Source organism: Prinia subflava, chromosome 4, assembly GCF_021018805.1.
Source record: "Prinia subflava isolate CZ2003 ecotype Zambia chromosome 4, Cam_Psub_1.2, whole genome shotgun sequence".
Taxonomy (NCBI): Eukaryota; Metazoa; Chordata; class Aves; order Passeriformes; family Cisticolidae; genus Prinia; species Prinia subflava.
In genome coordinates, this window is record NC_086250.1 from 69,975,392 (window position 1) to 70,118,736 (window position 143,345).

General features: G+C 44.2%; 1 protein-coding gene across 2 annotated transcripts; it reads left to right on the plus strand.

The window, feature by feature from the left end:
• The first annotated feature begins 2,878 nt into the window (after positions 1-2,878).
• SFMBT2 (Scm like with four mbt domains 2) lies at positions 2,879-110,188 on the plus strand. 2 transcript variants are annotated; one of them, XM_063397077.1, is made up of 21 exons: positions 2,879-4,433; positions 15,864-16,021; positions 20,641-20,735; positions 23,399-23,639; positions 48,187-48,275; positions 51,443-51,689; positions 56,458-56,555; positions 68,357-68,458; positions 69,096-69,243; positions 74,042-74,124; positions 77,219-77,345; positions 81,470-81,583; positions 82,873-82,915; positions 83,513-83,583; positions 84,711-84,850; positions 89,182-89,291; positions 96,242-96,417; positions 97,855-98,027; positions 100,533-100,781; positions 101,909-102,037; positions 103,990-110,188. In XM_063397077.1, the coding sequence occupies exons 2-21, from the start codon at positions 15,916-15,918 to the stop codon at positions 104,128-104,130; spliced, it is 2,682 nt and encodes an 893-aa protein (XP_063253147.1). In that variant the 5' UTR covers positions 2,879-4,433; positions 15,864-15,915; the 3' UTR covers positions 104,131-110,188. The 2 variants fall into 2 exon arrangements, with proteins under 2 accessions (XP_063253147.1, XP_063253148.1); XM_063397078.1 differs by lacking the exons at positions 2,879-4,433; positions 15,864-16,021; positions 20,641-20,735; positions 23,399-23,639 and having other exon boundaries at positions 48,196-48,275; positions 51,634-51,689.
• The last annotated feature ends 33,157 nt before the right edge of the window (positions 110,189-143,345 follow it).

The following is a 143,345-nucleotide window of genomic DNA, read 5'->3' on the forward strand; positions in this document are numbered from 1 at the left end:
CATCAGGGAAATTCAGCCTAAAAATGATCTCCAGGAGATGGCACTGTGAAACAATTCTTTCAGCATCCTAATCCCACCTCCCAGGGACCAACTCCTCTCTGAATTCGGGCTGATGGATATAAAAGAAGACAAAGGTAGAAGTGAAAGCCCTGGCTGAGGTGCTGTCGTGAAATAAGGGCCTGATGGTGTCTTTAATTCCTGTAAAGATTGTGATAAGGTGGGGGGAAAACTTGGAAGCTGAAGGCCACAGTTTTGTGAGAGAAGAGGGAAAATGGAGAGAAGTTTTGCTGTGAACCCAGGAGCAGTCCCAGGAGATGGCAGAGGAACTAACAGGACTGTGGAGGTGGCCCCAGGTGATGTCTGTGTCTCCTCTCTGACACCAAACTCATCTTAGACACTCTCCATCTTTTAGCTCGCTCAGGCTGGACAAAGTTAACCAGCCCCAAATTATTCCCCAGTGCCAGCTGCACAGCCCTGCCCCTTTTCCAGTGGTGTCAGCATCCCAAAAACAGGCAAATACCTCCAAAAGTGGAGATAACCACATTCTCTGGGTTAAAACAGAACCTGGCTGCCACCAAGGAAAACTTCTGCCCAGTCTCATAGTGTTTATCACAGATGAAGCTCCAGAGCCTGCGCTTTGCCATTTTACCTGTAGAAAAGTTGGCTCAGATCCCCCCCTCTGCTCTGTCTGCAAGGCTAGTGCCATTTACTCATTTCTGAACACAAATGTCACCTCAGCACCATGTTAAGCTGGTGGGATGCTCGGAGTCCTTCAGGTGCCTGCTTAAATTTGGGCTAGAAATGGATAACCAAATACACAACCACCTACAAATCCCATAATGACCCCCAGAGCTTCCCAAGCCAGGAGAAAAGAGTAAAATTAGGACAGTTAAAGCCATAACATTTCTGTTTGTGTGTGTGCTTGTGCCTCCTTGTGTAGGGGATCTTGTAACGTCTCCATCTATCCTCCAGAAACATGAACCTGCTGAAGGCAACAGCCTGGCAAATGGGAAAATTTTTGTGTCTTATTAATCTTATACTGCAGATCAGGAACTGCTAATATCTGATTGAAAGTAATGGGACTGCATGAATTGCACTGGGTTGGACAGTTTTCTTGCGTCCAGCTATAGAAAATTTGGAATGTGACCACATATCCTTTGGGAGTGACCATCAGAGGCAACAGCAGATGGATGTTCATTCCAACTTGGGTACTTGGTACTCAGATAAATCTTTTTTATCAGTGCTACTTGCATAAAAGTGCTTTAGTTAAAAACAACAACAAAATTCAGACGTGAAACTTCTGTTCCCAACTTGAAATACAAGGTCAGGCACCAACAAACATAGCACTAAGGAGCAGTGAAATTAGTGGAGTTGCTTTAGATCAGTGGAAGATACATCCCTGAGTGTCACTGAATCTGAAACTGGAGCTGATCTCAGTGTGGGTTTCTTCCAGGGCTTAATTCCATTTTACATTTTGGGACACTACACTGGCACAATTCAGTATTTCTCAAAGCAATTTACTTTTTTTTCCCCAGTCATGCTCTCAAAGGTAGTATTAAAATGAAATCTCTCAGCAATTACTGCAGTTCATGTCCACTAAACCAATTTGTATGCTCTGCAATGAGCAAGATGCAAAGTCTTTGCTGCCAACAGGAGCTGTTAGAGTCATCTCCAGCTCAGACCTGATTTAAATCCACACCTTTTCATTCATATCTGAGAGCTTTGTTGTAGCAGCCACTTAGAAAAGTTCCAAAGGAATTTTGTTCCTTGACTTTAATTACTATTATTTGTTTTCCTCTTTGGACACCATCCACAGACCTAATTTAGATCACAAACTCTTCAAAGGCTTTCTTACACATCTCTCCATACAGAGAGAATTGAAATGTCAGTGCTTCAGAAATAGTCTCTTAATAAAATAAAAGAGACCAGGACAGAGAAAATCAAGTTGAAGAGGGAAGGAGAAGCTCCAGAGAAGACAGTGGAACCAAAACTTTGGAGAAGACCTCTTAGGCTGAGTGGAAATAAAGCACAAAAAGGCATCTGGTGTTAAAGGAAAGGAGAGGGAGAAACTCCTGAAGGGCTGTGAGAGCCACTGTGGCTGTGCCTGTCCCTAAATTGGATGATGCCACCAGCTTTAGATGAAGAGGGGCAGCAGCCAGAAAAATCTCTGTAACCTAATCCAGAGCAGGTTAAAAGGAGAGAGAACACAGATAGGGTATTTGCAGAGCATCTTTCTTTCAAAAAGAAGGTTGAAAATTTGAAATGTCACCTTGCTGAAAATGTCACTCACTTCCACTATCATCTGGATATACAGGACTTCAGTGTTCTCCTAGCATCTAGTTGGGGTTTCAGTCTTATTTTGAAGTTCTGACAGTGCTCCCTTGCTGTTTTGAAACCCCATCCAGCCCAAAGGCTGAAAATAGGAACTGGTTGATTAGAATGATTTCCAGGAAATCTGCTGGAACAGGAGAGGCTGAGCCCATGTCCATGGCCTGTCGGAGTGTGAATGGCAAGAACATGGATTGTCATGAAGAAACACTGTCTGCAATATTTGCTCTTTTTTCCCTAAGTCTTTATTATCTTCTCAAGTGTATTCCAGAAACAAAATGTTTCTTCATCTTTATTCCACTCCTCACTTGTCTTCTTGCACAAAACCCATGAGAGGCTGGTGGAAGAGAAAGGGATTGGAGAGAGAAGAGAAAGGGATTTGGGAGGTTCAGTGGTGACTCCCCAGTAAGAACCAGTGAGAAGGTGCTTGCAATGGGGCAGAGAAGAGCTGGGGTCACCTGTGGGAAATCAGAGCTCCTGCAGGAAGGGATGCTCACAAAATCAACCTGCAAACTTCAAACCTCGGCATGGGAATGACAAGAGAAAGGCCAGTGGGGACAGCTCCTGCATCTGAGCACCCAGGGGGGACAGAAATTTGGCAGCCCGGGCGTGGGGATGGACACAGCAGCATTTGGGTTATTTCCAAAGGAATTTGTGGAAGGGACAAAGCCCAGGACTCGTTGCTGCCTCAAGATTGGGATGTTCCTTCCCTCTGCTCTCCTCCAGACCTGTTGAATGTGTGTGCCCTGCAGCGACCCCCACCTCGGGGGATGCTCCAAAAGCATCCACTGGAATCCTCAATCGCACCACTCGTGCCTGCAGGGGAGACGGGAGCTGGAGCTCCAAAAATCCCCATCAAAGATGCTTTACGCAGTCCCCGAGCAGGGCTGTAAGGGAGGGGAGGAGGCGAAAACCCTGCTAAATTCACCCTCAGCCCCGCTGCTGAGCAAGCCGGGGTAGGGGAAGCTCTGGGAGCTGCGGGCGGTCGGAGCATCCCGAGAAATCCCGGCTGCAGAATGGGGGTTTGTCCCCATCCCTCCCACCCCAGGGCATTTTTCTGACCTCCCCGAAAGCAGGACCGGTCGGGAGGGTGGGGGCATGGCCAGTGGTGTCTGGCATGGTTTTCCAGCCCTGCAACGGGGCTGATTTTCTCCAGAGGGGAGTATCAGAATGTCTAAGCCATGTGCAAAAGCCCGCAGTGTGGCTGTACGTGCGAACACCCCCGCAGCAGCACAGGCGCGCACAGCGATCCCGCCGTGAGCCCCCCGCACTCGCCAAAGAAAGGAAAAACCATCAAATAACCCGAAAAAGAAAAAAAGAAAAATCCAATAACCCGAGGAGCAAAGGAGGGAAAGTTGTGCGGAGGGAAAGAGGGCGGAGGGTGCCCACCAGTTGATTTTACATCCTGCCTTGTGCCTTCGCCGGCTTTTCTTGATATATTTAATTTATTTTTTGCAACAGGGAATAAACAGGTAATGCCGGAGCCCGGCGAAGCGGAGGGAACGGGCGGGCTGAGGGATGCGCCGCATTTTTTGCTTCCCCTCTTTTTCCCCCATCTCCCTCCCTGGAAGTTTCTTGGCGACGCGAAACGAGGAGGAAAAGCGAAATAAAAGGTTGCGGGGAGCGGTGGGGAGGGCAAAGCCGGGCGGCAGCGCTCCGCTGTTGAAAGATTGGTATTTTCTGGCATTTAATGCGCGGCCGGACCGCGGCATCCCTGGGTTCCATCCCTGCCCTCGCCCGCCGAGGCGCGGAGGCACCGCGGGCGCGCAGCCGGGGCGATGTGGGTCGGGATGGATGCACGCGTGATTGTTCTTACGGATTTTTTTTTCTTCTTATTTTGTTTTTTAATTCCCTTTCTTGAAACTGCTGGGAAAAAAAAAAAAAGGTCAGCGGAGGAGTTGGCTGCTAAATATTAAAAAAAAAAAAAAGGGCAAGAAAGAAAGGGGAAAAAAAAGCGCTAAAAAGAGCGGCAGGCATGCGCACTGCGCGGATGCCATATTGGAACGGGGCTGCCGCGGGTGCGGGCACGGCTGGGCTCCGCTCCGCGCAGCGCTCCGCGGGGGAAAAACGGGGAAAACACCCCAAAATAAGCCAAACTCGCACAGGTAAGGCACCGCGCCCTGCAGCCAGCCCTCTCAAGCCCTCCCGGCTGGCATTTCCTTTTTTTTTTTTTTTTTTTTTTATTTATCGGGTTGGGCAGCGCTGGGGTGGAGAGAGTCGCTTTCCCGTTTCCAAGATGTATTAAAAAAAAAATCTTAATTTTTAATTTTTTTTTTTTTAAGCGTGAGAGATGGGTGTGGGTGTTCTCCCTCCGCCGTTTTCCAGAGGCTGAGCCCGCGGTGGAGTTGTGGAAGTGCTGAGGGGCTGAGCCCCCGGCCGGGACCGGCGCTCGGAGCCGCTCCCCGGCTGCGCCCCGCGGGCCGGGAGGCTCCGCGCTGCCGCTCGCAGGCACCGCGGGCGTGCGGGGTTTGCTTTTTACCTCCACAGAGCTCATTTTAGATGCTCTCATCTGTTTCCTTTCCCCTCCTTTTCTACCCTCCCTTTCCCCCCCTTTTTTTTTTTTTTTTTTGCTTTTCCCCCCTTCTTTTTATTTTCTTCATTTTTTTCTATTATTCCATTTTCCCCATCTTTCTTTTCCTTATTTCTTTATTTCTTTATTTTTTAGTTATGCCTCTCGTTTTTCTGCTTTTCTGCCAAACCCTCGTGCGACCTCCTTTCAGATTTACGAGGCTGATGCACATCTCTCGGAAAGAGTTATTTTGGGTGTGCGAGTGGGTTTCTTCTGAATCTGCGGGGGAAAAAAAACCCGCTGCTGCAGGAGGCGAGAGGGAAGGGGAAAAAAGAAAAGAAAAGAGAAGAAAGCAATCAGCTGTGCCAAAATGTGCAGCCCTGATCTAGACATATTTTCCCGTAGCGCTCCCGAACTGCGGTAAATGAATATTTATAAAGCTCGCTCAACATGGCGGGTTAAGGTGTCTTCAAAAAATAAACTGCAAATAAACATTTTGAGAGGAGGAAAAGAGGGAAGGCGGGGTGCTACGCGTTTGGTTCAACTCCGTTTTGCTGCTGGGAGAGGTGCGCTGGGGAATTCGGTGCGGAGGGATGAGGATGCGATCCCAATTCGGGGTCCTCCCCCTGCGGTGGGAAAAGTACCGGGACATTTGTGTGTGCTGGGAAGGGACGTGCGGAGTTGGAACCGCGGCCGATTTGCCTTTGAACGCCATGAGAAAAAAGAAAAAAAGAAAAAGAAATGCGCCAGGAGACAGAGCGCGGGTTTATTTTGCATTAGCAGTAGACGGGTGGTGGGATGAGATGTCCTGTTGGAGCTGTCAAACCTTCCTGGGCGCAGGCAGCTGGGGATGTCTGGGGTGGGTTGTTGGGTTTTTTTGGTTTTTTTTTCTTTTTGCATGATTTTGTTTAGCAAAACCACTCTGGTAATTGCTCCACGCGGAAATTGGGGCGGCACAGACAAGTGACTGGGGCAGGGCGAGGTGCGTCTCTCTCTGAAAAGCCCCACGGGAACGGAGGCGAATCGCGGCTCTGGCAGAGCAAGAGAAGGAGTTCGCAGAGACTTCTCAGGGAGTTGTTTGTGCCCTTCCCCTTTTCTAAATGTGTTTTCCAGCGGAGTGGAGGAGCGAGGCTGCCTCAGAGGCAGGGAAAACTTCCCCGATGCCGTGCAGGATGCTGCTCTGGGGTTGTTTCACCCTGGTTGTAAGATGAGAACTTGGGAGCATCTGTGTTTTGAAGGGTAGGTGGTGATGGGATGCTCCAGGTTGTCAGTGCCTGGGTGTGGATGGAGGAGCCAGGGAGGATCCAGGAGTGGCTGATGTGCTGCTCATTTCCCTCTGCCTCTTGGAGATGCTCCCCGGATCCTCGCTGTGGTTTTATTTAGCAGGAACGGCTGGAGATGCTGTTTGCACACCTTGTCGTGCAGGGTGAGGTTTCTCCTTCCAAAAGGGCTCTGATCCATCAAGCCACCCATTTCCCTCTCCTTTCTCCAGCCCTGCCAGGACCAAGCTGGTGAGGGGTCCAGCAAACTCACATTGCAGGGTATGGTGGTGGGGAGTGGGGCAGAGGAGAAGATGGGGGTGAAATTGTGATTTCTTACCAGCACAGCAGAAAATGGCATTAATTATAAGCAGAGAGGCTTGGAAGGCAGTTATCAAACTGTGATGGGATTTGGGTGGCAAAATCCAAGAGCTGCCAGTGGAGTTTTCTTAGGGGTGGGAAGGGATGGAACCATTGCAGAAGAGGAGGGTATCTTCCCTCTCTGCCCCCCATGCATCTCCCCATCCCAAATTTCTTGTCCCTTGGACAGGAAAGCTTCTAAAACCACTTTGTGCCCTGGTGTTCTAGGAGAGAAAATGTGGTGGCAGAGTGGTGACTTCATGTCTGAGCAGAGAAGCAGCTTCACCTGGTTGTGTGACGGGACGTGGAGATGGAAGGGATTTGGGAAGGTCTCTGGAGATGCCTCTGAACCTGGGGCAAACCTCCAAGGAGTTTCTTCCTGCAGTGGCAGAGAAGGGTGCTGGCCAGGATTTAGTGCAATTTGTTTTCTCTCTGTAGAAGCCTTTAGGTGAAAACAAATTTGATTTCCTTTGCTGCTAACAAAGTAAGAGCAGGTGAGGCAGGTTCTTTCTCTGGGGTTAGGACTGTTGCCTGGGTGAGCAGGGATGCAAGTGGCTTTTTACCTCCTCTTTTTTTTTTCCTCTCTTCAACAGATTATTTATGAAAATATCCTCACAAGTCTAATAACTTCAGTGCTTATAAAGGATTAGGTCCTAATAACTCCTGTGATAAGATGGAGGCTTGGTGTAATCTGTTACTAAGTGAAAATCTAAAAGCCATTTAAATAAATGCAGCAAAGAGTGATCGAGAGATTGGTACCTTGTACACTGCAAGGAAATGCCTTTTGAATGGTTTTAAGGGGTGCACAGGATAGTGGGACAGTAAATACATAAGCAAGACAGTATAATTTCATTCTATATTGAGAAAATGTTTGTAAATATTCAACAGATGTTCCATGTCGCAGAGGTGGAGAGTGTGTTCTGCACAGATGTAAGAACATCTGTAGAAGACAGTATACAGTTATATAGCTGTGATTATGAGTGATAATTGACTGGCTGGACAGACAGTTGATGTTTTAATGAAGCATTTATTAAAACTTTATGGAAGTGTTACTAGAAATGGGGTAAATACCACAACTGCCAACATTTTAGACTGGGGATGCTTTTCTGCCACTCCTGGCTGGTGCTGAGCTGATGTTGTTTATTGTTTATTTATTTAGTCCATCAGCTGGTGCAGCAGGATCTTCAGTGCTGAAAATGAAATGCTGGTGATAATAGTGATGCCATCTGCAAATATGAGTTTGTTCTGTCATTGTAGCATCTAATCCCTAGGAGCAGGGGTTGTTTTTAGGATTACAGTAGCTGATGGTACCTTGTCAATATTTAAAACTCATCATTTGAAACTGTTGATCTTTGCATGAAAAACCCTGATGAAACCTGTCAAATCCATCCTATGGGGTTTTTTTTTGCCAAAAGATTTCTCTTTCCTTTCTTTTCTGTGTCTTGGGGTATGACTCCTACAATGGTTAAAAATGTTTGAGTTGCAAAATAAGGCAATACAGAAATAAGAGCAAAGACTTCTCCACTGACATTTAAAAAACTCCCAAAAAAGTTTATTTTGAGATTGGCCTTTTGGAAGACCTCAGCAAGACATTCTTGGGAAGGCTGATTTGGAAAATGTGTTCGCAGCTACTCCCATTTCTATGAATCAGAAGTGTTGATCTAAAATAAAATAGTAATAAAAAGAAAGGGGAAAAAAGCCCAAAACCAAGCAGCTCTTGACAGCTGACCCAGAGATCAATTCTGAGTAAGTGTGAGGCTCAAAAAAAGTATGTGCAGAATCCCTGCTATTTTTACTCCCAATTCCTGCTTTCATGACTAATAGTCATAGCATCACTGGGTGGCTTGTGCAAAGGAGCCATCATTTCTTGGGTAAAGTTCTGAGACCCAGTTGGAGTTAATAGTTATAAGTTAATTAAAAAGTCTTGCATTTATTTGCTTGGCAAGGAAGTGGAATTCTCTCCTAAAATCCAGGAGGTGATGTTCAGCCTGCCCCTGCTGTATAGGAGATCAGAGAGGATAACCACAGGCTGAGGTTCCTTAAGGTCCAAAGAGTCATAAGTCCCTTGTGGAGACTTTTGGGCAGAAAGCCACAGCTCTCCTACGTGCATCAAAACCAGATCTTTAAAGAAAGTTCCAGAAAAACAGAAATTAAGTGGTTCTTGGAAGGTGTTTTGCGTGTGGGAGCTCAGTGCAAGTGCAAGATCAAGCTCCAAGATGCGTTCTTGGGATGGTGATGAGGCATTAAACCTCATGTTTTGCAGCAGTTCCCATGTTTACATGAAATTAAATCCAGTTTGTTTTACCTTGGAGAAATTGGGTAGAATTAGCCGTGTAAATGTGACTTGTAGGACTCTCTGAGTTAAAATATCTTGTGCAGTTTGGTTCTGGATAGACCTTGGCAGGGCTCTGCTGGCTGCCCTCACATGTGCTTGGCGAAGGGAAGGGTCCTCCTCTTCCTGCTGTTGTGCTGTGAGGTGGCTGGAGATGGTTGTGAGGGTTGGATCTTTTTTAAATTTTCCTTTATTTGGCAGATGCTGCCAGTCAGTGAAGCTGCTTCTGGATATAAAGCACTGACAGGGATGTGTGTGCAGGACTAAGCCCAAGTGCTGATCAGCTGTGCTGTTTAAATGAACCAAACAGTGCCAAGATCTAAAATGTCATTTTTTTTCCTAAGAAGTGTTGGAATCAGATGGCAGATGTTTCCTGGATTCTGGTTTGCATCTTGTAGTTTTTATTTTTAAATTTTTTTTTTTTGAAAACGGCTCTAGCTGCTGCAAAGACACAGAAGGCAGAACTGATTGCCCTGGACAATGGGAGTTTGGCTGATGAGGGACTTCTGAATTGGGCTCTAAATTAAGTCAGTGCAAACAGTGTTTTGTGTTTCCTGCTGGGTGACTTTTGTAGCTGGGCTGATTGGTCCCACTCAGGGGGTCTGACTGATTAATTTGGTCCATGTGCTTGGTGTTGGGAGGTGATAAACATCACATGATGGGGGTTGGAACTCGGTGATCTTTACGGTCCTTTGCAGCCCATATCACTCTGTTCTGTGATGTGTCTAACAAGATGAGGGGTCCCAGGATGATAAAGCAGCTCTGTCTTCAAGCTGCCCATCTCAAAGGCTGCCTGGTTTCAGCTCAGTTTCAAACACAGAGGTAGGAGAAGACAGAGTGTTGCACATGGTTGCTACTGTGCTTCTTCCTTCAGATCGTTCTCCTGTTCTAAAGGGCATCAAGGACATTGTCCCAATTTTCTTCATGGCCCTGGTTCAGCTGAGAGCTTTAAAAGATGCCCAAATTTAAAAATGCCATATTTCCAAGTGGTTGGTGTATGTTGGGTGCTTAGCGTGGGTAGAAGTGCTTTACCAAAGTGGGGAGCAACATTGTGGAAATTGCCTGTTGAGTCCTGAAGAAGGTGACAGACACTCTGTGAGGTGACAGGAAAGATTAGTATGTGGTGACCTCCCTGTGCTTGGGACACAGGCTTTGTGGGGTGCTGAAGGCAGGGATGCCCAGGGTTCCCGGGGGCAATGACAGGTGGGGCAGCAATGCCCCCTTGCCCCTGCTTATAAATTGTCCAACTCACTTGGGAGAAATGAATGAAAAAGTGCTTTAATTTTTGAGGTTTGATCAAGTCTTCAGAGAGGTTTGTGGCAGGTTTTGGCTTGAAGTCCATCTCTCAGTCCTTAGGTTTTATTTACACACAGGGCAGCTAAAATGATAATGTGTACCCGAGCGTGGGTGTCTGCCTGTCATCCGTCTCTCTCTTTTTTTTCTTTAATACTGCAGGGCTTTTTTGCTGTAAATAAGTTAAGAGTCTCTAACTAGGTTTATTTTACTTTCTGTTATCTTATCTTGCTACCGTTTATATCTGTGTGTATCCCGGACTCAGGAGTGTGCCAGGTAGGGAGGATGAGAAAATTGCTTTGTGGAACAGGTTTGTCTCTGTTGGCATCAGAAGTGTGAAGCTTTTGGCACCAGTGCAAGAAGAGAGGAGAGCAAGGACCAGCTGAGTTACAGGGGCTGCCACCACCTTGAACAATCCCTTCTCCACCGTGTGTCTTCAGGGGAGTTTAGTTCCTGTCTTTCTCTGACTTTGTGATAGACAATCCAGAACATCCCTGCTCTGATGGTTCCCTAATTTCCTGGTTTTACCTTTTTTCCCTCCAGGCTCACTCATGTATTTTCTGCTGCTGCACAAATGTTAACTTCAAGAGCAGAAAGATGAGCCCTGTTGAGTGGCTGGAAGGGCTCTGGGACTGACCATCCCTTACCCCAGGGCAGGATTAGCTCTCCCTAGATCATTTTCTGGACAGCTCAGGATCTTAACTCGTCTAAAAGCAGAGCTCTGTGCCCTTCCCAGAGTGTATCCCACCTCTTCACCAGATTCATTATAAGTGATTTCTTCTCCTGCCCAAATCATGCCCCCTCTCTGCAGTTTAAACCAAGCTGCCTTCTTCAATCCACCAAGAACATGGAAAACAGATTATATCCTTTCCCCATTCAGCTGGTTTTTATGTATTTGAATATTGTGTGAACATTCCTGGTTCTCCAGAGTACGTGGGATCTTTTTCTTCCACCCCAGAGTACAACACAGAGCCGTTCAAAGCAGTAAATTTCCCTTATTAAAATCCTGTGGGGTCTTCAATATGAAAGAGAAATTGTCAGTTGATATAAGTGAAAACACTTGGCGAGAGAAGCTCTCAAATAAATAATAAAAAAGCCCTTGCAGGAATTTGGAAGAAAAGTTTCCTTAAAAGGTTTCCAACTGGTACTTTGTCTGAGAGGAGAGACAGGCCCTTTTTCTAGGAGGTGAAACTGTTGCTGATGTGTTCAATAGCCCTTTTGAGTGAGCTCCACTGCATTGTGCAGATGCTCAGGGATGTAAATATTGTGGCAGGCTGCCACTAGCTGTGCATCCTGGATCGTGTCCCACAGGGATGAGATCCCTTTCATCCTGCTCCACAAACAGGACAGTACCACATGGCATCTGAGCATCTCCCTTCACCTGATCTGCTGGAAAGTGTCCCTGCCCACGGCAGCAGGGTTGGAACCAGATGATCTTTATGGCCTCTTCCAACCCAAACCATTCTATGACTGATTCAGCTTGTCTGCTGGGGAATTTGGATATTTAAAATATTAACAGGGGCTGTGCAAGAACAGGAACCCCCTGAGGGTTGTTCATCTGATTTTCAGGTGTCTGACTTGGACCTTTTGAGTCAGTCATCTTTGGATGTGATTTTTCTTGGCTTGGTATAGGCTGGATATTTGGAGAAGGTTTTTCCCCCAGAGGTGTTTGGGCACTGGAACAGGCTCCCCAGGGAATTGGTCACAACACCAAGCCTGACAGAGACCATGAAGTGTTTGGACACTCTCAGATATGTAGTGGGATTGTTGGGGCTGTCTTGTGTAGGGCCAGGATTGGACTTTGATGATTCTGGTGGGTCCTTTCCAGCTCAGGACATTCTGTGATTCTCTGACCCTGCAGACCTGCTGCCACTCTCAAGGGTCTCCGTGCTGAGAGACCTCCAGTCAGTGTCTGTTGCTGGATTTTGGAGGGACCAGAATCAATCCCAGATCTTTGGGAAAGCAATGGAATTTATTTCTCCACTCTTCAGGACTCAGCATTACATTGGCACACACAGTTCAGGCAAGAGGTTTCAAGAACGCAGGACCCTTTTTTGTCTTCCTTGTGTCAATCCTGATTAACCAAGAGTGCAATGGGAGGGAGAAAGTTCTTCAGGAGTAGCTTTAAGGAAGAGCCCTAGGAGTGCTGGATTTGTGTGTGGGTGAGGGACCTCTCCCTGCAGAGAATCACTCCAAAGGAAGGAAAACCAGGATGGAGCTGACAGGAGATGAGAAACGTAAAAAGGTGCGAGGAAGCCAAGGCTGTGCTTGTACAAAGAGCCAATATTGATACTGATGACAAGGCAGCACGTTGGAGATAAAGGCAAGGCTGAGACTGACAGCCGTGGGAAGAAGGAAATAAAAGAGATTCTTCATTATATTGCCTGGCTTTTCCTGCCTGTGAGTTAAGAGCCTGGATCTGAATTAAATGCCAAGGGAATGGGAGCTGCGTGGGGGGAAGAATCGGATCAGTCTGAACCACCACTGTGCAGAAACAATGAGCAAGGGATCTGAAACCAGGGAATTTCCCCCCTCCCTGCTCTTTCAAATGCATTTCACAGAATTTTCCTTTGTGCTCCTGCCTGGTGTAATGTCACCTTGAGCCTCTTTTGGTGCTGTTTCCCATCACCTTGTTCCCAGGCTGGCAGTGTGGCTTGTGGTTCTGGCTTTGGTTTCCAGTGGGTTTCACACTGGCAGAGGAATTGGGGTACAGTGATGTGTGCTGCCTGTGTGATGTTGATGATTGCAGGCCAGCCTGAGTGCTACTGTTAACAGTATGGCTGGGGACTCTGTTTGAAGTGTTAATTAGCAGCAATTAATAAGAAGCGAAAAATTAATACCCTGTGTCAGCTTTCTTTGCTAGTTAGTTATATCAACACTAAAGCTCAGAGCTATTTTGAAGCTGGTGTTTGCTTAAGAGTTTGGTCTTGTTGTCACATGGTGTTGGGAAAATACTGAAGTGCTCTCCTACCATAACTGGTAAATTAGTTATTCCCAAAATAAGCCAAGTAATGGCCTCTAATAGATCCATAGATGATCTCGACATGACGTTTCAAAATCAGTAAGTTGTCCATAGCTTAAGCAAAAAAATACATTAAAATAGAGTTTAAAAACCCAAAAATGTTGATGATGTTGCTGAATGTGCTTCATAGATTCTGTATTTCCCCCTTCTAACTGAAGTGGACTCAAACCCAGTCCCAGCTGGGTCCTGGTTGCATTGCAGTCACCTTGGGCAGGTTCCTGCTGATTTGCCCATCCACTTTCCATTTCTGGTGGGAAATTCCATGATCCAGGGATTTGAGTCCCTCCCGTGGGTCTGGTGGCAGATTTGAGGCTTGGCTGTGTAAAAAAAAAAGGCAAATACTGTTGTTATCTGATTGTGCACCTTCAGCTTTTTATCAGCTCATAACTTTGTTTTATCATCATCATAGAGGCATCACAAGATTTAACTACAGTACCAAGAGGATTACGTTTCTTCTTGGTATTTATATTGTTACCCCTGAGCTCTCTTTAAGATGATGAATTTGTTGTATTTAAATTGATCTCTCTGTTTCTCTCCATTCTTTGAATTTTTTTTGGTAGACCCAAGTTATCTTCCATCCTTGTTTGGTCCCTGGCAAAAATTAAAACAGCCACATCCCCCAAGGTTTAGCTTCAGCTGGCGTCTCCCCTCCTCTCACATTTAACAAGCCTGATATAAAGTCCTGATACTTAGCTAATTTATTATTAATGATATTTATGGAAGTGTTCTCTACCAAAGGAGAAGTGGGTTTTTTTGACTTTCAGTAAACTGATTGCTTCTAGTTTCATGGTTAATTGAAACTTAATATACACTGGGGATGAGTGATGTGTATGTTCTGAGGTTAGCTGCACTCAGAATACTTGGAGTCTATAATACACTTAATTCATTAGCAAGTTTCATGTCAACAAAGAATAAAGATGAAGTGCTGTAGTGGCAGTGGGAAAAGGGTCATATTTTTGGAGTACTTCTGCTGAGCACTTTGTGAAGAGACCAGCAACCATATTGGTCTGAGCTGGTTTATGATCTTCATTTTTAAAAATACCTTTTTTTTTTTTTCTTTCATTAGCAGATTCCTTTGGGGTGAGGAACAAAAAATTTCTAATTTTGCCTGAACAGCCTTCAGTGGGGGTTTGAATCACCTGCCTTGGTAATTTGCTTGCACCAGTGATTTTTTTGTGACACTCACGTGGTTTTTGTAGGTTTTAATTGCAGCTGTGGTTGCTCCAGCAGACAGTCCTACCATGGTCCAGCTAATGAATGCCAGACACTTGACATGCTCCTCATCTCTTTCAGTTCTAATATAACTGCTCACACACGTCCATTCCTTCTTTTAAATTGCCATAGGAGCAGCCTTAAAATCTGGGAGTGAGAAATCCACAGCAGAACACTCTCCTCCTTTCTGTTTTATAACCATCATATCTAGTCTTCTAGAATATGCCTCCAGAGTAGTAAAAGTTGAAAAAATCCCATATATTTTTACAGTCTTATTACATCCTGCTTTGCCTGGCCTCTGGCAGTAAACTTCTTTCCTACTTTTAGTCACACATTTTACAGAGCATTTGCCACTGGTGCTGCCAGCACAGTCCTCTCTGTCACGCAGGATTTGGAGGCTCCTCTCATAAGCAGGACCAGTCCTCCCCATCAGATATTCTGGACACACACCTTCCCTACTGCCTGTCTTTGCTTTAGCATATCTTGTGTGAATAGCTGGTTCCCTGTGTGCCCATAACCCCAGCTCTTGGTTTCTCTTTTTCAGTCGTTCTTTGACACCTTGTAATTCATCGGCATCTCAGAGTTTTGCTGAAAAGCTCACTTTGGAGTTCTTTTTAATCTACTCCCAAAGGTGTATCTGGGGGTATTGCCTGACTGGTGGCTGGAAATACAGTTCTCATTTAGTCTGGTGTCTGATGCAAGATCTGGTCAGCCTGGCTGCCCTTCCTCATATCGTTTTTCATTTCTGCGTGTTTTTATTCCACTTTGAATTTACTATGGTCACTCCTTCTAGAAGAAACTCCTCTGCTAACACAACCCAATTTAAAATCAGTTAGTATTTGCTGTCCTGCATGTTAAAACTGGTACAGTTACCTTAGGTGAGTCCTCATTCAATAAACAGTTGCATCCAGCACTATTTCATGAGGGTATCTGCTTTTTGCATACTCTGTTTTATTTTCTAGAGTTGCTCCAGCCTCTCTCTTATGAGTATTTTTGCTTCAGTGTTTCCTCTGTTCTATTACGACAGATCTCCCCCTTTGGAATTTTGAATATTTATGGAGTGAGATACATCTCACACAGTGTTAGCCATCAAAAAGCTGGAAATCAAGGGCTGAAATGGCTGGAAGATGGTGGAGATGGTTTTTTTAAGCATGAGTTGTGCTGTCTTGTGGGCTCATCCTTCTCTCTCTGTTGGTGGCATTGGGAGCTGGAGGGAGCTTTGAGAGTGAATCCTCTGGATGCTGTTTATTAGCTTTTTATCTTCTCTGCTGTCATTATTTTTGCTGTTGCTCTTACGGCATTTCCACTGAGGTCCTTTGTTGTGGTTTTCATCCAACCCCAGCTTCAGGCTGGAGACAAGAGCAGGATGGAAGGGTCACCATGAGAGAGTCATGGAATGTTTAGCTGGAGAGGATGTCTAAGATCTTTCATTCCAGCTGTATCAAGATGGGATGACATGAAAGCCATCGGGAAAGGCTGAGGGAATGGGCTGTTGTAGGTAGAACAAATCACTCATTGCTGCTTCTTTTTGTTTTGTTTTCCTTTTAGCTCGTCCTTGCTGCAGGATGAATTAGGAAGGCAAAGCCTCTTCCTCTGAGCCATGGAGACGAGGGCATCCTTCCTTGCCAGCATGAGAGAGACCCAGCAGCTCTCCCTGGAGCAGGATCCCAGCCCTGCCAATGGTGACGTGGAGCAGTTTGATTCAGGTGAGCTCCCTTCACCCCCACCAGCCCTTGGCACTGCTGCAGCTCCTCACAGGTGGAGCTGGGAGCCAGGGAGGCGTTGGGAATGGCTGCACAGCTCTTTTTTCGGGTCTTATGGGTTGGACTGTGTCCTGTGATGGATGGGAAATAGGAGCTTTTCTTCTTCTGGACTTCCTCTGCAGTATGCATCAGCTATTCAAAATTTAAACAAACAGCCATGGAAAACCTTTCCCAAGGCATCATACTGTGTTCTCCAGCTTCCCCACCATTTTTTATTCCTTTGAAGTTTTGTGGTTAAGAGAGACAGAACAAACATTCAGAAATTCACAGTATTTCTCCTTTGTTTTGACCTTTCCCTCGTTTTTTTCACTATTTTTTGGAGTGCTTCAGGTGAGTGGGCTTCACAAACACTGAGGAGAGGAGAGCTGGTTATGTGTTGTCCTTGTGCACATGACTGAATGCTTTGAAATGCTCTGGGATGGGCTCCTGAAGGTGTGAGGATTTTGTGTGCTAAATTTGGGTGTTCTGTAGTAGATGCAGAAAAGTAGACACTACCTTCTGGTGATTTTTGCTGGAATCAGGTTCTTTAACTTCCCACATCCAGCCTTAGCAGGAGGAGACTGTGTCATATGATGAAAAAGTACATCATGGCTAGATATAACCTACTTTCTTTCTGAAGCCAGGCTTTTCCCTGCATCTCCCTTAGCATGTCAGAAATTTGAGTACTCAGCCTTCAGTTTCCTCACTTCTTGCAGCAGCTCTGATTTTCCTGTTTCCTTGGACATCAGATCCTTGGATTTCCATAGTGGACACGTCTGGGCTGATGTAGTCACCACTGGATCTATTTTTATCTGTGGTAGAGAAATAGGAGCCTCTAAGATGAGATTCAGCTGGCCAACCACAGACATTTTTTTTGGGAATGAGAAGAACTGGCCTGCAATGCCTAAATTTGAGTGGTGATAAGGATTTTGATGGATCTCCCAAGGCTGTGCCAGAGGTTTGTGGTTGCTCAGGTGTGTGTGTGTCTCCCTCTCCCCACTCCTGTTGTGGGAGCACTTCACTCAGAAAGTCATGTATGTGTATCTAGGTGCTACAAATAAGATGTCTAAGCAATTTGCTTTAAGTGCTTTCTCCTACAGTGAAGTCTGGGGAAAAAAAAAATCTGTGTTTCTGGAGCCACAGAGTTTGGGTCTTTATCCCTTTTTTTTTTCCATAGCTGAACATCCCAGGGGGCTGTTAACAGCTGGAACTGTTGCATTTTTATAATGTCAATGCATGAGCTCTTTAAAGCCATTGAGAGGTTCGCAGATAATGACTTGTTGATTTTATTTGCCATCCTGGGCTTGTTTATACATCACCGTATTGTAAACCAGCCAGCCTTGACTCTTTCATTAAGAAAAAGCTCTGGACCTAAGTACCAGTAATTGGAAAGGGAGCTGGTATGTAAAATAGGTTTAATGCCAGATTTATCACCTCTCAGGGCATCCTGTGCTCCTCAGCAGTTGGGTTTTTGTGATGGATGAGGAGATTTGTGTTGCATGTGTGGGTAGTGTTGGGTCCTTTGGGCTGGTCTCATCCCTGTGCCACTCTGGGTCTGCTCTGGGTGCCCCCCTCTGCCAGAATTCCAGCAGGGAACAAAGTCCATTAAAAAACCATTTTGAAAACATACAGTCCCTTCAGAATTCGTTGTGGTAAAATGAAGCAAAATAAACCACTGATGCTGTGATAAATGAGTAGTCTGACATTATTTTTACAGACCTTGTAAAAGTAATTTCCTGATAAAGTCTGCAGATAAAACATGGTAGAGGAGCCAGCCTGGTGATGTGTCAGAGAGGAATGAGCTGACAGGGAGGGAAGGCTGCAGCTCTCACTCTGCCTCGCCTCTGGGCCTTGAAGCCTCTTTATTTGGGTTTAGAAAGGAGAGGTCTGGGTGGAATTTTGTTAAACAGGTGCTGTTGGGAGTTTTTCTGGGCAGCATATGAAAGAACCTGCCAGTGAGAGTCTCTCTGCTGGCCCATGGCACAGTAGGTCAGGGTTAATAAGGTTGTGAAGGACTTGATGCATCCATAACTAGCATCTATTTATATTTGTTAAAAAGCTTTTTGCAAATTCTGGAGAAGAACTCTGGCCTCCCTGGAGACATTGCTCGTTGCAAGGGCTGGAGCACTGAACTGACTGAAAACCTCTGCTCCTACTGCTCAGAATGAATCTGTCCCATAAAACTGCTGAGGAAGGCTGGGGAAAAGGAGACACGTGCTGAAGGAGAGACTCACACAGGAGATCAGAGCAAAATCAAGAATAAAACTGAGGATACAACAGAGAGCATCCCAAGCTGAGGGAAAGGGCTTGTGCTCTGAGATATAAGTGCCTGACCACGAGAGGAGAGAGCCCAGGGCTGACCTGGAAATCACAGAATTATTTAGGTTGGAAAAGACCTCAGAAAGCTTTGAGTCCAGGCATTCCCCCAGCAGTGCCAGGGCCACACACTAAGCCATGTCCCCACATCTGTGAGTTTTTTAAATCCCTCCCAGGGATGGTGACTCCAGCACTGCCCTGGGCAGCCTGTTCCAAATGTCCTGTGCATGCCCTGGGATGGAGATGCCCTTGGGATTGTTGGGACAGCCCATCCCAACCCCACTGATACAGACCCTGCAGGAGCAGGGGGTGATGAGGCAGGAGGGGATGATGCACTTCAAAATTTTCATGTCAGGTGCTGCTGACTTTTGGTGGGATGGGGATTGGTTGTGCTAGGGTAAAATGTTGCTTAAGCCACTTTAAGCCTGGAATGGATAATCATATCTGCCCATCTACTGATGGGCTGACATACTTGGTTTTAGAGGCTCAGGCTTTAAATTCTCTGCGCACAGCTCTTCTCTGTAACATTAACTCTGCAGGGTTGCAGGCATGAAGGCTGAAAAATGTCCCTGTTCATCTAAATTGCCTGCCTGCATGATACAGAATTTTTCCACCGAACTCCTACCTTGTGGTTGTGGCTTATCATTCAGTCAAGGTTGAACAAACCCCTCATTCTGGGTCAGATATCTCAAGAAGAGCCAGCTTCTGTGCCTGAAGGTTTTTGTAGTGATTGCAAAAATCAAAACAAAGCCTCTTCTTTATCCTGCAATGAATTTGTCTGTGTTTGGATTGTAATCATGGAATTGGGTTATTTCTAGCTGAGTCGAAGTCATCTGGTAGCCTCTTTATCACTGGAGTAAATGTTGATTGGAATCTCCATATTTAAGAAGATGATTGGAGTTTGGGGCAAGGAGTCAGACTTGATGCAGCAGCATGCAAGTGTTTTACAGTGTTGACAGCTCAGCTTTGAACTCCCAGACACATCTTTACCCTCCACCAGCTCTGTCTCAAACCCCCTCTTCTGATCCCTTTTTTTCCTCCCCTCACCTACGTGGGTTTGGTGCCACAGGCAGCAAATAAAAACTGTGTCTTCCCCTTTTAATAATGAGAGATTCCCTTTGCACAACATAATTTTCTCTGGTCCTGGAAACTGGAGACCTGTAGCAATAATTGCAATAAATTAACCCTGCCTTTTTCTTCATAAAACTGTCTGGGGAGGGTTCTTAATTCAGTTTGTCATGAGTCACTTTAATTACATCATGACCGCACTGATGAATGTTTGGGCAGGTAAAGGGTCTCGCAGAGTTTGCCTGATAAATGTTTATTGCAAAGAGCTCATTGCTAGACTGTAAATATTTTTGCTCTGGGGATGAAACTGGGCTTGCGAGATTGCTTGGGAACAAAATGAAAACAATCAGATTTGGCTGATTTTCTGTAAGTGAAAGAAGATTTATTTTTAATTATTGCCTTGTGTGTTTCAGGGGTGGTTTGGGGCTTTGGCTCTGCCTCAGTGTGGTTATAAAAGAAGAAAAGAAGGAGTGGTCATGTCCAGCCCTTCCTGTGGGCAGGGATTGTGTGGGGCAGTGGTGTGGATGGGGAGAGAGGATGCAGAGCCCCAAATCTGAAGGGGAGCAGGGAGTGAGAAGGCAGAAGGGCTCTGGTGAGGTGTGTCTGGGGGTTTGGGGAAAGAGGGAGGCATGGGGGAGTTTATCTGAGATTTACGGGTGCACTGGTGGTGAGGAAGGAGAAGAAGGGTGGCAGGAGTGAAAATGGCTCTCACTCACCCCAGGGGTGGGGGTGTTTGTTCCACACATGGCTGAGCCAACAGAAGCTTCTTCTAATTATCCCTGGGGCACTGCTGTAATTAACAGTGCTGGGGGAGCCATATGAGGGCACAAGGACACTGCACCTCGGTGACAGTGAGCAGGCAGCCACCCCCCTCGCAGCCAGGGAGTCATCAAATCCAAAATCAAAGAGCACAAGTGCTTTTTGCAGTGTATGACAGTTTTGTGCCCCCACTGCCATGGGAGCAGAGTTGTTTCTGGTCTCAGTGTTGGCTGGTAAAACCCCAGAGTCTGCTGAAAGCATAGGAAGGGCTGGTCAAAACACAGACCCTTAAAGCAAGCTTTCTGTTTTCCCTTCTGTTGATGTTTATACTGGTTGCTATTCTCACTCTGAACTCTTTGACACAACTTTTGCCTTCTTTGGCTGTGTTTTAGGCTGCTTTTCTTTCTCTCTCTTTTGATTTTTTTTTTTCTTTTGAACAGATGAGGGCTCCAGCATTGAGGACACAGACTTCAACTGGGATGAGTTCCTGGAGGAGACAGGAGCCAATGCTGCTCCCCACACCTCCTTCAAACACGTACGTGCTTCCTCTGAGCCATGTGGGTGCTGTACACATTCCCTGTTCTGGTTTTCAGGGGCTCCCTGGAGAGCTGTAGGGGAGTCTTAACCATTTTGGGGAGAAATTGTTCCTCCACACATGTGACAACCCGAGTGGGAATATCCCCCCAGTCAGGGTTAGGTGACCTTAGTGTGTTTGCAGTCACAGATTGGAGTTCTGTATCTGTGCCACTCCCTCAACCTCTGCATCAAATTTTCCATTGTTGAGGGCTTGTGTTGCTCTCCTTTTGCTTATAGTTTTTTTTATTTTTTTTTTCACTTCACCTATTTCCCCCTCTGCATTTATTGTTGTCCATGCCAACCTGTAGAGATAAATCTCCCAAGAGTGTCTTATCTCCCCAAAGCTCCTTTTAATGCCTGATTTACTGACTGCCAGAGACACTCAGCACTAGAGTTCAGTGTGGCTCATGGGGAGCCATCTCAGCCTCCTGCCTGGGGATGCTGTCTCAGAAGTGTGGGAAGCAGGGGCTTGGGCAGGTGCTGTTTTTCCTGGGTGAACATGGAGCATGCAGAGAGCTGGGGTAGTGACAGGTCTGTGCTCTGCTCTGTATTAGCACAAGCAGCATTTGAAGGCACCTCTGGAGATCCACCTTTGTCTCCAGGTGATTTTGTGGCTTGTTTTGTAGGGCTAAAGGAACTGCAGGGATGAAAAAGCTCTCTTTTATCTAGCTCTGCAAGACCAGTACAGTCCTCCATTCCCTGTTTTGCTTTCATTATAACGACAGGTAACTCAGAATATTGCAGGGTGAAGGACCATAATTCTCTATACTGGAGATTGCAGGGCAATGCTTACTGTGGAGTTTATTCTTAATCCAGCAGTTGCTTGGAGAGAGCATCTTGTCCCAGATTTCTGCTCCAGGCTCAAAGCAGAAAGTTCTGTGCTTCATGAAGCCCTCAAGGATGTCTTCAGTTGTGTGGAGATGCCAGGCTCATCCTGCTGATCCTGCTGACTGCAGTCTCACAGCACCTCAGTCTAGGGAATGTCAGTGTGGGACAGATTGGTGCTGGGGACAGTCCTTGGTGACTGCCTCACAATCTGAAACTTGGTCCTCAAAATCTGGCCAAAACCCTGAAAGTTGTCAGAGTAGATTGTGTTATCTGTCTGGTTCTGCTCTTGATGTGATTTCCAGTCACAAGTCTTTTCCAGAGTACCTTGTTGGTGTTATGGTGACCACAAGGGGGAAAACAACAAATAAATCACTCTCTGCAGGCATCAGGCTCGGGTGCTTTGAGCTGCAGCTGCCAGTCTGTACTGGGAGGAGGCCAGGAGATCCAGTTTGTACTGGGACATGGGCCAGTCTGTACCTTGGGTTATTTATGAGGACTCTGAGCTGAGATCCTTTCTTGGCACTGAGTAAAGCAGCGAATGTCACAGCCCACCTGCAGTGTTAGACCATCTCCAAAGGTCCCTCTCAATTGTTCTTTGACTCTGGGCACTGGTTCTGCTGGAAGTGCCCCCACAAGGAAAGGCACATGGAGTGCAAATGATAAACAGGTTTGGCTGGGCAGCCCTGGGGTCAGAAGCTGGAGCTGGACGAGTGAGGGATTGCTGCTGATGGGCCAGAGAAGTGTTTTCTCAGCAGCTTGGCATCCCCATGGCTGTGAAATCCTCAGCTGACCAAGCAGACCATGTTATATTTGTCTTTGTAAGTAAAAGAGTAATTTTAAACTGCCATCTCAATTGGAGGACAATCAGACAAGTTTACCTGGATTTATAATCCCTCTGGATTCAGTTGCTCATAAGGTTTTAAGAAACCTGTAACAACCTGTCCTTAAACATCTCTTAAGGAGTGACAGGTTTCATTTTGGATGATTTTGTGAAGACAAGGCTGGCACCTGACCACTGCACTGGCATCCACCTCTTCTTTAGCAACAACAGCTAGAAGCATCCCACTGGTGCTTGGAGCACAGGTTGTGCTGCAGCAGGCCCTGGTTCATCAGCAGTGTCCCAAAGGAGATGCACAAGCATCTCCAGTGTCCTAAGGTGACCTGTCACTGCTGAGATAGATGGAAGTGACATCTCCATCAGATTGCAGGACAGTGACCCAGACAATTGATTTCTTTCAGTGACAGGTCACACCTCAGTTTCCAGGGTGCTGGGAGGGGGAATTGGTTGAGGCTTGAGCTGCTGAGAATTGGTGCAGTGGAAATTCTCTCCTTGGTCTGCCTGGTACAGCAGTCAGCCCTTGATGCTTGTCAGGCCTCTAGAGGTGCTTCAGTGTTGTTATGTGACTAATTATTGTAGTTGGGCTTAACTCCTAGAGGTGCTTCATCCCTGCCTTTCTGTGTGCTGTGATTTGCCTGGTGGAGCCGTGCAGTGGGAAGTGAAACTTCATCTGAGCTTTGCTGACTGAATCCGAGGCATTAGTGACATTTAGGGATTGAAGAGGAGTGCCAGTCTTCTCTTTGATGTGGTGCAGCTGAAGGTGCCACTTTGGGACATGAGCCAGTGAAGCAGGAATGGAACTGCCCAGACAGATGGAGAAGGAGGTGGTTGGATTAAGAATCACAATCAGCTCATGTCCTGTCCCAGGGCTGCTCTGCAAGGGCAGCATTTCCAGGGGAGGGGGGGTTTCCCTGCAAAGCACACAAGGTGACACCATGCCTCTCTCATTTTGCAAGGTTGAAATCAGCCTCCAAAGCAGTTTCCAGCCAGGGATGAAACTGGAGGTGGCCAACAAGAGCAACCCAGACACGTACTGGGTGGCCACCATCATCACCACGTGCGGGCAGCTGCTGCTGCTGCGCTACTGCGGCTACGGGGACGACCGCAGGGCAGACTTCTGGTGCGACGTGATGACAGCAGACCTGCACCCCGTGGGCTGGTGCACGCAGAACAACAAAGTCCTGATGCCTCCAGATGGTGAGTTCTGCCTGGTTGGGCAGGGTTGTGCTCTGGTGTTGGGCTGTGGGTTTGCCTACACGTTTCTGGTTGGGATGGGATGGGTATTGCAGGTCCTCAGCTGGTGCTGGGTGATGTGGGCAGGGTCGTGTCCCCAAAGGGTTCAGTTTGCCAGTCAGACTCCAGCAAAGGCGTTTTTGCCCTGGTTGGTAACAACAGAAGGCACTTCCATAGGGAGATGTCTTCTTGCTGCTGAACTGTAATGCTGTGATTTTCACTTCGGGGAAAAAACTGTCCTGTTCTTGTAGGAAACAGGGGTGAAATTCAAGAGTGAGAACAAACAAAAATAAGCAAGATCAGTTTGGGTGTAACCAAAACCAGAAGCTGACTTTGCACTCAAAAATGTTTTGCCCTGAAAGTTTAAAACCTTCCACCACCAGACTCTGGCAGCTTTTAATTCCAGTGGTAGATCCATGTGATTAAAGATAGCAGAATTTGGTCATCACTGGTTAGGGCATGCCCTGATTGGCAGCTCTTGGGTGCACAAAAGCTGAATGGAAGTGTTGTAGGTTCCTGAGTGGCCCATGTGGAGCAGTTTGTTAATAATACTATTTCATCCCCAGTGTATAAAAATATAAATACATAAATACATCTATATATTTAGAAGCTATGTGGATCAACAGAGCAGCTGTGGTGTATCCTTGCTACTACATTGCTCCAAGCAGAGGCATATTGTCAGTGTTGCTGCTAAGCATTCCTGCCATATATCCCATTTATTCTGGATCAAGGGAAGAAGAGATGAGTATTCAGCCTCCAGCTTGTGCATGCATTTGAGGAAAGTCTCATTTAAGGGTTCTGCTGCTGAAATTACTCGTTCTTTCTGCTATGTGTGGCCATTGAAAACAGTGCACTTGCCAGTTGTGTGCCACGTGGGAATTCTCCTGGAGGAAGTGTTCCCTGGTTTCCCCCTGAAGTGAGCTGTAGACACAGTCTTTGAATCAAAGCTGACATTCCTGCCTTGCAAATGCCCAACTGTGAGCTAAACTTATCTTTTTGTTCTGGTCTGTGTGTTTTGAATAAACACAAGATTGGTTGCTTAAAAAAAGAAACAGTCTTGAAGATAAATACAGCTGAGAAATCTCTTGGCTTAGTACCAGTAAATCAAGCTGATGTGAGAGGGGTGAGGTATTTTATTTTATTGACCTCTTAAACTACATTTTATTATGTGGATTACAATCAGCATTACCAGAAAGGTGTTCAGTGCTACAGACTAAATCTGAAATGTGAGGGTCAGGGGGGTAAGAGAACTTACTGAATGTCATAATAGAAAATAACAATTCCCTTATAACCTGAGGCAACTGCTTTTCATGGATCTGTTGGAGTTTGCCCTTTGGGTCGTGGCCACTCTGTGTGAATTGCCTTGCTTGAGTGACTGCAAGTGTGCAGTGTGCCCTACATCCCTTCTCTGGTGGGTGATGTAACTGTACCCCAGGGTGCTGAATGTGGGCAACTGCCTTGTTAGTTTGGGGTTTTTTTGTTTGCTTATTTTCCCTCTACTACCCACATTTTCAGTGAATAAACTTTGTTGAACATGTCACAGTATAATTTTTAAAAAGAATAAATTAAATGCATAGGTTGTTACTCTAAAAGAGATTTAAGCATTTTAGAGCTTGGCTCATATTTTGGAATGAGGCATCTAAAATGCCCAAGAGAAACTGAGCCTTCAGGATTTACAGAATCATAGGACCTGTGCATTGGTAAAAGAGAAGCTGATGTTCTTGATGAACTCTGGGGAGATTTTCTTAACCCTCTTTAGCATCACACATTATTTTGTTGTTAAACCTCTGGGAGAAACAAAAACCAGCTTTAAATGGCGTGGACCCAGTTCTGAAGGCATCAGTTCTGCACATCTTGATTACAGTGAGTGTATCTGTTGGCTAGACCATGCAAACAGCAGGGCTGGGGCTGGTTGTCTGTCATTAGGCTGTGATTTTAATCAGGAGCTGAAAGCTTTGGTTAAAAAGCAGAGTTGCCAACATGGACTTGTTTAACAGCCAGAATGACAGCACTGGGACATTGCTTTGTTTCTGCTTACGAGTCAGGTTGGACTGATCGGTGCTCATCTCGTAAATGTGATGCCAGACAAGAATGGCAGAGTGATGGGACAAGGAATTTCATTAGATGGGAGAGAGATGCAACAAAATGGGCTCGTTCAGTTCAGCAGATCAATAGAACTTGATTTAAAGTCCGGCACACACAGAGCTTTTAAGAGGCAGCTGCCAAATAATTGTAGTTTATGATCCACATGGAAGGAAGCTGATTAATTTACGGGCTGCTGCAGGGTTATTTATGGGGTGACGTTAGTTGCATCATGGTGCCTGTGGCCTGGGAGTAAAATGTCAAGTCATGTTCTGTCCTCCTGTGACGTGATGGTGCAGTCACCAGATCAGGAATACCTGAGGTGGCAATAAAATGTCTTGGTTTATGGCAGGGTGGTGTGAGTGCACGTGTGCCTGTGAGCTTCATGCTCCAGCCCCCTCCTCCACAGGAAATCAAAGGAGTAAAATCGTAGTTACTTCAAGCTTTGCCATTAATTATATTTTTCTCATTACAAATCGGTGTGTAATTTGAATTGCAAACTCAACTATCCTGGCAGAATAGATCTGTTTACCATTCAAAGCAAAATGAAAATTATTTAAATTAGTTAATATAGAACTCATTTGAATGAATTGGATGTTTATTCATGAACTAGCTGAGGCAAGTGTGAAGCTGTCCTTATGGTCTGTAGCTTTGGCACTGATCAGCTCTAATGTCACGTCCTGGGACAGAGATTTCTTCTTTATTGCATATTAACTGTGGTGTAAGCAGTGGATAACTACTGCCTGATGTAGCTGAGTGTAAAATTTTCATCCTTCCTGACGAGCCCCTTCAGCAATTATAATTCATATGAGGAAGGACAACCTGCTTCAAAGTCCACTGGCAGTGGCAGGGCTGTGGTGGTGTGGGAGGCTTTGTTTCCTGCACTGTAAGGGTGGGATGTAAGGTAGGTTTTCCATCAGTAAGTTAAAATTTCCCTGCATGGACACAGGGATAGCATTTATCCCCTCCTGTGTCTTACCCCAAGCACTCTGTTCCTCCTCAAAGTGCAGTTGTTTGTCTCCCATCCTTCATCCCTTGGGCTGAAGCATTAAAAACTTAAGCCTAGCAAAACTTTCCTGAGTAGTGAAAGGAAAGGAGGTGTCCTTTAGCCTGTTCATTTCCATGTGCTGCTTTCCTGTGTTGCTGACAGTCGAGTTGGTGGGCACATCCACCATCGGGCATGGAGAACCTGACAAGTGTCATAGCTAAATTATGCATTGTGAAAGAGCAGGGCCGTCCTGTGATTGACACTCAGGGGGTTTTTTTGGACAGATTGCAGATTTACAGCTGAGCTGACAGAGCCCAGTCTCTCCTGGCACTGTTCTAATGCATCCCGGAATGAGCTAAAGACGCCGGATGAGGGGATTGTTTTGTGCACTTGTAATTGCAGCAGTGGCTCTGCTTTAATGTTATTGACAGATGGAAATTCAAACGGGGCATTTCTGTGAGCTGGAGTCTGCTTGCTGTGCTGACTGGGAGGCTGGAGATGGAGGGAAACACAGCAGGGAAAGGACCAGGTCTATATTTTGATTTTGCCATGGACTGGTGTGGATGGAAAACCTCTGAGCACTGGTTGTACCCGGGCTGGCTGACCAGGATGATCAATCACACTGTGATTCTGTGTGGGAAAGCAGCTTTCACTTCCCTGTTGCATCAATACAAGGAGGATTAAAGTTCAAAAGTCTGATCCTGGGGTGAAATAACCTTCTCTTTCATGGTGCTGAGCTTTATAAAGTTTAATCATCAAATATACCATGAAGAGGGGTAGATTTAAAGCTTTTTGCCTGCCCAGGCTTTCTGTGAAGGCAAACACCATCATTTGGTCACTGTTTGAGAAGGTTTTCAAGTTTCTCTGAGATGAGATTGACTCCTATCCCAGATGGAGGCCAAAGGAGGGAAATCTCACTGTCATTCCAAGTACTGGGTCAGGTTCTGGCCAGGATATGGTAGAAAAGGGAGACAGAACTTGTGCCACAGCATATTGGGTAGCCTTCAAATGACAACTTACTGCTCTTTTTATTTGGTTGGTTTTATATATCATCATGTGAATCTATCACAGAGCAAAATCCTGCTCTTTGAGGTCACTGGTGTACAGGAGGAGAGAAGTGGATCTGGTTGGCTTTGTTAAAATTTACAGCATGATCACTCTGAATGAATTCTGAATGGCCAGAAGATGGTCTGCTGTGCTGCAGGGGTGGATTTGATGTCACTCCAAGGCACACAGAAGGCTTTTTTTGGGGTCACAGCTAGGGGTGGTGGTGATGTGGCCCATACCCTTGGCTTTCAGCATCACTATTGGAGCTCCCTTGCTGAATGCAAAGCTTGTTCATGGGTTCTTAGAAGAGGGACACAGAGAAGAGAGATAATGTTTCTGACAATGGATGAGGGTGTTCAGAGATTCCCTTTCAGAAAATACAGTCATGGATATTGTGGTTTGGTTTTTTTTTGGTTTGGTTTTTTGTTGTTGTTTTTTGGGTTTTTTTTCTTTGTATGTTTTGTTTGTTTGTTTTTGGGGTTTCTTTTGGGGTTTTTTTGTGGTTGTTTGTTGGGTTTTTTCATTAGGATTTTTTAAATTTCATTTATTTTTTTTAATGGTGGCATCTTTCCCCTGGTAATCTCATCCCAGAGGAAGTAAAAATTAAACTGTGCCTGCAGGTCTGATTACAGCACAGGTAGAGGGATCAGACGGGCAGGGTGGACTTCTCCTTTTGCTTTTTTCCTGGTATGGAGAGCAGATCTGGCCCCAGTTTAGCTCTTTCACCTGAAATATTACTTCCTAAGAGCTTGAGGCTGGAGAAAATAAGTAGGCATTCACTGAGCTTATGCTGTTTTACATCAGCTAAGAATTGGGCCCTCGAGCCAAGTAAAATGAAACTTGGAAATCTTCTTTGGCAGGTTGCACTGTCAAAGCTTGTGGATATTTCTAAAGCAGTATACAGGGTTGTTTTTTAAAATCTCTGCCCGATCTTTATCGTGTTATTCCATCAAAACTGAGTTTAGACTAACCTAATGTAAATAGATGGCAGGATTTCTTTAGTTTAAATGCTGCAAATGACTCTTAGTACAGTGTTTTATGTGTGCTTTTCAAGTCGACTTTAGCAGACTATTAATTATGCAGGGATGACGTTAGCATAAATAACTAGTCAGCAAATAAATGTCAATTAAATATTGTATTAGCATAGTAGGCAGCTTTATGCATTGGCATAGAACATTTAGCAGATTATACTTAACGAGCATATAAAAAAATAGCTTTTTTTTCCCTTAGCTCTCCCGATGACGACAAAGGGGAGGAGAGGAGGTAAAAATGCTGGCTTTGGCTTAAATTTGCTGTAGTAGGAATCAAGTCAGTTGACTCTGGTGTATCTTGGGAGTTTCCAGGAGCTGGAATTCACTGGAGCATGTCATGGCTTGGCATTTTCCCCCAGCCCCTCATAGCCCTTTGCAGACTTGCTCCTGAGAAAAACATATTTTCACTACAGTAGTTTTTCCTTCCCTTCCTTGGTGTGACTCATCCCTCAGCTGGGATGTGAAAATTCAAATGCCCGTGGCTTGTGTGGCATCAGGAAAATGCTGTCTTGATAGGGAAAATGGTCTTTTCACTGTTGTGTGAAACTGCAAATCTTTTGCATGTGCTACTGGCTTTAGTTACTTTCAAAAGACTTAGTATTGCCAAGTGAGGCCCTTTGGGGGTAAGCTGAGCATTACAGGCCCCTACGTGTCTTTTGGGAATGTAATTAATTAATTGTTGAGCTACTGAGTAAGTGTGGCACAGCCTGGCCACTGGGTGAGGCTTTGCAAGAAGTCTGAGTTGTAGACTTCATCAAATGCAGAAGGTTTTGATCATCTCCAGGTCTGCTGCACTTGAGGTCAACATTTTCTGTTTTGATTTTCCTTTCTAATATAATTATTCAGGTCCAGAGGCATAACTGCAGAGAGCCTTGCAGGGATGAGATGCTGGCAGGATGATTAGATGGATTAAATGATCTATCCTGATGTTTCAGTTTTGAAACCCAGACAAGAAAACACTTCCTGAGTGGGAAATGCGAGGTGGGCACTGCTGTGGCTCTGGCTGGGACTGCTGTGAGTGATGGAGAAAATCGAGGGGAAAACAATGTTTGGTTAAACACAGGTCTTTTTGTTTAAATTTTTTTGGGAGTGCAGTAAAGGTGGTCTTCAGGAATGCTCACAAGATCCCAGCCTTGGCTCTGCAGGGCCCCTGTGGCTCAGGTACGTGGCCTTGGGGCACTCTCAGCTCTCTGCTAAGGGGAGAGTTTTCCCTGAGGCCAAGTCTCATCAGCTGGGGTCACTCTTTGTGCTCCTCTTGAGTGTCTGGTGGAACTGGCTTAGAAAATTTCTTTTTTACCCTTCATGAAACCATAAATTCAGAGCCTCTGCTTTGTACTCACCGCTATTTTCCGTCGGGAAAAAGTCAGCGTTTTTCCACTCAAAAACATCAGGATGGCTGTCCTTGGGGTTAAACACCCAAAAAATTCACTCTGTGTGCTTCTTTTGAGTATCTGGTGGAACTGGCTTAGAAAAATTCCTTTTTACCCTTCATGAAACCATAAATTCAGAGCCTTTGCTTTGTATTCACCAGTATTTTCCTTCAGGGGAAAAGTCAGCATGTTTTCAACTCAAAAACGTCAGGATGGCTGTCCCTGGGGTTAAACACCCAAAAAACTGTCTTGAGTTGCAGCAGAAGGGTGCTGGTCCCTCCTTGCCCTTTTGCCTGGGTTAAACTTTGTCTCAGGAGGTTTTGGCCTCTCCTTGTGCATTGTTGAGACTCCTCTCCTGAATGCCCCATGAGATGCTCTTGTGCCTGGGGATCCCAGCCCTTGCTGAGGATCAGGCATTTGAAGAACTGAAACCGTGCAAGATTGTTTCGTTTTCGAGTGAAAAACAGAAAGCAGAGAGCTCACACATCAGGCAGGCTCTGTTTATTAAAAGCAAGAAGAGAAACACACTTTTATCAAAACCTAATTTTCCAGTAAGAAGCCGTTTCAGCAGAAACATGCCCAGCCAGCCTAGTTTCCAGGGACAACGACATCTGCCTGTACTGTATTTATATTTATTTATGCTCACAAACAAATGGAGGAAGGGAAAGAGGAGCCTGACCAGACAGCCTGTGGTCCAGCGAGGCAGGGATGTGTGCAGTGACTGCAGGCACCAAAACTGCTCAGGACCCTGCAGTGCCTGTTCAGCATCTCTATCTGGGTGCTTTGTTTATCATAGAACCCAAGAATGGTTTGGGTTGGAAGAGATCTTGATGATCATCTCATTCTCAGGGACACCTTCCACAAAGCAAAGTATTGCTAAGGATAATTTGGAAAAATCAGATTTGGCCTACACCTAGATCAGATATCAGTGCAAATCCTTAGAGGCTTCACAGTTTCACTGATGCAGTTGACCTCTAATGCAAATCCTGGATTTTTTTTCAGATTTCTGGGTGGAAAATACTTCTCATCCATAACTATGGCCTGTCCTCATTCCTATACTGGACTGAGGCGTGCAGTCAGCAAACCTTGTAAAAAATATTAGTTAGTTTTACAGCTAACACTGAGGATAATGCAGCACTGTTTACTCTAGTGTGTTATTAACCCAGCTCGGAGCATGGGTTTAATCTGGAGGTTGGGTGGCAGCCAAGGAAGGGTTCAAGAAATGGTTCTCCAATGGATGAGTTTTGAAAGCCAGTGACTCAGACATGGCCCCACTGAAATGAATCCACTCTCTGCCTGCTTTTCCTTCACTTGGGTGGACTCTCTGTTCTTGTTTTTATCTCCACATGCTGCTGCCTTCCTCCATAAAGGAGTGATGCTGCCATTCCCACGGCAGCTGAATGGTTTGAGCATCATAAAGGGTCCCTTTTGGGTGGTGCAGGGAAGGCTGCACCATGAATCCTGTTTTGATTAAAGAAGCAGCACCTTGTGTACAAGCAACAGCAGAGCTGAGGATCAGGGATATTGCCATGAAAACTGAAAGCCTAATCCTTTTATAAACAGTCTGGAGGGGGGGAGAAAGAAAAGCAGTCATTTTCGGGGACTTTGACAAGTTATAAATATATCCTGAGTGAAACCAATAGTGTGGAGCTTTATGAAAGATTTAATGAATGAATATTTCATGCCCACATGGTGCTTCTTCTGTAAAGTGTGCTGTTGGTAAAAAGCAATAAACAAAGAACCTCCTTCAGGGTTTGTTTGGGCTTTTAAATTAAACTAATTTAATCAACTTTTTCAGTCAAGCTTGGTATTAGTTCATTTCTGTACACAGCACTGTACTCGGTTCTGTTTGTTTTCTCCTGATACCTGTTCCACTGTTTGGAAGATGCTTGAATATCTGAGAATGATTCATTTCATCTTGCCCTTATGGTGCATCTGGGTTTCCAAGGCAGAGAGCACAGTCCTGACTTTTTCCTTTTCCTAAAACCTGAGGAGCCATCCATCCTCTGCCATCACAGCTGGAGGTGTTACAGGACTCCAGCTGAGGTCATTATGCAGCAGGAAAATCACTTGAGCGTGCTGGTCATTTCTGATTGTAGGCAAGCAGGATTTTGGGGGGTTTTGGAAGCCTTCAGCACCCAGTTTGTTGCTGCTTGATGGACTAGAACTAGCCCAAAGTGCTCTGGAGTCTGGCCCCATATGGCCAGTGAGGCTTGGACACTTCTGCACTGGATATCACAGATTTATGCAGGGAGATAAATGATTATGCTTGAGATTGTGCTTGAGATTCTCTTCAAGCTCAGGCTCCTGGCAGGGCTGGGGCTTGGCTGTGCTAGTGAAATTTCTTTATGGTTGGCAGTCATGAGGAGATCAGGGAATGCGTTAGCTCTGTGTTCCATGTCTTTTGCAATAATATCTAAAAAATCCTTGGGGATTTCTCCTTGGGAACAGCAGGACTCAAGCCAGTCGATGTTTTCACAGCTGGACCAGCAAGTGAAAAGCAAATGAGGCACAGTAGGGAGATAAAAGCAAGCCTGATTGGAAGGGTAGAGTTAACTTTGGGAAGACATCAGCATGATCAGCTGGGAATCCTCTCAACCCCACACCTTGCATGGAGTAGTGGGGTTGGTGTTGCATGGAATGAGGCATTTCTTAGCTGCTTTTGCCATGAGAAGGAGCAAAAGTGCTTTTTTTCTTTTTTTCCTTCTTTTTTTTTTTTCCCTGTGGAACCAGTTGGTTTTGTAGTGGGCAACTTTGGGAACTGAAATTTACCCCTTTTGGGTTTCTGCTACATATGAGCAAGGTTTGTGTTAGAAGAGTGGTTGTATTAGAAACTGAGGGAGTTTTGCTTGTCCAAACCCACAGAGATCTAAGTTCCATTTTTTTTGGTAGTGTTGTTAGGCAATGTGTGAGATTCTGTCTCTACAGATCAAGGCTCAAGCCCTTGCACAGCAAAAGCATTAAACTCTACCAAATACTGATGCAGCAAAACTCCTTGCAAGTGATGCTGAGCTGCAGCAGCTGATTCATCCAGCCCAAAATGTTGGCAGAACCAGTTTCTGCAGCAGCTCCTGGCCTCCTGCAAGGAAAGCTCATTTCAGTGGGACTCAGGCTCTGTTCAGGATGCTTGGAGCAGTGGAGGTGAGCAGCTGAGACCCCGTGGCTTTGCCTTCTGTTGCTCATGATTCTGGTCACAGTCTGCAGCCTCCACCGCGACCAAACCACTGGTTTGGAGTCTGATGTTTAGTGCAGGGTGTGCTAGAGGGACAGAGATAGGGCAGGAAAGGAGTAATTGCAGCATGAGGCAGAGACTGTGAATGAGAATCTGCATTTCCAAAGGCTGTGAGCACACACCAGACGTTCCTGTGAGATTTCCTGAGATTGCCTCTTTCTTTAGCAGCGAGTGGAACAGGGTGGATTTTTGGATTTTTGGGTTTTGAGACCATTTCAGAAAAATCCTCCCTTTGACAATTCTTGTAAGAAACTTCTTCCATTCACTGAATGAAACAGCAAAATCCTCCTCCCAATGCATTGAAGTGCCAAGATGGAAATTATTTCATAATCAGCCTCTGTGACACTCCTTAAAAAATTATGCAAGTTGAAGAACTGCTGGACCTATTGCTCTGAGTTTAACCAGTGTTTGACATCATCCAACTCCTTGGTTCAGACCATGAGAACATGAAACAAAATGCAGAAAAACTGAGAATTCGTTCAGTACAGAACAGAAGAATTGCATCCCCATTTGTAGGCTTGATGTGTTGTCACTGAGGAGATCACAGTGTCATTATTCAGGCAAACACCACTGACATGTTCACCTTGCTCATGACTCTGGAGATCTCCACACCTTGAATATCCAGCAGTGAATATCCACAGTTGTTCTTCCACACACCATGCCCTGGGACAGCTGCTCTGAAGCTGTGGAGATAAAAGGCCCAGAAACCACAGAAAAATGGGAGGATTGACCCTGAAAGCATAACAGTGGGTGCAGACCACTCATTTTTGTAATTGTCAATTTAATTAATGTCTGGCTGAATGCATTTTTAATAAAATACTCCTTAAAATTATTAGTTTGAGAGATGTTTAAATAGTCATTCTTGATAATTGCATTTAATTTCTCTTCCCCAGTCTCCTGTAATTTTCCCCAGAGGAGTTCTGGAATGGAAATGCCACCTCAACTGTAAGACTAGACTTAGACAGTTAATGATATAATAGGTAAAGCATGGTCAAACTTAATTAATCTCTACTGGAGACATCTGTGGAGATTTAAAAAACCTCTTTGTCTTTGATATTCTAACTTAGACACAGTTTCTGATGTTTATATCAGAGGAGGAGGTGATTTCTTGGTGCATTGGATAGGAACTGGGAAGGGTGAGTAGCACAAGGGGTTTGATATAGAGCATGCCAAAGTTAAAGTACACTTCTCTGCAGTGGACCTTTTTTGATCAATTTGAAGATTAAATTCTGTCTTTTAGTCCTGAGCTGAGGGAGGATTTTCTGAGCTCTTTTAGGCCAAGGACAAACCAACATGTTCAGTGCCATGTCTTCAGCAGAGCTTTCCTTCAGGTGCACCTCGGATTTGTGAGGAGCAGGCACGGAATGAATTTGGGAAGCTGCTAGTGGCAGATGCAAGCACCAGCATGATCCTGAGCCAGCTGTGACTTGCACTTGATTTTTCCTTCATTATGCATGATAATGTGGGCTCCCAGTCACCGTGGAAGGGGCTGGATTCCTGAAGCAGACCATATGCTCCTGGAGCCCGTGGCGGTGGCTGGTAACGCACTGCGGAGGTTTAAGGGATGCTCCTTGAAAGCACTTCCCTTATGACAACTAAAAATTGATTCTTCTAACCCAGATACCAAATTCTGGGTCAGGTCTGGCCCTTCTGCATGACACTGGAAAACTTTTTGCTCTGAATTCCCAAATAATGTGTTTCTATGTCTCTGTGTGCGTGCTCTCTCGCTTCCGTTTGATTTTGGTCACAGAAGGAATAAAACTCAGACCCACAAATGAGCTTAAGGACATGCTGAAACCCATCCTGATTGATGGTTTATTTTGTGTTGTGAGGCAGAGCATCCACCTCCTGTATTTGTCACTAAAAAAAGCTTTTTTCCTCACGCTGTCACTTGGGAATGAAGAAACGAGGGGAAAGTCAGCGTTTTTGGGTGTAAAAACGTAGCTACTTCCTAAAGTGCTGGAGTTGATGTAGAAGATTGATTCTATCCAGGGAAAAGCTTTCCAGATTCAGGAAATCATCGTGCTGTGTGTTGTACCAGTTTTGCTGAAGAGGCTGTGCCATGGTGAGTGCAGAACCTAGAGAGGGGGAAATCCTGCAATTCTCCTGTGCCAAACAACTTGGGGAAGGTCAGTGAGGAGTCCCTGCCATGTGAAGCATCTGCACCCTGAATGTTTTGACTGCTGAAGTTACCTCTTCCATAGATTCCTGCTTTGCTTTCAGCAGTTCTGCTGTTTCTCTTGACCTTTTCAGCCTGGATGTCAGCAGGTGGATCTGTTGGCAAGGCCTCTTCATGTACAACATAGAAATTTATTTAGAAAGAAGCCAGAAAACACTTCAGAGGAAGCATTGTATGATGAAGATTTCCATGAATCTGAGTGAACCATGGCTCTGCACTAATAGTTGGTTTAGCAGTGAAGGCATCTCGGGTTCACTGGGGTGTCTCATCTCCAGTCAAAATATCCCAGGTTGATGGAGAAGGTAAAGCTTTATAATTCAAAGAAAATTTAGAGCACTGTGGAAAAGCTGCTCCTGTTTCAGGTCCTGTAGCACATTGTTATTCTCATTTCAGACTTTGCCTTGCATAATGTTCCACGTTGATCTCCGATTCAGATTTAAACTCTTCAAAGTTTCAGGGGATGTTTTTGATCCTGGGATTTACAGTTCAAGCCCCTTTTCTGTTTCCAAGTGAAGAAAACACATGTTTAGCAAGCTCAAAATGAGCCTTGATGGAGTATTTCTTTGATGGTGTTGTGGTGATGGTTATGAATTTACATTTTGTGCATAGGATGTTGAGCACCTCATGGGGCCTGGCTGTGCTTCGACTGTACCATTAATTTCGGGAAGGATGTGTGATGAATGTTCATCAGGCCCTCCAGGTTCTGATTTGTGGTGCTCACATCACACAGCCCAGAGGCTCCAGAGTGATTAAACAGGATTCAGTCATTAGGAGCTGGCAGTACAAATGTGATTAATTACAGAACGCGCCGTAAATTGTGAAATGAGTTTGAATTATTTTGGTTTTTTTTTGAAAACATATGTTTCTGCTTCATGGGGTGTCAGAAGTTGGAGTCGTGGTGAATGAGGCTCGTTTGCTATTTCCATGATAATTTGGGAGTGTGCTGGGTCATGGGAATGGTTAAATTTCCATTGTTGTCCCAAGCTCTGGGTGTGAGCAGTGAGATTTGGGAGAGTCACAGGCTAATCCTTAAATCAGACCTTACAAGTCCAGCTTTACTGTTTGTACCTCACTAACTCACGCACAGTGGCACCAGCCTCCCCTGAGTCCTCACAAGAGTTTTCTGACAAAAAACCCCTTTTCTTCTGGGATGCATCTTTGTGTTGGAAGCGTCAGGCTGAAACTAGTAATGGCTTGCTTTTTACTTTGAAATTGCTGCTGGTGGAAAGGAAAAAAAAAAATGGAAACAATTTGGAACTCACTGCCCAGAGAAGCTGTGGCTGCCCCATCCCTGGAAGGACCAGGCTGGATGGGGCTTGGAGCCACCTTGTGTAGTGGAAGGTGTCCCTGCCCATGGTAGGGGGTTGGAATAAGAGGATCTTTAAGATCTCTTCCAATCCAAATCATTCTACTATTCTAAAAAAACTCCCCCAATTTTAAGCATTAATCAAAGCTTAGTCCTTTTTTTTTTTAATTGGTGTTTCTTCTGTTGTTTATTAAACAACATAATGCACACAGTAAACTACAAGCTTCTTCTCTTTCTGTAAAATACAGGAAATAAAAAAAAGAAAAACCCCAAATCCCAACCCCAAATCAAAATGGAATTCTTGGACATCAAATCCCTCTATTTGTCTTCTATGTTTTGATGCTTTTATTTGTAGTGGGTATTTGCTGTATACTGTTGCTGCTACCAGGGAAAAAAATCCCATAATTGTGCAGTGAACTGGTTTATCCTTTATGTAAGAACATTGTGCTGCTGTAAATTTGTTGGGTTTTACGGAGCTGTCTCCAAAGAATCTCCTTCAGAGAGCGACCACAGGGTTTGGGGATGAGAAAATGCACTTAGTGTGGGGGAAAATTGGAAGGAGTTTGGAAGTGTGAGGTCAGAGCCCTGGGTAGGATATTTATACTGCAGTGACATCCCTGGATGGAGTGACCCATAAATTTTAGGTGGTGTTATGCCACAAAATCCATTTGGGGCTGGTCTGTGAGATCCCAAAGACACAGGGCATGGAGCTGCCTCCTGTGTCCTTGCCAAGGCAAGCCAGGGGGAGGATGTTTGGTGTTCAGGAAAACTCCAGATTTTCTTTCTTTTGCTGTTTGGCATCAATGGCACCTGGGGCAGTGCAATTTTCTGTGACAGACCCCAGTTCATTCCTGGTGTTGGCACAGGCCAGTGTGTGCCCAGTGCTGCCCAGAAATCCTGATTCAGGTCTGAACCCAGCTGGCTTGCAAGAGTTCTGGCAGTGGTTAGGAAGTCTGACTTGGATGGGGATTTATCTAGGAATTTAGTATTTTGCTTTGCAGACATACTTTTTTTCCTCTTTCTATATTTCTGGTGTGGAACTAGTGCACAAGGAGCTTTGGACTGCTACAGCAAGTTTTTACCAGGGCTGGTGGCTGGGCAAGCAGCACAAGCATCCTCCCCCGTGGCTTTCAAAACTTTTAAATTGGGATTTTACAATTTTTGGTACATTTGTCTGTGCATTTTTGTCTACCTGCAGTAGCAACCCTCTTTGCCTACAAAGATGGCTAAAAACTTTTTCGGTTTTCACCCAGAGGGGCTACAGTTTGGAAGGAAATAACCATGCAAATGCCTGCTAAGTGCAGGGAATCCGGTGTATGTACTTGTGTCTCATATGGGTGAATTCATAACTTCTCATGCAGTCACACTCTGAGCTCTGTGATCTGATTTTGCTTCTGAGCACTTTGCTTAAGATGCTGATTTTCCCTGGATAACAGCACTCTTGCAATTTTATTGTTATTATTTTTTTATCTCTATGGGATAAAAACTGATGCAGAAATTACAATCACAATACCAATTCCCTCCCTCTTTTCCTGAAAGCTCCCAAACTGCTGATTTGACAAGGCTTTCATTAAGACTCCTGGGTCTGGAGATTGGGAGCTGGAGCTCTGAGTGTTCATGATCCATCTCTTCTGAGCCCTGGGCATGGTGCTTAATGCACAGGGAAGGAAAAAATAATCAGGGAATGTGCGTGGAGGCTTGGGGTTAAGTGCCAGGAGCTGCAGAGTTTGGATGCTCATTTTCACAGTGAGCCATCACCCTAATGGACATCGATACTAATGATGGGAGAACCCCTATGGTTATGTGGTGTGTGCAGAGCTTTCAAAATCCAGGCATTGCCTGGCTCTCAGAAATGCCTTTCAGGAACTCTGTGTACACATCCAAGATCATTTAAGTCAGCCAGTGCTGATTTGTTTCTAAGACTGTTGTTGACAACAATGAAATTTAGGTATCTGGTACCTAGAATTGACTAGGGCAGAGAGCAGTATTATTGCTGTTTTAAGGTGTTTTTACACTCATTTCACCTGGAACCCTAGACTAGGTACCAAAACCCACCCTTACTATTTTATTGCTGTTTAAAGAGTGTGTAGTTTCTGTTCAGGTAAGAAGCACAAACCACTCACTCTGGGTGAAACACTGACTTTGTAGTTACACCTCACGTTTTTTCCTAATTTATCACAGAGGTAACTGAGTCTAAAATCAGCCAGTTTTTGCCATATTGGATTCTGTAACAAACAGAATAATCAGCCTTCATTTATGTCTGCAGATACAGGAGAGCAGATGACTGACCTGCTGTCCTAGGCTGGCTTGGTGCTGCTTGTATCCCCAATTGTCTGTTCTGCTTATGCTGGATATTGAGTTCTGTGCTTTTAAAACTAGATCTGGCAGTGAAGAGGGGGGAGAAGGAATAGTGGTGGAATGTCTGAGGTGATTCTATTCAAAAACACAGAGATCAGAGCTTCAGTTTCTCTTCTCCTGGGCTGGGTTGTCTGCAGCACAGGAGAGAGCTCTCCTTTGCTTTTAGTTAGGTTTTTTAACTAGATGAGGCAGAGAAATTCCCCAGATGGTGGCTTTTCTTTTTTCTTGGAAGTGAACTGCTCTGGACTGAACACCCAGAAAAACACCAGGAGCTCACACATGTGGCCCACCAGGACCTGGGACATGGCATTTTCCAGAGCAGGAGGGACTGATAAGAGGCTGAGCGAGCCAAGCTACAGCCCATGACAAGGACTTTCTTCTTCTTGCAAGGAATTTGCCATCTCCTCAGAACAGTGGGAGGTTCCATTGTTCAAAATTACTCATTTTTCTGTGCTTCTGAATACTTTTCTTGTTAAATAAACAGGATTTTTTTCCACTTTTCTCTAAGGAGGTTTACCTCCTGAAGTCGTTGAGGGAGGAGCTGCTTGAGTTTGCTTTCTAGAAAAGACCACTTCAGAAATTTCCTCCCAAAATTTGCCCTAAACCAGGACACACACTTAAAAATGGTTGTGTCTAGAGGATATTTTTGCATTGCCTTCCCAGTTTTTGGTGGTGTTAATAAGGGTGGCATTTGGTACCTAGTGTAGGGGTTCCAGGTGAAATGAGTGTAAAAACACCTTAAAAATAAATCAATAATCATAGAATCGTTAGGGTTGGAAAAGACCTGTAAGATCATTGAGCCCAACCCTTAACCTAGATTATAAATACACGGTAAATGCTCTAAACAGTTGAATGCTTCATCCCTAAATTCCAACCTGTTGAGGCTGGATGGCCACAGGTGAATGAATTGGTTGCATCCCTGCAAGGTGAAGGGTGGGAAGGGATTAATTCCCCTCTCCTCTTGCCATGTCCCAGCTCTGTGTCTCCCTTGTTCCCAGATCCTGAGGGAGGGCAGTGCTGTGTCTGGGTGATTCCAGGCTGGCTCGTGCTGATCACACTTGGGTGAAGCCTTCAAACAAAGGGATGTGACAAGTGCAAGTGGAGCTGATGGATGTGCTGCTGTTCCTTATCTGCATAATCTGATTGCAATTGATAAAGTAACACCACCAAGACAGAGCAGAGTCTCTTCCCATTATCAGCACCCCTCTCCTTTTTATCCCTTTTTAAAAAATTATTTAAAATACTTCAGTACAAGTCAAATACTGACTTTGACTGAAGTAAGGCAATTAATCACAGTAGTTATGAGTAGATCATTTACTGCTGGGTGGGTACCTGAGGCTGTTGTGCTCAGGGAGTCAGGGCAGGGCACAAACCTGATCTGGATTTGTGGCACATTGTGCTGTTGGGATCTGTGAGGCAAATTTCCCTTCTGATCTTGGGCAGTTTGGCTTGGAAGCAGAAAGCCACAGCAGTGGGATCTCAGAAGAGTGTGTCTGTATCCATAATGTTGTGTTTGGGGTGAAGACAGCTGATCCTGCTGCATGGGAGTGCCTCAGTTGTTGGTGGTGACCCTTCTGCCAGGACAAAGTATCTTGTTCTGCTTCCTGAGCTGCAGTGAGTTAATGGAGGGGATTTTTACCAGATTTTCCATCATTATTAAAAAAAAATCAGTATAATAAACATCCACTCACTCTGCACACACTGATGGTTTTCTCCCACAGCATCCCACATCCACCTCTTCCACCCATACTTCCTGCAGCTGGGTTGGATTCTGTAGCCAGTGCAAGCTTTAAGAAATGAAAAAGCAACTCCCAAACCACCTGCTGCTTTTTTATTGTTACAAAGACAGCAGTTAATTAAGGGTTAGAGAAACCCAGGGGGAATGGTGTGCAGGTCTGTGAAGGGCTTGAAGGATGTTGGGAAGCCAAGTGTCCTGTGGGAGGCAGCTTTTTGCTCATGAACTTGCTTGTTTTGACCCAGAGCATGTAAGTAGATAATTTCTGGAAACCCTGAATGGAAGCAGGAAGGATAAAAGTCACATTGGACTGAAATCCAGTGTAGTTGAATAGAAAAAGCTGTAAGGGAGTTGTTCAGGTGAGAACCTAGAGCATGTGTTCATGCCTTTATCTGGGTTTTTTTCCTCTCTACCTGTTCTGATTCAGGGGTACTTCATGCAGAGTTGGGTGTGCAAGAATTAAAGTCTGTGTTTTGGCCCTTTCTTGGGTGAAGACCATAGAAACTGCAGCATAATCTCTTAGAAATGAGATCTGGGTGGTTTGCATAGCCTGAAAAAACAGAGGGCACCAAATATCTGAGGAAAATTTAAAAAACATGCAGAATATTATTACTAAATTAGGTAGCTCACATGGGCTAAACATGAAGTTTGCACTTAATCAGTTTTATTTTTTAAAATGTGAGATGATAAAGAGCCAGCAGATAAATCAACAGCTTAAAGGATCATATACTCAGAGAATACAAGAACTACAAATTCTCCTACAGACACCACACTTCCTTCCAGCATCTCTTCATTAGCCTGTTGTAAATTCACATTTTGGACCACATTGTGCTGCTGGTCCAGAAGTGTCTTTTGGGCACCTGTATTCTTTGATGAACAATTGCTTATGACTTCTGGTTTTCATGAAAATCCTCACTATATAGTATTTTTCTTGAATACTTTATTTAAGACAGGTGTATAGAAGGCAATGCCTGAGCTCTGAAGTTGGGGTCTCATGATATTTTTGGCTTCACCACAAGGAAATCAGATCAACAGCTTTTGATGCTCTTTCTTTTCTTTTCTGGACTGAATTTGCATTATTTCGTGATCCCAGTTCAAACCACAGAACTCTGCTGCTGTGAGAACAGAAGACTGTTTGAAGTTTTAAGTAAGAAATTTGTTTGAAGATGTCTTTAGCCCCATTTGGCTTTTTTTTCAGGGAGCCCACAAAAGAATTCAAAGCAAACAATAATTTTTATTAAAAAAATGCTATTAAAGCACTAAGTAAATTTTTTTAAATGTTGATTTTACTGAATTTATTTTGGAAATTCTTAGTAGGGAATCTGGCTTTCTAGGGTATGCAGTGGAGTGTGTTCCTAGCCCTGAAGTCTTGTGGAGGGTTCAGAAACAGCCTGAGCCTTTTGCTTGGGGACAGCATCAACCCCCATCCTGTTTTCACATCCAGTCTGGTTCACAAGGATGTAAATAGTTCAGCAAGATGAATGAAAATGTGGGGATTCAACCGTTTCCTGTCAAAATGCTGTTTTATCAAAATGGAAATATTTTGTGAGAACATGTCAGTTTTGACAAATTGTTTTGATGGGTGAAGTCTAAACAAATTGTTTTAGCATTCTATGTTATTTTGATATAAAGACATCTCATTTCGACTCCATCATTTAGACCTTTATAACATAGTTACAACATTTATATGTTAATATTTTTGTAACTTATAAACATTGCATCGAATGTGTGACAACTTTAAAATTAAAAGAAAATGTCAGTATTGTAAGCTTTCTATAGTTTTGCAATATGCTGTTTCACTTTTAAAAAAAACTGCATATCTTGCCACAGAGTCACAGAATGGTTGAGATTGGAAGGGACCTTAAAGATCATCTTTTTCCACCTCCCTGCCATGGGCAGGGACACTTTCCACTAGACTTTGGATGCTCCAAGCCCTGTCCAGCCTTAGTTTTCCTGGCTGTGTGAGCTGTAGCAGATTTTCATTATAATGTCACCCATCCCTGCTGAATGGAGTGCCTGGAATTCCCTTGTGTTGCCCTTCAGGTGCTCTCCTGCTGATTTGTGATCCTTTTCTCCAGGCTCTGTGCATTTCTTTCTGGCACCAGCAACTTCACTTTAATGTATCTTAAATATATATCTGATTTTTGGATCTAATATATATATGTATATCTAATTCGTAAGTCTGTATTAAATTTTGAACATCCTGAATTATTTGTTTAGAAAATTCATCTTTTAATGAGATCCTGGTATTTTAGTTTATTTCTAAATAAATATTGGAGGGAGAAGAGTTGCCTGGGTCCTGCCCAGCTATAATTCCCCTTGTTAACTATTTTTGTTTGTTCCAGTCCTAGGAAAGAGTTAAATTTTTAATGATAAAAATAGTTTCCACACTGAGAGTGTTGTCACTTAGCAGATTAATCTGAAAGATCTTAAACCATTTTATAAAGCTGTTTAAGATGCTGTTCTTCACATGTGAGAAAATTAAAACTCTGCTGTTTAGAGGTTGATGGGTTCCAGTGGGGATTCTCCAGTAGAGGTGTCGACAGGTTGCTGGTGATCCTGGGTTATTAAAAAAAAGAAACCCAACATGAGGAGTGTTTTGTTGTTTTTTGGTTGGGGTTTTTTTCAGATATGGACAAAAATGAGCATAATTTGATATTATTGCTTGTTGGGCACATGTATCCATGGAACAAGCTGAGGTGTTTCCAAGGAGTAGCTTATTTTTAGGTGCTGTATGCCTATAAGTTATTTATGCTGCCATTCCTTTATTTTACCAAATGTAGCAGTTCAGATCCCTGAGTCTTGTTCTTGCCAATCAAGAGGGCGCCTTGGGGAGAAAAAACAGTCATGAAAAGTAAAAAACCAACCATGTTCTTCCCATTGTCTTGTCAGTCTTTCAGATTTCAAGGTTTTTTCCTGCACTTTGCAGTGTCCTGTTCTTAAAAAAAAAAAAAAAGAAAACGAGAATTTCCATGTAAAGCCATGACCTGAGAGGAGTGCCTCTCAGCAAAACAAGAACTACTAGAAAACTAGATAAAATCCCAAGAGTTACTAATGTGATAATAGTATCTCATATTCATTGAATGGAGTGCCTGTGCCTCAGTGCTGTCATGGGACTGCGAATGTGCTTTTAATCTCTTATTTCTCCAGAGAGGCAGATAAATCTGAGCCCATTATGTGCTGAGGCTGAGGCAGGGCACGGAGATTTACAGGGTTGCAGGGAATGAAGCTGCTGTCCTGGCTCTTGGGGATGTTCAGGGGGATTGGAGGGGATGGGGTGTGCATTGCTCCAGCATTTCCAGCTGCTCTTGCCATGGTTTTCATGGGCAGCACTCACAGAGCAAGGGGAAAGGGCTGGGTGTGAGCAGCTGATGGGAAAAAAAAACGTGATGGTAAATACTGATGGTAAATACTGATGGTAAATACTGATGGTAAATACTGATGATAAATACTGATGGTAAATACTGATGGTAGATACTGATGGTGCTTTGTACATCAGCCAGTGACCAGCTGGCAGCAGCCTCTGCTGCTCAGGTGAAGCCAGGTCCAGGTCCTGGAGGCTCAGGAACAGCTTAGGAAGATGAGACCAACAAATAGAAGTGAGGAAATAGCAGTGAGTCAGAAGGAGAGAGAGGAATGAGAGTCAGAGATGTTGTGGGCAAGGAGAATTGAGTAGAGAAAAGTGGGAAGAATTTGAGGGATATTGGATGTGATCCATTTTTGGTGGAGTTCAGGTCTCTGGAAGGGGCACTCGATTTTATAACCTGAAGCTTAATGTTAGAAAGGTGCTTTTTCTTTCTCACTTAAGAATTTGGTGTAATCTTTGCCAGACTAGAAGGTGATCTCTGAACTATTTTTTTTTTTCATGGAAGGACGCAGTGAGTTGCAAGGACCTGGTTTTTATTTCTCCAAGTGTGGATAATTTCACTGAGGTCTGTTGGGGGTGGCTCAACCTTCACCAGCCCATCACTGAGTCTGGGAACTGGTGCATCCCTACAGCTGCTCCTCGGGAATTGAGGGAAATGTGGGATCTTTCTCAGGTGTTTCTGAGGTGGTCTGGATTCAGGTGGACTTTCCTTTGTGTGCTCTTAGTCCTGAAGGAACTCAAATCTGGAGCACAGCTACAGGGGAAGTTCACAGTTCACAGATTTTCCTCTGGGAAATGGATCTGTTGAAAGGTGAAGAAAGCATGGCTGGTGAAGCCCATGGATCCCTCCTGACTCACTGAATTTGTTTAAGACAGGGAAAATGCTTTGAAAACAGGAATATTAGTGGAGTTTAGGTCACCACGGAGCAGGATTCTTTATCCTGGCCACCTTCCCTTCCCACCAGCTGGCCAGCCAGCTGCAAAAAAAAAAAAAAAAAAAAAAAAAAAAAAAAAAAAAAAGAAAGAAAGAAGCAGAGTTCTCCCAGGCTGTCCAGCAGTAGGAGGGGTTCAGTAAAGCCTTTTCCTGTAGCTAATGAGGGAAAATGGGAAATAGTGATTGAAAGTTCACTGCTTCAGTCCCCAGATGCTGAGTCTGATATTCCAGAGGAGCACCAGCATTTCTGGAGAGGGATGCTCAGGTTGGGCACCCATGCATTGCACTGACAGCTATTCTTATTTAACCAGCAGATTTTCCTAGTTTGAATATATTTGTTTAACATTTTGCTTGGTCCTCAAAGGCTTTTGCAGATATCGTGATCATTCAGATTCACTTCATTACTACTAAAATTTAATATTTGCACTGTGGTGACTTGAACTGTAAAACCAAGAAGGCTGATTGTGCTCTGTAGGCACAGAGGAGGGTACAAATCCCTGTTTCTACAACTTCCAATGCAATTTATTGTCTCTCAGAGGTTTTCAGAGTCATTTTATCTGTACCACAAAAGCAGAACAAAATAAAGGAAAACCCTAGAAATTAGATTTGTATGGCAAGGGTGGCTCTGAAACCACATAGAAACTGAGAGTAGCTCAGGGTTTTTTTTCAGCTGAGCCTGTTTAGGTTGAAAACAGAGATCACCTTGGGACTTTAGGACTTTGGGAGCCTCTAATCCAGATCTGAATGTGGAGAGAGGCATCAGCTTATTTAGATGTCAAACTGTGAGGTACAAGTCTTTTAAAAAGGACAGGGGAATTTTTTTTCTCTCTCTGAAAGGCACTGGGAGGGAGACTGACAGACAGCCAGATCTGTGATCAGGCACTGTTATGACATCTCCAGTTGGGCATCTGGAAGTGGAAGCCCCTGAAATCTGTTAATCTGTTGTCAACTTTGAAAATCCCATTCTCCCCCCATCTCCCCCCGCCCTACAGTCCTGCCAGCTTTGAAAGTTCAAACTGTGTGCTTTTTATCACATTTGTCATTCCTTGGTAGTGAGGCTCTGGCATTCAGAAATTTGGCTGACAACTTTGTGGGAATGAGCCAAAATTGAGTTCAACTTGCACCTTTCTGTGCTGCACCCAGAGCTGTTCTCAGGGAGGGGCAGAAGTCTGAGCTAGAGGGACTCCAGCCTCATTCATTACCATAATTAATATCTTCTCCCTGATGCCAGAATTCAGCTTGTTTTCTTTATCCTGAGGTAGGTGGACAGGAACTGATGAGGTGTACACAGCCAGGAGTGTTGAGAGAGAAAGTGTCATATCTAAACCATTTCTTCTCAGGCTGTTCCTTCATCTTAAATAATGCAAAGGTCAAAAATCTTCTGGAAATCCTGCAAAAGCAGTGCTGCAAAAGACTTAGAATGGTTCCAGGCAAGTTCAAACACTATTTTGTGGAGGCTCAAGTCCAGCAGTGCAAGGTTTGACAATTTTAAATACATTTAAATGCACATTTAAAGTAATTTAGATACCTAAACTGGATGTATAGCTCAAGATGGGAGAACTGGCTTTTGGGGAAGGAGTAGAGCTCAGAAATGAGGCTGAGGTAAGGTGCACTGGGCATGGCTTGTGACTTTACCCATGCCCAATCCCGTGGATTACCATGGGATAAGGGTCCTTATATTACATATTTAGTTGTTTATTTGGAGGAAGTGTTTAAATTTTTAAATGCTTGTGATTTTTCCCTTCTGTAGGTGTTTCTAAGTTAGCGACACAACTGCTGATGATTCTCTCACATAGAAGTAAGATTATTTTGGGGAGAAAACACAGTTTCAGATGTAATTTAATTCTCACTTAGAAGCAGGTGAAATTAAAATCTAATTTCTGGATTTCTGATTGCAGCTGCACAGTGCATTTGAAGAGGCATCTCTTTCTCTGAAGCTGAGATTTGCTGAATTATTGTCTTTATGTGTCCACTGATTTCAACCAGAACTGACCAGAATGTAAATCTTAGAGGCAAAATTTTATATATATTTCAGTTCAAATCTTATAAAACTGCATACATGTCCTAAAGTAACGCTGGTTCACAGTATTTACCTCAGAAATTATTTTTTTTTTCTAAATGAAACAGAAGTTCCTGATAAAGGAAAGACTTTAAGTCTGTCTTCTTGCTAGTGTATTGATTCAGCAGCTGATATATGATGTTCTCAGGGTTGATTTTTTTACTTTGTTGGAAAAGCACCTGGAGTTTCTGGTCTCCTGTCAAGGAATTGAAAGTTTGTACAGCTTCTTTTTTTCCCAGAGGTCATTAGTGAACATACAAAGAGACTTTATAAATCACATCTGAGCCCAGGTGATAAGCAGGAAACGAGTGGTTAACACAAGCAGTGGCCAATTCTGAATGGGACAGATGGGGATGATAAGCCACGATGTTGTAAATCACTGTCCATGGCTACAGTGGAGCAATACCTTCCCTTTTTTGGGGGATTTGACTGTGTGCACAGGTTGCCCAAAGAACTGGGCAACAAACCAGCTTTTTTCGTGGTCTGAGTTGCAGTTGCATCCAAAACTTTAGAGCTGGTAAATCCCGAGGAGATGTTTCTGAAATGATTGATGGTTTGGGTTGGAAGGAACTTAAAGATCATCTCATTCCATCCCCTGCCAGGGCCAGAGACACCTTCCAGTGTCCTGGATTGCTCCAACCTGGCCTTGGACACTTCAAGGGATGGAGCAGCCACAGCTTCTCTGGGCAACCTGTGCCTCATCCCTCTAATAATTAATAATTTCCTCTTAATAAACACACCGGGTCCCCTGAGTGACACACACGTGGCAAGTCTCTGCAGTCTGCTGTGCTAAGCCTTTCTTTTCTTCCCTCCCCTTCCCCAGCAATCAAGGAGAAATACATGGACTGGACTGAGTTTCTCATCCAGGATCTGACTGGCGCCAGGACGGCCCCTGCGAATTTGCTGGAAGGTGTATGTATTAGATTGCAGTTCCTCTTTCCTGCCTCTGTGTGTGTGCTCCTGGCCTGCAGGGTGTGTGCTTGCAGTGTCTGTGTGTCTGTCCTGCCCCAAAATCCGTGGCAGCAGCGCCTGGGCTCTGCTGGTTCTGCTTCTGGCCCAGGAATGGGGAGTTTGTTTTGACTTTTAGTTCTTGAGGAAGGTGGGGGCTCAAAAAAGGCCTGGTGGGGGAAGGAGAGCGTGGAGGGGATCCACAGAAGGGAGGGCTCAGCCCTTCAGTGCCCCTTTAGCTCCATCAAAGTGGTGACCTGAGCTGCCAGTCCCTCTCTGCCCCATCCCTGGCAGTGTCCAAGGGCAGGTTGGATGGGCTTGGAGCAATCTGGACTAGTGGAAGGTGTCCCTGCCCATGGCAGGGGGTTGGAACTGGGTGATCTTCAAGGTCCTTCCAACCCAAACCATTCTGTGCTTCTGTGGCACAGGCTGGAGAGGGGTTTAGCAGCTTGATGGGGAGCACTGTCAGGTTTATCTTTATCTGGAAAGTTCTCCCTCAAGGACATTCCATCCACCTAAATCCAGCAGTCACGTTTGGTGGGGAAGTTGTTGGGTGAGGTGGCCTCAGAAGAGCAGAAGGGTCCATTTTTAGGTGCTCCCATTCAGGCAAGAGCCCAGTTCATGCAGCAGATCCACAGGGTGACTTGCACCTGGGCCAGCTTCAGTGTGCCTTGAGATCCTGGATAAAAATCCAGCTTCACCTTGGAACCACGGGCAGCTTTTGCATCAGGGCCTGCCCTGCACTCACGTGGATGCTGTGGGGGCATTTGGAGAGGAGACAGATGGTCCTGCAGAAGCCCCTCATTCTTTGTCCCTCTGTATTTAGGCTGAAAGTGAAGCCATACTGAGATTTACCTTTGTGAAAGTGCTCACCTTGGCTTGTGGGAAGCCAGTGTGCATCCAGGCACCGCTTCTGATCCTTCTGTCCCTGGTCACTCCCACCATCCACAGCTGCATCCTTTTTCCACATGCCCAAGCAGTATCAGTGTACCTGGCAGGGAGAATTATTAATGTACCATTAGGGTTTTTTTTCCCCTCCCATTCTGAGGGATGAGCAGCCTTTGCAGACCCCAAATAACCCACACCTTAAGCCTGCTGCATCCCCTTTCCTGGAGTACTCCTGGGTGGCATATGCAGAGATCTGATGGTGTCCAGTCCCCATCTCTGGTGTGTCCCCAGTTCTGCAGGCAGGGAAGAGAGGCAGCCCCAGGCAGAAAAGCAGAGAGAGAAAACATTGTGCTGGCTTGAAACAGTTTCTGACCCTTTTTCTGCTGTTCTGTGTGCTCAGTGCTGTCTGTGTCGAGCAATGTATGTTGGCCCCTGTTGACAGATTTGCTGTTCGTGAGTGCTGCAGATTGTTGTTAGACTGTTAAATCAATATGTAGTGCTACTTTTTAAATCTTATTTTTTTACATGCCAGCTACGCATGTGAAGGGTTCTTGCATTATGGTAAATGTTAATATTTCATGCAAGCTGATTATTAATCCTAGCCATTCAGTTCTCATGGGGTAAGTGACAGCCCATTGGCTTAAAATTTAGCACACAAATCAGGGAAGCAATATTCACTTTGATACAGCCAGGGATTTATTATAATAAGTTAAATCATTACACCATCGTTTCATATTAAAGAGTATTTTGTTGCAATGAAGCAGTTGTATGAGAGGGGGAAAAATCCACATTAAAGTGGATTTCTGTTGTATTATTAAATTCTGACACTGCATTTTGCCATGAAATAATATTTGAAGAGATTATAGAGATGCTTGCAGCTTGCACTGTAGAAAAGTAGCTTATTATGGCAAATATATTGTTCTGAGAAATATCTATTAATCATAAAGCTGTTTAAAATTGTACATGTGATAAGCTTTTAGTTAATTTTAATTGCATTTTTTACGATATTCTCATTCTCTTGCCTGCTTTGTTGGATTAAGTGAGATGTATGAAAACCAATTGCATCTCAAAATTTGAGTATTTTCAATATTCAATAGGAAAAATAACTTTGTAAAATAAGGCTTTCTCCTTATTTTGTTTTGTAGCCACTGTTAGAAAGAACCATCCTGGACTGACTCTTGATTTACAGAATTAATATTTTAAAAAGTAATGTGAGATGTTTATATGGTTTAATTAAGTAAAAGCGGGACAAACACACAGGAAGAAAAAGTCTTTGTTTTTAATATATTTTTGCTTAGCATCTCCTTTGGGGACTAATGCTTCCAAGTCTTGGGGTCATTTTAATGCTGCTCTTAAAACCCCGTAACTGAGACATTGTATAAGAATTCAAACTTGTGTTTAATAAAAAGTAGGAAATCTACTCATTATGTTAAAGCTTGAGAACACAGAGATGCTCACAGTCACAAAACAAAAACACTGAGTCCCAAAGGGTTTGTTCTGCAGAGCATCTCATGTTTTTTTAATGCCTGTGCTTGCAGGTGGAAAGTTACACACGTGTGTTAATGGCTGCAAAACTGGAATCCCAGAAAATAACCAGTGGAAGCAAATAACCTCAGTCTCTGGGATTACTTGGGCACGGTGGCTTGACCCAACAAATCCTGTGTGCCCTGGGCTTGGATCCAAACCTGCTGTGGGCTTTGAGCTTTGGAATAACCCCCACAGGCTCATGCATCCATGGCTGGGGGGTGTAATTTGCTCTCCATGCCAACAGGAATAAGATAAAGCTGATCTTTGGTGAAAGAGATCAGCACACAGAGTGAAATTTCTGGGTCATGCACAAAGTAGTCCCCTTTTAGGTAAATATTAGGGTCCAGTCCTGTGGTTGGTTCTTACAAGCTGCAATCAGTGAGAATTTGTTTGAAATCCTCCAGTACAACTGGGCTTTGAGTAGTTCAGGAGCATCCTAAATGGATGTGCCTTACAAGCTGTTCCACCTTTTATATTCTCTTTTTTTGTTGTTGTTGTTGATGATGTCGGTTGAGAAATTAGCACAACTGTTGTTTTCTGTTTTACTTCTGAATTTGCACTTGGAAGACATTGGGTAAAATAGAAGAAGAACAGACTGTTTGCTGATCGCTTGGATGATGGTGTGAAAAACAAAAATAATCTTCTGCTGTCATCTGTTTCCTTGAGAAGTCTTCAAATAAAGTTTAAAATAAGGAGTTTTGCTTCTATTCAAACAGCCTCTGCGAGGAAAAAACCCTGTAGACCTCATTACAGTTGATTCCTTAATAGAGCTGCAGGATTCCCAGAATCCCTTTCAGTACTGGATAGTTAGTGTGGTTGAAAATGTTGGAGGAAGATTACGCCTTCGCTATGTGGGATTGGAGGAGACTGAATCCTATGACCAGTGGTTGTTTTACTTGGATTGCAGACTTCGACCAGTCGGTTGGTGTCAAGAGAATAAATACAGAATGGACCCACCTGCAGGTAAAGAACCTCCTTGAAATACTGTCTCCCTCTTGATGTTTTGAGATACTTGTGCAGCACGGCTGTCCTTTCCCAGCATTCACATTGCTTTGTCAGTAGTTTCTGGCTGTGGCACAAATGGGAGGTGAGATCCATCTAATTTGGGTTCAAAGTGGGTCAGGGGAGCTGTATTGTTTATTAAATAAATTCAGTTGAAGTCTTTGCAAGTCTGTCAGACTGTATGAAACACCAGGAGTTTACAACTTGGAGAAGAAGCTCTTTAGGGTTGAGTTTAGTGTTCAAAGCAGTTTGAATGGAAAGGGATTGGGACTGCAGTTAAGCCAGTCTGGGATCACAGATTGATCCACCTTCTCCTGTGTAGGTTAACAACATGTCCAGGTCTGTGCCTCATTTTCTTTGTGCTGTGGGTGAAGTTTTTCCATGAGTATTGAATTCTCCCCTCTGGGGAGGTGTTTCTGACGTGGTGAGGAGACTTGACCCTGGTATGTTCAATTCTTATGATCACAAGTTTGTCTGGGGCTTAGATCCTGAGTGCTTTTTGGAAGTGTGTGTTTTTCTTCACTGGTAGGTAGGAATAGATGTTCCCCATCACTTCTAAATGAGATATAAATGCTGGAGAGCTTGAATATCACCCAGTCTGTTATTTTACAGAGTCTTTGTGTTAACAGAGAAACTTTTTCATTGACCATCTCTGAACCTTCTTGGCCTGTATAGGTTTGGTGAATATATAAATGGCCCAGAGAAGCATTGTGCTTCCTCTTTGTTCATTCAATTTGCTTTGTACTCTTTCCTCCTTTTATCCTGTTGTACATCCTTCTATGTGGATTCCCAACCCCTCATGGCTTTCTTTTCTTTTTTTTTTTTTCCAGTTTTCTTTCTCTAAACTTGTTACTGGACTCTTTCATTTGCTGGAGTTGTTTACTTTTCTTCTTCCCTCTCCTTGATTTAACTTTTAAAATTGCTGTCTCTTGTTCTTACCTGTTTTCATCTGACAGGTGTTTCCTCTCCTTTCATTTCTCTGGTCATTCACTTTTTAGTCATCATTGTTGTTAATGGATTCAGATCTTCTTCCTGACTTAGATTTACATCTCCTGAAGTTGAGCCTTGTAGGAGTTCACTGAGAAAAGACCCTTCAGGTCTGAACTGTTCTGTTTTCACCCAAATCCTCTCCTGATCACTGCTTCTGGGGTCTTTCCCTGGTCCCCCTTCTGACCCAGCTGTCAGGCTCTGCACTGCAGGGCGTAGCCAGTCAGGAGTGCAAATCTGAGGAGTTTCTGCAGGTAGGAATGCTGATTGTTCCACTCCTGATCATTTGATGTCTGCCTAACACAGTCACAGAATCATCAAGGTTGGAAAGAAACCTTTAAGATCTTCTTGTCCAACCATCCAACATATCCATGAGGCACAATGAATTAGTGAAGAGTGTGAGACATTAAGTGAGAGGAGGAAGACAGAAAAAACCCCAAGTGGCTGATCTTATGGGATCTGCTTCGAATTAAAGTCTCTGCAAAAGGAATCTTGGAGCAGCCAGAGAGACAGTAGCGAGTTGTGAGGATGAGATGCTGGCAGCAGAGAGCTCTAAAGAAACTCATATATGAGGCTGTTAAACCACAGATTCAAAAAGTGAAGTTTCCCAAGGACCTGAGGCCTGGAGACTGTGGCAAGGGTACACCTCTTAGTGACTTCTTTAGGGAAAAGCATCTGACTAGGAAGACTTCTGTTGTGTGAAAGACCTGGTGTGGACCTTCTTAGCAAGGAGAAATTCTGTGGGCAGTCCCTTGTTTTTTACACATCAGGGATTAGATTCACCTGTCATGGTGCAGGCATCAAAAGACAGTTCTGCATGAGAAATTGCTTTCTCTTTATAAAGAGTAGGGAAAAGAGGATGCTAAGACACAACTAACATAGGTAAGATGAAGTGACATATTTTTAAGCCTATTTGTTTTCACTCACGGGGGTTGAAACCAATGAACACACACCTGGTTGTCCTAAATTTTAAACATCTGAAGCCAGTTAAGGCAAATCCTTGATTGATAAAGGGAGCAGCCTTAGATTATGTATCAAAGCTGTCGTGAATCTCCTCTGAAGAGATGCTGAGGACGTGTAGCTGCTCCCAGATCAGGCTGTGTCCCCTTGCTGTCAAACGAGGGTGTTTTTTATACATCACTTCTGCAGCTTGTGGCAGTGCTTTGCCTACCCTGGACTTGGATGGTAGGGCTTTATTTCTTTCTGTGTCTGAGGTGTGACTTTTCCCTGTTGATCCGCCCCTGGCACCTGCCAGGTTTCACTTCCAGGTCAGTCTTTTGAGATGCAGAGCATCTCAGATAAAGGAGATCCCATGGACCCAAAAAATACTTCGGATGAAGGGCTCTCTTTCCTGAAGCCACCCACATCCTAACTTAATGTGAAAGAGGGTCTTGTGAGGCTTGGAACTAGATGATGTCTAAGGTCCCTTCCAACCCAAACCATTCAGTGATTCTATGAAACAGCATCCCAGCTGTCTTCTCCAAATGGACTTTGTATATCTCACAAGCCCATTTAACTGAAGCAAAGGGGTTGTAGCTTATTTTTCCCTTCAGATGTGTATCTGAGTCTGGAGTAAGCCTCCTTGCTAGTGCAAATTGGCACAAAGTGCTTGACACAGAGCCACTGACAGCCTGAGCTCAGCTGTTTGTGCAGGACGAGATCATCCAGTTCTATGCTACTTTCTATTTAAAGACAAATTGCCAGTCATTTTAATTGTTCCCTACTTGTGAACCCTAATACAAATTGACACAGTACACTTTGTTCAATTACCTGCAGCTCTGGCACTTAAATAAAATGCTTTATGCTCTTTTAACCGTGCAATTTAGTGTCCAAACACTTGCCAGCATAAGCGAGATGCCACTAATTAAATGTGCACATGATATTCCTTGCTGGCCCTTGAAACCACAGGAGTTGCCTCTGTATCTGAAATTTTGTTGATGCTGCCCAGAGAAGTTGCTGCTTGTTTTCGCTGATTTTGGCCAAAGTTGCCCAAAACATGGCCAGAATTGCCCAAAATGCCAATTTCATTGTTCCTGTGCTTCACTGGCATTACCATAGAAAATGAGGGTCTGTTTCCAGCAGGGAAGCATCAGGCACAGTTTTTCTGAACTCAGACTTGAAACAACAGGCTGGCTGCAGCATGGGGCAAAATCATATTGTGTTAAGTATTGCCCTGTAAATCAAACCAAAAAAAGAAATAAGGTGAGTCATCCTCCTCCCTGCACTTCATGCTGGTCAGAATTCCTGCAAGCAAAGGAGAAGTGGGGCAACAAAACCATAAAATAATGAACAATTAGATAAAGAGTACACTTCTTAACACTTGTGCCCACTGCACATGCTGTAAACAAAGACTTGAAATTTATATTCCCATTAATAACCAGACAGCTGAGGAATTAAAAATACTGCCCTGAAAGGTTAACATTCCCTTTCAAGTGTGTTTAAATTCATATGCATATCCTTGATGTCTGTTCTGAAGTAGTGAGATTTGATATAGTGGAAGTATAAATACATCCACTTCAGTGAGTGATTCTGCAAATCCTATTTTGATAAGGTCTTAAATCTGTTGAGTTCAGAGCATAAAATTCTCTTGTACCATCAGTGCTAGGTGGAAACAGTACTTGCCAATTCCTTTTTTTTTTACACATATTTTTTATTCCCTCCTTCAGAATTGTAAGATACAGCAGTAAATCTCCTGCTAGCTAGTAAATAGATATGGTTATTAGATGTACAGGATTTAAATGCAAATTGGGCCAAATTGAACCTTGACGTGAACATGGGAAGCCAGGCCAGAGAAAAGCTCCACACTCTTCACTCTGTACCAAGGTTGGAGTTTATTATTGAGCAAATGTTCATTTCCATTTTAATAATTGTTGCAATCTATCTCCCTATCTTCTCTCTTTGAGGCCTTGATATGAATGTTCTGCAATAACTTGTTATGTGCAAGATAACAATATGTTTTCTAGGGCAGGAGTAAATCCAATATAATGTTCCTCATCACAGTATTGTTTCCTACATTGTTCCCTTTGATGATTCATAGGCATTTCACTGCACTGAACCATAAAGGGCTTGTTAATATCATGATTTAATAATATTAAACCTGTGTAAAGAAACTCACTGCAAGCAATGTGAAGCTGCACAAAGATGTTGCCTAAAAGTATAATGATGAAAATTCGTAAGTGTAAGTGCTTACTCTGGTGTGGTACCAAAAAATGTGTCTGGGTAGAGATTTAGCTAAAATGTTTCTTCCCACACCAACCCCAACCCTGCATTTAAAAAAAACAACATAAAAACAAACCCCAAACACTTTCTGATGAACAGGTGCCTTAATAATGATAATTTTAGTTTTGTTCAAATATGACTAATATTGGCTGAAGACCTGAACCTCCTTAAACTAGGAAACATCAGGTATTTTGAGAAATGAAAATCAAAGGAGAGTTTTTTCTCTATTTTCAAGTAATGAGATAATACGATTCTCATTTCTTCAGCAGTATTTGAAGGATGTGAATTTTTCTGGGTTTTACTCCAGGATGTAAAACACAATCTTCTTCCAGCGTGCCCCTGCTAGTTGCTTTTGTGTTGAATTTATCCATGCTGCACAGCTTGGAATATAGACACCGTTCATTTCACTTGCTCTGTGCATTCATATGACTTAAAAACCTTAGTCTTCCAAAAATGTTTGATCTCCAAAGTCACCTCTTGGTTTTGTTGTTCTTTTTTCTTTTTGTTACTGCCATCCCTTTAGATATCTATTCTCTGAAGACAATAACTGAGTGGAAATGCGCTCTGGAAAAATCCCTTAATGATGCAGCAAATTTTCCTCTTCCAATGGAAGTGTTCAAGGTAAAAGATACTTTTCCTTTGCTTGTGGAGCCCATGATGAATAAATATCATGCCATGTTTAGTAGCTTATGTTAAATTTTCTCTGGAATGGCCTTTGCTATAATACATAACCATGGAAGGTCACAAGTTGGATGTTTGTATAAAAAGCTTTTTATGTGTGGACTTATTTCTTGGTCAGTGTTCTGTGGGGGGTGGGGGTGACCAGCAGGGATTTCTCCAGTTATTTTTTGTGTGTCTTACTCTGTTAAACCTGTGCAAAGACATCACACAGAACTGTGAAAAAGTAAGGCAGTGAATATAAAAGTTGACACAAACTGGACAGATTTCTGTGAGTCTTGCACCAAAGTTTTCACTTGATCACAAGGTAGAGAAACGTCCTTTAGGGACCTGTAGTGGAAGTGAGAGATAATTTTATTCCTACATCTTCTTTTGTTACTTTTTGTTTTTTATTCTCATTCTGGTGCTTCAGCCCCAGGCACTGGCTTCGATTTCCCGTGTAAATCTGCACTGTGGTTAACCATGGTGGCTCCAGATAATCCTGATTTACAGCTGTGCCTGCCTGGTTCCCCGCAGTTCCCTCCTGGCTGGGGTGGGATGGGCACTGGGAGGATGCTGAGGGAGGTGTGTGGGAGCACAGCAGTGCCCCCGTGTCTCTGGAGTCACCTCTTGCTTGGGGACCTGGTGGCCCAGGCTGCCCTCCCCACCACCAACCTGGGGACCCTCTGTGGTCCTTCCCAGCCCTTGGGCAGCACTGGGATACTCCAGAACATCCATGGAACTGGTGAAATTCATGTGTGGATGTGGCCTTGGCAGTGCTGGGTTAATGGCTGGACTTGGATCTTAGAAGGTTTTTCTAACTGAAGCTATTTTATGGTTCTGTAACTGGAATAAAGCTCTTAGCGTGTCCCATTTTGCCTGGAAAAACCCTGGTGCCACCTTCACCCTCCCTGCAGGGACGTGCCAGCAGCCTCCTGTGAGGAGTGCAGGCTCCTCTCCCAGCTGAGATGCATTTAATTAGCCACTTTAATTTGGGGACACTTTGCTGATAGCCCAGACAGTGGCTCATGGGCAGTGTGGGAGCTCTGCCGTGCTGGGAGAAGAGGGAAGATTTGTCTTGTCTTGGGCAGGGATGGGGGCTTGAGGAGGCTGTGTTGGGATGGAAGTGGTGTGCAGAGAGTTCTGGGGCTCTGCCATTCATCTCATCCAAGGCTCCCATCTGCCAACTCTATTAAAAGTTTGCATTGGCAGCTTCAAGATCAGAAATGCTTTGTGTGGGGCAGGGATTAAATCACAAGAGGGAATGTCTACTGTGTAAATTTTATTCCTGTCTATGTGAAAGATTGAAAAATGTTTCTGATGAGGCTCATGAAACATCCTTTAAAAAAAAGTTTATAACTACCAGCTGTGTTGGCTGCCTCTTCCAAGCGTGCCAGACTTATACCCACATATTTTAATTATTGCAGGTCATAAATTTGAATTCAGTTAATCCCAATTGCTGTGCTCTGTGGTTGGAGTTTGCAGAGATGTTCCTCTTAGAAGACAGTGCAAAACCTTGAAATGCTTGAGTGGCCCAAGAGGGGAGTTACTTTAGGGTCAAATGTGGCAAATGTCAATGTTTAGGTCCATGATTAGGTCAGTAGGACTTCTCTGTTTATCATAAGTGGAAGGTGAGCACAGGGTGAGCAGAATTCAGAGTTTGGTGCTGTCTGAGCTCTGGTGCTGGGAGGGCAGGAGACTGAATAAATTTTTGTGTGTGGGCATCACTTTATTCTGCCTATTTAGGGTACGTTTTGTACATGTTAATTAAGGGGAAAAAGACAAGATGTCATGTGTACCTATGAGCAAATCTTCCTCTAGTAATGACTTAAACGTGAGTTAAGGCGTTAGGAGACTAAGAGTAAACGTGACTGATCTTGCAAAGAGAGCCAATGATTAATGTGTGGGACCTTCAAGTAGAATCCCAGATCCCAGCAAAGAGTGTCATATCCAAAGGTGTCTTTTATAACTTCTTCTTAACTGTAATTTTTAAAAATTTTATTTACAAACCCAGCACAGAAATAGCTGGGTTTGTCTCTGCACGGTGCCTGGGGCTCCTTGCTACTGTAGCTGTCATGTGTTAGATAAAAAACACAAGGTTTGACAGCTGGCAACTCTTGGAGATCTTCTGGAAAGCTGAAAATGTCTTCTTTGGCAGACAGGGTAACTGCACACTGAGCAGTTACATTCTGTTTTTCCCACGTTTCCCTGCAGAATTCCATGGCTGAGCAGGGTGTAGGTGTGTGCTTGCTCTTCATGAGCACATCACCTGGGCTGGATTATGGCTTAAATCCGTGTTGTCCTTAGAGCTCTGCATGACTGAGGCAAGTGTCATTGTGGTGCCATCAAAGTGTCCCCAGGAGGTGGCACTGGCAGAGCAGAGCCACGTTTGTCGTGTGAGAGGTAGCTGCTCTCGGGGGTCTGTCAGCCCATTGCTGCTGTCAAAACTCCTCAGTTTTGGTGTCACCGGGTTGGGTTCTGCCTGAGAAGTCAGAAACCATGGGTTTGAGCCTGAATTATCAGTGCTCAGAAGCGTGGCAGAGCTCAGCTTGACACATGGTGCTTAAGCAGCAGCTCCAAAAACCCCCTGCAGAAGCACAGCCCTGATCCCCCCTTGGCATCCAGGGAGAGGACACCAGACCACAGGAGCCAGTTGCAAAAATCAGGGAGAATGCTGCAAACAGGATTTTCTTTTTTATTTTTTTTCCCTGGTGCTGTTTTACACTTGGCCATATGTTGGAAGTGTTTGTAAAATGCTTTAGGATCCTTTGAGAAAGGAATGTGATGTTTAACTGCCAGAAAATGCTGCTATTATGCAGCTACTAAACATAGTGTTTTGCAAACTGCACATCCTGGAATAAATTTTCCTCCTCACAAAAGCTTTTTGCAACACACCTGCTATTTTGTCGTTCCCTGCTTTTCAGAAAACATGTTGATCCTTGAAAGAAAAATAAATAACAGACACGGTTTTCAAGGATGTTTGAATAGCTTAGGAGCACAAATCCTTCCAAAAGGCCACAACCCAAGGACATGTGTCCTTTGCTGTGTCTGCTCTGATTTCAGGGTGCTGTTGGGCTGCCCCTATACTTGGTTTGGTACTGGTCATAAATGATGGCTTGGGATTCAGGGGACACCTGATAAAATGGTGAGGGCTTGTTGTGAATAAAGATGTTCAAAATGTTACCAGGGACTGATTTCAAGTAAAGTGGAACAATTTCAGTGGTTTGCTTCAGTGCTGGCATTGCTGGTGCTCTCTAAGAGGGAGGCATGCTCCAAGCACAGCCCTAATACTACAAATCAGTGCATATTTTAGAGTTACAACCCAGCTTGAATAAGGTGAATGGGTTTAGCTTCCTGGAGGGAGGCAGGAAATCCTGGATATCCTCTCTGATCTCCCATTCTGCTTCCTCCAGTCTCCTGTGCTAGGTCTGTGGGTTCCATGCAGATGTGGATCCTCACCTCGGACACCTCTGTTGGGGCAACTAAATCCTACCTGGGATTTGGATGCTCATCATCTTTCCATGGGTTTTGCATATTGGCCTCCTGTTCTAAATTTCTGTGGAGTGAATGCTGATGAGTGGCTTGGATGGAGCTGTTACCAGCCACATCCCTAAACCAAACCCTGATAAACTGCTTGAAGAGCACCCAGGAGAGAGAGGTGTTATCTGAGACAGGTGGAAGTTCTGATTTATAGCCTTTGGTCCCATTCCTCTACCCTCCTCTCTTCCTGAAGTGGTTGCTTGTTTTTTTCCAGCTACCTATCTTTCTAGCAAAAAAAAACCCCTCTATTTTATGTCTGGCCCAGTGTTCTTCTATTTCTGACTGGAGCTTTTGGATATCTTCTGTTACCAGTTAATAGTATTAGTTAATATCAAAACTAATGGCACAGAAGGAATCAGTAGGGGCAGATCTCTCCTAAGGAGACAGATGGAGGGACCATCCACTACCCAGGCAGGAGCTGCCCCTGAAATTCAGGACTGAGTGGTGCTTCAAGTTCTGCACTCACAAGCCTGAAGAGAAATATTAAACTGGACTCCTTCTTACCAAAAAAAAAGTCTTTTCCCTTGGATGAACTGTGCATTTTAGTAGTGAGAGTAAGAGCAACACATTCTCCAAGACCTTGATTTTTATTTTGTAAAAAGGAAGACAACATCTCTCAGAATATAGTAAACATTGTGGGTGTTTTAGAGTGTTTCCTTCCAGTGTTTTGTATTCTGGAAGAGTTTGAATTAGAGAAACCCGTGGGATACTTTCAACTCATAGACAATCCTGACCTGGCTGCGTGAGTGGCCTTGAAGTCCAGCAGGGTTTTTCTTTCCTCATCCCCCCTCGGTCAGTGGGCACGTGCTGATGCAGCAGCCTAAAGGGAGCTGTGTTTGGTTTGTGTTGGGAGCCAAAGCTCAGTCCTGAGCTCCTTCCTGCCCTGGTGAAGGCCAGGCTGGCCCCGGCTCTGCACGCTGCGCTTTAATAACCTGCGAGTTGCCGTGTTGTCTGCAGGCTGCCAGGTTATTTACACTCCATCTGTTCTTCCCCATCCAGCCCTTTTCCATGGCTGCTGTTTGCCTGGCTGGGAGACGTGCATGGCTTCCCAATCCCTCTGTTATTCTGCTGCCTTTTGATCCACTCTGCCTCAGCTCTGTTAAAGCCATTTATCTTTGTAAGACCTGAGGGACACCACGGGGGGAGTAAAGATGTCTGTGACACCAAAGGGTGAGATGGAGCCTGGTGGTTCCTCTGTGAACAGTGAACAGTTTGAATCCTCTCCAGCTCCCTCCTGACTGTGCAAGGATTTGGGTTGGGAGATCAATCCAAGGAGGTGGGTGAAGCCAAGCCCTGTCTGTGGTGCCCTCAGGGTCTGTTTGGCAGCACCATATGAAAGTCATGGTTGGGAGAGAAATGCTAGAGGCCATTCAAGCCAAGCAGATGGGATGAGTGAGAACCAGGTCCCTCAGCCTTCCTCATTCCTCTGGCATGTGTAATTTTCTTCATTACATTCTGGGGTCTCTCGGGATGGGGAGAGGTCAGCGAAAGAGCCTGGTTTAGTTTAATCACTGCTTCCAGGCTTGGTGTGAGGGAGTTTGTGGTGTCCTGAGCTCCTGCCTTCCTCATCCCTGGGCAGTATTTTCCACTGAGAGGGGCTGATGTGCACCTGCAACAGCATCTGCTCCCATGTAGGAGTGGGTGATACACAAAAGTCACCCATTTTAGGTCATTTTATGAGAGTATGTAGTGATAGGGCAAGGGTGAATGGCTTAAAACTGAAAAGGGAAGGTTTAGATCAGATATTAGCAAGAAATTCTTTCCTGTGGGGTTGGTGAGGCCCTGGCATAGGTTGCCCAGAAGTTGTGGCTGCCCCATCACTGGAAGTGTTCAAGTCCAGGCTGGATGAGGCTTGGAGCAACCTGAGATAGTGGAAGGTGTCCTGCCCATGGCAGGACGTTGGAATGAGATGATCATTAATGCCTCTTCCAACCCAAACCATTCCATGAGTCTGCTGTTATCTGAAGATGAATTAATATCCTCAAAGAAAGCAAAAGCAGCTGTGGTCCACAGCTCTTTTTCAGGGTGGTTGCAGCTCACAATGTGCATTGACTTGGCTCCTGATCCTCTCTGCTCTAACAAATTCCTATTGATTTCTCAGTAATGATTCCTGCCACGATGTTACAGAGGGCAGCCTCCGTCCCTCCTCACAGTCAAGGGGCTGTGTGCTGAGGGGGTGTGAGCAGAGACACTGCTGGTTTCACTCTGAGCACTCAGGTGTCTGTTCCCACCTGTACCCCCCTTCTTGTGTGACTTCACCCCTCGTGGAACGGGACCTGGGCGTGTGACACAATCGGGTCTCACCGGCGAACTCTTGTGAAGGGCTGTGGCTCTGAGATGCTAAAAAAACCAAGCCAAGCACACCAGAAAAAACCCCCCAAGTGGATGAATCTCCATCTCTTCTACCTCTGCCCGTGCTTCCAGCGCCCAGGCAGAGCCCAGCAGGCGCTGTGTGGGAGGGATCTTTGCCCTGCTGCCATCTGCGGCGGCCCGAGCCATACGGAGAAGGTGTGCTTGGATTTCGACCGGCTACTCTGCAATGTTGCTGTTTCTATGGCAACTATTTTTTATTCAACAAGAGGAGCTTAAAATCCGTAGGGCTAAATCCAATCCTCGGCAGAAGCATCTGCAGTTTTTCAAGGGGCTTTGCAGTAGGTGCAGTTTGTAGCTGGCTCTCGTTGCTTCAGGGTCGTGGTGTCTCTAAAAGCTCTCTCCCAGCACCCTTTCCTCACCATCCCACCCCACATCTCCACATTTTGGTCTTCCTCTGGTGGCTCTTGTCAGAACAAGGGGACAGCTTGCACGTGTTGGGTCTTACAGGGGATTTCTGCCTTCCTGCAGAGAGTGCACCTTCAGGGAAAATTGCTCTGTGTTTAGCAAAGGAAGTTGGTGAATCACAAACAAGACTGATTCATCTGCAAATAATGCAGAGGGTTGCATTTGGTAGCATTTCTTTCTTTATTTCCTTTGTTTTTTTTTTCTCAATTAAAAAATGAATGCCAGATTCCTGTGGAGGCAGTTTAACCACTGCTATTACTGTGTTTGTGACTGGTTCCCACACATGAGGTTTGTGATTAAAATTAGGCTATTAGAAACAGCCAGTTTCTTGGAGAAATTAGCAAAAACACGGAGGGGAAGTGATTTCTTCGAAAACAAAAACCAAATCAATTCATATGCTCCCAGTTATATCAGATGGGCCTTGCTCCTCTGTGTCCTTTATTCAAGTAAACCAGGAGAGATGGGACTGAAGGCAAAAGTGTTTCACACTGTTACGGTTAGAGGAGGTTCAGGTCAATAATTTATTAAGTGTTTCTAGTCAGCATCTCAACCTTGCAACTTTTCAGCATTCAAACTTAGTTCTGAATTTTGCCTGAACGTGCAGTTTTATAATTTGTGTGCATCTGACTTTCCTGGACCAAAAGAGCCCTGACTTTTAAGACTATTTGAAAATTAGACTGAAATTTCAAAATTAGACCCAAATGAGAGCCTTTTGCTCTTTTCTATACTCTGTGTAAGCTACTGCATGTAAAATTATATTACGCCTGTGGTCTTGAGCAGAATGGGCTTAAAAATGGCCATTTCACAATCTGAAAGTGATTCCCTTCCTTGGGTTTGGGGACACAGATAAAGCAACCAGCTCAGAGTGCAGCTTCTCTAAGTGTCACAGACAAAAGCAGCTTAGCCAGGTCCCCCTGTTCTATCAGCTTTACCCAGTGCACTGTAAAATTACCTGAGCTCCACTCTTGTGACATGGACAAAATTGAGTTTATTTACACCCAAATGGCATTTTTTTAGCAGAAATTACATTTGTGGACCTGGTATTTAGCTACTAGGTTGGGCAAATGGCAGTGATGATTTTGAAATTCCTCTTTCTGAGTCCATCACCTAAAACTAATACTTACTGAGTTAATTACCAGAACTTAAGCATGTCCCCCAGCACAGGCACTTCCCTAAGGCTTACTCACATCCTTAAGAGTTGCAATGCTTTTCTAAATCTGTTTGTGGGTCTCTTTTGGAGTGACATTTAGGGTGCTGTGTCACCTGGCATTTCTGAAATCCGCACTGCTGGTGGCTTGTTAGCTGTGAGAGACAAAATTGTGTGGCTATCTCAGACCATAAAGGAAGAAGGCTGGGAATTTGGAGCCTGTTTCTGCTCCCAGCACTGTGGCTGACTTGTTACTTAACCTCCAGATGTTGCAGTTCCCAGCCCTGTGTGTGATGCTGGATGCAGTGAGCTGTTGCAAAGCCCATCTGTAATTTTTGCAGAATAATTACAGAAACACGAGCCATGTAAAGATGGAAATCATGGTGCAGATGTGTATCAAAGCAGGGCTGTCTTTCAGGTGGCCCAGAGGGTCACAGCCTGTGCATTTGCAAATGCACCCCTGCTCTAAAGCTGTGAGCGTGGGACTGAGTTTAATTGCTTTTTTGGGATTATAGTGAGAGCTTTGACAGCTCTGGCTGTTGCCAGTGGGTTTGGACTGTGAGTGACAGACGTTCATTGAGGAGTTTTGCAGTGCTCCACTCATTAGCCGTGAGCTGTAATCCATCATGTTAGAGACTGTGACCCTTGGAGTGAGCAGCTGTGGTGCCCGTGCCACGTTAATTTGTTGAATGTTTTGTGGCATGATTTTTCACTTTGCTGTAAGGGGCTCTCCTGTGTCCTTGCTGATTGTCAGTCCAGGTTACTTGACTGCTCCTCAGCAGCCAGAGGGTGTTTCCATTGCCCTCTCAGGGCTTGTGAACCCCAGGACAGGAGATCTACTGGTATAAATTATAGAATCACAGAATCATTGACTCATTTAGCTTGGAAAACCTCCAAGATCATGTTCAACCATTACCCAGCGTGGCCAAGCCAACCACCAAACCATGTCCCTAAATGCCACATCTGCACAACTTCTAAATCCCTCCAGGGATGGTGACTCCAACACTTCCCTGGGCAGCCTGTGCCAATGACTGGCAGCCCATTGAGTGTAGAAATTTTTCCTGATATCCAACCAATACTTCAGTGTGGTCAGCCAGGCAGCTCCTGGGAAGCACTGACTGCCACTAGGAGTAAAGGCCCACCGTGCATGAGGCATTAAAATGCTCCAGCTGGTCAAAACTATTCTGCCTGTTGATCTCCATTTCAAAGGAAATTGCAAGTCACTAGGAGAAGCTGCTAGAAAATAATGGCTGGTGACATCCTCGCTGGTGGCGTTGAATGCTGTGAAATAGCAGCAAAGGGTGGAATTCTGCCACCCATTATCATTTCAGGCATTTCTTTTGTTCAGCTGCAGAGCCTGGCGGGGACCAGGAGAAAGTCTCACCCCTCCAGTCCTTTCCTTGTAGCTGCTTTTATTAAACAGGCGTCGTTCCTGTCAACGTGAATAAAGGGAAGAGAGAGCAGTTCATTATCCAGTGTATCACTTTGAGTCTAATACTAATTAAAAGCTTTGCCATCACTTCTCTGGAACCTATTCTTAGAAATTATGTAAATTAATTGGAGTTTTGAAGAGGAGCATATGCCAAATCCTGAGTAATTCCCTGCTGGCTGAGGCAGCTCCAGCACTGGAACCAGAGAATGGCATCAGGAATCTTTTTTTCTTTCCTTTTGTGGCTGCAGAAATACAAAGCTGCTTGGGTAAATTTTGATGGTTCTCTTTAGGCAGTATACAAGACAGATCGAATATCCAGACCCTGACCATTTTGCAGATGGGTACAATACAAAGGCTTTTTTTCCATGAAAGCTTTTCCATCTCAAAATTGACGACATTTAACACAGAAAGGGTTTTTACTTCCACAGCATTTCTCTAAAGAAATGCATGTGCCTGCTTCAAAGAGGATTTTGACCCTCAAAAGGGAGATATACTTGAGATCCCGTGAACTCCCCTAGTGAGTTCACTCTTGCTACTAATTTAATGGGGAAAATATTTACTTGCTAAGCTGAGTGACAAGGGAGATTTGATCCCTAGGTACACAGCACTTTTGAAGTAAAATACCTTCAAATATTACTAGTACTTTTTTCCCCCCTATCTGATTATTTTTCCCCTTTGAAAAAAAGCCAAAACAAATAGAAGGGAGAAACACCAAAGAAAATGATTCGGATAAAAAGGAGAAGCAGTTTGGTTTGGTGTCAGTATATTTTGGGCTCAATCAACAAATCACTTTAAAAGTTGATTAAACTACTTGAGTGTTTAAAGATAAACATGATTAAGTACTTTGGTGGATCTTGGCTTATTATGTATGGAAGCTGGATCCAAGCGTGAGTTGAATCATGGAATGTTTGTGGGGAGATGCTGATTCCAGATGTTTGTTTTGCACGTTTTGCAAAGTTGCCTTTTCTTTACAGCCTTGCCCCAAGGATTAAGAGACTTCAGAGTGTGGATCCTCAGGCAGAAGGAGGCAGCCCTCCAGTCCAAATGCTATTTTTTCTTTAGGGGTTTAAAGTTCAGTGCTGGTGAGATTGGAGTTTTGAAGCCATCATCTTTTCCCTGTGAAGTCTTTTAAGCACTAAAGGTGGCAATTTTTGATAGGACCTTAAAGCTCATCTCCTTCCACTCCCCTGCCAAGGGCAGGAACACCTCCCACTATCCCAGGTTGCTGGCCTTGAACACTTCCAGGGATGGACATCTAGAACTTCTCAGGGAAACCTGTTCTAGTGACTCAGTTCACTCACAGTAAAGAATTTGTTCCTAATATCTGATCTAAATCTGCCTTTTTTCAGCTTAAAACCATTCTTCCTCCACCTATCATTGCATATCCTTATAAAAAGGATGCTCAAACTCCTGGATGTCTCCTCCTTTCTCAGCCATTAGTTTCTTGGGCTCTGGGCCTTAATATTCTTAAATACTCCTCAGTTTCCTCATCAGTATTTTCTTGTGCTCTAAAACAAAATTCATTATAGTTCCATTGGTGGTTTTTTTCTGCTTCTTGGTTCTCACTGGAAAGGGCTCCATAACACTGCAGGCTGGTAAGATGAAAACAACCATTCCTTTAGCTGTGGTTGAAGCTTGTAAAAGTCCTTATCTCTAGCAGCAGTTGGAATGTAAGATCCCAAAATAGAAGTTGTTAAGCCCTTACAAGTGCAGACAGTTCTTGGGAAAAGAAAGCACAATGAAGCACAACTTTGGATCAATAGAAAATCATTTTAGAACAAGAATACCACATGTAGCAATGAATGTAGATGGGATTGTTGTTGCTAACCACTTATTAGATAGCAAGCTTTCTGCATGTATTTTGGAGTAGTCTGTGAGTGTGTGCTAAATACAACATCATCTCTCTTTATGCTTGCATTGGCTAATGCACTAGTGGTTTAGAAATACTGTGGGATATTTTTACTGAATGAACACAAAATGCAGTCATTACCCTGGAATTAGGGTGGCAGCTGGTGTGACTGTTAGATGGGGGTCACAAGGGATGGAGTAATTAGGTGTGTTTAACACACTGGTGGCAAACCGAGGAATTGAATGTGGGTTATTTCTGAATTTCAGGACTGTATCCCGCATCCCCAGAGCTGCTGTGGAAAACCTTCTGTGTGTAGCCTGTGGGTGCAGCCAGGTTTTAACCCAAGTCTAAGTGTTATGTTGGGCATGTACTTGAACACAGCTGCCTGCGTGCCCATCTTCATGTTCTCTGGTTGCCCACATTTTGGGTCTGAGTTCACTGCCCAAGGCTTAATCCATTTCCAGTCTCCTGGCTGCAAAAAAAAAAAAATACCTTTCCATCTTGCCATCTTGGAGACCAGCCCAGGTGCTAATTTTGGTGCCCTGCAGTTGCTGGACACCCATCAGGGTAAATCAGGGCCATGCTGAGCATCTTGTGCATTACCCTGGGGGGTTCAGTCTGAGTCTTGGCACCTCTGGATTTTCAGTTGCTCCCAGAGGGTGGTGGCTGTCAGAGATGGAGAGACTGCCCACAGGAGATTTTCAAGCAGCAGTTTCTCAGCCAGGTCCTCATTTTGGTGAGCACAGTCTCCTTGTGGACCAAGTTCTGGTTGGATTATTCTGCTGAGATGGACATAGCCTGTGCTTTAGGTGTGATGGGCTTAGTGCTGTAGATGTGTCCTCTAGGACTGAGTTGTCCCCTCTCTTTCTGTGGTTGGGTTGGCATGAAAAGAACACAGGACCAGCTAAGTTGACAAAACCATTGTGGACGCCTTTCAGATAGGTTTTCAGATGTATTGGCTCAGGTTTTCAGATGTATTGGCTCCTTCTTGGTGTCACCACGTGTTCCTCTTCCCTCAGGACCACGCTGATTTAAGAAACCACTTCGTCACTGTGGGGATGAAGCTGGAGGCAGTGAATATGAGGGAGCCATTTCATATCTGTCCTGCATCAGTGACCAAGGTGAGTGCTCAGAAAGGAGGGATGGAAAGAGCCTGGGAAACCCTTCCTGATTTCCATCACATTTAGAAAAAAAAAGAAACAGGAGCGGTACTTAAGTGGCTGGAGAACACGTTGAGAAACAGGTTTTAAATCCATAAATGTTCCTAATTAATTAATTCTTTCCCACAAGCATCACCAGCTGATTCCATGTACTTAAAAGCAGTGGGGATGAGCACATTCATCTACCACTTGAATGCAAAAAAAAAAAATCCATCTTCTGTCTTTGTCTCCCCTCCATCCTTATGTATTTTCCCTGCACATCTGAGAAACCTATGGAAATAAAACAGCTGAATGGAGGTGGTAGTTGGATATTTAATCCACACACTCAAATGCAAGGCTCTGGGATCTTCAGGATCATCTCCAGTTGCTGCTCAGCTGTGAGACCTTGAACCTCAGCGCTTTCCATTGCTTCATTTCACCCATCTCTAAAATGCAGGCTTTGATCTCTTGGGCAGAAACACTTTGACGAAAAGGTTTAGGTGAGAGAAAATGATTTTCAGTAGTTTGATCTCCAGGTCTGGCTGTTTCAGCTTTTCATGTTACCTTACATTGCAGCAAATCTAACTCCTCATTTTGGCCTCTTCTTTTTCACCCTTAGGTTTTTAACAATCATTATTTTCAAGTGACCATTGATGACTTGAGACCTGAACCCAGCAAAATCTCGATGCTTTGCCATGCAGATTCCTTGGGGATCTTGCCAATACAGTGGTGCCTTAAAAACGGAGTCAATCTCACACCTCCCAAGGGTTTGTATTCCTTCTCAGTGATTTTGGGTTTACTCTGAAGGATATTTGCTTATTATTATTGCCTTTAAAATTGTGGTGGTGGTTGCTGCAGGGCATCAGCTGAAGTATCTCAGGCCAGAGTAGTTCTCTGGAGTGACTGGGGCTGTTCTGGCTCTTAGCAGCCCATGAACATCTCAACAAATGTGTCTTGCTGGTGGATTGATGTCCTGTGCCTTGAAGTCTGATCCAGGCTTGTGAAATCCTTGTGAATCCCTGTGGAATGAATCCTAGAAGTTCTTTTTGTGTGTAGAGAGCAAAAGGAGCATTTAAAGTCCAATCTAGTGGAAAACCGTGTTTCATCCACCTTGGTTCAAGACTGAGGCCCAAAGTTCCTAGATCTGGATGTCTGAGCTAAGAACAGCTGCCTGCCCAGGTGTGTGGAGGGATTTCCTTGGCTGTCTCAACAAATCCCAGGGCACAGTGCAAGCAGTGTTCAGGTCAGCCAGGAGAAACACCCTCCAGCCCTGCTGTTCCTCAAGTTTGTAGCAGTGCAGTTAATTACTCCCAACTTCAGACAACCACCTGTGGTGCTCTAGCAATATTTCTTTGCTTGCAAAATGTGTTGGTTCCCTGGAATTTCAGGGGTTTGAAGCTGTCTGGGTTGTTGGTCTGTTCCAAAAATCAATGTTGCTTGGGAGAAAGAAATACCTAAAAAAAAGAAAAAAATCAAGCTAAGTTTTATCTATGAACTTTTGTCTTCATTTTGGAAAAAGCATGATGCTGCCAAAGCCAGGGGAGGAAAGGGTTATTCCCTACCAGATTCAGGATCCTCTTATGTATATCCAGGGTGCTTCTTCAGCACATGTAATTTGAAATTCCTACCAAAGTCCTGCAGCCCTGTGCGTGCAGCTGCATGCAGTGCATCCATGATTGCTCTGCTGCTTCGACTGAAATAAGTCTGCTGTCTGGGGCTTTAGCTCTCTCCTGCTAAAACCCAGGTGTAGTGATAATGCCTGTGTAAGCACTCACTGATATTGGCCAGAAAATGTGGCAAAAATGAAAGTAAATGGAATATTTTGGGGTTTTTTCCCACCCGAATTCACATGCAGCTTGCCTCAGGTAGGATAATTAACTGAAGGAGACCATAGGATTAAAAATTTCCAATCCATGTTGATACAAAGCCTATCTGAGATGGTATTTTATGGGTCAAGTGTATGTGAACTCTCTTTTAGATGCCAACATTTTAAGATGTATCTGAAGCATCTGTCATGTGAATATTTCTCAGCTTGGCCAGGTCTAGTGGAGGTGTCCCTGCCCATGGCAGAGAGATAGAACTGGGTCACCCTCTGGGCCCCTTCCAACCCAAACCATTCTGTGATCTTGTGTTATTGGGATCCTGATTATTGGGATCTTCCTGGGCACCTGAGAAAGTGCAGAAAGTCTCTCCACATTCCCCTGGCGAAAATGGTGTCAGAAAGAGATCAGAAATCCTGGGGGGAAAGCTATTTAAAAGGCATAAAGCCAGTGGCAGATAAATGTATTCTATATGTTGCTGTATTTTTTTACACTGTGTATAAGGGCTGCATGTCCAAACTGAATTTTCACACTTTGAAACCTTTTCTATGAGCAGACACGTTCTTGGAGTTAATAAAATATAATCAGATACTAGAATGAGTTATTTGAAAATAAACACAAATTAAACACGACAGAAACCCATAAACCAAATAAGAAAGCAGACAGAAAGTGAAAAGCATCCAAACCCCTGGTTAATTTAAGGTTGCCAGGGAGGTTTTCTGGTCTCAAAATCAACAGATTTTTTTTGTCAGAACAATGTGTCAGGTTGGGGTATTGGAGTTCAGAGTCCTTTATTTGTCTGATATCCATTCTCTTGCCTTTTTGCCTATCGGAGCTTTATTGAAGACAAACAAAGAGTAAATGGGTCATGAACAGGAGGTGCAAATATTTGCTACTCGAAATAGAGAGCAGTGTTTTCCTGTACAGTGCCAAAAATGAATATCCATTAACTGCTGCTGTGTAAACATTGAACAAGCTCTGTTTATATTTATTAGAGCAGGATTTATAGACCACTTCCCTTTCAAGTAACAATCATTGTTTTATGAGCTATTAAGTGGGGGAAAAAAACATTTTGATAATGCTCCTAGTTGTAAAGCTTACTGAGGAAAAGCCAATTCCAAAACCTGCACTACGTTTGTATTGTTATATTTGCTTCTGATGAGGCTGCTGGGCTCTTCCATGCCTGGAGATGGGATGGCAGGCACGGTGAAGGTGTTGCATGTTTGAGGAGCAGCAAACACAGCTCTCAGTGCTGTCCCTTGCGATTCCAGTGGTGCAGGGCCAAGCCGACGGGCAGTTGTGTGGAGACAACACAGTCAAGTTTTTGTACCTCACTAAAACACCTCGAATGGGCCTTTTCCTGAGTCTTGCAGCGTGGCAGGGTGGCAGTGCCAGGTGTTGATGGAGGCACTGGGTGCTGGCACCTCCCCGGCCGCTGAGGGAGGCAACTGAGAGCAGGAAAACTCCTCCAGTCCAGCTGGAGCATCGAGTCCAGCCTTGGATCTCCACCTTGGCAGCCAGCACTGTGTCCAGTTGTTTCTTGACCACTTCCAGGGATGGGGGATTCCACCGCTTCCCTGGGCAGCCCGTTCCAAAGCCTGACAACCCTTGGAGTGAAGAAATTCTTACCAATATCCAACCTAAATGTCCCCTGGCCCAACCTGAGGCAGTTCCCTCTCCTCCTGTCCCTGTTCCCTGGGAACAGAGCCCAACCCTCCCGGCTGTCCCCTCCTGTTGGGGACTTGTGCAGAGCCACAAGGTCCCCCCTGAGCCTCCTTTTCTCCAGGCTGAGCCCCTTTCCCATCTCCTCAGCCTCTCCTGGGGCTCCAGACCCTTCCCCAGCTCTGTTCTCTTCCCTGGACTTGCTCCAGCCCCTCTGTGTCTGTGGCCATGAAAGCCCAGAACTGGACACAGCCCTGGAGGAGCAGCCTCACCCTGAAAAAGCCACAGATGAGTCAGGGCTTATTTGAAGTCAATTCCTGGGTGTTCCCCTCTTGGAATCCTCCTTGTGGTGCTGCAGCGAGTTAGTTTTGTGGTTATAAGCACAGTTATTCTCCCCAGAGGCCCTCCCAGGTTCTGTTCCAAAGGAAAAGGGCTTCCAGCGATTGCAGTGGTGCAGGGCCAAGGCGACGGGCGGTTGTGTGGTGACAACACAGTCAAGATTTTGTACCTCACTAAAACACCTCTAATGGGCCTTTTCCATCCACTCTGACAAGATCTGCGTAGCTTCAAATCAAGATGCAAAATCCATCCGCAAGGGCTTTAAATTGGAGATACAAAAAGAGATGGAGAAGAAGTGTGAGGAAAATACTGTCACAGAAATTGTTAAAAAACAAGGACTTTTTTTTTGTATGAAAAAAGAACATTCTTTAAAAGTATCTGCCCTTTTTTTTCCTTCTCTGTGCATGTTTAGTTTTTTTAATTATTATGCACTTCAATGCCCCACAGAGACAGGCATCTTAGCTCAAGGCTTTATCTCAGTAATTTGTTTGTCATGAATGCAGTTATTAGGATTAGAAATCATCTTATCCAAGATACTTCGGTCTTAGCAGGATGCTTGGCACGTTGTTTTCAAAAATTTTACCTCCTTTTTTTGGGATCTGGCAGACTGATAAGGGATTACACTCAGTATTCCAGTCCTTGCCTATAAAAAAAGTCACCATTTTCATTGTCATAAATGATTCATTCGCATTTGATCTTGAGTGTCCCTTTTTGACTGTCAATGCAAAAGGCATTTAGGGCTGTTCTGTGAAATGAGGCCAGGCTGAGATGCCAAGAAGGGAGATTGAGGGGAGAATTTGGCCTTTGGGTGACTCCTGAAACTTCCAATAAGAGCAGTTCTGCAGTAATGTCATTAGAGCATCCACAGGCCCCTGGACGGGATTAGCACTCACTGGTTTCAAGCACTGCAAAAATACAGACTAAGAGGCAGGCAAAAAAAAAATCCCCCAAAAGCAAATTTAAAAAAAATTCTGTCCCAAGAATTTATTGCCTAAATTACCAAGTACGAATAGCGGGTGAGCAGAGGTCTGATTTGTCTTTCTGTGGTGGGACTCCTAGAGAGATGTTCATATAAAGGAATCCCTTTATTTTACTTAGAGGCTGCAGGGGTGATCTGCTTGCTGAGGCTGGGAGATCTGCCTGCATTTTCCTGCTCGGTCCAGATTTCTGTAACATTCTTACTGGGATGGGATTCAGCTTACACACCCTGAGCTGCTGGGGAGCCAGTCAGGGAGGATACGTGAGTGAAGAGAGGAGAATTTATCTCCTGCTTTGAAAATGAGGAAGGATCAGCTTCTGATTGTGCTGATCCTCTCCCTGTCCACTCCTGAAGGACCAGCAAATAACCCATGTCCAGCTCCATAACCTCATCCTTTAGACAGCTAAAAACAGGAGAAAGAAGTCCATAACTAGCCCCATGTGGAAATCTGGGGCAGTGGCACTTCTCATTAGTTAGGGTTTGTTAAAAGTTGGGAGATGCTCACAGAAAAGTGAAAATAGGGGAAATAATTATATCTTACTACTTCTTAATGGAGACTTGGCAGTGAAATGCAGGAGGTGTGTGAGTGGAGGCTGGAGAAGCCACTGGCTCTCAGGGTGTGTAAGCAGGGGCCCTGCTGATCCTGCACAGGTCACTGAGGCAGGATGAGATGCTGAAACACAGATGTTCATCTGCTTGGGGCCTGTTTTGTCCTCTTTGGACGGGAGTGTGGCTGATGGTTCTTTTTATTCTGTCCTCCTGCAGGTTACTCTGGCCAGGACTTTGACTGGGCAGACTACCAGAAGCAGTGTGGAGCTGAGGCAGCACCTCACCTGTGCTTTAGAAATGTAAGTTCTTCCTTTTTCTCCTGTTCATCTATGTGAAACAAAACAGCTTGCACGGAAAAGGTGCTGAAAAAGGCTTTGAGAGGTTCATGAAGCTGCCTTAGGAAGGAAACTGGGGGAGTGTTCCAGGTCTCCATCCCTAAAAGAAAAAAACCCCTTTTTTAGTCTTGTCTTATCTGTAATTATGCTGCTCTTCATCCACTCTCTGGTTTTATACAGCACAAAAAGGATCTCACCTGGTTGTTGTAATTGAAATTCAAGTGCTACTAAAAATAATTTAGGTAAAGAAATTGCATTTGTCCCTTTTTACATTTTAGGTGTTTTCTCTGGGGAGATACATTTCTCTTAGGTGTTTTTCCAGGGGAGATACATTTAACCAAACCACATGTATTAAAATTCTAGATGTATGAGAGGATGATTAACCCTCAGGGATGCTCTGGTCCTTGGGACAGTTCATGTCCTTCCTTGATACAGCAGCAGTGACGTGAGAGTGATGGATGCCATTAAGATTCACAGCTTTTGAAAGAATCTTTTGCAGGCTGTTTTATGGCAATGACAGTCCTGTGTGGCTTGATCTGACAGGTGTTCATTGCTTGAGGAAAGGCAAATGTAGCCTTCTGCCTTTTCCAGTAACCTGCTGCTCTCCTTCATGTGTCCATCAACTGAGGGAGATTGAGATTGACTGAAAATACTCCTGCTGGTGGTACCTAGATATTAGTGGTGCACCTAAAACAAGCACAGAAGGCTTTGCAAAATAAAGGGGTGGTGTGAATGATGGACAGACAGGTGTCTGTAGGAGTTGTACAGCTTTTTACTGGGGTCACAAGTCACAGGACTGAGGGATGGGGTGTTTATGGAAAGCAGGATGGAGACAGGCACCAGCTGTGGTTTTCCATGGCCTTCCTCATCTGTGGTGGCCCAGGGGCAGCCTGGCTTGGAAGCTTTGACAGTGAATTGGTGAATTTTGTGTTGATAAACTCAGAGGACCTGTGCCATGAACAGAGTCTGATTTGGAGTAAGTCAGAGTAAGGATTTCTTTGCTCCATAAGGACCCTCTTCCTGAAGGGATTTAAAGCAAAGATTTCCAGCAGTCCTGAGGGAAGCTGGACAGTGCTGCATCACACCAATACAGTGGGGCTGTTTTTGCATTTCTCCTCTGCAAGCATCACCACCATTTCTTTACATCTCTTTTCATTTTGCCAGGTAGTGGATCTCTTCTCTCAGCACTGGCAGCCTTGAGAAAAGTCTCTGTATAATATCCTCTAAGATTCAGTCAGGTCTGAGCATTTTTTGGTCCTTTTTTTTAAAGAAACATTCACCAGATGAACATGTGTCACTTTTTCTTTCGCTCTTAATAACACAATTCTTTTCAGAGGGAACTTCTCTGTTGTCCCTTGTGCAGCCTCCTGGCTTGATTTGTGGCTGTGAGGGGCTCTTTGATTGAAGCTTTTTGCATCTCCCACCTCATGCAGCCAGACGTGGTGTTGGCAGTGGAGGTGCTGTAGCTGTTTCCCCAGGAGGCGTTTTTAACAAGGAGAGGCAGTTATGAAATGGATTGATGTGCCCAAATGCTTAGTAAAATAAACTCCACCTAACTGTTTTGCCATTGATTTTGTATAAATGAGCCTCCAGCACCGAACTGCAGTGAAAGGAGCCAGGGTGATGATAAATGGCATTTCCTTGTTAGGCAACATAAAAGGCATTTAAACAAACTCAGCCTGCATTCCTGCAGCCCTGGCCATTAGCAGCTTTTGCAGGGTGAAGCTGATCTGTGTGCTGAGCAAGGCTTGAGGCAGTCCAAGCTGTGTTTGAGAGTAGCAGCATGTTCTTGGCTGGAAAAGAGACCAAAGCCATGAGTTTTTAGTCTCTCAAAGAGCTCTCAATGATTGTTCAAGGTGAGCTGCCCATGGTCTTTGGTGTTGTACTAATAGGAGGAGGATTGAGTTTGAGCCTGGCTTTCAGTTTCTCACATCGAATGAAGGTTTGGTGTCATTTTGAGTCAGTGGCAATTATTACCCATCCCAATTATTACTAGTAAAAAATCTCATCCGAGATGGGGAACCCTTTCTGTGCCACTGTGTGCAGAGAGACGCAGAGCAGGTGGAACAGAGGGGAGGGAAATCCAGGGAAAGGAAGCCCTGGCACGGACACAGGTGTTGCATTGGTGTGTTTTCAGAGGTAGTGATGGGGGAGATACTGGGAAGGGACTGAGAATAAGTGACAGGAGGGGACATTGGAAGGAGCAGTGGCAAGGAACACAACTGGATCCATCTACACTCGAGCCAGTGTACCTGAAAGCCTTGTTCATTGAGCTTAAAATGGAATCACAGGATTCTTTGGGTTGAAAGGGGTATTAAAGACTGTCTAGTTTCAGTCCCCCTATCCCATGGGCACTGCTGCCACCCACTAGATTGGGTTGCTTAGGGGGCCATCCATGAAAATTCCATGAAGACAAGCATATTTGAAAAGGTTACTCAAATATCTTCAGCTTCAGTCAGCTTGGGTGACTAAATGTATGAAGAGGTTTCTCTGGTCTCAGGCAAGATGGTTTTTTGCTTTCTAAGGTTTCTCCTAGAAAGGTGAGAGATGCTTAAGCACAGGAGTTCTTGGAACCCTCTGGGTAGTATCAGATTAACAGAAAATGCATCACTGGCAAACATTCAAACATACTTGGAGCTGATGTGGAGCAACCTCCTCCCAGTCTCCTTGGAATCAGGGATAGGAGTAGAACATGACATGCATTTCATCACTGATTTTTCAAATGGTATTGGTGCAAACCTGCTGCAGCATGGGCTCCTCTCTGCAGGGTCACTGCCTCCTTTGGGTATCCATCTCCTCTGGCAGGGTCTTCCAGGGGCAGCAGATGGATCTCTACTCCCCTGCAGACCCCCATGTGCTGCAGGGGCACAGCTGCCTCACCATGGGCTGCAGCAGCACAGCTCTGATTGGACTCTGGATGCCTTTGCATTCTTCAGGGTATCCTGCCCTTCCAGTGGAAAGCAAACCTTGCTAAATTCATGCTTCCCAGCAGACAGCCTGGTTGAGGTTGTGCAGTGCTGCAGTGCCATGTTTCAGCATTGTCTCTTGACTCTTCCAGACATCCTTCAGCCGTGGCTTCACCAAGAACATGAAGCTGGAGGCAGTGAACCCCAGGAACCCTGCAGAGATTTGTGTGGCTTCCATCACCTCGGTGAAAGGACGGTTGATGTGGCTGCACCTGGAAGGTTTGTGCTCTAAAGGCTGCTTGTGTTTGTCTGCCTCACTCACTCACTCTCTCTCACTCTCTCTTAATTTTGTCCTTCTGCACAAAACTGCTCTCCAGCTTTTCAGTTTTACACACATTGACCAGTTCTGTGTCATTTACCTGCTCTTTTTCTGGGGGAGCTGCAAGTTCCTCCACCCTCCCATCCACGTGGTCTTTATCATCGTGATAACAACCTCCTCCCTGCCATCATCCTACATCTTCATCTTGGGAACAGAAGTTTGCCTCTCTTGTGCAGCTGAGACTTCTACAGCAATTCCCAACCTGACAGGAATTGTATAGGAGGAGAGGTCTCTAATCAAAGCCCTTAAAGTTGGTAAAAACATTGCCAGGTAACCCAAAGTGTTACAGTTCCTCCCCAGTGTTTGCTCTTGGTAGAGCTGTGTGCAATGGCAGGTTTTGGTTTTTAAGATAATTGTTTGCCTTCTAGCTCAAGGTAGCAACAGCTCATCTGCAGCCTGGTCTGGACACAGGGCAAAATACATTTTTTTAATTGTTTGAAATTCAACAATTGTTTGAAATTCCATTCTCACTAAGGCTGTTTTTGAATTTACACCCATCTGATCAAGGAATCTGACCCATTTTGTCAACTTCTTTTCTTAAATGACCAGCTACCTTCACTTGTATATGCCAAAGATGTGGACAGATGCAGGAAGAGGGCAACACACTCTCACCTTGCTTCCTTCCTTCATCTCTTTCTCCCTGCCTTTTACTGTTTTAATTTCTTAAAGGATGTTTTTTTACAGCTTATCATAAAAAATCCCTGTGTGCATCTTCTTTTGAGTTCTGATATATAGATATTTTAAGCTTGGTTTATATCTCAATACCAGGAATTGAATGATCTGTAGTAAACAGAAAATATGCAAAAGGCTGCAAAAATAGAAAGAAATCTTTGCTGCTGTAGAAATACATCACTACAGTATGCACAGTGTTATGCTAAAAACCGGCATTAAAAAAAACACAACCAAAAACCCCTGCTTGTAGAGTTGTAAAATAAATGTAGCTTGAAGTGTGGCATGGGTTTTTTTGACTCCATTAATATAGTGTTGTTTCTAACTGATTATTTATATTCTGGAAGCAGCAAGGCTCCCCAGCCACCACAGGAGCCCCTCACTGAAGACCTCAGGTCCCACCATTTATCACAGGCGCCTCTGAAGCTTTCACTGTTGCCCTCCCAGTTTCCCAGTTTGACAGCCCAGGCTGCAGCCATAAAGCAGGAGCACAGGAGTTAAGCAGGGCCGAGTTAGACATGAGGGAACGTTGTGTGATAAATCACACTTTGTACAGTAGCAAACCCTAAACTCGAGGGCGAGCGTTTAATGAGCAGCAGTGCGGTTCCCCCGTGGTGGAGGAGAAGCTCAGGACTGATGGGATGCTCTGCGCTCTCTGCTACTTTATTACTCATCATCTGCATTGTTAATTTTTACTGGTTCATTTTAGATTTTAGAGCTTGAAGCTTTCTGGTGTGAATTTATACAAGTAATAATGCACGCTCCCTGCACAGCCCAGGAACTGGAGGAAAACCCTTTGGTTAATCACTTCTCCAGGGAGGTTTCCTGTAATTTCCCTTTCACAGTTTTCTAGAGTTGCTGCTCTGTTCTACCCATCCTGTAAGATTCATAGCAGGACACAGACATTTTTCTCACCCTGTTTCCAGTCTCCTTGTTTTCCCTTTAACCTCCCAATTCCCATGGACATTCCTTGCTCTGCGAAGAGAGCGGCATAAAACACAACAGATGAAACTAATGAGTCTCAAAAAAGTTGTTCCCTACTCCTGTGAGTGAGGCCAAAGGAAGCAGTAAGATGTTGGAAGTGGAAAGCAGGGTTATCAATTGCCACAGGGCAGAAGCAGTGGCAGGGAGGACAGAGTAGCTGTGATTATGTCTTACAAGAGGAACAAAGTGTTGCAGGAGAATGGGCATTGTGCTGTTTTCTTGCTCCTCGGGGTGACTGCAGCTGTAAACTTCAGAACCAGAATGTGCACAGAACCATTTTGGTTGGAAAAGACCCTTCATGTCTCATTCACTGTTGCTTGTAAGCAGGGAAGTATGTTTGATCTGGTTACTTTATCATAATTTAGAGTTGTAGAATAATTAAGATTGGAAAGGACCTCTAGGATAATTGAGCCTGTTTTGTCAGAATAACACCATTACAATAATGAAGTGAATGGTTTTCCCAGACCTGGTGGCATTTCAGTGTTGATTTGCTCTGTTTAGGGCTTGATCCATGGCTTGCCCACTGTGTGCTGACTCACTGTTGCCACGTGGGCTCCTTGCCTGGATTTGTGGTGTCAGGTGAAAATGGAGCTCCCCACTGGAGATTCAAACTGAGCAGTCACCACGTGGTATTATTTCATGGAAGGAAATGGTTTTTCAGGGAATTTCAGCTGCTGAAATCTTGTATTCAGCAAGCTGTGTCCCTCCCCTATGCCTTCATCCCATATCCCAGTGAAAGAGACACTGTATTTTCAATGGATAGTGCATCAACACTACAGAGGGCTCATAGAAACACCATGCAGACATCCATGCATCTACAAAGATATCATGAGTGCATTTTTTTCATCATTTCCTCCAGCAGTGTGACCACCAGCACCTATCTCCCCACCTCCTTCAGATTTTTCATGCAGCCACACACTCCCAGAGCAGCAGGTTTATTACTGATCCAAATGCTGCACCCCAGCCTTGCTGCTGTTCCCATCACAAAGTTCAATTACTGTTTCAATTACACCACGAGCCCTTGATGAACATACATTAGTGGGGAGCTCCCTGTAGTCATCTAGCTGTGCACAGTCCAACACTTGCTGCCTTAAGCAGGAGGCAAAGATGTTTTAACAGATGCCAAGGCGAGGATGATGCAGGGGAAGCTGCTGATCCTTTGGTCCCTTTTATTAGGAGATCACCCCATGCTGGTGCTGGAGCTGTCCTGGGGTGGGATTGGCAGAGGAAGGAGGTGAAGTTGCTGGCCCAGCTGTGCCAGCGCAGTTGAACTTGAACTGGAGTAATTAAATGGTGCCTTGATTCAGCACACAGACTTGTTTTTGAAAGAACTCAAAGCCAGCAGGAATATCTTCATTGGATTTTGAGTGGAAGTCAGGTAAACTAGGAAAAAAAAAGTAGGAAAAATTGTCTTCACTGAAGGGGTGGTCAAGCATTAGAAGAACAGGCTTCCTGGGGTAGTGGTGGAATAACTGTCCCTGAAAGTGTTCAGAAGTCATGTAGATGTGGTGCTGAGAGACAAGGGTTAGTGTGGGCTTGGCAGTGATGGGTTAATGGTTGGGCTTGATGATCCTGGAGGTCTTTTCCAGCCTAAAGAATTCTTTGGTTCTGTTAGTGGGACCCACATAAATGAAGACAGGAGATTGCCTTCTAAAGGAGGTTGTGAAAAAAAAACACCAACCAAATTGGAAGATAATTGCTTTAAATAGAGACTTCAGGTAAAGTTTTGGAGTCAGCATCATGCCAGAGACCTTGGTGCATGTGTCCCACTTTGGATTTTTATACTGCTTCTCTCCTGTTGTATGATCAGCTCTTGTTTCATGTGAGGAACCCTGGGAGAATTCATGGCACTTCTGGACAGAAAAGTGGCCACCTCTCACCCTTAAAAAATGGGGCTCAAGGGCAGAGATGCATAAAAGAGCTTCAGGGAAGCACTGAAACTTAAAAGCCTCTCTCTCTCATTAGCTACCACCCTGCAAAAGCCTAGATACACTCTCTGACCATTAAGAGCAAGCAGTCAACAAGTCCTTCTAACTCACTTATGCAACTTCACAAAATACCCAGGGGTCAGCCAGGCCAGCTCGTTGAGGGAAGTTATTTTGTGTTTAACCTCCCTGGCTTTTGGCTGCTTCACTGCACACCCTCAAAGTGCTCTTAATGGGGTTTTCCTCTGAACCACATTGCACTGTAAATGCAGCAGCCCCATCCTTGCTGTCTGTGCAAAACTGAAGCTGAAATGGTGCCTGATTTTGGCAGCAGATTTATTTTTACACGTTCTATCATTCGCTTGCCCAGGCTCGTGGTGGATGCTTGGATGGCTCTGAGCTTGGTGTTCCCATGCCTAAGTCCCTTTATAAATTTGTGTTTATAGATTCTCAGATGCCCTCTCCAGAGTACATTGTTGATGTGGAGTCTATGGACATTTTCCCTGTTGGCTGGTGTGAAGCAAATGCTTATAACCTCACCCCACCACACAAAGCTGTTTGTAAGTACATGAACATGGTAAATCAGTGGATATATCAGGGAATTTTCCTAAAGTCTATAATCATTTTAGACACTGTCAACCTACCCAGCAGACCAGTAACGAGGCTGGAAGTGTACTGCAGTAAATGGTAATAAATCTAATTAGTGACCAGACTGGAATTACGCAGTTTCTGTGACAAATGTCTCTCTCTGTGACAAGTACAGCCCCTCCAAAAATGGAGTTGTCTATGCTGGGGAAGGCTGTTCCGTGTTTTGGGATTGCACAGTGGGTTGTGGGTTTGCAGAGGGGTTGTTGGTCAGCAGGGTTGTCAGAGGAAAATGAGGTTTCCTTGTCTGAGCCAGGTTCACTCAGGCAGCTGAGTGGATTAGGGACAAAGACCTCAAATTGAAAGAAAACCCCCCATAAAATATCAGGTGGAATGGACATACAGAGGCCATCCAGGTGCCCCTTCCCAAAACCAGATCTGCTCCATCTAAATGGAGAAATAATTGCTGCCATTGTGTGATGGAGTTTCTGCCCTTTCCCAGGATATCTGTCCCTTATTTCACTGCCCTTGCCCGCTCAGAGATTTTCCTAGTGTTCAGTTTAAATCCCCCCACAGCACAATTAAGCCCACAGTGTTCTGTCCTGCCTCCAGTGCATATTAAGACAAATTTCTTTCCTTTCGATTTGCATTTGAAGGCAGTTCATGAGAGCTCAGTGGCTTGGTGTTGTTCTGTTCCAACATACCCAATTTCAAGCCACCAGGTGAAAAATTTGCCTCACTGTTTATATTAATTAACATCGTAAAGGCAGGTTTTAAAATGTATCAGCCCTTTCAAAGAGTTAAATATGCTTAAGTTAAAAATCAAGCAGCCAGAGCCTAATTTAGGAGAATACTGCTATGGCAACATTATGCAGCCTTATCACAATTTATAGCTGGGGATAAATTATGCTGGAGGTAATCATGCTTGTAAAATGTAATCTTATCCATATGTGTTTCTGTATGGAAAAATATTTGTGTTTTCATTTTAATTTTTTTCTTTTATGCTGATCCCATAAAACACTATATTAGCATTCCAGAGGAAAGATTAAATGTATTATTACATCCTTAAAGTAGGTTTTAATGATGTAGTGACTTACTTAAAAAATACCAAGAAAGGATGGTGATAGTAATTAAGTACCATTTCATTGTGCTCAAAGTCGTTTTATAGTCAGTGCATTTACACAGCTTTTTCTGCATTCTGGGGCTACTTAACAGGACAGAAGGGTACAAACCTATTTTTTTCTTCCTTGCTTTGTTTTTGCAGTGCGAAGGAAGAGGAGAATTGCAGTTGTGCAACCAGAAAAACAGTAAGGTTTTTTTTGTTGTTTTGTTGCTATTTAAGGTGATATTTTTACAGGAACGCATCAGGTCTTCCAGTGGGGATAATACACAGCAGCTGTGTGGCTTGGTAACTACTGCCCAGATTCTGCAGCACAGCCAGCAAGAGGATTCTTTTAAGTCTGAAATATTTGTTAGCATATTAGAAAGTCTCTGTAACAGCAATTTTTTACTGGTTGGGGCTGTACAGCCCCTGTCTGATGCCCAGCAAGGGATGCTTAGGGAAGATGGACATGTACCAGGAGGGCATTTCCCTGTCTACCTCTTGCAGTTTGTAGAAACCTGAATTTAAGGGGGGATATTTGAAGCTTGGAGGTCTAAAGCTGACACATCAGAGTATACTTTTAGAGGAGGGGTGAATCTGGCTCCTGTATCTGCAATACTCTGGTCCATGATCAACCATGTGGAAGTGGAATTGTGTTGCAGCTATCTCTGTTCCTTATCCCAGGCTGTTGCTGGTGTATCTTCTGGTCCAGCCTGAGCACTGGTTCTGGTCCTTTGTCCTGTCTGACACTATTAAATACACCAAATACCCTATTAAGTACACCAAATGTCTCTTTTAACAGGTTACCATCCACAGTGCCTGTTGAGAAAATACCTCATGACCTCTGCCCAGTTCCTCAGCTAGACACAACAGGTAAAGTTCCTTATTTCAAGGACCCATGTCCTGTATGGAAGGGGAGGACCCTAGAGAGGCAGTGATTTGTCACAGGGGTGGGGACATGGAACCACATCCTCAAGGTCAGGTGGAGTGAGCCCTCCTGATGTGCAGCAGGTGAGGGTCTGGTTCTCCACATGTCTTGCTGGGGCTATCAGAGTTCCCCTGGAGCTTGCCCATTTCAGATGATGATGTTAAGGCTAATGAATTCTCTCTGATGGAGACGAGTGCAGGTTGTTAATTGACACCAATGAAATTGGGTCCAGCAGGACCTGATGGGTCCCATGTGTTACGTCAGGACTGTGTGGTGTGGCTGCTGCTTCTGCTAAAGGAAGATTCCTCTCCCCTTTAGCAGTGCCTGGAGGCTCTGAGTGCAATATTCATCCATTTAATGGTGTAAACCCAGCAGCAGTGACAGGATTTATCTCACTTTATTTCAGCAGGCTGTGGGACACATGTTGGCATTGCAGCCAACACCCCATTACAGTCAAATGGGGAAAATGAGGATCTTTTGGGGTATGATAACCAAAAAAAAGTGGATAACCACTTGGAAGGCACATGAAGCACATCTAGAAATTACCATTTCTCTCCATGGGCTATAAAGGAGCCCAGAGTAATTAGCCCAGACAAGGAAAACTGCGCTGTAGACCCGTGCTGGGTGAGGGAATGGCACTGCAGGGCTTGTGGGGTCAGACAGGAGCTGATGAGGGGTTTCCAAGGCTCTTCACTGAGTTATCCCTGAGCTGATTCCTTGTCTCTGAGGCTCAGCTGCTGTGTCCCCTCCTGGCAGGTTGCAGTGAGTCGCTCCTGTCCCCTGCAGTGTGAGTTCTGGAAGAGCCCTGGCTCATGTCATGGATTAAATCCTTTCCCAGTTCTCCTTTCAGCAGGGTGTGCAGCCAAATCACCTTAAAATCCCTATTAAAAACATTTCCTTTCCCATGCTGAACAGATTTGAATAGCAGAGGCTTCCCTACCCTCTGTCCCAGGGTAGAATTTTATAGCTCCTTTATTCTCCTCCCCTTCCTCCCACATCTAGGAGGAAGAACTGCCCTTGATTTATGGTATAAAAGTGCTACAGGCTCCTCACTGCTGCTTTCTCCTTTCAGGCACCATCAATGGGAGATACTGCTGCCCCCAGCTCTACATCAACCACCGCTGCTTCTCAGGTCCATATTTAAACAAAGGCAGGATTGCAGAGCTACCTCAGTCTGTGGGGCCTGGCAAGTGCGTGCTGGTCCTCAAGGAGGTATGGCCCAGCTCTCTTTTGGAGGGATTTCAGAGGAAAGTATGAGTCATGGCTTGCCAGACCTAGAATTTGCAAACAATGCACCTAAAATTGTCCTGGAGTGGTTTCCATGAGGCAAAACTGCAAGCCAGGAGGAGGGGGCAGGTTTTGCATTGTGGGTTTTGATGGGAGAAGTGAGGTTTTTGAAACATGGGGAGTTCTGTTAGTTGGGAGCGACTTTAGTTTGGGTTGCCATCAACACAGGAGCAAATGGCAGTGTCATGGAGACATGGGCATCTCGTTTTGGAGACATAAACACCTTCCCAAGGAGCAGGACAATGGCAGTGGCCCAGCATTGGTCCATGTTACTTTGCAGAAAAAATTCAAGCTTATTATGGCCATAAAGCTTTTTCTGGCCATGGGGAGCAGTTCCAAATTCTGGAAAGGGCAAAGGGAAAACCATCAGGATGTTGCTGTAGGGGAGATACACCTGGTTCCTGGTAGCTGTTGCTGAGATGAGAGAGGTGCCAGCAGCTTGGAGAGCCATGGGCAGGATGGAGGTAAATAACTGCAGTACAACTGAAGTTCCTGCTGCTCCTCAGCCCTTTCCACCTAAGGTGTTGTGCTCATCTCCACCACTGATGCAGTGAAGCATCATTCTGGGTGTGTACCCTCACATCCCAAAGTCTTTGGTGAGTAACAAATAACTCCTGTGCAGTTTAGTACTTATTTTTACAGTCTAGCTGTTCTTTATTCCCAGTGGCAGCACAAGTTTTCTGCTGGGACCACTGGTTTATTGTGGTCTTTCACTGTAATAAGCAAGTGAGGTTGCAGTGCCTGTTGTTTGACATCAGCTGCAAAGTTTATCTCATTTCTGAGGTATTTTCTTGGAAAACAAGTTGAAACCTGGAGCCAAATACAGTGGAGACATCAGCTACTGCCATCCAGCCATTGTACCTGGGCTGAAAAGTGGTACGGTAGCTATTCTATATAATAAAGGCTGACTTGAAATTAAATTAAAATAAATATATTGTCAGCTTTAGTTTTAGTTCTGGGGTCAGAATGTCTAAGAAGCACAAACAGTTTTTCATATATGCCAAGACCTCCTCAGAAACATTGTAAAAGGAAACAAGGTGTCTTCTTAAAACTCTAGATGATCTGTAACCCCCCATATCTTATAGAAATATGCTGTAAAGATTAATTAGCTTCATTGCTTACTGCTCTTACTATTTTTAAGACACTTGGCTCTTTATTTAAGAAGCAAATGGACTGTGACAAAAGAAGCCTTTTAGACCCTTGATGATCTAATGGAAGAATCCCAGATAACTCTTGTACTCTCCTCTTTCTGTCCCACAGACACATCAGTATTCCAAGTTTAAAAAAATAACAGTTTCCTGCCCAGCTTTGAGGCCACCCTGGGATTTAGCATCTCTTGTTAGGGAGGAGGTATGGGATTATATCTCAGGCAGAGGAGGGAAATTGAGTTTCTCCTCATAAGAATGCTGATCATTGAGGTCTTGGGCAGGAGAAAAGAGTTGTGATCATATTTGTAGCTGTACCTTGTCAGTGATATCTCCTAAGAAAACTTCATCCAGGATTGAGACTGTTTCAAGGGGAGTGGAGATGGGAAATGTGTGAACAGCAAAGTGCTGGGATGGGAAGAAAAGTGTTGAAGTGCCCAGTGGCATCAGGCACACCACATACACACAGAAAAGAGCCCCTGTGCACATGAAAATACATGACATGGAGAACTTCATAAGTCTCAGGTGCTTGTGAGGTTGGGCAGAGGCTTGTGATGGTGCTGCATGATTGTGTTCATGTGATTCCAGCTCACTCAGCTCTGAAAATCCAAAGGTCAGCAGCATCAAAATAAAACCTCACTGATGGATAATAGCAAAGGGTGGCCTTGCCTAATCCCCCTCAGTGCTGCAAGGCACAAGTGCTGCACCCAAACCATTCCTGATGCAGAGGGCTGAAGTTAAACCACCAAAATCTCAGACTGATCACACTCCAGCCAAAGGACATTTGACCAGTCTGAGGTGGTTGATGTAATTTTCCAACTCCAGAGAAAGTTGGAATCTGCTCTAGATTTTTCCACTGGTTCTGTTTAAATCACAGTTAATTTTTTTTTCCAAAACTCTGTTTGTTTGCATTTAATAGAGTGTAATATGAAGTGATACTGTTGCTGGAAGGTACCACTGTTACTGTGATGATGACTTTTGCTATAGGGTAAAATGCCAAACCCAATGACTCATCTGAGATACAAGAAGAGTAAAAGCCAGAAGTTCTAATTTTTTTTTCCTTCCCTGAAAGGGAAATAATTGTTCTTACAAAATACTTTTTTTTTAAACTGAATTTAGAAGTTTACAGAGTCCTGCTGGTGCCAAGCCAGCTTTGAGAAAAGTCCTGGCACTGTGGGTGCCTGTGCAGGGCTGGAGTTGATTAGGTGTCTGGGAGAACGCCCAGACAGGGCCACACTGCTATTGCAGGGTTGGGTTTTCTTTTTTTGCTCATTTCCCAGCTATTCTGACAACTCAGTTTATACAATAATTTAATAATATGCACCATTACACTGGTGAGGGGGCAGGGCAGCACTCTTGGTGGAATTTGGTCAGCAAGATGCTTTCTGCCCCAAATGTCCCTCCAGCCAGCAGGGTGGGTGTAGAACTGTCCTTAAGGAGAGCTTTCCCAACAAACTCCTGCAAAGGGGTTAAATAACTCCCTGGATTTGCTGATCAGGGCACCTGATGAGCTGTGAATGAGTGTAGCAGCTCCCCAGGCATTTGATGTTTTTGAAAACCCACTTCTGGCTTCCTGACATCGGGTGTCAAAGGCCAGTGCCCCTAAATATGTGTGGGGAGAGAACAGCAGCAGCAGATGTGGGTGAGCAGCTGGGAGGGCTCACTCAGAAACTGTCTTTTCGTAGCAATTTAAAATGGTTTGGGTTTGGGACCATAAAGATCATCCAGTTTCACACCCTGCCATGGGCAGGGACACCCTCCACTATCCCAGATTGCTCCAAGCCCCATCCAACCTGGCCTTGGACACTTCCAGGGGTTGGGCAGCCACAGCTTCTCTGGAAAACCTCTGCCAGGGCCTCACCACCCTCACAGGGAAGAATTTCTTCCTCATATCCAGTCTAAATCTACCCCCGTCAGTGTTTGGTGTCTCTAATTGGATTTTATGAGGAGTGTTTTGAGTAATGTTTCCAAGGGCCCAATGATAAATTAAATTTTGCTTCTAGCAAATAGCCTATCCAAGCAACTCCAGCCAGTGCCATTTTGCAGAGTGCTCTGCAGCATTAAGTGAAGCCCTTGCGTGAAAATGATTAATCCTGTAGGGTTTTCAAAAAGCTAGCAAATCCTCAGGTTGCTGGATTTAGAGGGGGGAAAAAAAACCAACACAGAAAAAAACAACCAAACAAACATAAACACATTGGTCACTGCAGTATGACCTAGTTATTTTTTCATTTCTGATGAACTGCATTCATGGGTGCTGGATAAACTTAATGTTCATCATACTGAAATCATTTGCAGGCCCTCAAGGAATTAAGAACAGGCGTTAGGTAAAGAGCTAAATTAGATGAAAACCAATCCAGACTCGCTGTGGGATCATTCATGTGCATACAATGCAGAGTGTTCAAACACACAGTCTGGTGCTGTTAAGAGATTTGTTTTCCTTGTGTTTATCTCCCTATGCCAAGTGTAGGCTATTAAAGCCTGGATTTCGTGAGCCAATAGCAGGAATCATTTTTATTCTCAGTGACTTTGGATTAAAAGGATTGGCACATGTGTTCTCTTGGACAGAGTGGACACACACTGGGTTCCAGGCACACCTCCTGCAAACTCTTTTTTGTGGAGACTTCATTACTATTCTGTTAATACAGTCAAGGCACACAACTCTCAGGCTCTTAAGCACATTGCTGACCTCAAATGTGTGAATTTCCCCTTCAGTGTTCAGTGTGTGGTGGTGCACATGTTCTGTACCTGGTTGTGCAGTCAGAACTATTTCTGTTTTCATTGTTTTATTAAGCTGCTCCATGATGGATGCAGTCTATGGAATCTGCTTTGGGTGAGGGAGTCTTATCACAAAGACAAAATTATTGATTAGCATATTTTTGGGTTTAACAGCAGCATTTAATGCAGTTATCATACTCAGGTGTTATCTATAGTATGGCAACAATGATCCATTCTTGCACCCCTCCTCCTTGCATCCAGCCTTTAACCTGAGCAACCAGGACAGAAACAAGCACCTGCAAGCTGCTCTTACCTGTGCAGCACCTGGGACTGTATTCAGTGTGGTAAAGGACTGCTTTTAAATCCATCATTGTTGTTGCTTTTATCTCCCCATAGGTTCTCAGCATGGTGATCAATGCAGCTTACAAGCCAGGGAGTGTTTTACGAGAGCTGCAGCTTGTGGAAGACCCTCAGTGGAATTTCCAAGAGGAAACACTTAAAGCAAAGTAAGTCTTCAATGTGTATTCTTTTATTTGGGAGGTTTCAGAAAGGGAACTGACTAGGGAAAAAAAAAGGTAAGAGGTTTTGTTCTATTGTGAGAGTTTTACTTTTCTAATTATCGTTTCGCTTCATTGAGTTATTTGACTCATTCCATAGCAACTTCAGAAATGAAATATTCACCTGAATGGTTCATTTCTATTGTCTTTCTTCAAGCAGCTATCCAGTTCTTGATGAAGTCAAGTCCTGAGTTTTATGATAAGCTGTTCCTATAAGCTTGTCTATTACTGAATGAACTCAATTCCTGCCTTTCTAAAGGGAGGAGTATTGCTGCTTTTAAATTAGAGCCTGTCAGACTAATGCAGGAAAAACTGGTGAGAATGAATGGCACCAAAAAAAGTTCAAACAAATTTTCAAGGACACATTTTTTTAGCAGGAGTGTGATTAGGTCAAAGTAGTAGCAGATCAGAGATTCAGGTCAAGATTTGATGCCTTTCTAGACTCTATTCTTCAATTCTTTTCTAAACAGCACCAAAGAATACTGAATTCCTCCTTCCAGTGTTAAAATCTTTATTTATGTCTTCTTTATGTAATGGGCACTATATGTAGGATGTATTTCAACAACCATTGTCTGTGTAAAAGAGAGGAGTCTCACCTAAACTCTCTCCAGAGTCCTTCTGAAGAATAATTCTTCCCACTTGAAGATGGATGTCAACAAATATTTCTTTGAAGAAAGCTCTCTTTGTTGACTAATGGTCACCTTGACTTTTTAAGTACTGTAGTTAAATGCAGTGAATCTCACCCTTTGTACTGAACTCTGTAACTCCTTTTCAAAGAAAAGCAATTTTCTCTTGGTTATTTGATATGAATAGCTGCCAAACACAGCACTATTGATGGCTGCTATATTTGATCTTTGCCCATGCAGATGTTGCAGAGTTCATGTGTACTCTGGTTGAGGGAGGGAGTTGAGAAAGTTTTACTCCGTGTACACTTCAAATGCTTTCCTGAAGGAGGATTGCCCACTGAAATGAAAATCTACTAGAAACATCCTGGTTTTAATTTGCTTCTTTCACCCCTGTGGAATGTCAGACTTTTGTGTTTGTCAGTGGAGATGCTGTGAATGGAAGTCTAAAAGTCAACCCTGTACATGCAGATTTTCATTTAAAACAGGTCTTTGTCCATGACCTGGTTTTCCTTGATTGCAGGATTCCACATCTTGTGCTACAAATATGAGACAATTCACTCCTACAGGTACTTAGCGGTTGTGAAATCAAGTTGCAATGCCCTGTATTACTTAACATCCTCTCCTGCAAAGAACTGAGCTTACAGACAGTTTTCCTATTAGCAGTATACTGAGTAGGATTTTGTTGGGGTTTCCCAGTTAAGTGTGGGGATCTGCCTTGTGCAAAAGCAGAAATACATATTTCTTAAGGCTGCTGTAACCCATATTTCTAATGGGAGAGAGCCTGGAAAATGTTTAACTGATCTTCTATGATAGTATTTTATATTGGCCCCCCAGTCACAATCCGTGTACGTGTTCCTGTGTGCTGGCTGCCCCAGCAGGCATCAACCTCAGCTCTCCAGAGAGTCAAGCTCCATCTTTAAACTTTATTAAGCCACAGAATGGATCATCACAGGCTCAGAGCTGGGACAGCAAGTTTTGAAGTGCCTTCTGAGAACAGCAATGGATTCTCCTCCAGTGTGGCATTGCCCTCTGGCTCCTGAGGAGACAAAGCTCATGGGGTGGACAGCACCTTGCCCCTGCAGCTCTCTGGCTTCTGTGGCTGATCTCTTCACAGAGCAGAGCTTGGTGGCCATGCCAGCTTGCCTGTGGGTAGTTTGAGTACTTCTAAGAGTGGATGGCAGAGGATTGACATGTCTGGCTACCCTAAGACTTCCTTCTCTTTTCCTCCTTTAGTTTGCTTGAGTTGCTCCATCCAGAAGTTTTAATTGCATTTGGTTGTTCAGGAGCAGAAAAGAAAACACAATTGTGAAACTAGAATCTGTGGAACATGCAAACAGCACATGACACCTTCCACCAGGTGTGACAGTGCTCCAGAATCCTTAAACAGAGACCTGTAATGAACAGCAGAGACCTGCAATGAACAACTTCCAGCTCCAGGGGCTATGGATGGTGCCTGTTTCCAAGGATGACAGCTCCAGGGCCAGCTGTGATGGGAGGCATCGTGTCACTGCCTTCTTTCCACTGTGGACTGGCACCTCCTGGGATCTTGGCAGTGCTGTTTGTTTGCAGTGCCTGCAGTAGGGCAGAGCAAAGGGATTGGGCTGCTTTTCCTAAATGCAAGGTTTTGAACTGCTAAGAATGCATTATCTCAGTCCTGGGGCATCCTGCATTTAGTTCACTCTGCTGTCATGAGTGACCACTGTGGAATCAATTACGCTCACCTTGCAAAGAAGATAAAACAATTTGGATTGTCCAGAGAGATGTGTTTGCAGTGTGTGATGGCAGCCATTTCCCACCAATGCTGCTGGCTCTGTGTGAGAAGAGTCCAACCTGATTTATTGCTGATGATGAGTCAGAAATGTCAGGCTTGATCCTCCTGAGTTCCCATGAGGGCCAGTTGAAGCTGTCGGCATTCAACCCTTAAAGTTTTGGTGCTCTTAAGTTCAGTGCCTACATCTTGATTTGCCTTCCCAGTTTTTACATAAAATGCTTAAGGGACTTTATGCTTTTCAAAGGTTTTCATTTCTAAGGGCTGATAATGGGGCTGTTTGGCTTTACCTGTTTATGCAGGTCTTTGGACATAAACAAAAGCAGTGTGTGCAGAAAGTTATCTCCTGGGTCTTGTATGAAGCCCAGTTGATCAAAACAATAAAGATGAGTATTCCTGGACTCCTTCATTAAATGAAATTCTGAGAGCTGCTCAAATCCAGCAGCTGAACTCTAGGAATATTTACCCCTCTGCCAGACGTCATTGCTTATTTATGAGGCTGCATTTCAAAGAAAGCCTTTTCACTGCAGTTGCTTTAGAAGACTGCCTTTAACTTGTGATAGGTGAGGTGTTTGAAATCTTCTTTGCTCAGCCTTTGCTAGTGAGGGTTGGCTCTCAGGCTTCCCAGGGCCCTGATCCTGTTTGAGGGAGCGAAGTGTTACCCACAGTAGGTGGAAAAGAATCTAAGGACACTGGAAGCAAACTGGATGTGCACAAGTGCATGGAAGCAGTTGGGATGCAGCCAGCTCTGCCTGGGAGAACTGGCCAATGTCATTGCAAGGCCACTCGCTGACGTGTTTGGAAGTTGATGAGGATGAGGGAAGAATCCTAATTTTTGGAAAAAGGCAATTACAACACCCTTTCTTAGGAAGGGCAAGAAGGAGAATCTAAGTAACTACAGGCTGTCAGCTTAACTTTCCTGCAAAGGTTATTAGCCAAATCCTCTTAGAAGCCATTTCTGAGAACATGCAGGACTAGTAGGGGACCGGCAAGAAGCAAAGGACGAGTTGTGCCTGATGTGATGAGGTAACTGGTTTTGGGTTGAGGAATAAACAGTGGAAATTAATTTGTGTTCATTTTGAGCAAGGTTTTCCAAAACAGGATCAGTGGAATGGCTTAAACCTTTTATTTCTGTAATCAGGAGGCTTAATGAGACAAGGCCTTACAACCTGAGCATTCCAGTGCCCTTTCTGAATCCTGTGGTCAAGAGGACAAAATGCCAGTGGATGATTAAATAGCATTGAAGGAAGTTAACTCCTTATGTTTGGCAGACTTTAAGGTAGACAGACGAAATAGAAATTTCTTGCAAAGAATAGAAAGGAGTTTTCAGTCCCCTGAAAGGAGATGGAGACTTTCATGTACTGACTTGTTCAAATTAGTCTCAAGAATTGTTAGAACGCCTTAGAATGGGACTTCTGAAAATGAGGTTCTCAATGTTCTTGCTGTTTGAAGTTTTTCAGCACAAGACTTTCTGTGTCATCACACAGCAGTCCCTAACTGGAGCTTCTAGAAGGCACTATGTTCTCATGAACCTCTAATCTATTTTAGGGATCTTCAACAGAAGAATTCTGTTGCAAAGTGCTGTTAATTTAATATTTTTGCTCATGGATCAGCAAGTGTATTTTTCATGAAAATAGTTCCAGCCTTAAGGTTTTCTCTGAGTTTGGGATCTGAGGGCAGAGAACGAGGAAGAGGAAAGAAAGATTCCTTTGGTTTTAGCTGAAAAATCTTTTCTTAAAAAAGAAGAGCAATTTCTAAGAAAACCAAAAATATTATCCTTGATACAGCAATTTTCCAAGTCTCCAGTGCTGGCTTGCTGCTTGCAAGTGATTGAGAAGATAGGAGCTCTGGTATAAAAAACATAAATAGGAGCATCAGTAGTTGGTAACTTTTTGAGAGATGCTAATGGAAAGGGTTTTCTTACAAAGGAGCTCCTTCCACATGGCTGTCCTGGAAACAGCTCAGATTACATTTGGTGATGCCTGTGTTAAAAATCTTTAGTGTGTGAGGAATATGGAAAATATTAGTAGAACCTGGTTTATAGTTGAAAGAGGTGCTGCCAAGACCAAAATGATGTAAAAAATATTGCTGTGGCCAGTACCAACACCTTGGGTTATTGAGACTGATTGCTGCAGTCATGGAGATCTCCATTTTGCCATCCTCTCTGTTAATTAAAATGTGTGTTGCATTCAAAGCAGACTATGAAATCAGTCAGTTGTTCATTTTCCTAGTTTCATCTTTTCCTTTCAGCAGGAACTGTGGTACAATGGGTCCTTCCTGGGCAGCCAAACACAATAGGAAGCACACAGTTAGAAAAAGTCAGCCATCCTTGAATAATACCCATCAAGCAGCTTTCTTAGCTTATAAGAAAGAAGATCAAGAGGCAATTTGATTAGAGTGCTTTTGCAGGGAAACAAAACCAGATGCAGTCTTTTCATCCTAGTGGTGAAAGTCAGAAAAAGGACAAATAAATGTGAGTTAAATTCAGATGCATCCAGATGTAAAATGAGGTATAGGCATGTGAGGTGTAGTTACAGGTGCTCCCTGTGCCATGATTCTTCCAATGTGGAGACCCTCAAGGCTGGTGCTTGTCTGGAAGTGCTGGCTTAGTCCAAGCAGAATTATTTGGGTCCAGGTGAAAGCAGCTCAGTGAAATCCTGCAGCCTGTCACAGACTCACTGACCCAACAATCCAGGCCGTCATTAAACCTTAATGGCTCCTGGAGAAGTAATAAGTGCAGGAGTCTTTTCTAACACACTGGAAAGAAATATAAAACTTTTATACGTAGATGAGTTTAAATGCCTGTGGCATTTGGTGGTTTCGGTATTAGGTATTGCCAAACCTTCCTCAGCCAGCCTGCCTCTGCAGCTGTTTCATGGGGAAGCTGGGATCATAACAGGGCTCTGTACCTAAAAGGAACACGTTTTTCACTTTTACATCATCTCTCCAGGTCTTTTAGGGTCTGTGAAAATTTGGCTCAGTGAGTCATTCATGCATTCAGGTGAATGAATCCAGGATTGTCTTGGCACCAAATGGGATATCAGAGCCTGGCACCTTGCAGGAATGCTCATTTAGGTTTTATGCTGAGGTGACAATTTGGATTGCAACCTGAGGATGGTTGGACTGGGCTGTACTCAGACCAGTTTCATTTGGGTTTCCCCATTATAATGCTTCACATGCCACAGTTTCAAGCCCTTTCCCCACACCCCTCTGTTTCAGAAAGAGCTGTCTGAATATTTTAACTCTCTGGTCATATCTTTATTTCACCACCTCCTTCTCTTCCTCTCCCATGACTATCAGAAGCTGCTAGGAAACTGTGGATCTTAATACACTGACAAATGCTTTGTTTCGTTTTTCCTAGTGACTGTATCTTCGTCTTTCCTTGCCTTCCATCCAGTAATCTTTCTTTTACTGTTGTTCCCTCTTTTTTTTAAATTTGTTGTGTGTTACTTTTCCCTCCTCTGAGCACATTTTAATGCCAGCACAGGGCTCTGGCGTGGTTGTCTCTTGTGTTGCATTCCTCAGGATGCGTAAGAGATGTTTTAAAAACGTTATCTCACTGTTTACAACAGCTTGCTTCTGCTGTTTAATAAATTAAGGGGATAATTGGTTTTCCAGGGTTCACATCTACAATGTAGTACAGCAGGGATGTAACTGTATCTTTCTCAGCCATTTATCGCTCAGAAACAGTTCATATGAAACACGAAATAAATGTTTTAGTGGCACAGCAAATTGAAGACAAACCTTTCATTGCAGGTTTCTGCTCCAGGCATTCCCTGTAGGAATCAGTTTTTAGGGCCTGTTGCTGCAGCCCTGTTAAATAACTCCAGAGACTCTGATGAGTTCCTCAGGTTTTGTAGTGCCCACATCTCAGAGTGGTGAGGTCATCTGGTCCCAGGGTGGCAGAGATTGTTGTTTCACCCAGATATTTTTTCACTGTGAGTGTGTCCTGATAGCCACAGCTGGAACCATGATGGGGATTGTTGGGAGCTGAAATAAGATATGGGAGAAGGAAAGATGGCAGTGGAGAAAACCAAAGTGCACTGAGATTCTAGAAAGTTCAGTCTAAACACAGGGTGGTGGCCAGAAAGCTCTGCAAGGTATAGAAGCATCTGATCATGGGTCAATTTATGAAGAGAGGCTGCATCCCTCTCCCAAAAACTTTGCATCAGTTCACATTAAGGGCTTGCTGTCCTGTGTTGTATCCTCACCAAGCCTACTGAGATTTTTTTCCTTCTCTTGCCATATCTACAGATATATCCAGTGTGCCCATAGATTCCTTCCCAAATTGTGTCCACACCTGCAATTTATTTCACCCTTTCCTTCCTCGAGTCCATCTGAAATGGAGCCACTAAAAAAAGCAGACCTGTTCCACCTGCGTTCTCACGAGAGACACTCTCCCAAAAGTCCCCAGGGAGGATTTCTCCCTGGCAGAAGGGAGTCTGGTCTGTAGCACCACAGGATTTTGCTGGGTGGGTGACGTGGGGTCCTGTTCTCCTCCCTAGGTACAGAGGGAAGACGTACAGGGCGACCGTGAAGATCGTGCGGACGTCGGACCAGGTGGCAGATTTCTGCAAGAGGGTCTGCGCGAAGCTCCAGTGCTGCCCCAACCTCTTCAGCCCTGTGCTGGTGGCTGAAGTCTGCCCTGAGAACTGCTCCATCCACACCAAAACCAAGTACAGTGAGTATTGGAGAAATGCCTCTTGCTGCTGGCTGGGAACCAGAGAAGTGGGAGGTGGTGAAGAACAGGAGTTCTGTGATATGTTAGTCCTGATGAGGATTCATCTCATCTAAGAGCAGTTATTTAATCTTGAGGCCACCACAGGTTGCTTTAGAATCCTGTACCAGAATCCAAATACATCTGTTTGAACGTCATCACTTTTTGGACGTCTTGGCTTTTCTTTGTATCTAAAGTTAACAAAAGGAGCATGAAAAGGAGCCTGCAGTGTGAAGCTGAGATTTTAACTTTCCACATCTGAGACAGCTTCGTTAGGTGAGATGAATCCTCTTGGTAAAGAGTTTCTGGCATATACACCAGCACAGGCCAAAACCACAGTGCTGAGGTGCTGAAAGGTTTGGGAACACTGACTCTTTACTCAGAGGGTTTAATATTTAGACATGACCCTGCCTGTTCAGGAAGGCTGTTCTCAGTGTTCAGTGCTTTTTGTTGTCCATAGTACTGGTATTATTGGCTATTGAACAGGTCAGGAAAGTGGATGTCAGTGTTGTCCTTCTTCCACAAAGGCTGCAAAAAGCAGTATAATTGAGCTAAAGCAGTGCTCTTGAGTTTGGTGCCAGAGGGAGAAACACACTCAGGGGGGATACTGAGATCACTGGGGATGGGTTTCTGTAGAAGTCCACACCTGAACTGGAACCCTGGCTCCCACTGGTAGCAAATGGAGCAGTGGAAGAGGGCAGTTGAGGGAGCTCCAGCTGAGGTTGTCCCACCTCAAAGTCGATGGTTTATGTGACTGGATGATTTTTTCCTCAAAACTCCATTGATTTGCTGAAAGGCTCAGTTCAGTTATAAACTTTTGCAGGGGTGCCAAGTGCTATTTTAGTTGTTCTGGGATACCCTTGCTGGTCAAGGACGGAGTGTTTTTCATCTCCAGTGTCAAAAGACACTTAATACAAACATTTAATGTAAGGTCAGAGGATTCTCACATCCTTAATTTCAACTTGGGCCACAAAATAGCTGAAAGTAATAAAAACCCATTCCTTTGTACACAATTGAGTATAGCTGTCCCTTTCCCCTCTGCTGAAAACTTCAGCAAGTGGAAGGATGTCTGAGACTGTTACCTCACACAGAACTGCATTGGATCAAATCTGGAACTTGTTGGCCTCTTTCCCTCCAGATCATTGCTCAGTTTTGCCTAAACACATCGTTAAATTCTGAAGTCTTCATCAATAAATCTTGACACATAAGAGCTGTAACACTCTGTGCTAGTCCAACATGACCTATTTATGTTGTACGTTTTTTTTTGTTTCCAAATCAATGTATTTTTAAGTTTTAATTGCACTTCAAGTACAGTCTTGAACTTCTAGCAAAGAGCAGGGCAAGGTTTCCCTTCTTTGGGTGGTTAAAGTTTTTAATGGGCATTGTGCTTCATTTCTCCAGCTTATTATTATGGGAAGAGGAAAAAACTCATTAAGCCACCAATTGGGGAAAACAACAACATGAAAAGTGGTCCTGTCAGGCCACCCAGACGCAGGAAGGGGCGGAAATCAATGTTTGTGCAGAAGAAAAGGAGATCATCAGCTGTGGATTCGAATGCTGCAGGCTCTGCAGAGGTTTGTGTCGCTCTGGGATAAATCAGCAAAAACTCCTTGGTACCGTCTTCTTGTCCCCCATTCTGCATTTTCCTTTTGGGGGGCTTCTCAGCACAGATGAACACTTCCACTTTCTATTTTGGATCCTTCCTTACTACTCTGTTCTTCTGAGATCAGACTGGTTTCATTGGGGAACTTTAAGGATTTTTACCTTGTCCATTTCAGAGGTAGCAAGCAGATTTTTTGCTCCCACCTTCCCAATGCTCACTGGCTGACATGCTGGCTAATGCCTCATTTTATTTCCTTCTTAAAAGCAGGCAGATGAGCCCGTTGGATGTTTTGTACGGCATTTAGCAGAGTGGAGGAGCTCTGTGATCCATGTCTAAGATCCCCAAGTATTGTAATAAATAATAATAGCTCATAGCCATTGTGGTTTCCTGGAATTTTATTTTTTCATTAACTATTCCTGATATTTTTGGCTCACAACATCAAGCTTTAGCATACAAGCAAATGTTTTGTGTCCCAAATACAAGGAATTTGAGGGCTCAGTCTTTCCAGTCTGCTGTGTGATACAACAGGGTCTGAGCCTCAGCAAAGATTGGTGTCCAAATTAAACGTGGAATAGACTTAGTTCTGTGTGGGCTGTTTTCTGGGGGCTTTTCCCATGGTGGCAATAACAGAGCTCATGTGTGGTTTCACTTCCTTAGCTGAGTGCCAGTGATTGCTGTTTTGTGCAATGTGAAATAAAATTGGTTTGCTTAAATTCCCTCTGTTTCAGCTAGAATAGGTTATTTTATTCAGCTTTCAGTTGATTGCCTGCATCTTCATGGCTTGGTCCTCATTTAGGTGTAGTTCTGCTTCATTTCCTTATATTATACCTGCTTCAAAGGAACTTAAACTTACGTTAAGCCTAAATCAACCATTAGCTAAGTGTTTCAACCTTTCAGCCAATACATCTTTGTCTAAATTGCTCTTTCTCTCAAGACCTGGGCATATGGCTTTGGGTGCTTGCTCATACTTGGATCAGAGATAAGCTGTCAAAGCCATTTGGGCAAAGTTATATGTATATAAAGTTTAAAATGCACAGTTTCCATCCATTGGTGAGTGCTTGTAAGCCCTGTGTGACAGAAATAACAAGAATCTGGTATAATACTTCAGATGGAACTTTGGGCTTCACCTCCAGCAGTTCAGTGTTGGGCTGAAAGCAGGGAAATCTGGCTGAAGTCCTCTGTCCTGAATTCTGCAGAAATGTCACTGAAAGAGTGCTATCCTGAACATCTAGACATTTTTGAAGGGCACCAAAATTTCCCTTTTTTCAGTACCAATAACAGCCGAAACAATTTGAAGCAATGTGAAATTTAAAGTCAAGCCGGTTTCTGATTTTATTTCAACTCAGTCAACCTGAATTGCATTTTATCCTCTTAGTGTTTTCCATTTCTCCTCCTGCGCAACTGCAGTGCCACAAATTTTGAGACACCAGCCCAAGAGAGGAACATTTCATGCCAGATGAGTTATTGCTGTTGACCTTTACTTGGGAGGAGAAAAAGTATTTACTGCCACATACTTTTTTTTTCCTTCTGTGTTTTATAACAAACCTAAATCGAGGGTTAATTCACTTGGTGCTGTAATGAAAAATAGGCGATTCAGTGTCTTGGTTTGGAAAAGACAGGGAAAGCTAGAATGGAATTCTCCCTTGGAATGGAGAATGTAAACCTCTTCCCTCTGAATTACAATAATTTTGAAATCAAGGGGGCTTTCAGGCAAAGATATGGGAGTAGGAATAACAGTTCTTTACTAGGAATATTAAAAATACAAATGCAGTAGTACAAAAAAAAGGCAAACAAAAAAAAGAAAACACTGACAGAGTCAGAATACAACCTGACACCCTGTTGGTCAGGGTGTTGGTAGCAGTCCAGTTAAGTCCTCCTGGAGTGACAGATGTGGTTCTGTTGGAGTAGAGATGATCCTGTGGGAGGGTGTAGTTTTCCTCTGAAGGTCCAGTGGTGGTGAGATGGGTCTGGTCTTACTCTGGGAATGCAGTGGAAAACAGGCTGCCCTGGTGTTCCAAATCTCAGGTTTTATCCAGGCAGGAATTTTGGGCTCCTCCCCCTGGGTGGAGCATCTCCCAATGGATGATGTAATTTTATCAGCCATGCAGTGACCCTCGATGGCCCATTAACAGCAGATATCCCCCTGGAGGGAGGATGGGTCCTGGAAGAGATAAAGAACACTGCCCCAGCTGGTTTTAACAGTTGGCCCATTTAGAAAAGACACCTGCCCCCTCTCCCCCGGAGTCAGGAGGAATGGGTCCTGGAAGAGAAAAACTCCTCCCCAACCGGAGGAGAATAAGGTGTAACAGAAAGGTGTAACAGAATACACACTTTGGTTACATCCTGCATTGCAACCCGAGACATTCAGTTAAAACAAAAGTTACCCCACACTAGCATGGCCATGGGGGCGCAGTTTGACCCCGTGCCGTTGGGTTTGCTGCTGTCTCCACCTCCCGGGTGCTGTTTGTCCGCGCAGGAGAGCGAGGAGGAGGAGGCGGACGCGATGGAGGACGAGACGGGCAGCGAGGAGACGAGCTCGGAGCTGCGCGATGACCAGACGGACACGTCCTCGGCCGAGGTGCCGTCGGCGCGGCCGCGGCGGGCGGTCACCCTGCGCAGCGGCGCCGAGCTGGACAGGCCCCCGCCCACCGAGAGGGCGCGGCGGAGCCGCCGGCCACAGCCCCACACCGGCAGCGAGGCGGAGAAGGGCACGCCTGCCAAGGAGGTGAGCATGTGCCTTTTCACCACAGAGCTGCTCCTGAATTAACCTTCAGTGCCAAACCTCGCTGGTCTGAGGAGGGCATCCCTGCACTGCTTTCCACAGGAGGTAGTTTGCTTTGTTGTAGGAGAGTTGGGGGACAGTCACGAGAGATCTCTGGAGTCTGGGTGTCACCCTGGTTTTGAAGACTTTTCTAAGCCTTCTGTAATGTTCTTCATATTGGAGTCAGAAATTTCACCTTATCACACTTTCTGCTATAAACACTGGCCATGTTTTGCTAACTGTCTTTCATTGTTTACATATTTCTAGGTGGGAGGAGAAAGGTGATTGACAGTTGGCTTGACCTCTCAATGTGGATTGAGAGGTGGAATTCCATCCTCCAATCCACAGGCCCCATAGGAAATGTATAAAACTGAGTTTTGTAAATAAACTCGTCCCTTTTTCCTGCTTCACTCACCAGCGTGTCCTGGTGTGGTTCTGTGTCCACTGTGACATCTGGGCAGCTCTTGAAACATGCGGTTTATTGCATAGGGTTGTGAGTACAAGAGCTCTGCTTAAAGCTGCCAGCCACAGCTAGAAGCATGCCCAAGAAAAGGAGAGCGAGAGCAAGAGAGAGAGAGAGGGAGGGCCAGCAAAGAGACCTAAGTTTTTGTTACATTACTTTATATCTCTTTTTGTCTTGAATATGCTAATTTACAATCATCCAACCACTAAAAGACACAAATCCTATAGAATTTACATACAGCCTATCAGAGTTACTACATTATCATACCGTGTTACATTTTAAAGCCTAAAAAGCTGCTTTCTAGACTCCTTTTCTCTTCCCTGCCACGTCGGCTGGGTCCCCTGACGTGAGGGGAACCTTTGGACCCTTGGCATCCCTTTATTTGCCAAGGGTATTGTTCAATCAAGAGGGATTCTCCTTCAGCTGGCCAGACCATTGTTTTCCTGTTGTTCAATAACTAATGGCTTGGCATCTTACATCTCGAAGTTCACCTTCATTTCTACTTCGCTTACAGGTTTCATATTCTCAAAATCTTTTGCCAAGCAATCATATTTATAAGGCTTTCCTGTTTCATCTTTCCCAACACTTTGTGAAGGCCTTCCTTTGTTTTTTATTTTTGTTCTCGCAGGAAATTAAGCAAGAAGAGGAAGAGAAGCTCGTCCTGGACAGTAACCCACTGGAGTGGACTGTGACTGATGTCGTGAGGTTTATTAAACTCACCGACTGTGCCCCCCTTGCCAAAATATTTCAGGAGCAGGTAGAAGTCCTTTTGTCACTCGTGCCTTTATGTCTGTGGTTCCTGTGTGTGTTACATCCCACCTTGCTGGGCCTGGGGATTTGGTAAAGAGATCATGACCAGACTTCAGATCCATCAGACCAGGTTATAACACCAATTCTGGCAAGGCATGAAAACCCTTAGAAATTTGAGTCAGAGCCTTGCCATATCCTCAGAGAGTCCAGAAACTCAATAGCCTTGTAAAAAACCTGTGTGGAAAGCAGGAGGTTTAGTCCTTTCATGCCAAGGTCCATGGTGCCATGCTGATGTCGCATAGGTAGGAACCTCGCTGTAAAAACAGGTAATGGTTACCTCATACATACCAGGCTTTCTCCTGGCCACATGGGTTCCATCTGCTTGTAAAATACTGGCCTGGGAAGCAGAAAAATGCTGCTTGGAGTCCAAAGTGGCTGAATTAACACCTAGGTGTCCCAAGTGTGTAGACACCTAATTCCTAGCTGCATTCCTCTGAAGATCTGCCTTGGATGACCTAAATTCAGGAGATGCCAGTCTTCTCCCCATTAAGCAGATAGGTTTGCAGGAGCAGAAGCCAATGTTCTTCATCTCAAGCCAGTGTGAGTGTGTAAAATTAATGTGGAAAGAGCCATTCCTTGGCTAATGAGTAGCAGCCACTGCTGAGGGTAAAGGGCAGCACTAACGAGCCGTAGTTAGGAAGAAGCAAGTGTGGTTAATTAGTCAGTGGTGTGGCCAGCTGCTCATTGAACTGTCTCTGATTCTTCACCATGGATGATTCCAGCTGCTGGGGCTGGGAGAAGGTGGAGGGCGAGTCTGGAGCCTGTGAAACTCTCCAGAGCAGGGTGCTGCAGTTGCTGTGTCACAGCGAGCTCCAACCATTTGTTAACCAGTCTGGAACAACGCCAGGGCTTGGAAGCCAACCCTGTTTCTCCTTTGCCAGAGGGTTTTATAGGGGCTTGAATCAAACACAGATGACTGGAGCTTTCCCTTGTGAAGCCCTGGTGCAATGGTCCATGCCTTCAGCCTTCAGTGGAAGATGGACCTGAGCTGTGGACAGTCCTGGTCAAAGCAGCACTTTAAGTGTCTAAGTCCTCCTTGTGTTCAATGCTGCCTAATCAGGGCTGTCCTGGGGAGCTTATGTTGGCTGTGAGTTGCTGTGCATACACTCTGGTCCTCCCTAAAGGGTAAAAAGCAGTTTGTGGCCTGATCATCTCAGTCCATTGAAGAATTAAGAGAACTTGAGCTTTTCATTAAGAAGAGGATCATAAAGCCGAGTCAAGTTCCCAATAAAGTTGCTCATCCAGGATATTGGTTCATGGAGTTCGGTGCATAGTTATGCTTGAGGTCCTTTCCAGCCTGCACCATTTTGGGATTGTGGGACATTAGAGATTGCAAGGGCTTTGGGTGGTCTAGGCCCCCCTCTTGGTCATTCAGCAGTGGAACAAGGCAGGTCCTGGGTGGACCTGGGTACAGGGCATGGAGCAAGGCTGACATAAACCTGTGCTAAGCACAATTGTGGGCCAAAGGAGGTGGGTAAAGGGTCTTACTTGGCAGTGGGACCAGCATCAGTTTCTCCATTCAACTCTCTCCTGTGTCTTCTGGTGTCTCTCTGCAGCCTGCCCCTTGTTTCAGTGCCTCAGGCATGAAATGGGACTGATCAGATCTCTGTGGACTCTGCAGAGGTTCTTTGGGTCATCCTTCATTTCAGCAGCTGGGAGGCTTTTCCCAAGCTGGGGGTTAATGTGAGAACCTATGAAGAGACATCAGACAACTTCTGAAAAACCATGTTGTATCTCAGGGAAAGGAGATGGGCAGTGTTAAAGTGGGAGAAAAAAGCAGAGGATAAAAGAACTTAATTTTTAGGGCAAACTGCCCTTCTTGTTCCTCCCAACTTGCTTATGCATTCTGCCCTCCAGAGTCCACAAACAAAACCATTTTTCCTGTGTTTCTTTCCCCAGGACATCGATGGCCAGGCCCTCCTGTTGCTGACACTGCCCACAGTGCAGGAGTGCATGGAGCTGAAGCTGGGTCCAGCCATCAAACTGTGCCACCAGATCGAGCGAGTAAAAGTTGCTTTCTATGCACAATATGCCAACTGACTGCACTTCTCCATTACTTCCTGTCCCCCTCCTTGCTCCCTTTTTTACCATTTCAGCTTGTTCAAGGGGTTTTCTTCCCCCATATCCTTTTTCTTTTCCAAGAACAAGTGGAATTGGAAGCACTGGGAATTAATCCATAGGGGGAAGAAAAACAAACACAAAAAGAAACGAGCTACAAATGGAACTAACTTTTCTGTACTTGTAAAGCACATGGAAGGACTGCTGGCATCTCCTCGTGAGCCTCTCCAGCCCAGTGGTGCAAGGCCAGCACGGATCAGGTGGTTTGTCACCAAACCAAACCCACCAGTGGCAGACACATTCCCACGGCGAAGGGTCAGACGTTTCCAGGTGGTCATGGTTTGTCTAGGACAATTTCTGGACTTGAGCATTTCTTTTAGACAACTCTGACACTCTTCTTTCATATTGAAATGCAAGTCATCATTTGTAGCATTACCTGGGTTTAACTGCAAGTTTGATCTTGGTGATGAATGGGCGGGGTTTTTTTTCTCCCACCTCTCTGGTTTTACAAAAGGAAAAAGTGTTACACCAAGCATACAATGGTTATTCCTGACTGAATTTTGGAAGGAGACTCAACCCATGGTCTCTGTGATATCAGACAAAGTTGCAGTGGACTGACAGAGATGACACAAGACCTGGTGGGGCAGCAGCACATCCTGAGCCACGCTGGCTCTGCACAATCAGCTGAGTATCTCTGTGATGGGATCTGTACAGTGCTCCATTCTTGTACAGGAACATGGAGGCTTTCATAGTCAAAATCCTAACTCTTAAATCCAAGTCAATTTAATGACCTGTCTTTGAGCCATATGGTGACAGCAGACTGGGATCAGGGACTCCTGCTGGCTCCTGTGCTCAGAAGAACCTACTGACCAATGCCAGGCTGCAGCTGTTGCATTCTCCTTCATTGATTTCCTTCTTTAATTGTTTGGAGAAGAGGGGGAACCTTCAGATATAAATACTGTGGAATACATCCAGATCTTGTCCAGAGGGTGTTTTAAACAAGAGGCATTGACTCTGCCATGGATCACTTGGGAATTCCTAGCTTGTTTTTCAGCAAGTTTCCTGATTTGTCACTGAGGAGTGGGACAGGTGCAACAGCTGCAGGCTGGACCAGATGCTGAGACTTCATCAGAAATGTCCTTACATGGGAGGACTGGATCTGTTCTCAGCTGTTGCTTTGTTCTGAAGATTGTGTTCAAGTTTTAATCAGTTCATGTGTTAGTTGCCTCTGCATCAAATGGTGGGGTTTTGTTCTTCAGAAATCCAGGAACAGGATTCTCTAGTTGGGCAGATATTAAAAGACTGGGGTTTAGACTGGATTTCCCACTGACAGTAGCAGAGAAGTGTGCAACTGATTTGATAACTACTTTTGATCCCTCTCAGGGTCCCCTAAAAGTGTTGCTCAGTGTTTGGCCTCTGAAGACAGAAGGATTGCACCCAGCAAAGTGAGAGGACAGCTGAGAAAATCAGGGAGGCTGCTTGTCCCAGCTCCTCCTCACTTCAGCCCAGTCCTGGTGTTACATCTGTCACCAGGAGATAACTCCTGGGAGGGTTCTGTCAGGAGAACTGGCGCATGAGGATATTCCAAGGAGGGGAAGCAGAAAGGCTGTTTGCTAAACAGCACCCCAGCACTGATCCTTTCCTCGTCAAATCCAGCTTCTGCTGCTGCTCTGATGTTCTTGGAGTTTCTGGCCTCTGGGATTTGTCAGACATTAAATGCCTTCTGGGATACACTGCAAAAATGTCATTTTTTGTCTCCATCAGCCTTGTAACTGTAGATATTCCTATGGCAGCTAATTCCTCGTGGAGGCATGACTGAGGAGCAGACACACACAGACTGTGAGAGCAACCAGCTCCAGTGCCAACCAGTCAGGGAATGGGTAAAGCATTGAGCCAAGGACATGGGAATCTTTACTGGTTGTTCAGGGAAGTTAAATCGTATTCAAAACTCGAACTATTAAACAACAACAAAAAAGTTTTAGTTTTATCTTGCGCTGGCTCTTTTATTTCCACAGGTTCCTCTCTCCTATTTGTTTTTCACTTTATTGTTCTTCAGTGTTGCCTCATTTATCACTTTCTGTCCTCTCAGACAAGTTGATAACCTGAAATCTTTATGCTAAAATTATCTTGAGTGGTAAATGCTTTACTGTTCCTTTTTAGTCTGCAGCTTGGGATTGAGGTGCTGTTGTCTGTTGCATTGATTGCTTTCCAGAAAAGCTGGAGCTGATCTTCTTGGGCCATTTTCTACACAAGTTGGAGAATGGGTGGCGTGGAGTTTACCTGGACAATATTCTCAGACTGAGCACAGATCAGAAGGAAATAATCACTGTTGCCTGGACTTCGTTTTAATTCTGGAACATCAGTAAAGCTTTGTAGTAATGTACTTCAAGGGAGATGATGGAAATCCAATCTTGCTAGAGTAAAATACCACTTTACTTTGCAATGTAAAAGTGCAAACCACTGAAGTTTGTGGGATTTTTTGTCCCAGACCTAATTGATTCTAACTTCAGAGCTGCTGCAGTTTAACAGGTGCACTAATGACAGCAGTGGAGCCACATATCCCCTCCCTGTTCTGAATTTGGCATCCAGGTCTGAAGTTTGTTGTGTTGTCAGCTGCAAGAGGCCACTGCTGTGAGGTGCTGAACTCAGGATTATCCAAGGCCATTGCCAAGGGCTGGGGAGCAGCCCTGCTGTTGTTCCTGGGCTGTTGGATGCTGACCTTCAGCACACTGACACAGACCACTGCTCCCACAGCAAGGCTGTGCAGGTGTTGTTGGACTTTCTTTGGGCATAGGACCAAAGATGGGCATTTTTGGAACAAAAATAGGGGGCTGAAGAGTGTATGGTGCCTGCTCATCTTTATCTGCACTGGCTACTTTGGAGCTTGCTCTCAGTCAGGCTGAACAGATCCATGGGCAGGTCCCTGCTCCCTTCACAACCCTTACCTTGACAGAATCAGCCAATTCACACTTTCCAGGCCCAAAGCATCCATCTGTGAAATTGTATTAAATCATTAACTTAAGGAATGTCCATGATTCCTTGCTTGGTTGTCCTGCCTTCCTCCTGCTGTCATGGATGCTCTTCAAGAAAAGTGATCTTTGGTTTCAGGGCTTTTCTTCCTTTTTCAGCTCACAAACACAGCTGCCAGGATGACCAAACCCTGACTTTTCCTACCTCTCAGAGGCATGAAGACTTCTCAGCTCTGAGGAGGATTTCAGGGTTTCCAGCTCTTTTGTGTTATCCATATTCCATCACCCTTGATAGTTTGGTCCTGCAGGGTGCAGAAACCTCCTAAAAATGCTGTGTGACCTCAGAAAACACCAAAATCCAGGCACACCCAGTCCTTCATGAAGTATCCAGTAGATGCATGTCCTAGCTGAGATGGCCTGACCCACCCTGACAGAGGGATTTGGATGCCTGCTGGGATTTAAAAAACTTCTCAGTGGACACCGAAACTCCTTTTTTTCACTCTGGGCAAACAGCTAATTTGCCTTAAACTGGAAAGTCACCATTCCTTGGCTTTAACTTTCAGCCTGTTGTGTGGTGTCCCCATCTCAGCCTTTGGAAGGCAAACCAGGCAATGCTGGGCTGCCACAATCAACATTTAATCACCTTAAAGCCTGCCTTGGTCCTTTCAGGGCACAGAATCGAATTTGGCAGAGCTGCTGTGCCATCTCAGTGTTTCAGAAGCTCCGTACAATCAGGGCACTTCAAATACTTTGTGCTTTTCTGGTGCAGTGCATCTGGAAAATGATGAACTCAGAGTGCTCTTCTCGTTTCCAAATTCAAGTGCCAAAGGAGAACAACATGCTGCAACTGAACACCGTTAAAACCAGCTTTATTATGTGTGGATAAATACAGTCCCAAGGGCTCCATTTTGGTGCTAAGATAACGTCACGCTGTATTTTCCATTGCTTGGGATTGCAAAGCTGATTTCTTACTCCAAGAAATAATTTCTGTAATCTGCAACATCTTGAACATCAGGATTTTTTTTTTTCTTGTGACTGTACATTTTTTAACTTGGATACATTCAACAAATATTCCTTCACCCACAATCCTGGGTGTTTTGGAGATGTTTTATACAGTAAATTTATGTAAAAATTCTTTCAAAATGTGGATGCATGTATATTTTCCCCTCAATAGTATTCTTTATTACGTCAGCTGACACAGAATCTGTTAACTCAGGATTTGATCCAGAAATAACTGAAGTTAGTGGTAGAGCCCTCTTAGATGTGTGGGCTATGGGACCAATTCTTCACCAATTTCTCTCACATAGAAGTCAAAGTCTGCACTTAATTAGCAGAAAATTTAAATGCCTCCTTCTCCTAGCAGGCAGAAATGCAGCTGCAGTCTGCCAGACTTTGCAAGAGAGGGTTTGTGTCCTTAGGTGCTCATGAACTCCCAATAAAGGAACAGAAGCCTTTAATGGTCTCATTTATTCTTTGGTACAATACTCCAGCAAGAAGTGTAAATGGTGTTAATGGCTGCATATAGAATATGAGCCAGTCATCAAAGATGAGAATTTTATAGCCCAGCAGTGCTTTAAATGTCAGCTGTCCTGCAGAAAAAGAGTGGTTTTGCAGTGATTTGGTGCCGTGCACGGGAATTCTCTTGCAGAAAACACATGAACTGCACAAACCTGGGTCACAGTTACAAATATTTATGGCCTTTCTTTTTTTTTTTTAGTCTATCGTGTTAATTTTTGCAGTGAAAAAGGTAAATCATGATCACTGCCAAGGATGTGGGAGAGGGGAGAGAGGACTTCAAGAGGAGAGGGCCTGGAGTTCTGGGCTTGAGTTGTCTTTGTGGAGAGGAACCTCTGAGAACAGAAGCACAGCTGGAGTCTGTGAGCATCATTCCTGAAAGCTTTTCTTTTTCACAGCAGGGATGGTTTTTGAGTCCCAGCAGGGGCCAGGTGAGACGAGGGAAAGAAGCTGGCAATGGACTCAGAGCCACACTGCTGAAAGGCTCTAATTTTGTTTTCTCAGTGGAGATAGAGAACTCTGGCTGACAGATGTCTCCAGGCTCCTTGCCTGGATAGGAGGGAAAATCAGTCTTTCCTTATTGTACCCAACTCCTGTGTGTTTTCTGGGGTTTGGGGGGCTGAACACTCTCCTCTTGCACCTTCCAGGAATATAATAATAGGAGATACTAGGTTGAAACTTGAACTCTCTCCCACAGGAGAAGGGGACATTGTCCTGAGTTCAGGTTGTGGATATACAAAACACTCCGTGTTGTGATATGACAGGATGAAAATGCTCATTTCCAGGGCACCCCACCTGCTTCTTGTTGCTCCAGCTTCACTGGAGATTATGGATATATAAATGTCCATAATTTATACATTGTAAATGTGTGCATTCCATTTCCCAATCCCTGTTCTGCCAAACCTTGGTCAGGATGTGCCAAGTTGCTCCAGCAGCTTTCACCTTCAGGGACCTCCTTTCTGGAAAACACTCACGTGGGGAATGGTACTGTGACACCTCACATGCACAAACAGGGGTGTCCCCTGTGGTCCAAGGGAGGTGAAAGTCCCAAATGCAGCCTTGGAGGGCACTTGGGTCTTTTCATGTGCCTCGTGTAGGACAAGGCAAGCACTTAAACCCTCCTGTCTCTCCTGAACAGCAGGAATTGGCTCCACAACCAGCAGTTAACGCTCCATTCGTGGTGGTGCATGTTGGAAAACTTTGAATTGTTTTGCATTCCAGTTTGTACTGAAGGTTTTGACTCCAAGTTTGTGAACCTAATCCCTTTGGTGTGTTGATACATATGTGTGTATATATATATGTATATATATGTGCGTGTATATGTATGTGTATATATATATATATATACATATAAATCAATGCTGGTGTTTTTACTCTTTAAAGTTCCCAGGGCGAAGGGCATGTTGTCAGTTTGCTGTAAGATTCTATTCTGTATATATGTTTCCATGTAAATAAGTGAAAATCTATATTCAGAGTTATATTTTAATTTTTATTCAGAATCCCTTTTTACTTGAAACAGTTGTAAGCCACGTTGTTAATAAAGTAAAAATAAGTCATATGTCTCTCCAGGATTTTTTCTGTTTGTTTGACAGGGTAGGGGGTTTTTGTGCTTTGATGTATGTTTGTGTGAAAGCTGCCTGGATCAGTTTTGCCTTCACAGAGCCCCCAACTTCCAGAGGTACAACACAGCCTCCCTGGCTCAGCCCTCCATAGATGTGAAGTTGAATAGTTGGGGTTTATGCATCTTGAAATTCTTCCCAGAAGCAGGACATGAAGCAAGAAAGGTGGTGAGTGGGGAGGAGACACAGCAACGTCCAAGGACATGTTAAGAAAGTGATGGGAGCAGGGTGAAAGACAGGAATGAAAATAATTCAGTGAGCAACAGGCAGAGGAGGGTGAAGTGACAGAGGAGCTGATGGTGGCAGGACGAGAGTTGCAGCAGGGCTGCAGCACATGGAGTAGGAAGATAGAAAATAAAACTTCCCCAGGTGCACAGCAGCCACTGAAGATGGAGAGGCCACTCTGCAGTGGGGAAAACAGCTGTGAATTCCAAAGGGGAATTCCAAAGGGGGGCTTCAGACGTACCTGCTTTGCCAGACAAAGCCTTGCGTGTGTTACATGTCTTGTGTGACGTTTTCCCTGCGCTTACTGAGGCTGTGCTGAACTTAAATTCCAGCTTTTCAAGTCCTGTCACCTTTCAGGCTTCTCAATGGCATCCTGAATCCTGCTCTAAAAGGTCTCTGTTGGGCTGACTTGGCTACCAAGCATTTGCCATCAGATTTCCTCACCCATCCTCTCTGCCTCAGTGAATGCAGGGGAGTGCACACCCCGACAGCATCCACGATGTGTGCATGGGAGAAGGTGCACAGAGAGTCCACAGAACTGGCTAACAGGCGTTTGGGTGACTCTTTTTGGTTTTGCTCCATCAGTCCTGTTTAGGTGCCTCTTGTGGATACAGCAAAAGGGGAGAAACAAAATTCCTCCCTCTGTTTCCACTGTTTTAATCAAGACCAGCTATTCTCTATCAGGCAAAAACACAACCATGGGCAAGCAATTGGGGTAGGGTGACTTAAAGAATAATCAAGTCATTGAAAAATCATTATTTTACAATGTCAACAAGTCCTGGGATGATAATCCTGTGGTCTGACTTCTTATAACACTGTACTAAAGCCCAGGCTTTGGGAGGGACAGAAATGCAGGTGGTCAGAGAAGTGACCTGTCCAGACAGCCTTGGGAATAAAGCATCAGAGCAGTGGGTGCTCCTGGGTGTTTTTACTGCTGGACCACAGAGGTGCTCACTGAAAGGTGAAGTAAAGAATGGGAAGCATTTATCAAAGGAAATAATCCTGAGGTGAAGCTGATGGCGACATAAAACCAAAAGAGCAAAAGCTTGAATGGTTTATGATATTCTTCAGGATCTGGAGATGAAAATAAATCCATGTATCTCCCCATAGCTCATTACATAGTCATTTAAAAGTAACACAAAGGTCGGACAGTGGTTTCTAAATTTCTGCCCCAGCTCAGGCAAGACTCAGAGCTCTGCAAAGAGCTAATTTTTGGAGAATATGAAGTGATTTTAGTAAAACCCTGGCAAGATACTCCAACTGAGGTCCTCGAAATTAATGACCTACACATGAAATATGGTTGCCATGTATCATTTCCTCAGGGGAAAAATACCTACCAGGCAGCCTTGCTCCTGGTATCACAGGCCAAGATATTGAAATCCATTTTTAGTGTTTTTCATGGGCAATTAATGTGTGAAAGATTTCTAGATACTTGATCTGATTTGTTGACACATGCAGTCGTGCAAGGGGAAGTATGAGCACCAACATGTAGTCAACCATCCCATAAAAAAACACCTACAAAACAAAAGTTATATTTTCAGTTCTCTGAGGAAACACCATCTTTCTTTTCCTGCACACTGAATGCACAAAATAAGCAGGTAGTTATATTTCACTCCCAAGGTTTCTAGACAGACTTTCAAGGCAAATAATTATTGTTTTTAATAACCATGTTGTTGTTGTTACTGCTGCTGTTGAAAGCAGTTTTATTGCTTTTTTAATTTCAAGATTCATGCCTTTCTGTGAAATTTAATGATTCTCCAAGTCCCTCTACTGCTACAGTATTTACTTAAGACTGATACACCTCTCGCTGTAGTGTCTGTACTCAATTACTGTAAGTTGATTTTATAACTACATCTCAGCCGAAGTTGTAATTATGCTGTCTTCTCTAATATGTCATAAAATCTGAAAACCAGAGGAAAAATAGTGCTGGAGGACACCTTGAGGTGTCAGGTTGACTGTTTCCCCTCTGCAAGGCAGGACCAATTAGACAAATCTTGTTCCTATTTGGTATTTGTTTAACCTGACCTTCAGATGGGTGTCAAAATAAGACCTCCAGCAACAAGCCTTTCAACAGCATGTAAAACAAAAAAAAAAGATGGCATTTGGATGATGAAGCGTGATGTTCCCAGGCAAAAACCACAGAGCTGATGTTGCCATGGAATGGCCCTTTCATTTTGAAAAGCTCAGTCTGACTGGTGATTAATGTAGCAATTAATAAAAGTAAAAGCAGAAAATTCATGGTTGAGATGGATTAGATTTCAAGGAAGCCACTGTGGTTATCATTTCTGTGCTGAGGTGGGGAGGCAGAGCTTGAGATGGAGGGGACAGAAGAGCAGGGGAATGGAGCTGGGGAAGGGTCTGGAGCACCAGGAGGGGATGAAGAGCTGGAAAGGGGCTGAGCCTGGAGAAAAGGGGGATCAGGGGGGACCTTGTGGCTCTGCACAGCTCCTGACAGGAGGGGACAGCTGGAGGAGTCGGGCTCTGCTCCCAGGGAACAGGGAGAGGAGGAAAGGAAAGGAAAAGGAAAGGAAAAGGAAAAAAGGAAAGGAAAGGAAAGGAAAGGAAAGGAAAGGAAAGGAAAGGAAAGGAAAGGAAAGGAAAGGAAAGGAAAGGAAAGGAAAGGAAAGGAAAGGAAAGGAAAGGAAAGGAAAGGAAAGGAAAGGAAAGGAAAGGAAAGGAAAGGAAAGGAAAGGAAAGGAAAGGAAAGGAAAGGAAAGGAAAGGAAAGGAAAGGAAAGGAAAGGAAAGGAAAGGGAAAGCCTGTGTCCATAAACCTCCCTCCCACACGTGCAGGGCACCCAGGACACACTCCCTGCCAAGGCAAGCAGCAGTCTCCTGTGACGACACCCAGCAAAAGGTGTTCAGGGAAGAAAGTGTTGTTATCACTTTCATGGGCTTGTCACTGAGACCTGGGGACCTTTTGCAGAAATCAGGGACTGTGTTCTCACCCCGGTTTAAGGTGAGATCACAGTTGTGTCTAGGAAAGAGTGTGCTGGGGGAGATCACCACCTCAAAATGCAAACATTCCTCTGAAATTCACTGTTGTTCGTAGCTGGAAGGACCTCGAACATCCAAACTGTGAAACTTCAGGTTTGCACAGGAAAGCTGCAAGCTCTGCTGAGCTGCGGGATGTATGACTGACCTGAATTGCATTTTACCAATGCAGTTTTCTATTCAGAGCCTCCACAGCAGGACTTTCCCTGGCCAAGGAGGGATTGAGCATGGTGGGTCCCCAGCCACAAACACCCCATGCCCTGCTCCTGAGTGCCAGGCTCTGTCACCTTGTTCTTGTGCTCTGTCGTGAAGACAATAGAGAGGAGCACAGAAGGAGAGAAGAACAGGAACTTGGACCATCTGAGGACTTCTCTGCTTCCAAAGATCTACTTAAGCCTGGATTGAAGTATCATCTCAATGAGGGAAAACCCCTCATTTTGTTCTGTGCTTACTCAGTATCTTCAGCTGCTGGTGCCTTGGAGCTTGACTTCATTTTAACCTCTAATATTACAAATTATAAATACATCAATGAGAATCTCTTCAGCCAAGAACTTGGAATAAATTCATACATCCTTTTTCAGTGGGGAAGTCCGGCTGCCTTCTCTTACCACATGAACCACTGAGGCAGGCCAGGATGATCCTGCACACGGTGCAGTGTTGCAGTGAAAAACTGGGAATCTGTTTCCTCCTGCTTCCTGATCCAGGGGTCTCTAAAAACTCTTAAAAAGTCAATGTATAACCTTGCCTCTACTTCAAGTGCTTGAGAACACAGTGCCCCTGAGAGGGTGGCTGGGTGGTACCTTGGTCATGGCACTTCTGGTGAAATCTGAATTTTTATGGGAGCACACTGCATTTGTGTGTGGGAAGGCAGGGTAGAAAAGAACCAGTCCAAGCCCAAATATTTGTCAAGAATGAGATGGTGGAGGAAAAGATTGTGTCTACAGGTGTCAGAGAAGGTTTCCTCTCTTACTTCTCTTCTGGGAATGAAGTTGCTGTTTGAGGTTGATGCTGGGGCCTTTTCCTTTCCTTTTTTTTTTTTTTTTTTTTTTTTTTTTTTTTTTTTTTTTCCCCAATTTAATTCCTTTAATAAGAAGCAGCTTTTCTGTTCTCATTTAAAGTTGTTAAGCTGTGGCATCAATGTGCCTGGATGTGTCTCTGTGTGTGAGAGTCTCCAGTCCATTGTGAAACACAAACCAGAATATCAAGTCTTTGCATTGCCTTAGATCGTGTTTTTTTATCTGATATTGAATTAAGTAAAGGGCTTAATGTTCAAAGTGGTGTTTGGGGAGTTACTTGCTCAAATTCTGTTATTGCTGTTAATGGGATTTGTGCAGATTGCTTTGAAGATGAGTTCCTTCATGTAGAATAGGAAAAGACATTCTCAATTATAACTTATTTCAGACAAATCTATCTTTAATTTTTTTACTGATAAGGCATTAGAGACGTGAAGCAAAAAAGCATTAGATGAATTTTTTATTAGTATTATTGACAGGCATGTGAGGGCAGGTTTGGTTCAGATAACTGAGTGGATATTTGGATAATTTTTAGCAGTGGGCAGAAAGAGACTTTACATTTTGGAATAATGATAAAATTTGGTGACATTTCAGAAGAACTACAAAGCTGGAAAGAAATGGTCATAATATATTTCCTAGACACCACCTTACAATGCAGATTAAATACTGGTATAAATCTTAATTTAGAGAGTGGACATCTCAGCCTGCAGCTCAGTAGTGCCTCTTTAGGTATTTCACCAAGTGGTGATACCTGTGGAGGTGTCCCTGCCCTGGAGGTTGGAACAGGATGAACTTTAATGTCCCATCCAATCCAAGCTATTCTGTGATTCTGTCACCACCCTGGTTTTCAGATGTGGCCAGGAGAAGGAAAGAGCAGGCAAGCCTGGCTGGTGGGACTGTAGAGAAAAGGTTTGAGGATACAGCACCATGCATTTTTCTGAAGAAAATCTCACCCCTTCTGAGCCCAGGGAAGAGTCAGAACAGGTTTGTCTACACGAGCTGAGAACAGAGAATTCTGGGCTGACCAGGACACCTGAGGGTTGCAGCCACTAATGCAGAGCAAGGCAATAATATTTTAAGTGTTATTTAATTTTCAGGTGCCCTGGCAGAGAGTTTCTCACCTGACTCCAGCCAAGGCTGGAGATTGTGATACCCCAGGGCATCCAAGACATGAATGGGAAGGCAAAGCCAAGGAAAAGTCACACCCTCTTAGAGTAGCAGAAGTGGCATTTTGAGGTCTCTCAGGTGGTGGTAAACACTTATTTTGTGTCAACTCATTCACATCCCACCTGTATTTCTGCCTCTGCAGCTCCCCTGGCTGTACCAGGTTCATGCATAGACACTGAAATACTTCCAGACATGGAGACTTCCATTACCCTTTCTGGGAGAACCAAGATCCACATTCCCTTTGTGTTTCTGTCTCTGAAGGGGTACATGGGGTGATAACCACCCTGGTCCAGGCAGCTCCTCGAAGATGGATGAGCAGTTTAATTCTGCTTTTTCTCACTGCTGAGCTTGCAGTGAAGATTTGTGGGCTGCTTCCTCCTCAGATCCTTGCAACCCCTATCTTTTATCCTCTGATCTGGATAACAAATCTGACAGAAGTTGTATAAATTACAGTCTTTGGAGTATTAATGGCCTGTTTCTCAATGATTAATTACTGGGGATCTCTTGCATTGACAGATCAGTGTTAGTGAGTCATGCAGTATTATTCCACAATATCTCTTCCTCAGTCAGCCTGTCCTGGATGGAAACAGGTTGGTAGTTTCTGAGCAGAGAGGTGTGAAGAAGTTACAGGAGGAGGAGGAGGTTAGTATGGATTTCTGTGCTTTATCTACTTGTCATAGCTACCTAAATACAGGTTTGTGGCTCCAAGTAAACAAGGAGGAATTTAATGCTCTTAACCCGCGAGCCAAGTTGCTCTATGGCTTTGGAGGGAGCAATTCCTGCTGCCCTGAGTGGTCCCATCCCCGCCCTGTGTTCCTCCTCCTTTCTCCCTCGTGCTCACATCAATATTTTGGGAGTTGGGAAATCCAACTGGTTAAAGATAAACCCACATTGAGTTCTCAGCTGGCTCATTTTCCCAATCTATCTACCTGGACATTCAAGCTTTTCAATCAGCTTTTTTGGTGTGGGGAGGAAGAAGCACCTGGCAGGGAAAGAAGGAAAGCATCATCTTTTCCAGTTGCACATGGATTTACACTGGAATCAGGAACAGGAGTTGCCAGTCCTGAGGACAAGGGCAGACTCTTCTTCACACCACATGCAGAGCAGGAGAGCTGTGTCTTACACAGCTCCGTTATCCACACTTTTCAGATAGAAACTTGGCTCACTATATTTTTGCTCCATTAAAAAAAAATCTTTATGATTTTGAAGTGAGATTTCTCTCTTTCTTTCCCCAAAACCTGCAAAAGGAGTACTCAGCTGCATCTTCAGGCATTTCTAAAAAACTGTCTTTAAGGAAGCAACTGTTTACCAGCAGCCAAAACAGGTACTTTGCTAAATAAAATGGTTCCCTGATAATGCAATTCCCAAGGTAGAGAGGGACAAACACAAGGACAGCGTAAGAGATTTTAATTGTCTCCTTTTTCCAGCAGGAAGCAAGTTGAAGGAATAATTGTTAATTGCTGTTAATTGTTAATTGCTGCCTGCTCCATCTGCAAAGTTTCATTAGGAGCTAATGAAACCTTGAAAGAGCTTGGATGGGTGTATTGTTCTGTGGCTCTACAACTTCTTTATGCAGGAACAGGGTGAGTTTTCCACTGAGTTTTGTTTAGAAGGATGCTCAGAGCTTCTGACCTTGCCGTGAGGGTTTTCAGCCATTCCAGAGGGCCACATCACTGGGAAGAGTTCAATTCCTTCCACAAAATGATGAGTATTTTGCTATTGTTTTCACAGAATCACAGAACGGTTTGGGTTGGAAGGGACCTTAAAGATCCCCTCATTCCAACATCCTGCCATGGGCAGGAACACCTCCCACTATCCCAGGTTGCTCCAAGGCCCATCCAACCTGGCCTTGGACACTTCCAGGGATCCAGGGGCAGAATCCACCAAAACAGGTCTTCAGGACCCCCCACTCCTGCTGTTCTGCCTCCCAACAGCAGGTTCTCCTGCAAGAAACTTAAGGGCAATTCATCTGGAGCAAGTATTGACACTGAGACTCGAAAAGGAACTGAAAATCTGCTTTTCATTCCCACAATTAATTATTGTGCAAAAAGTGTGTGTGTGTTGGCAAGCTTTCCATCTCCCCTTATCAAGCCTTTTTACCTCATCCAGCCTTATTTTTTCTTTCATATTTTAGTCAAATCTGGAGGCACTGGGCTGTTCCTGGGACAGGAGGATGGCAAATCAGTACCAGGAGTTGCACTTGAGGAGCTGCCTCACCTCCTGCCAGCCACTGCATCTATTTCACGTATTTTTTCCATCTCCTTGTCTGTAAAATGTGCAAAGTGTTGCTTACTGCACTTCAAGAATCTTGTGAGTTCCTTAGCTGTGGATAACTAAATATTATGACATATAAAGGCACAGGGTATAGATATATCGTAGACTTCACACTTGTATTTCACACTCTCTATTAATGTGGCACTCCACACTGACATGACATTTACCAAAAACTTCCTGGAAGCAGATTCAAAATTTTTATTTTTCACTTTTTTTTAAGGCTAAAAACTGTTAAGTTCAGTGTTTATCTGCAATGGCAAGGCAAGGTGCTCAATGAATGGTAATGAAAGGTGTCTAGTCCTAAAAATAGCCTTTCCTAGACTGAAGAGAAAAAAAAAGAAAGAAAATACCCTGTGAGATTTTTCTGGCATTAAGGCAGTCAAATTGTCTTTTTAAATAGTGTGAAAATTGACAGATTATAAAAAATAGAGAGAACAATCACTGGAGAGTGTACGATAATCTGGCAATATGGAAATTACAAATTTTAATATTTCCCCAGAGCCAATGAAATATGCAAAGGAACAACTGCATAATGCAGCAGGCTCTGTGTAACCCCAAGGTAGCTTGAGTTAGCAAGATATTCTATCCCAGTTGGGTTTTTTTTCCTTGGTTAATAACAAATCTGCCAAATTACTTCGATGGTGAAGGACAGAAAAATCCTCTCTGAAGTTCAATTGTTGCACAAAGCCGCTCCATTAAATATCCAGATTTAATGATGCCCTGGTAGTTCCCAATCTTGCTGAATTCTTTACTGCAACACGAGAAGTCAGTTGTTCTAAATTGGTGCAGCTGCCATCAGCATTCAGTTGCCACAATGGATTTTCTTGGTGATCCATCAAACCCAGGTTTTCCTCCAGCAGAAACCAGCAAGCCGTCCGGAACTGTGGGGAGGTTTGCTCTCCAGCTTGTAACAGGTTTCCTTTTTGAATCACAACATTTTCCTGCAAATTTGGAAGGCATCTGAATGGGTGTCACGTCCAGGATTCCTGCCTCTTTGGTAATGGAACTGCCGAGTAATTCCTTCTTTGAAGAAGATCAATTCCTTCTTTAAAGGGAACAAAATATTTTAACACACATCAGTCACCAAATGACAAGGTGTTTGTTCCTGCAGACAAAACAGCAGCATCAAACTCACCAAGCAGAGCCTTCAGAACCTGAGTTTTGCTTCAGAGTTTCTTTTTCCAGGAGATTTTGTTTGGTTTCATTGCTGCCTTTGGAATAATGGATGGCAGCAATTTCAACATACAGCAGAAAATTCAGCCCGAGCTCGCTCAGGCTCCTGATTCAGAAGAGCTCTTCAATTTAAGCATATACTTGAGGGTCTGAAGGGCTGAACAACACACTTGTGCCCTTGTAATTAGAGATTACTCAAATCATGACTCAACTCATCTTCCCCTAAAGCAGAGCCAGAAGAAACGCCAATGGATGAAAAACCTGCTTCTGACAAAAATTACAAAGATATGCCTATGGTTAGAGTTACACAGGCATGTTCTGGGCTAAACTAATATCACAATTCCTGCTTGGATTGTGACATAAATTCCAAGCAGGACTCATGATAACTAACAGGGGTATACTATCAGGACTGTCCAGAGAGTCCTGAATGTAGAAAGTGGATAAAACATTGAAATCAGACTGTTTCATTTAATCCCTGTGTAGTTTTCATGGGAGGCAGTCTCTCTGTGAAGTGATGCTTGCTTTGCCTGGAGAGATGATGTCGTTAGTTCATGGTTGATCCAGCTTAGGTCCAGACTTACTGAACTTAGGGCATTATGCAATAAACTTTGAATTGTGCTAGACTTGGACAAGTAGTTTTCTTTGAAGGCAGGATTCTGCACCGGTCAGATTTTGTCATTCAAATTTTCCACTGAAAAACTTCCTGTTTCCAGTGGTTCTGGCTGTAATTCTCCTAAAGACAGATGCTTCAGACAGGAAATCCTCCTCACACATCTTCCCTTTAACAACTGAACCAACCTGACCTGCAGTGCTTGGGCTTAGAGGATTCCAGTAATGGTTTTGATGCAAGTTTATCATTTCCCTTCCCTCTCTTTACAAACTACAGGTTTTTTGGGTTTTGTTGTTAAATGTGATGGTTGTCCCTGGATCAACGAGCCAGAACAAATATAATCCTCCAGTAGCAAGGGAAGCAGCCCTTTTTCAGGGGGAGCAATCAATCCCCTCCAGCGCCACGTGCCTAATGGATCTGTCCCTTTCATTAGCTCTGGGCTCCTAATAACCACTGTCTTTGCCAAATGAGGGATGTGCTGTGCCGGCCTCCTCTGCCGTCTTCTCCTCCCTTCCCTGCCTTGTCAGCAGCATGCTAATTTATGTAATCAATTCATAGTGCTGCTTAATGAATAGCTTTGAAGTCGTTAGATTCATCTGCTGGTAAAGGGGCTGATTGGTCAGCCTCTGAATCGTTTCCATTTTCTGAGGCTCCAAAGTGTCAGCCAACATAATTGCTTTAGAAACACCCTTGGGAGACACTTGGGAAGTAGCTGTACAATCCCTCTTTACATTTAAGTGGAAGACAAAGTGGAACAATAATAATACTTAGCATTTTTACCACACTTCATATCATTAAAACGCTTCCCCAAACATTAACTAATCCTTGCAGTATGCCCAAAAGGTGAATCATTGCCTCACTTACACAGAAGAGAGTCAGCAGTAAAGGCAGTAGATCTCAAGCCTCTTGAATGCTGCAGCTGATGGGTGTTTTTGTGCTCAGGAACATGTAAACCCAAATTCACAGTGTCAGTACCCAGCTCCTGTGGAAATCCCTGGGGAATGTGAGCTCTTTAAACCACACAAAAGGCAGAAAAGGGCACGTTTTGGATTTTTGGGGTGTCTGTGCAGGGCCAGGAGTTGGATTTGATGGCCCCTGTGGGTCCCTTCCAACTCAGGATATTCTGTGATTTGTCTGAAATACTGAGAACACTTTCAAAGGTGTTATCCTGCTCCTCTCAAGTACTTGGTCCTGATGGAAGCACAGGCAGCCACTCACAGCTCACAGTTACTGTGCTTTGGGGCAGCAAGGGTTTTGGTCTGGATTGGCAGCTCAGTGGGTGCCAGCCAAGCACTCTGCTGTCTTCACACCCAAATCCTGACCTCCTGATGGGGAAAGCTGCTGGATTCCCACCCCGAAGTGGATGTGCTCGGAGGGGACCCCTGTGTGGATGCAGTTTGCTGCCTGGATCAGACACTCAGGTGTGTCTCAGTCAGGCTGGGACAACAAAACCACACTGATTTAGCTCAGAAACGGAAAGCAGGAGGTGAGATTTCCTTTCCTTTCCTTTCCTTTCCTTTCCTTTCCTTCTCCTTTCCTTTTCCTTTCCTTTCCTTTCCTTTCCTTTTCCTTTCCTTTCCTTTCCTTTCCTTTCCTTTTCCTTTCCTTTCCTTTCCTTTCCTTTCCTTTCCTTTCCTTTCCTTTCCTTTCCTTTCCTTTCCTTTCCTTTCCTTTCCTTTCCTTTCCTTTCCTTTCCTTTCCTTTCCTTTCCTTTCCTTTCCTTTCCTTTCCTTTCCTTTCCTTTCCTTTCCTTTTCCTTTCCTTTCCTTTCCTTCCTTTCCTTTCCTTTCCTTTCCTTTCCTTTCCTTTCCTTTCCTTTCCTTTCCTTTCCTTTCCTTTCCTTTCCTTTCCTTCTACCAACAGAGCTGAGTACCTTCCCTAATGACTTGAAACTTTCAAGCACAGACGGTTTTTCGGTGCTTTGTAATGTTTATTCAGAGTCCACAGTGATGCAGAGTGCCCTCTGGCCACACCAGCTCAGATAATGACTCTGGCATTTCTGACAGAGACTAATAGTAGAAAATTGTTATCAACGTTTTTAGCAAAAATACTGCAAGCTAGAAATTGGATTTCCCCTCTTTCTGCAATCCTCCTTCACTTGTTAATGAGCTACTTCTTCAAGGTGCCAATGGTAAAAGCTGTAAAGTGAGACGGGCAATTTATTTTCTGGGCTTGAGACCCTTCGACACAGGAACACACAGTTATTTATTTTAATGCATCATTCACATAAAATTACATCATGCTTACAGGTGTAGCAGGAAGACAAGTTTCCTTATCCCTGGGACTGAAAAGGAGATATGATGAGATGGCCAGAGCAAAATGAAAATGAGATGAGGAAATCTCTCACCCCAGGTGTGGGTGAGGGCAGTGAGAGCAATTCTTGCTATCCATTACCACTGGGACTTAGGGAATTCAGGAATGGACAGGACATTTCTTTCTTGATAGGGATATTTGGACTTTTTTTAAAAACCACTGGAGAGGTGCAACATTTCCAATAGAATGATTTCTCCTGCACTAGTTCAGATGTTTAAAAACAGTGAGATAATGATGGCCTCTTTCCATTCCTTATTTCCCATGGTAGCCAACAATGTATCTGTAACTACTTCCAGTGTAGGTGTTTCCACCTACAGTCATAGACATTTCTGGACTGATGTTACCTGTGCATTAAAATCACTTTCCTTCTTATTCTCCTCCCTTTCCAGAGCACCCTAATTTTTTGAGGTTGTTTTTCAGGCTGTAGAAATTTATGTTATCTCATATTGGATGGATGAGCTTTGCTCTTTGTCTGTGGAAACTCAGGCATGCATCATCTGCAAGAAGCTACTTATAAGCATATTAATATTTTTATTAAGGTAGAAAAAATATTAATATTTATGGATGTGTGAACATCTATATTAATATTTTAAGGAAAATACAGAAAACAGAATATTCAAGTGTGCAAGCATGTGCCAATCACTATCAGTGCTGCCCCAAAAATGAACCTCTCCTGTCTGTCCTGTGCCCCACCAGCCCTGTGGGGGTCATCTCAGGAGGGCACAGCCAAATCCTGGAGGTCTCTGTGAGAGCAAAAGCCTTGTGCCTGCACTGAGCTGTGGAGCACAGCAAAGAGAAACAGGCACTGAAGGGGCTGGGAGAGGTTATCCAAGAGGCCTGATGGGGGAAGAGCCCAACCAGAGGTTACAAAGCACCTGGGAGGGTTGGTATTTGTGTTAAAAGGGAAATTCTGACAGGTGACATCAGGTAAGGATTGTGACAAGGTCTTGATTCTTTACTCCAGGTAGCCAGGAATCAAGGAAATATGTTCCAGAGTGGAGACAGCTCAGACATGGGATTTTTTTGCAAGCAGGAACAGTGATCCTTGGTGGCTTTTCCTTTCTCCTACTCTTTCTTTTTTTCTGTTAGTGCTTTCCTTCCATTTGCTGTGAAGACACTGTGCTGCTTTCCCCATTTTTTGCTTCCAGGAGAACAAAGACAAAAAGAAGAGGGTTGTGACATTCCCTGTAATCACAGAGGGACAGCATGTGGTTTTCCAGGGAAAGGTTGCAAGAGCAGCCCCACTGTGGGAGCTGCTCCCTGAGAGGGAGCACAGAGGGAAACCAGGAGGGACAGGGACACAGGGGACAGCTGGGACAGTCTGTGTGGGGCCTGGCCATCACTTTATTGCTTCTACTTTCTGGGAAGCCAAACATCACTCATCTTGTCATGGGCTCCAGCCCACGCCACCACAAGAACCATGTTAACACCTTGCCATCCCTTCTGCATTGTTCACCCAGCCTCAGTTTTAATCTCCACAGAAGTTTAAGCAAGAAAACCACCACCAGAAACCAAAAGGCTTTGCCTTCACCATGGAAGCAGTTCAATTTCTTGACAGAATTCCAAAGCAATCCCTTCACCTGTGGCATCTCACATAATTACTGACAGCACTGTGAGGAAAAACCTTGTCCTTGCTGCTCAAGAATGTCCAAGGGACCCTAATGCACTGTTATTATTTTGCAAGAACTCCTTTTATTCATGACTTGTATGATTTGATTTGATTTGATTTATAAAAGCAGACAGCAAAGCAGTTGTCACCTCTTCTTCCCATGCAGGCGTCAGGTCTGAGCAGAGACAAGGGGTGAGTAGTGCTTGGTGACAGGTTATTGCCAAGGTTGAGATATGGGGCCTTTTTGTTTTATTCTCCATCTAAATTAGTTACTGCAAAGAGATTTCCCTGGTGGGAAATGCGTTTCAATATTTATTTCCTACCTGACACTTTATTATTCTTTTATTGAGTGGAATGTGTTCTTGCTCTCTCAGAACAGGTTTTCATGCAGAACTCGCTATGACTCTGCTTTGGTTTGTAAACTCACACCATGTGCCTGATCCTGTTGGGTGTGCAAAATGAAAAACTGTCTGGGGGCTACCCCCTGTCCACCCTCAAAATTAAAGATAATGCAAACATCCAGTTCAACTTAAGATGGAAATAATAAACTTTTTTTTCATATTAATTAAAAATAAAAAAGAGGGTTGAGGGGCAACTAACAGAACATTCCTACGAATTAGCAGAAAGGTTTCACTCAAGTGGTTCATTTATATTTTGATAATTTGTGGCGATAGGAGAGTAGACTGAGGTGTTTTTTATCCACTTGGGAAGGGAGCAGCTCAGTTTTTGGAGACTGCAAAGTCTCAGGTGTTGTTCACTACCTCTCTCTGCCTGGGAGGATGTAAATCATAGAATCCTTAGCTTTGGAAAAGACCTCTAAGGACATTGAGTTCAGCCATGAATGGCTGATGATGTTCTGCATCTGCATCGTGGGGTTGGACTAGCTGGCCTTAAAAGGTGCCTTCCAACCCAAACAATTCTATAATTCTATGGACTGATTCTCTCTGCTTTGTACAATATCTTCAAACATACCTGGAGAGGGGCTGGAGATGTGGCCCAGAGGGCAGAGACTCCTGAGCACAAGGGGCATTCCCTTCTCCAGTAGTTCCCTCTCACAGATTTTTCTACAATTGGGCAGGGACATGTAAACATTGCATAAAAAAGCATCAGACTTGGTTTCCATGGTGGTCCAGGGCTCCAGAAAAAAATCCCCAACTTAGCAACCTGTCTAATTTTTAAATTTGCTTCCCTTGAACAAATTTCAAGATGCATTGTATGGCTACAAGGACAGAGAGCAACACTCCTCCCTGTATGACACCTCAGGCTTTCCATTAAAAAGGATGAATGTGATTACAAATTCCTGCAGGTCAAGGAAATTGAATCCTGGTCTTCCACCTCATAGCTGGATTACAAAAAAACTCACCTTGAGGGATTTAAATATCTTAAGTGATATAAATATCACATACTAAGCCAAAAACATTGCACCTTCTTAATGCTCTGACTTCAGCAGAATTTCACTAATTCAGCTGCCTGTGGGGCCGCCTTTATCAAAATATGTGGTAAACACATAAAAGTCACCCCTTAAATATGATGGAGAATAATCAACCCTTCTGGTGCTTTTCCTCAAAACACATCAAAGTGGTAACCAAAACTGAGTTGCAAATAGATTTTATGTATTTATAAGGTACAGTGGAAAAGATTTAGCAAGAGAATATTTATAATAGAGCTTTTTCACAAAATAACTCTATGCAGGACAATATAATATTACAGAGCATATCAGACCTTTACATTAAGAATGCAATCTATTTTTATAATGGAACTATAAGAGTTTCTGCTGATGTTTTGAAGACTGAAATGTGTTTTCCTCCTCCCTGAGCTGATTATTTTTTCTCAATTTGGCATCTTATTTGTATCGTTTCTTCTTATACAATTTTATTGTGACATCTGGCTGTAAAATAAAAAATGTAGCCTACAGGAAAACTTAGAATTGTGCTCCCCACAGTGCATCAGTCAGATAATAAAATAGCCATCACTAGAAAAGTGTGTTTACAAAAGCTACTCTTTGTAAATAGAAAGGTTTTTTTCTGGCTTTACATCTGAATGAATGCATAGGGACAACATTTCAGGTGGGGTAAGCTGGGTTTAGGATGCTTCTACCAATTTTTCCTTTCTACCACTTCTGAGGTCGTTTAAAAATGGACCTCTTTGGGGTGAGTTTGGGGTTGGGTTTGTTTGGTTGGTTGTTTTCTGTCCCTGTGTGCGGGGATTGTCTTCCTTTGTGTTCATCCCACCATCCCTTCTCACCCTGTGACCAACTCCCCTGACCCATCTCCTGTTTTTTTTCAGTGATGTATGTCCAGATTTAAGCAAAGTAATGGTAATTTAGGCTTCAATATCCTCCTTTGAAAACGATGAATAATACAGCTAACAGGTCAGTGGGAGAGTTAATACTGGATTAGAAGCGGCTCCAAGATTGTTATCGCAGTGTTAATACATTTATCCACTGCAGGCTTAGGAAAAGAGGCAAAGCAGCATGATCACCTTCTTACAAATTGATTACACCCATGCAAACACTGCAGAGGAAAACACAGGCAGATCAAAGCACCATTTTGACAGCAGACTCACTAAACAAGTTATTTTAGCAACTCCTTAGGAGCAAAAGAAGGAGAGTCTTGGCTGGAGCCCCCTTTGAATGAGCAAGGCCTTGCAGAAGGGAGGGACTGGTTTGAGAAAAGGGTGTTTGGAGCTGGTAACTCTGCCCTGTTCACCTGATTGTGCTGGAAAAGGATTGTACTGAAAGGATCCTACTATAAGGGTTGTACTGCAGTGCTGCCATGCACTGGAACAGAGCATGAATACAGAGATGAAATGGCACCTGCTCTTACAGACTGTGGAAGGAGTCAGATACTCCTCCTGAGCTGTTTGGGATGGTCAGTTTAGGAGGAAATGAGGGGTGCACAAAACCTCCTTGCCTCCACTCAGAAACGAAGACAGGTGGCCAGTCCAGATGAAGAAACCTCCATTATTGTTCTCTCAGTGGAAATGAATCCAGACTGGATTTCAGAAACAGCTCGAATGGGCCATTTTCGAGGAAAAATGATAAGACAAACCTCCAAATCTGTGGTTTAACTCCCATGCTTTTCTGGTAAAAGTGGAATCATAGGTTTGACAGGATGGCTTGGGTTGGAAGGGACCTTAAAGATGACCCAGGGTAGGATATAGGCAAATATAAACCCAACCTATATTGCCACGGCACTCAAAGATGTTCCTTTGCTTACCAAAAAGCTTCCTGGGCTCATGATATTTAGAGTGGCTTTAAGAGCTCCTCAGTAAAGCCACAGATACTCTGCCAGGTGACATCTAGGAAGAAGATAATTCCAATCTATTTCATCTGTAGGCACCTGGAGCCCATCCCAACTCATCTTGTTGAGGTTACGGGGGTTTTTTAATACCTTATCACATGGTGGTGTTTATTATGACCACAGCTCAAATAAATCCATGTAATTAATTCTTTTTTGCTGGTAATTATCTGCTCATCCAACTGTGATTGTGCAGATCAGGGTAATTGCACTAATGTTATCCAAGTTATACAAGCCTAATCAGAGTGTCTTTCGACCTAAGATAACCCACAGAACATATTTCTCGACCTCACTCACTTCACTCACAAGTGGAGGTGATAGATGAATTCTACTGGGTTGAATGCAACCAAACTGCTCTAAAAGGTCCTTCCCTACCTGTCTCATGATCTTGTTGAAGATTTTAGTCAGGAATAATTTATGTTTCTGGAAGGGAACACAGCAGCAGGACCCAAGCAACACAGCGTGACGAGAGGAGAGCTGGAGACAAGAGGTGTGGATGGAAGAGGCAATGAGGACAAATTGTTCTGGATGTTTTCAACCACCCAGATTCTTAAAGTTTCCTGAGTTGTGCTTCAAAAGCCTTTGGTGATTTTGTCAAAACAGGTGCAGGGATCAGCTGCATAAGGGCCAGAGCGTGCAAAGGAGACAAGCAGGAAGATAACTCGCTGATTTCTTCTATTACTTTTCTTCTTGCAGTCCTAGACCTCCCAGGCAACAGCCTGTGGTTGCATCAGCAGATGGTGACTCGATTGTCTGTGAAGAGCCCTTTGTTTTTCAGTGGCTGCAGATGGCAGGGGTTAGAATTTAGCTGATCAGATATGCAGCCCATGTGTGTCAGATTAATTCCACCTATACAAGGTGCAGCGCAGCATTTGAGCTGTAAACCCCCAGCTCCCAGTTGGGCCAATGGAAACAAATATTCATTTTTAAAATCCATGTGACTGATTGTAGACAATTATTTTACAATGAGATGGATGATCTTCCTGAAAGTGCAGTGCCCCACTGACTGTAAAATCAGTCAAGTAGTTTGGTTGTAGGTACTGGAAGCATCTTGATCAAGACAGGAGTGACCACTCCAGGTTGATTTCATACTCAACCTAACCTGCAGTCCTTTCCAGACCAACAAACAGGCAATTAATTTTTAAAATGTTATAAAAATGTGAATAAATACTAGAATGTTTACAAATATGGGGTTTTGAGAGTACACAGTCAAATACTTAATAAAAGTGCTTAAACTTATGTTGACAATACTTCAACATCAAGAATTGGTATCTGTCTGTGAGATCTGGTTGAGCACAGCTTGTTGATCTGGAACAGTGATAACTGCAAAAATTATATACACCTGAAATTAAATATCTATCTGCGTATCTATCTATATTTATACATTGTGTAATCTTGCCTTTTCTGTGGTGCAGTTACAGCATTTAACTCAGATATTTGTACCAAAGGAAGATCTTTTCCCAGTGAGTTAAACTAACGCTGTGTAATTTAATTAACCAGTTGATACAAATACAGAACAGTGTAGTCTCGGACTGTAACACTTTTGATGGCAGCAGAAATACACTGTGGATTTTTCAGTGTCGTATTTGCTGACATTTTTCTTAATAAGCTTAGTGAGTGAAGCTCACTGAAGCGCACGGTCTCCAGAGACCTTCCTGTTTAGTTTGACTGTGGATTTGGATTTTTCCATTTGAGGCCATTTGAAGTCCCAAACGGGCTCCTTCAAAGCGACTTTCAGTTAAAAGAAAGTTGCTGCAGCTTCCTGAGCTCCCTTAGAAATCAACTTATCCAAATGATAGCATTAAGTGGGGCAACAGTATTTGATTTCAAACAGTTGGGAAACTGACTGTTACACAGCTTTGGTGGTACAAAGATGGCTGGTAATTTTTAATTTTAAAGGTCTTTTGGAGGATTCATAAAGCCCTTGACAATACTGCAAAGGAACACAACACTGTGTTCTGCTGCTAACAAAATAAAGTGTCTGAGAGATTAAGCAGGGGGAAATCTTACGTTACCATAGGTTGACAGGATAGATGAAACATTAAGAATTCATCTAGCTCATCAACAAGATCTGACTCGATCTCAAACAGCAGAAATCTCTATGCAAACCTCACTTGGATGCCTTTAAACCTGAGTCTGACATGCCAGTCTCATATAATTCTCCTTTTCCCAACAAAATGGTGCAACAGCTTCACTCGACAGAAGAATGGAGAAATTTTATTTGCAAGAAACACACAGATGCTAAGATGAAAAAATTATACTCCACTGTCGAGTCCCCCAAGACCCTCTTTGTCTGGGGATACAACTAGGGATTGATCTCTTGGAATCACAGAATCATTAATGCTTGAAAAGGCCTCCAAGATCAAATCCAGCTTTTGACCCAATACCACCAGGCCCAATAACCATACCACAAAGTGCCACATACATTTGTTTTTTTTGAACCCTTCCAAGTGTGGTGATTCCACCACTTTCCTGTGGAGCCTGTTTCAATGCTTAACCATTCTCCCAGTGAAAAAGTTTTGTCTAATATCCAACCCGAACCTCCCCTGGCACAAGTCGAGGCCATTTCCCCTTGTTCTAGATGCCAGTGACAAAAAGGCCAACCCCAATATTGTTGCATTCCTTTGTGAAGAATCTTGGGACATGGCCACTGATAAAAACATCACAGAACCAGTGAAAGCTGAGTCCTGAGATCAAGAAAACCAACTAAAGAGTGCAATAAAACATGACTACAAGAGTTGTTCACTCAGCAAATCCCACCCTGCTGCTCACTGGTTTCAGTCAAACCCAGAAAACACTTCTTCAGCTGCTCCTACAGCCCAGGCAGTTCTGTTGACAGGAAAAGAGGTTTTCTAGCTTTATGGGGAAGAAGAAATCAGAAGCTGAGTGTCAAACTCAGCCGTCCTCCTACCTGCCTGCTTCAGTTTTACAGGGGAGACTAGGGGATGATAAATCCACCTCCTCACTCCTCACAGGAGCAGCAAATTGGAGAAGTCATTCCAGGTCTGAAAAATGAGCTATAACTAAATGATGTCAGTATATCTATGCCCTTGTCCTCTCTCTCTGCTGGCATTTTCCTCCCTACAGCTGAAAATACCACGCATCCCAGGAAAAGGAGTGACAAATCCCCATGGAATGGGAAGGCAAATGCATCCCTGCTGCCCGTAGATCACAGGAGCTGAAGGCTTCACGTCTCACGGTGATAACACAGCACGTGGCCCACGACCAGGAGGCTGCAGGAGCAGTGTGCCACTGATCCATCCTTCCTGCAAGGCTCCAGCACACTGCAGGACTTGAGGCACATTTGTCCAGCTGATGGTCTGACTTAATCTGAAATGTTTCCCTGGGTCACTGACCTGTTAATTGCAGGCAGAGCGCGGGAGATAATAAATAGTCGATGCACTCCTGAGTCAGATCCTTTCCTCACAGTTACCAGGCAACCTCCTCCAGCCCTCCACAGCTCTGCTAATACTTTTTTCCCTCTCTTCCTACTGCAAACTTGGGGATGGAGAGCGTGTGTTCGTCGGAGGGTAAGAGACAAGGCAGGGCATATTTAAGTTGGATGGCTGTTTACAAGCACTAAGCAATGCACTCCTGTAATAAACAGCTATGCCAGAGCTAATACTCAATAAACAGTGTGCTTTATAAGCAATTAGGGACTCACATTGTGGAACAGCCATTTCAGGAGAGGATACACTACCCCAGCAATGCTTAGCAAGATAAGTGGCTTGTTAAAAGCATCATAATTCTCCTTTAAAAATCAATTAACAGTTTGGTGCATTTTTTTTAGTGTAAGGACTGCTGGGTGTCTTATTCAAATGACAATGAATCCAGAGAACTGCTTCCCGTGCTCTGTTCATTGCCTGGTGTTTAACCCCAAAAAGTGCAACTGGAAGCAAACCTGCAAAATAAAGGAATAAAATTATTTAACTGTAGTCAAGTTCAGTTGCCAAGAGGCAGCTGAAGATGCTCAGATAAGTCAGATAAACAGATTAAACAGATTTTCTCGGGGCAAATGAGAAATCAGAGTACATTATAAAACCATTTCCTCTGTGTTTCTTATTTGGCATAGGGTTTTTTTTAAATTAAATTCATTAATAATCTCTTCCCCAGATCACAATGGATTGGGCAGCAGAAGTTTAGTTTAGGGATATTTGATTGTCAGTTCTATCCAAAAAGGCAGCGCAGAGTCCTTCTGAAGTTCCAGAGTGCCTTCTTCCTCTTCTAATGAAATCTGCTTTGTGGGATCCCTGGGAAAGAACAGTCTCCCAGGGTACCAAGCACAGAAAAGAGGGAGAGAAAATCATGGGAGAGGATCAGCCTTGCCATGCCTCCCCTCCATGAACAGCAGCAGAGAGCAAATGTCCTCCTGGCACTGGAGAGCCAAATGTGCTCCTCTTTTCACCTCACAAAGCCAGAGGTGTTTTCAGCCACTTGTGCTTGCAAAGGTAAAAAGCCAAAGGTCTTTCCTATGTGAGACTGAATATTTCCAGCCTCTCTAAATATTCTCAGCATTATTTTTCCCAGCCCAGTCTGATGCACTCCTTATTTCTGAGCAGCAACGTGCTCTCCTTGCCACTGATTTCCCATCAGCCCTTTACAAATGCCTTCAGTCTTCCCTCCCTGATTAATTATTAAACTATTAAATCAATTGCTGAATCCAAGAGTTTGCAAATCAAAACACAACCTCCACCTGCCTCTCCTCAAATGCAAGTAGTTGCAAAAGAGTTTGGACTGACTTTAGGATCCTGCTGGGCTGTGCTGATCTCATGGATGAATGTACCCTTGCACTGCAGAGCATTTGAGGTGGTAAAAAAGCAAATTGTGCTGTTGTTGATGGGACACAAAAATGGAAAGCAAAGGATTTCAGAATCAGCCTTCAGTAGGAATGGTATAACATGAGCTGTTCAGAGAAGTTTCCAGGTGTCAGGCTTGGATTAAATGAGCTAGAAAAGTGCCTTTCTCTCATCTGCCATGCTTTGTGCTTCTGGGAAATAGAAGGGAAAAAAAAAAAAAAAACAAATACTTTGGCTGTCTAAAAGTTTAATTCCCCCCTTTGCCAGGATTGCAGAGTCAGTTGGCTTTTCTCTACTTTCCACCCCCCCTCTGCCCCAGAGGATGGGGTTGCAGTGGCTTTGCTTTACTTCTCCCAAACCCCTGTTTTAATCTTTACACTATAAAATCTGAGAGTAATCGAACAGACTGAAAACTGGGAGGTGGTGCCATCATCCAAAGAGGCTGCCACAGCTGCTCCAGCTAGAGATGTGTATTTCTCCAAAGTGTGAGTGAATGTCAAAATATTTACTTTTCCAGTCTAGAAAATTTCTCATGTCCACCAATTTTTTTCATCTTGACAAAGAGCATCTTCCACTAAAAAACCAAAACAAATGGCACTGCTGAAGATAAACCTGTTCTTACACACCCAAGCCAATATATAAATATCAACCCAATAGCCAGTATCAAAGTCAATAGAGAAATCTGACTTTTACCCTAAGGTTTATACAATGCCAAAAGGTTTGCAGATACAACCTGAAAAATAAACTCAAATGACTCTCTACATCACCTTATGGCTTTTTTACTACTTTGACTTTTTAAAATTATTTTTTATTTGAATCACTTCAGAATGGGATTATTAGCTGGTCAAAGAGGAACTATTATAATTTCTTAGGTGAAGTTTCATCATTCCAGTGCTTTTATTTCAGGCAGGTCAGACCCTCTTCAAAAGGAACTGAAAGTTTGTTTGTGATCTTTTGAATGAAAAAGTTAGATATTTCAGAGAACTTTGGAATGTTCTTCCCCCTTTTTGCTGAGGTAGTAAAAGAAGAGTAAGGCCTGTTAGCCTCTGAGCATATTTATACTGATCGCCTATGAAAAAATTGCACTTAATTAACAAAAAAAATGTTGCTGGGTTCTAGCTATGGCAAGAATTTAGCTGTCAGGTCTCACAACTTCTTTCCTTACCAGGTCCTACTTGCCTTGGTTTATTAAAAAAAGGGCTTTTTAGCCTTGGTTTATATATTTTAAAAAAATACACCACTGAAATCCTGACCTTTTTCCCCTCCAGGAACCTGCTGTATTTAAAGGAGATAAACTCACCAAGCTTTGAGGGTGGAAATGTTGTCCCTGACCTCCACTCCATTGTTGCAGGAGCACTTCAGCTGTCACTGGGAATTCATCTGTCACTCCCATTGCACAGGGAAACATCTCACCAACACTGAAGAGAGTCCATCTCTTTCAAGGCCAGACTCTAAAGGGTCAGGGTTATCAAGATTTTTACCATGTTTATCAATAGAATGTTTATCTCCTCTCCTCTCCTCTCCTCTCCTCTCCTCTCCTCTCCTCTCCTCTCCTCTCCTCTCCTCTCCTCTCCTCTCCTCTCCTCTCCTCTCCTCTCCTCTCCTCTCCTCTCCTCTCCTCTCCTCTCCTCTCCTCTCCTCTCCTCTCCTCTCCTCTCCTCTCCTCTCCTCTCCTCTCCTCTCCTCTCCTCTCCTCTCCTCGAATCTCCTCGAATCTCCTCTCCTCTCCTCGAATCTCCTCTCCTCTCCTCTCCTCTCCTCTCCTCTCCTCTCCTCGAATCTCCTCTCCTCTCCTCTCCTCGAATCTCCTCTCCTCGAATCTCCTCTCCTCGAATCTCCTCTCCTCTCCTCGAATCTCCTCTCCTCGAATCTCCTCTCCTCTCCTCGAATCTCCTCGAATCTCCTCTCCCTCTCTCATCATACAAAAGAGCAAAGCCCTGCTGGTTTATTTCCTCCAGACACAACTTGGAAAAAAGAGTTTTTCCCCATTTTAGCTTTAATCTGGCCTATTTCACCCCAGCCAAGGAAAGTCTTCTGCCCTTATGCACCCTCACTCTGTCTTCTAGATGGCTCCCAAGACAGCTGCTGACCTCTCCTCTCACCACTGAGACATGAGCATCCCTTTGTCATAACTCATCTACGCCCCTCAGTCAATGTCAAAATCATCTTAAACATTCACAATCCAGCCTGGAAACCTCTCCTTGCCTCCAGGCTTGCTGGCTCTATAAAGTCTGGAAAGAAGCATCACGACTGAAGAGCATCCAAAAATGTGTAAATTTTCCCGTATAAGGTTTCTCTGAGAAGTTGTCAGAGTGAGCAATCCCATCCTTCTGGGAGCAATCAGCTCAGGATTCATCCCAGGTAACGCTGCAGCAAGGAGTGGAGGCAGAGCTAATTATCCTGGACAACCTGCCAGGACCGAGCTGGCCACCTCTAAGCCATTCCAGGGAACCCCAAAAGATAAATAAGGAAACCCAGCCTGCAGTCAGTTTACTCCTCAGGATCTTCATCTCCAGTGTAAAACATCTGCAGGGTCTGGCACTCCAAGGAGGACTTGAAAGCCCTACTGTGAAATCACCAAAGAGAAACACAGCCCCTTGGGCTTGATCTGGATTTCAGGGAATTACACTGTGCTCTTCAGAGGGTGCCCTGTCCTCTGGTGACTCTAGGGGAGCAGGTGGTAACTCATTTTTAATGTGGCAACTCTGTTAATTGTCCAAATAATCCAACTTGCACATGTCTGGGCCCTTGCAAAGGCTCAGCTCACTTTTAAATCAATATTTGCCAGGAAGGGTGGCAGCAGAAGCTCTCTGCTCTGCCTGTCTGACATGATCTTGGCAATTCCCAGGGGTATATTGCAGTAACATAGAATTTGGTGAGGGCTTTTTTTTTCTGGTAAATCTCCAAGTGTTGAAATGATAAGAGATTTTCCTCTTCCTATCTTCCTTGTGTTCCTTCTCCTTACAGGAAAAAGCTGAAAAGTGGGAACTAGAGCACCTGGCTGCAAATACACAGAAATAAAACCTTGTCTTTCTTTATTTTTAAATCATATAACTTCTTAAGCCCAAATTTTATTTCAGGAAGCTGACTGAGGTTTTTATGTTTTGAGTCTTGTTGATGCTGTGAGTCATGGAAATTCCCTCTGAGATAATCTCAGGCAAGAGATTTGAAACTCAAATGCAAGTTCATGTTATCTTTAACCTGGTTTATGGCCCGTTGCATGGAAAATATTCTGCATTGTTAGGTGGTCAAGAAGTAGGCAAATAGGATCATGTCTTTCTCATTCTGTGAACAATCACTGCAGCAGTAAAACACTGCAAACCCAGCTTTGTAAAACATGATGAGGAGTTCTGCCACGTGCTCCCCATTTTCACCCAGGAATACACAGTGACTGCTCGGGGAGTCTGAAAAGCCTTCACTGAGCAGAGCTGAAATGGATAATAAACAAAACAAATCCCATTTTTCTCCAGGAGTGTTTAAGTGTATGGGGGCTGTCAGGGCAAGATGCACATTCACAGAATCATAGAATCCAGAATGGTTTGGGTTGGAAGGGGTCTCAAGCATCATCTCATTCCAACTCCCTGACATGGAAACCTTCCACTGTCCCAGGGTGCTCCAAGCCCCATCCAGCCCAGCCTTGGACACTTCAAGGGATCCAGGGGGAGCCACAGCTTCTCTGGGCACCCTGTGCCAGGGTTTCACCACCCCATAGAGAAGAATTTCTTTCTATTATCTGGTCTAACCCTTCCCTCTGTCAGTTTAAAGCCATTTTCCCTTGTTCCATAATTACATTCTTTTGTCCCAAGTCCCCCTCCAGCTCTCCTGGAGTCTTTTTAGGTACTGGAAGCTGCTCAAAGTTCTCCCTGGAGCCTTCTCTTCTGCAGGCTGGACACTCCCAGCACTCCCAGCCTGGCTCCAGAGCAGCGGGGCTCCAGCCTTTGGAGCACCTCCATGGACTCCTCTGGATCTGCTCCAGCAGCTCCAGGTCCTGCTGCTGTTGGGCCCCAGGACTGGGGCAGCTCTGCAGGTGAGGCCTCACCTGAGTGGGACAGAGGGAAGAACCCCCTCCCTCTACCTGCAGGTCACAGAGCCACAGAATATCCTGTGTTCTGTGGGAAGGGATCATCCAGTCCAGCTCCCAGCCTTGCTCAGAACCACCCCAGTTAGAACTTAACTGGGAGTGACTTCAGAGAGCAGCTCCTGATGTCCATTAGCAGCCTCCTGACATCCTGGCAGTGCCTGTGTTGGTGTTCATGTGACAGCAGGACACTGTCACACCGGGACAGCTTTAACTGCTCCAGGTATCTCTGAAATGCCTGTTGGGTCTGGGATTGTTTGAGAAGTGTCCCACTCTCCCTTCTCCACTCAAAGGAAGTTTGTTATCCTATTTAATGCAGCATGAACACTGCCTCATTTAGCATGACAACTGTAACTGTGTGTACGTTAGCTCAACCCAATTTTGACTCCAGTGTGAAATTATTCCTTTCCTGGTTGGAAATGAATGACACAGACTGGAAAATATCTCATGCTGAAATCCATATTTTACATACAGCGTGCACTCCAGTTGCACAAGATGTTTCTTCCTCGGGCCATTTTTGTCTTCTGAGACTATTCCAGCAATCCTCAAGTTTTCCCCAGTGGGCTGGGAGCAGCTGCGTGTTCTCTAGGCATGAAAAACAGCAGGAAGAGCTCTGAAACTCTCCTGCAGTGACACAACTTGAGCTCCAAAGAGTGCTGATACTTGAACAGCGCAGACATAAAGCAGCTTCCACCACATGGCCTGGGGACCGTGGTCTGTTCCTTGGACAAATCCCAAACACTGTATAGATGAAACCTATATAATCCTGGCAATCACTTATCTCCCTGAGGACAAAGACCCCATCTGCAAAATATAGGGAATAAATGTACCAGCTTTGCAAAGCTTTAATTCAGCTCATGGCTGCAACTCTTCTAATAATGACATATGACAGCTCTGTAAATGTGGTTTTAGCTGCCAAGACAAGCACTGGAAAAGGAAGGCCAGATTATGTTTGAGTCTACAACTTGAATTAGCTCCCCTTGTCTTTGCCTGGGCAGGTGGAATGTATTTTGAGGCAAAGGGGATTTGTCTTGAGCACGAGATAGGACTTAAATATCTCCTGCAATGATGTGAATCCAGAAGATTAGGGAAGAACAAAAAGTGCCTGGCTGCTAAAAAGAAAAAAGAGAGAAACAAGGAAATGCTGATAATTCAGTTTGACTCCCAACTTCCTTTCCAGAGCAGAGCAAGCCAATATTTACACAATATAGGGTGAACAAGTTGAGAATATATGTTCTTATGCTGTTTCCAACAGTGTGGCTCCATCAGCTGGGCAATAGCCTGCAAGACAATGGAAGTCATTCTCCTGTCTCTCCCCAGTGGCATCCCATGCCTGGTTTTGTCTTCAAGGAAAATAGTTGGGCCAATGGGAGTGTTCCCAGGGGCAGCAGAGGTCATGATCATCAGGCCATGTGCATGGCCTGCATAAGAGAAATAAGAGAAAGAGCTGGAGTGATTCAGCCAGAGGAGAAAGACTTAAGGAGAAGTTTTAGCAAGGCTCTTACAAAGGAGAAAATAAACTTTTACATGTGCCCGTGGGTGGCAGACCAAGAAATGATGGACCTAAATTTTATAAAGCAATTAACAGGCTTTTTGATTCTCCCCCCATTAGCTCAAGCACCAGGCAGGGGAATGCTCAGTGAGCCTCCCATCCTGATTCCTTTTAGCAGAGCTGCTGGGACACAGAAATTGAAGGCTACCAGAGATGTCATTGCAACACCTCCTGCCACAACCACAAATCTGACCAAATCTGACATCAAGCATCTCCTTGGTGTGCTGCTACCCTGCAAGTGGACCTGCTCCAGAGCTGACAAAGCACATGAATATCAGATAATCACACATCACCTGGCTGCCTCTCCTCCATAAACGCTTCTCCAATCTTTCTTCAACAGCACAAGTCTTTTTTTTTTTCTCCCTTTGAGCCTCCCTTAGCTGAGCCTGGAATGCCCCATTCCACTCTGCCCTAAATTCCTCCAAAGCTCACCCTGCTGAAAGAATCTGACCTCCAAACAGCACGGCTGCTAACACCTCCAAATTTATTTCCCAGGAGATCTTTGATAAAGCTTGGATAGCAATCTGGGATCCTCTTCCTTTAATATACAAAGGAATATTAATTTCCCTTTTCTCCCAGGGAAGCAAAAACACAGAAGACCATCAGATACATCTGGAATTATATTTACAGTCCATTGAGGGGGAAGGGGCATTAGATCCCAGAGATTTAGCTTCAGGAGGAGTTCTGCCTGTATCAGGGGTTGAGGCAGTCTTTGATGTTAGTGAAATAAAAGAGAGAAATATTTCCCTCAGGGCATGAGACAAAGATATCCAAAATCTTCAGCCTGGGGTTTTTTGTATTGCTGCTCCAGCTACTGTCTCTAGAACTCATTACAATAAGCAAATACTCATACATCATTGGTTTAATATGACAACTATGATGCTTAATAAGGCTGGAAGAAACATCACTGTGACTCTATTTGAGCCTCCTAAACAATCAGTTATTGCTGAGAAGGTTACACCAATTTTTATAGCTCAGGAGCTGATTCGCAATTTGTATTCATCTTTCATTTTGACTAGACCAGTTGTGTGTTTTATCTGCATTATCAGCTCCATAAAAATTCATTCCTATCCATAAAAATAGAAGATTTCTAATAATGCCTCTCCTACTTTGTATGGGTGTATTTGGTTCTATTTAGAAGAGAAAGGCAGTTAATCTGGTAACTGGGTTGTCTTCCTGTCCAGTTTCACTGCAGGACCTAATCCATCTACTCTAAACCCATCCAATCAGATTTAAACTGAATTGTTTTTATGATGAAATGGGAGAAATTTGTCTTTGCACAGTGACAGTATGAATTCTGAGTAACTGTGAAATTATTGCCTATCAAATATCTCTCTGTACAGAGTCACTTGGGCAGATGAGGCTCCTGCAAGTAGGCCCATGTGGTCTGAAAGGAGGTAAGGGTCTGAAACAATTAATGTTTGCAGCCTGATTGAGCAATTGATGCTACTGAGGCTTCTGAGCTGAAGGTACATGTTTAACCAAGGTCTGTCTCCAGAGAGCTGGAAAATCCCAGTGAAGTGGCAAAAATGTCAATATAGGTAATAAAAATTATAAAGAAGTTGTGAATAAGAGGACTAACAAACTTATTTAAGCAGTGGCAATGCCTTTGGTGTCAAAACCAGCCCCAGGATCCTCAGGCATCTGTGATCTCTATGACTTTCAGATGAGTCTGTGCCTAGAAATACCCTGTGAGAGCAGAGCCAGTGCTGGGTTGGCAAGGGAAGGACAAAACACTGTCATGGGGAGATACAAAAGCATGTCCAGAGCAGTGGGTACCACTGGGGCCTGATCATTTCTCACCATTAATTATCTTGGATATTTGACTGGCATTTGCTGAGCAAAGAGCACCAGGTCCTCCCAGATGTTTGCTGTCTCCTTCCCAGCACAGGTCCTGCTCCTGCAGCAGGGGCAGCTGGAGCAAACATGCTGCTGTCCCAGGAATGCTCATTCACAGCCCAGCTGTGATTCCAAGAGAAACTCTCCTTCATGAGAAGCTGGAGGCCATGCATGAAACAGGGCAGCTGAGGTGGGGCAGGCTTTTGGTTGTGCCAGCTCAGCTGGAGGCTGTGGCCATCAGCAAAGGTGGGACACACAGGTGGGACATCCAGGAGGGGTAGGGGGAGATGGGCAAGAGCCCCTTGTGTACCAGTGAACAGACCTACAGGTATTCAAGCACTAAAAGGACTTGTATAAGCCCTCTGTCCTCCCCATTCTCCCACTCCTCCTCCTTTCCCCTTACTCCTTTTCTCCTTTCCTTGTGCTTCCTCCTGTACCTTGTTAATTATCTGTGCTGTTCATGGGGTTTATCTTTCCATGGCTCTTGCATGCTGCAATACTGCCTAGATGATGTGCAGGTAGCTGAAAAGAGAATGGTTTGCAGATCTTTCACTTTTGATGGAATGTGCAGGTGTGCTGCTGGTCCTGGATGACAGATCTCAACCAACTCACTAAATACCCTTTTTTAATACTTTCTCCAAACCCGGTTGCTATTGTTGATCATTGTGATGCAATAAATCTAGGGTCTGCAAGGCCTTTAATAGGGACATATTTTAATTAAGAAGACAGAAGGGTGTAAAGCCAGGCTGGCATGGTAAAGAGGCAGGAAAGCACCCGTCTGATCTCAGTAGGTGAAAAAGAAAAAAGCATTTGCCTTCAGGCAAGTGGACTTTCAGGGGAACCCCAGAGAGATCTCTGGCCCTGCATTCTTCAGTGTTCCTGCAGTTCCTGAAATCTGTGAAATCCCCTGGGCTGTATCCATTCTGCCTGCAGTACATAAGCAACAAGTTCTGAAATTTTGTCTGTGTCTTCTTCCCCCAGGGCCTTGGGTCTGGCAGGTCCCTGGTGGAACAGCCTCAGGAGTTCATTCCAGCTTTGCAGTGAGACACCACAGCAGTTGTCAGGCCTAACTGGGGTGTTTGTTGCACAAAAGCAAGAAATTTAAGCACTAGTGGCTTTTACAGGGCTGGAAACAAAGGTCATCAGTCCAAAGAGAAGAAAGGGAATGGGGAACTGGAGAAGGGACAACTCTGGATCATTTGTTGACACAGAAAATGACAGGCAAGACCTGAATGAACATCTTTACACTTGGCTCCTTCCTGTATGAGACTAGGAAATAAGCATTTATTTCTCACCACTGTAATCAAGTTATGTGCTGAATTCTTTGTTAATCATTACATTTGTGGGCTTCAGCCTTGGCTGAGCCCTGCTCCTTGCTTCTTCATCCCCACCTGCCTCACTATCCTCCTCCCAAGCCATTCTGCAGTGCTCTGCAATAAAATATGTCCCTTTGTCCCCACCAATATCCCACTTTGGCATGGCTGAACTCCCAAGAGGACAGTTCTCCAGCTGGGGAGGCAAAGTGGGATCTGTGTTAGGGTGGGAACAAAGTCATAGGGAGCTCTTTCCTAAGGCGGCCCTGGAGTCCACAGCCCCTCCTGCCAGCTCTCCCAATGTGCTAACACAGAGGTTGGCCAAAGCTTCAAAAACACCTTTCCAGATTAATAAATGCACCTTCAGAGTGTGTAGCTTGTGCTGAGTTTTAAACTGCAAGATTCCCCAAACCACAGCTGCTTCAGTCTGAGATGCTGTGGCTTTACATGCCCAAATCTCAGTGAAGCCTGAAGCAGCCTCTGACTACACCCTGCACTCCAAGCAAAGGAGTTTCTGGGGACCATTCAGCCCGTTCCCTGCTGCCTGGACAAAGTGGGACACTAAATTCAAGTTTTCTGTTAGCTTCTGCTGATTGCATTGCATTCATCACAAGCTGTGGTGAATTTATTAAAGTAACTTTAAATCCTTGAAGCAGCAACTGTAAGCACCTTAGCAAATGGGACATAGATAAGGTTCTTCATCTGTCAGCTCCCAGGCAAAGATCTTTAATATTCAGGTAAATAACATGAAAAAAAATTGGAAGTGGAGAAAGACTTATTATGGCTGTAAGGCATGTCAGGACATGATTATCCTGTTTCATGCTGTCAGGAGAGTGTAGAGAGAGAGTAACTGACAACAAGCAAGACTTAATCAATCTGAAAAACCTGAAAAGAGACAATTTTAAATGGGAAATTTTCCAAACAACCCAGTTTAATGAGGGCAATGATCAAATGAATGGATTAGAACGGGATAAGCCAGTAAGAAGGGCAGTGCATAGATGCTCTCCAAAGCAGGTTGTGGACATGCCTTACCACAATATATGGGACACTATGTCCCAGGGAAAGGAAAATTCACATTTTTGATCCTTTTTACTTGTCCTTTCTATCCTAAGCCAGTATAGATCAACACCTTGGCCTCAACCTTATCAGCTTTCCTCAAAAATGGATATTTATATAGAAAGGTATTTCCAAAACCACGTTTCTCCAGAAGACATGATAGAAATTGGCAGATTATAAATTGTACCAGTCTGCAAAGATCTGGAATTTAGCTTTTCCTTGGTACAACCAAAAAATTGTGATTTACCACATCAGGTTCCTCATATATTAAATTAGGATCACAAAATTTCTTTGAACAGTTCTAGGAGAACTATACAAGGTATTATTATTATTAATACTACTATTATTATTATTGATATTATTATTGTTACTGTTATTATTATTGTTATGAATAATGCAGTAACCATGCAATGCATAAAACTATGAACTTTGGATGGTGGGGACAGAATATTTTCCTGATGTTCACAGTCCTATTAAACACAAAATGTGGCACCAAACCTAGCAATCTCTTCCATGGTGAATGACAACATGGACCAAAAGGATGAAGAGAAACAACTTTCACCCCTGTGAAGCATCATGCCAGAACAAAAATGATGACAACTACTGAAAAATTCCTTTGATGGGGAACAACTGAGATGTGGTTTTGTCTAGTTCCCATTTTAGGGGTAGTGTCCATTTCTTCACTCCTTCACTCCTTCCCATAGTCCTTTTCTTAGTTTGAAAAAGTATCTCAAGAAATAAACGTGGGGAGGAGATGGAGGTGTGTCATGGGGAGGGGGGAACACTCAGCATTTCTGGTTTCAGCTCCAGCGGGATAAATGAAGTTAACCCATCTGGAACAGCAGAGAGAAAAATCAGCATTACCATGGAAGCTTTGCTGGTTAAGAAACAGGAAGCAGGCCTGGAGAAGATGTATGGAGCAATAAGAGATGATTTACTTGCCCAGATTTTACTGTTTGAATATGCACACTCCCCCATCTATTCTCGTTCTCCCCAGCACGCCTGGCGGTCCTCCCTGTCAGAGGATGACAATGTTGCATTTGCTGGCATTCCTGCCAATATATCATGAGGAATATCTGCTTCTGGCCCCCAATGGAGAAAAGCAATCCACTCCTCGTGCTGGACCTGATAATGGGAGCTCTCCATCACGCTGTGCCTTAGTTTGGAAAGACAGGTATCTGTCAGGGAGAACTGGAGCTTCCCTTGGAGCAGAGAATGTAAACCCCCCTCCCTCCAAATTATTATAATTTTGCAATTAGGAACTTGCAGGCAAAAATATGGGAATAGAAATAACAGTTCTTTACTAGGAATATTAAAAATGCAAATGCAGTAATTAAAAAAACAAAAAAAACCAAAAAAAACCACAACAAAAAAACCAAAACCAACCAAACAAACAAAAACACAAAAGCAAGCAAACAAAAGTCCTAGAAAACCCCGACAGAATCAGGAATACAACCTGACACCCTGTTGGTCCGGGTGTTGGGAGCAGTCCAAATAAATCCTCCTGGAGTGACAGATGTGGTTCTGCTTGAGTAGAGATGATCCTGTAGACAGGTTCAGTGGTGGTGAGATGGGTCCAGTCTTCCTCTGGGAATTCAGTGGAAAAGAGGAATGTCTGGGGTCCCTGTGTCCCCATTTTTATTTGTGTTGGGAATGTTTGGCTCCTCCCCACTGGGTGGAGCATCTCCCAATGGGATGATGTGATGTGTGATGTCACTGGTGAGCCTTAATGGCCCATTAACAGAAGATATCCCCCAGAAGGTGGACACAATTAATGAAAGAGA

Coding starts and splice junctions, on each gene's coding strand:
- SFMBT2 (XM_063397077.1), top strand. CDS start 15,916: ATGGAGACGAGGGCATCCTTCCTTGCCAGCATGAGAGAGACCCAGCAG. Junction 16,022..20,640: donor CGTGGAGCAGTTTGATTCAG/GTGAGCTCCCTT, acceptor TCTTTTGAACAG/ATGAGGGCTCCAGCATTGAG. Junction 84,851..89,181: donor GCGTGCTGGTCCTCAAGGAG/GTATGGCCCAGC, acceptor ATCTCCCCATAG/GTTCTCAGCATGGTGATCAA.